Source organism: Pongo pygmaeus, chromosome 22 (assembly GCF_028885625.2).
Source record: "Pongo pygmaeus isolate AG05252 chromosome 22, NHGRI_mPonPyg2-v2.0_pri, whole genome shotgun sequence".
Taxonomy (NCBI): Eukaryota; Metazoa; Chordata; class Mammalia; order Primates; family Hominidae; genus Pongo; species Pongo pygmaeus.
The window spans coordinates 52746496-52890674 of NC_072395.2; the positions used below are offsets into that span (position 1 = coordinate 52746496).

Genomic DNA, 144179 nt, shown 5'->3' on the forward strand with positions numbered 1-144179 from the left:
TATACTGACCTTAATACTGTCTTCCCAAATTCATGTCCATTCAGAATCTGTGAATGTGACTTTATTTGGAAATAGGGTCTTTGCAGATGCAATCAAGTTAAGATGAAGTCATTAGGGGGAACCCTAGATCCAACATGAATGGTGTCCTTAAAAAATGAGAAATTGGAAATAGAGAGACACATACACAGAGAGAATGCTGGGTGAAGGCAGACAGAGGTGAAGATTGGAGTAATGCGTATACAAGCCAAGGAGCACCATAGATTGCAGCCACCACCAGAAGCTGGAAGAGACAAGGAAGGATCCTGCCCTGGAGGCTTCAGAGAGAACGTGTTCCTGCTGACACTCATTTCAGACTTCTGGCCTCCAGAACAGCAAGAGCATAAATGCCTGTTTGTTTATTTATTTATTTATTTATTATTATTATACTTTAGGTTTTAGGGTAATGTGTGCAATGTGCAGGTTAGTTACATATGTATACATGTGCCATGCTGGTGCGCTGCACCCACTAACTCGTCATCTAGCATTAGGTATATCTCCCAGTGCTATCCCACCCCCCTCCCCCCACCCCACAACAGTCCCCAGAGTGTGATGTTCCCCTTCCTGTGTCCATGTGTTCTCATTGTTCAATTCCCACCTATGAGTGAGAATATGCGGTGTTTGGTTTTTTGTTCTTGAGATAGTTTACTGAGAATGATGATTTCCAGTTTCATCCATGTCCCTACAAAGGACATGAACTCATCCTTTTTTATGGCTGCATAGTATTCCATGGTGTATATGTGCCACATTTTCTTAATGCAGTCTATCATTGTTGGACATTTAGGTTGGTTCCAGGTCTTTGCTATTGTGAATAATGCCACAATAAACATACGTGTGCATGTGTCTTTATAGCAGCATGATTTATAGTTCATGTCTAAAACACCAAAAGCAATGGCAACAAAAGCCAAAATTGACAAATGGGATCTAATTAAACTAAAGAGCTTCTGCACAGCAAAAGAAACTACCATCAGAGTGAACAGGCAACCTACAAAATGGGAGAAAATTTTCGCAACCTACTCATCTGACAAAGGGCTAATATCCAGAATCTACAATGAACTCCAACAAATTGACAAGAAAAAAACAAACAACCCCATCAAAAAGTGGGTGAAGGACATGAACAGACACTTCTCAAAAGAAGACATTTATGCAGCCAAAAAACACATGAAAAAATGCTCACCATCACTGGCCATCAGAGAAATGCAAATCAAAACCACAATTAGATATCATCTCACACCAGTTAGAATGGCAATCATTAAAAAGTCAGAAAACAACAGGTGCTGGAGAGGATGTGGAGAAATAGGAAAACTTTTACACTATTGGTGGGACTGTAAACTAGTTCAACCCTTGTGGAAGTCAGTGTGGCGATTCCTCAGGGATCTAGAACTAGAAATTCCATTTGACCCCGCCATCCCATTACTGGGTATATGCCCAAAGGACTAAAAATGCCTGTTTTTATAAAGCAGGCAGTTTGTGGTCATTTGTTAAGGCAGCCCTACGATTTAATACAGTAAATCTAAATAATTGGCTATCACAGATGATTACTATAAGTAAAATTTCTGCAGAATTGCTTTGTCTTCTGTTGACATAGCTTATTTTTATTTTAAAAACTAGTTTTTAGGAATCTATATGAACAGACAGTACATTCACATGGTTCCTAAATTAAAAACAAAGCAGGGAATGACATGAAAAGCCCTCCTCCTTCCCTGGCTCCTGTTTCCCCTCTTCACAGACATTTTAAAAATTCATTTCTTGTGTATTCTTCCAGGAGAATCATGTGCATCTACAAACAATTCAAGGACATATTCTTCTCCTGTTTTTAAAACACAAATTATAGCATATCATACTCTGCTTTGCACCTTGCTTTTTTTTCACTCAAGTATATATCCTGGTAAACTTTCCACATAAGTCTATGCAGAGCATCTTGATACATTTTTATAGCTGTAAAACTTTCCATTGTATGCTTAGAATGATAATATATCCAGTTGGTCCTCTCACGAAGGCAATTTAGATGGCTTCCAACATTTTGCTATTATATACAAAGCTGCAAGACATCACTTTATATATATAAATGCTTCTTGATTCATGATGGGGCTATGTCCTGGTAAACCATCATAAGTCAAAAAATCCTAAGTCAAACGATGGCAAGTCAGGGATGGTCTGTGTGTCATTTTATGTATTTGTGATTATATATGTAGGAAAAAATTCCACAAAAGTGAAATAGAATCCTAAGGGCATATGCATTTGTTATTTTTAAAAATATATTTATTTTATTGTGGTAAAATATACATAACAAAATTTGCCATTTTAATGATTTTTAAATGTACGGTTCAGTGGTATTAAGTACATTGATATTGTTGTGCAACTATCACCAACCTCCATCTCCAGAATATTTTCATCTTCCCTAATTGAAATTCTGTACCCATTAAACACTAATTTCCCATTCCCCAGCACCTGTCAGCCATAATGCAACTATCCATCTCTATGAATTTGACCACTCTAGGTATCTTACACAAGTGGAATCATACAATATATTCCTTTTGTGTCTGGCTTATTTCACTATGTAAATGTCTTCAAGGTTCATTCATGTAACATGTGTCAGAATTTCCTTCTTTTTAAAGGCTGAACTATAGTCCATTGTTTGTATACACACATTTTGTTTAACCATTCGTCCATCGATAGACATTTGAATCATTTCTACCTTTCGATTATTGTGAATAATGCTGCTGTGAACATTAGTGTACAAACATTTTTTCTAGTCCATGCTTTTACTTCTTTTGGATATATTCCCAGAAGTGGACTTGCTGGATAGTATAGTAATTCTATGCTTAATTTTTAGAAGAATCACCATATGGTTTCCACAGTGGCTACACCATCTTACATTCTCACCAGCAATGGTGGGAACTCCGATTTCTCTACATCCTACATCCTTGCCAATACTTGTTAATTTCTGGGTTTTCTTTTTGGATAATAGCTATCTTAATGGGTGTGAAGTGGTATATTATCTTAGTCATCTTGAGCTGTTATAACAAATATATTATAGAAAGAGTGACTTAAACAACAAACATTTATTGCTTTGGTTCTGGAGGCTGGGAAGTCCAAGATCAAGGTGCTAGCATGTTTGGTGTCTGGGAAAGACACTCTTCCTGGTTTACAGATGGCTCACTTCTCTGTGTATTCTCACAAAGCAGAGAGGAGAGAAAGAGAGAGAGAGAGAGAGAGAGCTTATGAGTCTATCCTCATGAGGACACTAGTCCTATTCATGAGGGCTCCACCCTCATGACCTAATCACCTTCCAAAGTTACCATCTCTTATTATACACTGAAGTTAGTATTTCAACATACGCATTTTCTGGGGACGCACATTCAGTCCAGAACAAATCTCGTGCTTTTGATTTGCATTTCCCTAATGATTAGTGATTTTGGTCATCTTTTTATTTGCTTATCAGCTATTTGTATATCTTATTTGGAGTAATGGCTAAATTAAAGTCTTTTGCCCATTTTTTGATGGAGTTGTTTTTTTGTTGCTGAGTTCCCCGTGATTATTTTCTATATATTTAATATTATAGTATTTTTATGCTATTTTTGATTTAAAAATTTATGACAGATACTATTTTCCTGCCTTACCTTAAATATAATTTATCATTTTCTTTCCAACTCAGAGACACCTCAGTTATTCTACTACTCTGTAATATGGGGAAAACTAAGATGTCACCTGTGGTTCAAATATCCATCTGTTCTATTAAGAGATGTCCTATCTGTTAAGCCAAAAGTTCCATCTTCTTGGTATAAAATTTTCAGCTCATTTACTTAATTAATGGTTAATTTGAGGCACCGAGCACTACTCTTGGGGTTGACAAAACAAAAATGAATTAGTAGTTGTTACTGTCTCTACAGAACTTGCAGATGAATAAATGAATGATCATAACAGAGTGTAGTAACGGTTGTCCTGGGCACACACAGATAATCTCTGGCATAATTTAAATCAAGAATGTCTTGAACTCTATTGCATGAATCAGAAGACTTAGAAAAGTATTACCCTATTGGATAATCATTGATGAAAATCAGAACAAAGGCCATGTGCAATCTGTTCATCCCAAAATCATAGCCTTCCTATAGACACTTCAGCTGCAAAGTGGGACAGAAAGTGTGGCATGAATCTCACAAGGAGAACATTGATAGAACAGAGACTATTATCGATCTACTTAAATTTTTGTTTAGCATCTAGTATATGCCCTATATTGTGCCAAGGCAATGGTAGAAATTGCTTCTGTGATCTCCTGCCTGTCAGCCCCATAGTAACGTCCACCTCCAAGGGAAAGATTAACAAAAATATGGCATGTAGCACCAATGGAAGACATCACTAACTGATGGTGGCCTTTCTCACTTAGTCCAGTAGTAGTTTCTGGACCCACGGCTGGAGGAGAACAATACCAATCAATAGAGTTGGCCTTGGAATTTAAATTCACTTGCAATTTTGGCTGTCAAGGGTCTCTATGTATAAGAAATTCAGCAGTCCCTCTTAATGTCTGCTGCTTTGAGAAGAAGAAGAAAGTTTGGGGCTCCAGGGAGTGAAATCAGACAACCTGCTCCTCTTTGGGCCTGGATACTGGTGAGTCAAGGTCACCATCTCTTTTGTCTATCTTCTTAAATTTATAATTTCCCTCTTTTTTCATATTGCATGGTAAGTAAAAGATTCAATGTGCTTTGTTGACCCTGAAAAGAAAGAGTTGTTGGGAGCAGGCTTTGATTTGACTGATGTGTTAACTCAGGTGTACATGTCCTATTCATCTTCACATCCTCAGTTCCTATAATAGTCTTTAGGACATAGTAAGGGCTCAGAGAACATGAGCTGGATGAATGATTGAAGCTATAGGACAGTCTTGGATCTACTCACTTGGTTAAATAAAAATCCAGGTAGACTGCAGTGCCAACTATCAAATGACCAACGCCTAGGCAAGGGAGAAAACTCTCAGATATGTTCCTACTTGGGAGCCATTCATTCATTCATTAACAAATGCTGAACTTGCATGTACTCTAAGGTAGGCTGTAGGTGCTGGGTCCCTAGGGGCGGACAAGAGCATGAGCCCCTCCTGCAAGGAACTTTGGTGAAGTGGAGAAGGCATATCTTGGAAACATAAATAGAAAACTATAAACTGTGATAGATATTGTAGTTGGATAAAAAGAGTGCAGGAAGGACATAGTATAGATTGGGTTTAAGGATCCATAAGTGAAGAGATGGAGCTTTGCCCTTGTTCATTGCCCCGCAGTCTGTCAAGGTGCTTGCTCCTCCCTGACACATGTCCCTCAGGGGAAGGACCCTGCACCTGGTCATCAGCTGCTTGAGTGGCATCAGAGGCTCTGAGTTCGTGCAGTGCAGTGCTCCTCTCTGTGAGCACATGGTCTGTTACCCAACACACTCCACTGGGCAGAGTCAGAGGGAGTCCTTTCTAACATCATTAAAGTCTTAGCTACTGAGACTTTGGTTCAAAAGAGGCAGTGAACTAAATATTTAGGAGAGCTCAGAATTGAAATTGATGGTCAGAGCCTAAGAAGCCTCCTGCTTTATAGTTATAAAATTGAGTATATTTTCCAATTCATAAAAATATATACTCAAAAAGCCTTAATAATTTTCATTTTCTTCTTGCAAGGTTTACAAATGTTTTAACTCAATCTGAGCCCTCAGAGCTTGGATTTCCAGCAATTCCATAAAGATAGGGACCTCATTCTATTCATTTTAAAGATTTAATGTCTTTTTTTTCATTTCATAAAATAATAGGTTGGATTCCAAATCTTGATAAGGCCCTGGAATTCTTATTCTATTCCAATGGATTTCCTTCGTTGAGTGTTTTCTCTTTATTAATCTCTCTCTCTCTGCAGAATACAGAATTTACACCCTAAAGAAAGTTAGAACCTTTCTTCTCTTTACTAACACATCCCATGAAGTATCCAGTTAACTCTAGGATAAGACAAAGAAGACTTATCATTGATGAGAATCAGAACAAAGTCCAATTTAGAATGGTTTAGAATCCTTGTTACAAATAATGACATTTGTAGAAACGAAGTGTTAACATATGTGTTAGTAATACCCCTTTGCATGAGTATACTATGGATCCCACAGTAGTCAACATTTGCACCATCGAATCTGCTTGTTACCTTCTTTTGCTCCCTGATATCTGATGTTTGTGGCTCATTCATTGCTTAATTGACTTTGAGCATGTTTTCCGAATGTTCTCCTCAATCTTATCTTTGCAGCAGAAGGGAGAAGCTGTGTGTCCTTGGGAATCTGGGGGCTCACCAAAGTCCACAATGGCTTACCAAAAGCACAACATTTTTGTGAAATCTCACGCTTTAGCTGAACATTTTGCCTGTAATTTGTGTTCTAATCATATTCCTATGTGTTTTAATACAAAATTTCTCTTTTCCCCTAAACCTTTAAGTAGCATCAGTGCCTTGTGATGCTGTGTCAAGTGCATGTACTCTGCAGTTGTGTGTCTGAGATTCCTCAGTATTCGGTGAATAATTAGCCCAGCAGAGCAGCACAGTATCAAAGGAAGGGGTTTAGCACAGGGTTTATTGAGTGTTCCATGCATGAAGACAAGGACCACAGCCTAATCCTCTCTTCTTGCTCAGGAGCCTAGCAACCTGTTGCCCCGATTGTGGACACAGTTCTAGTCCCACCTCCCCCCATGTGGTTCTTCACTTGTGTCCTCACAAACTAGTGGATGGGAGTAAATCCATGAGAAAAGGAGGCCACCTAAGCCTAGCTCAGCCAGGATGCTCTGTTTAGTTTTTTAGTGTTTAGTAGGAAACAGATAAGGCAGCAAATGCAGCTTTTTAGGTCTCCTTCCACATCTCCAAATGCCCTCTCTCTCCTGAGGTTTCCTTCATCACCCCAGCGAGTGATGGTCTCTTCCCTTCTTCACTTCCAAGTAGCAAAAGCAAAACAACAAAGCAAAAAAAAAAAAAAAAAAAAAAAAAGAAAGAATTAGATGGAAAATGACGGAATGAGAAAAATCATTATTTTGCAACTGCTGCTGTAACTGAGTCAGGTGAAGACCCTGGGAGGAGCAGTTGTTGGGAACGGGATGGTTACATGGTCTCAGCATCACTCCCTCCCTATTTGTTAATTACAAGGGAAAACATTTCCTCTCAGTGGAGAGGTCCAACACTTAGCACAGCCATCTATCGACATCACCATCATGGGAGAAGCTGACATGGGCTGCCCACTGTAATGCAAGGGGGACGGCACGCCGTCAAATATTTAGCATTCTGGCCCAAAGCCCTTAACTGGAATCTAAGGTTAGCGAGGACACAGTCAGACAAATACAGACTTAGCACATTCTACAAAATGACTGGCCTGGACTCTTAAAAAATATGTTACAATAAATAAACCACAAAACATAAACATAGGCAAAGGATCTGTTCTAGGTAAAAAAGACTAAAGAGTGATGAAGATTGAATACATTGCATGATCCTTGGGAGGGTCTTGGAAAACTGGGACATTGGAATATAGACTGTGCATTTTAAATTTCCTGGGTGTGATAATGATATTCAAGTTATATAGGAAAAATTCCTTTTTCCTAGAAGAAACATTTGTGTAAAATGAAACATAAAAGTATTACAATGACTGCAACTTACTTTCGAATGATTTGGCGACTGAGAGAGGAAGAAAGGGAGAGAGAGCAAGAGAGAAGAAAGGGAAGGAAGGGAGAAAGCAAATGTGGAAATGTGGGAAAATGTTAACAACTGGTGAATTGAGGTCAAGGGTGCATAGGTGTTGATTATAATCATTGATTTTTTTCAGAGGTTTGAAGTTTTTCAAATTTTTGCAGAAAAAATTAGCATAGGAATATACCTATCTACGACTCTTGCTGGGCAATTTTAATCTTGTGCTACAGTTACTTATGGGTTCTACTGTCCCTAATTTGTGAGGTGTTCACCTAATTAGGATGGGATCCTAGCTCCTACATTATAAAGCACCTGCAGAGGTTAATGCATGGCTCTTCAAATAATAAATAAATGCCACTCACATGAATGCTGAGAACTAATATCACGTATCTGTACACTGGATGGAGAGGTGGAATTCCAGCCTTGCTGGGGCAATGAAGTGGGTCACTTCCTGCTGAAAAGGGGAAGGAATTTTAACCCTCATGGGTCACGAAGACCTTGTGAGTCTTCCAAGTTTGCAAGCCCCACATTTAGGATGCCGCACTTGGACTTGAAGGCCTGACCTTCATCTACACAAGATGGTGGGGTGTTATCTTTTTTGTGTCTTGTGTGAGGGAACTGCGCAAATCAATTGGAAAAAATGCAATGATAAGGCTTCTATAATAGAGAAGGAATAATGCACAAAGCTTCAGGTGATACGGTGTTTACCAAGTTATGTTTTAAAAATACAGGGCATGAGTGATAGGAATGAAATGCACATTTAATTTAGATCAATCAGAATTTTCAAAATCATATATTTATTTAAGGTTCAGGAGCATTGCCTGTTTTTGTCATTTTCATTTGATTTGGGAAGCATGGATTTGTCTTATAAAGGGGCTTGGGGCTGTGGTGGAGGGGACCTAAACCTTCCTATCAGGACAATACAGTTTTGGGGTTTTTGCTATCTTCTCCATGGTGTACTGTTTTTCTGAACCCTTCCTCGATGGTGAAGGAGGGATATAGAGTTTTTTCACTGAAGGGTCAGGTCGATCAGGGAAGAGGAGTGCAGAGCTGAAAGAAGTGAGGCTGGGACTTTGTGCAGCTCGGGGTTCCTTTTACCCTCCATGGGAGACATGTGAGGATGCAGGTCTTGAGAGGAGGCTGTCACACGTGGAGTTTCCTCACGACGACCTGTGCTCCTTTCCCACCCTCCCCACTTACAGCACAGCCTCTTTCAAGGTCGTGAATTCACTGACCCCATGCTCCCTTGGAGGCCCCTGAGCTCCCCTACAAGGACTGAGTTGGTCCCTTGGTGGGTTCCCTTCATGAATCTTGATTTCTGAGTGCCTCCAGGCTGCGCTGGGGGCGGATAGAGACTGTCACTGACACTGAGGCCCCAGGCGGAAGGGTCCAGGCGGTTCCACAGTGAGTGTGAAGGAGATGTCTCACCTCCAGTTCCATCTCACAAACAGCCTGATGGGCAGCTGCCAGCTTCCTCTCACCTGCAAAGCAGGCACACCTTGCCAGGGTGAGCACTGTTTCTTCTTGGAGGCAACACAGTCAGCCTCACACAACGAAGTGAAAAGATTATCACTCCTGCTGCACGGCCTTGGCATCAACCCTTGCAAACCACAAGCCCTACATCGTTCCCTGGAGCTTTTGGCATCTTCCCAGGACGGGCTTCCCTTACAAATGCCTCCTCACTGGCTGCAGACGAGCCTGTCTTTGCCATACAGGGAGGAGGATGCTGCTCTAAGATGATTTTACCTCCAAACCTTCCCCAGCAATTAGAGCAGTGGCGGTGATTTCCAATTCAGACACTTCAATATATTAGAAGTTATCATAGAGTAAGACCCTCGCCACACACTCAATCCTGTGCACGACTCTTTGTCTTTGTTTTTCTATTTCGGTTCCATGTTGATGTTTTGGTTCTACTCTGGGCATGGAGAGATTCTCCTCTCCTCCCCGTTTGCATGGGCCAGTGGCAGAGGGGCAATGGGCACACTGTTTTGTCTGTCATTCTGGGTCCCAGTGATTGAATTATTTGAATATTTTAGCATTATATTATTATTTTTTGAACAGAAAATACATTTGCATAATTCAAAATTGAAACAATATATTAAGGTGCACAACCTCAACGTCCAATCTCCACCCTCATGCCTTGCTCAGCCCAGGAAGCTGCCCCCATACAGTGCACCGGCCCTGCTTCTTGGGCTTTGTTTAGCCAGTGGGAGATGCAGACAGGGCATGGGGTTGAGCCAGAGGAGGGAAGCCATAACCTCCCCCTTCTGCTCCGTCTCTGCCTCACCATGGTTGGGGTCAGCTACATTCTCACATGGCAGCAGGTTCTCTGGGGTGGCCTCCTGGGTGAATCCGCTTCTCATGGGACTCAGGTAACTGTTTCTGCCCCTCAGGCAAGGGGGCGATGGGAGGAGGAAGGGGTGATGGAAACGGCTTTCTGAAGCTGTTAGTCCCTGGCTGTTTAACTTCCTCTATGGTTCTCTTACTCCTGCCTGCAGATGTGGTGTGTCGTCTCTACGCTGACTGGTATTGATTGGGTATATAATCTCTACATTCAACTCTCCAGTTAAACCATCTGAGTGGCCTAACAGTTTGTAGTCAGGCCCTGAATGACACACTTACCACTCGTTATACTTTATAGGTAACTGCTGTTACTAGTTTTTCCTTATGTAAACATGAAACTTTTGCATATATATATTCTTTTTCTTTTTGGTGACAGGGCCTCCCTCTGCTGCCAAGGCTGAGTGCACTGGCACACTCGTGGCTCACTGCAGCCTTGACCTCTTGGGCTCAAGTGATCCTTCTACCTCAGCCTCCTGAGTAGCCAGGACTAAAGGGGCATGACACCATGTCCAGTTAATTTTTGTATTTTTTGTAGAGACAGGGTTTTGCCATGTTGCCTGGGCTTGCATAAGTATTCTTATTTCCCCTTTTCTTACATGAAAGGTAGCACGCTTTTCACTGAACAAGATATCCTGAAGGTATATTCCTAATACCGCATAAAGTGCCTCACCTTTCTTTCCTCTCTCCCTCCTTCCTTCTCTCCCTTCTTTTTGATGTTTGCATAGTGTTCCATTTTGCAGGTTTTCTAGAGTTTGCTCAATAAGTCCTCTGTTGATGGACACTTTCTCCCTTTTTATTAACCAACATAGACAATGGCACAATGAACAGATGTGTTTCACTTCTGTGCGGGCATAAGTATAATGTCAATTCCTAGAAGTGGGGAAATGCATTTAAAATTTTTATCAGTATTGCCAAGGGCTCATCATTTGCTGCTGACATCTCTCCTGCCCCTCTGAGCTCATCTTCTGAACTGCCAAGAGAGTTCCTTCTTAGAACACTTCAAAGCAATCCGTGGCTTCCTGTTACCCAAGCCACCTTCCTAGAGAGAGATAGGTGGTGTTTTTCACTCTCTCATTCCAAATTCTCTCTTCAGCCTCAGCGGCTCCTGCCTCATCTATGCACCATGCCCTCTCTCCACAGCTGCTAGCAGATAACGGAACACTGGGATTGTCAGTTCTTCTGTATCTTAGCTCACTGTGGTCACCGAGTCCGCAATACTCCCTTCCCCATTGCTCATCCTCATCCTTCACCCCACTCCTCCTATAGCTCTAGATGATGAAACACAGTATAACGTTATGTATTACACATATTAAACTATTGTGTAACTCTGGATGATGCTAAGCCCCACTCACATGTGTTTCCCTGACCCTCGCAGGCCATCTGGCTGCTCCTTAGCTGCCTGTGTTATGAAACCACAGCAGATCACACTCACCCATCCACACATAAATTGTCCTAAAAAGTCATGAGTCTTTAAGGAAAACAATTGAGGCTTAGTTTCATTTTCTAGCAAGGAGCCTGGTACAGAGTGGACGTTCTAGTAATTGTTGTTGTCATTGCTTATTTGCTTGTTTTTAAAATAGTGCATTTTCCATTTCTTGCCCAACAGTTGTCTAACCTCTTTATTTCCAGAATATATCCAGAGACCAAAGATATAAACAAATGATCTAATCAAGTTGAGAAAAATCACAAATTGGAGTGAAAGGCTGAGAAGAAAACCGGACTCCTGTGTCCTCCATCTGTGTGGAGGGGACTGTGGTGCCCCGGGGGGCTTGCGGGTCTGGGTCTAAGTCTGGCTCCAGACTTTGCTGAATTAAGGAAGTTTTCTGTTCTCACCAGCTCTCTGTGTACATGGTCGTGTGTGTGTTTTGTCATCTGGAGCTGTAGGTGGCTTGTACCCTGCTCAGCTAGTGTGATCCCACTGAGTGGGAGAGGGAGTCTGTGATGGGGCTGTGGTATCCCCAAATCTACCTTCTTGGGGGATTCAGTAGCAGGTGATTTGGGATTTAGAGAGGAAAATAGGTTTGGAGAGTGGTAAGGAAGGAGGGAGTGCAAGAGATGATAACAGTGTAGGGGAAGGAAGAGGAAGGGAGGAGGAGAAGGAGAGGGGCCTGTGGCTGATGCAGCCGCCACTCATCTGGGGTGTCATCCACACTTTTTGTGTTTAGCAACTCAATTTGAGTGATGCCACAACACAGGAATATCTACAATATGAGGTTTCCTATTAAGGGCCAGGGTAAGGTCCAAGAACATATTTTATTAACTTACCCGAGAGAACATTCCTTTTTAATGGCTAAGAGACTTGTGCTGTCTTCAGGAAGGGAAATGAAGATGAAAATCAGATATGTGCTTGGGGCTGGGCACCATGGCTCACGTCTGTAATCCCAGCCCTTTGGAAGGCCGAGGCAGGTGGATTGCTTGAGGCTAGGAGTTTGAGACCAGCCCGGGCAACAGAGTGAAACACTGTTTCATCAGTAGTCTCAGCTACTTGGGAGGCTGAGGTGGGAGGATCACGTGATCCTAGGAGGTTGAGGCTTCAGTGAGCCATGATCATGCCACTGCACTCCAGCCTGGGCAACAGAGTGAGACCCTGTCTTAAAAATAAATAAATAAAAAAAAATAAAAACACACGCTGGTGAGCCCAGAATCAAGCAAAGCGAATTGCATCATTTCATCCAATATTCTACCTGGGATTGTCTTTGTTATCTTGAGACTTTGGTGTCTGAGGTAAAAAAGACTTTGGTGTCTGTGGGTTTGGGCGGGTCCATTGACTGTGTCTTTACTGAATATCTACCATGGATCTGCCCAGTGCTTGGTGCTGGGGACACAGAGGTGGAGCAAGCACAGTCTCAGGGCTGGGGTGCGGTGCGGAAGGGGAACTGAGATGTGTTGACTCCACTCTGTGGAGGCTTCCTTAGTTCTCCCATGAGGTTGATGTTTCCAGTTCCGGTTGATCGCAGGGAAGGAGAGTGGGGATCAGGCCGGATGTGGTGGCTCACGCCTGTAATCCCAGCACTTTGGGAGGCTGAGGTGGGTGGATCACTTGAGGTCAGGAGTTCGAGACCAGCCTGACTAACATGGTGAAACTCCGTCTCTACTAAAAATACAAAAACTAGCCAGGCATGGTGGCACACACCTGTAATCCCAGCCACTTGGGAGACTGAGGCAGGAGAATCGCTTGAGCCCGGGAGGTAGAGGTTGCAGTGAACCAAGATCCCGCCACTGCATTCCCGCCTGGGCAAAAAGAGTGAAACTCCATCTAAAAAAAAAAAAAAAAGAGAAAAGGAAAAGAAAAAACAAAAAAGAGAGTAGGGATGAGAGAGGTCACACAGCTTTCTCAAAGTCACACAGTCCCCAAAGCCCGGGAAGGCCTGTGAGTCTGACTGACTCTGCCCTCTCCCTCTTCATGAGGATGCCTTTGGGACCAACAGTTGTGTGGGATAAGGCCTGGGATGGTCTCTAACCCAGGAGACACCCTCAGTCTGGTGCTGGGTCTGCGGAGATATGAGTGCCTGGGAAAAGGCTGTAGCCCTTGCTTCTCTGAGGATGTAGTGGTGGCGACGGAGGAGGAGAAGGAGGAGAGGACGTTTGAGGACAGGAGGACCAGGCCAGGGATGGGATCCACGCTGAGGGCAACACTCACGTACACAGAGGACCTGGTCTGTTTAGAACTCTTGTCCCCTCCTTCTGAGGAATGAGCATCTTTGACAATAGTGCGTTGGTGCTGTCTTTTGCTTCAACTTTTGCAAAACTTGCTCCTCAACCCCTTGGCCTGCAAGGTTGGAGTCCTGGGGAGTTTTTGGTTCTGTTACTGCGAACTGTGTTTGTGGGCCCGTGGAGGAGCTGAAAGCTCAACCTACACTGGGGTCTTTCAAATGAATTTTCTTTTCCTTTCTGTATTTGACCCAGGTTTTAATTTATTCATGGCAGATGACCTCACAGCATGTTGCCCATCTGGCAGAGCTACCTTGGAGCAATTTTAATCCGAGGAGCTTAAAGCCGTTTGATCTCCCTCGTACTTTCCATTCTCAGAGGCTAATTCAAGTAAGACGTACCAGTTCAATTTTCCTTCCAGGGAAAGAAAGGAAATGACCTTTCTGGAAAAAAGTAGGAGAATATCTCAGAAGGAGGTTTTGGGGAGAAAAAAATCACAAGGTTACAAATAACTCAACAAGGGCAGTAGAAAATCATTGTCCTCCACCACAAAGCTCTGCCAACATGATGACTGTAAAGTCACGATGGCAAGAGAACTGTTTCTTTCCCCTTCCTGGGAACAATTTTATTTGACCTCTAGAAACTTTTTGCGCATGGCAAAAATCCATCTAGACTTAGAGGTAAGCAGCAGAAGCTATTTCCACCTGCACTTGGAAAGCCAAGCTCTATGGGGACAGAGCAGGAGCAAGCCGAGAAAGACGTTCCTGTGTAGAGTTCCAAAGTCTTCCAAAAATGACCAAGACCAACCAAGAGCCTGTGGACACCTTCCCCTTCTGCTGGGGTCTGACGCCCTTCCTTTCAAAGATGTTAATAATTCAGTCCACAGACGGGCAACTGTCTTATGCCAAATAACTTGCACTCCTTAAATCCAGAGCACCGGCAGGCAGGTGTTGGGTGTGGCTGCCCGTGCACCCAGGTTTTCCAAAATGAGAAGAGAAGAGTGTGGGCAAAGATATATTTTTATCTTCACCCCGTTTCTCAACTTCAAGAAATAATTATTGAGGCCTTTTAAAAACACATTAATTCCCTTGTCTGAATAGAGATTGAAATTTGTTAACTGATACTTAATGTCTCTTTACCTTTTAATTAAAAGTTAACTGCTAGTGGAAAGTGCCAAGGATACTCCTTGGGCTGTGCCCAGGCCGTTCATGCACTCCGTGTTTTGCTGGCCTGCTGGGGCTCAGAACTGGAGGCAGTGGAGGGTCTCAGGGTGGTGTATGCGTGCACGGAACAGGTTAGGGACTGGTGGAGCTTGAAATAAAAGCCATTTCTTTTATGCAAAATTCACGGGAAGGCTGAAACAGTTAAATATGAATACCACCCCAAAGTCAACCACCCTGCCAATTACCAAACCCTGTCCCCCGCCTCCTGCTTGCTGGAGACCAAGGCTTTGTGTTGTCTTTGGGGGACGACGGCTGAGAGTCGCTTTCTCCAGTGTCTTCTATAAGTAGAAGACTGCTTGGCCACCAGCTCTACAGCTCCATTGGGATGATGCCTCCTTTTGTCCTTCCTATTGTCACTTAACCACCTTTCTTTGAACTGTCACAGATGGTGCTTAATTAAAATTTCCCCCAAGGATACTTTCTTAGCACTATCGTTTCTACCTTAGTTAATGCCATGTGCTATATTCTGTCCAAAGTTGAGGTGGGGTGGGGATACAGTGCTCTTAGGTAGAAGTTATTTTTTCGTTGTATTTTGCATAGTCTGAGTTTAATTTGCATCCCTGTAGGATTCATATTTATTGAACACTTACTATGTGCTAGAGCCCTTGAGTGTTATGTGAGCCATATGAAATAAGATATTCAACTATTTGTCCTACAAATCCAGACATTTCATATGGCTCAATCTAACATCTGATTTCACTTAATCCTTACAATAAGTCTATGGGAGAGGTGCCATTGAATTCATTTTTTGGATGGTGAGGAGCTGTGGTCCATGGATGTGAAGGTATTTCTAAGGCTGCATGGTTAGGAGGCCGGCAGAGGCCACTGTCTGATGCTAAATCGCTTGCACTCTTTTGTGTCTTGCTCTGGGTCTCAGGACCCTCACTCTGAATTTCAAAAGGCTTGGACTAAAACCCAGTGCTTTTCAATAAGATGCAGTGTTGTGCTCTGAGGAGGCACGTTACATGAAGGTGGGTGGTTTAGTGTCATGAAGACTTGGGAGGGGACCCTTTGGCTTATGGGAGGGGACCCTTTGGCTTATAGTAGGTGGGGGAGAGTTAGGAAGCCCCCTGCAGTGTGGGTCAGGCTGGCTGATGACCAAGCATTTTGCTCCAAATGCCTTTTGCTTCCTGTTTAGAAACATGGGCCCACATGAACCCCATGTTTCTTCAGACAGTGGAATCCAATCAGTCAGCCTTCAATGAGTCCCAGCAGACGAGGGGGGTACTTTGCTTGGATGGCTGCCTGGTGGGATGACCTGCCCCTTTTGGGAACACGCTGGCCCTGCCCGGCTTAGGACTGGCTCCTGGGCCATGATTCTGTTGTGTGCTCACATCCTCCAGGTGGGGATGATCCAGCCATGGATGGGCACCTGGCCTAGCTGGGCTATGGGAAAGTTGACCACGTGCACACATGGGTCCTGCCACATGTGAACTCATGGGCTGTGGATGGTCATCTTCTACCTACCCTGTGGCCTTGAGGGACTGAGAAGGCCAGTTTGCAAAGAGAGAGAGTGGAAGCTCACCATTGATTCCTCCTGGTTTCCCAGGGGCCTTCCTCGTGGGTCACCTGACTCCCTGTCCTCCATGAACCAGCCCTGTCTCCCTGCAACCCCTCCTCCTCTTTGGCTTAAGCCGGCTGGGAATGTTTGCTGTTTTTTGAAACTAGAATAAGCCTAAGCAAGATAACTCTGTCGGGTCTACCCTTGCACGAGTATAAGAGAAATGTGGAAAATGAACCACACTTCAGAGCCCCTTTAGAAGATAAAAAGTGAAACTTAATGCAAATGTGAAGATGCTCATCTTAGACTCCACAGGAGATTAATATTTTTAGAGTAGAAAACTTTAGCTTTCATTGTTCAAGATGAATTTTCCATAATTATGAAGGCAAATTATCTGTGAATCTGGAAGCTATCATTATTTAAAACAAGTTCGATCAGACAATTTCCTGGTTTCCCAAATTTTACGATTTTTTTTCTTGCAACCCTTTTTTGAAATTGGTCTTGTCATTTGTCTTGAAATGCAAACAATATTTACCTGTTTGTTGTGCAGCTAATTTTAATAAAATGGAAATGCATCATCATAACTAACTTCATTTTGAAGTAAGAACCTGGGTGCTTTCTTACTTAATAGTTATGTATCAGATAACTATTACCTATGAATGCTTGTCAATTTTGTGTATTTTTCTTAGGCAAGAAGAGCAGCTATTTTTCTTGTATGCAGATTATCATAGCTTAAATATTCCAGCTTAATTATCTCCGAGGCTTTATCTTTGGAAAAGTCACTGAACTACTTGGAAATAATGATTTCAGCATCGACTAATAAAATTATACATGAAAAAATTTATCTTCTGATGATGAAAGGAATCATGACAGCATCAGACATTTACTCTACTCTTCTTTTATTTTTATAATTTTAAGTATTAGATCCCATCATCTTGAAAAAGTAATACCCTTAATTTATGAGGAAACAAATGGGCTGAGTCTGTTGCACAATGAGAACCAGATGCTGAACTCCTCAAACAAGTAGGAAAATTCTTTGAGATTTGAGAATTTCCTGAAATGTTTTTGCCAGAGTTGACTTTCAAGGTGAATCATCCACAGTCAGATAACTTGGAGTGCTTGGCAACCATAGCCCAGCCCCTGTAGAGCCCTGCTGTATCTCAGGTCTCGGTCTCAGCTCTTCATATCTCAATCCACTTCATTAATTCAGTCATTTGCTCACACCTCTGGGGGCCGAGGGAAGGGCTTGTTCAGTAGAGTCAGATTTCTTGTGGTCCAAAGCCTCATGTTGGCAGTGTGTGTGCCTGTATATGTGTGCCTGTGTGTGTGTGTATGTGTATGTGTGTGTGGGGCGTGTGGGGGGGGCGGGGCGTGTGTGTGTGTGTATGAGAGAGAGAGAGAGAGAGAGAGAGAGAGTGTTGGAAGGTAGGGGAATGGATTGGTTGGGAAGTAGTCTGTGCTGGCGGCTCTGTGTGCCCAGACACCCCGAAGCATCCATGTCTATGCAAAGACCATCTCTCAAGCACCAGGCCTTTTAGCGGCTGCTATGGTAGCCTCACTCTTTCATTTCCGAGTTGTGGGGCTTGGGCACTGTGCTCCCCACACGTGTCCATGTGCTGATCACTGGAACCTGAGGATGTGGGGCCTTACATGGTGAAAAGGGACTCTGGAGGCGTGATTAAGTTAGGGATTTTGTGATGAGAAGATTTTCTGAATTATCTCGGTGGGCCCACTGTAGTTACAAGGGTCCTTAAGATGGAAGAGGGGACAGGAGGGTGAGAGAAGGGGATGAGACAGCCGAGGCAGATGTGGGAGTGACACCGGGCACAAGCCCAGGAAAGATCAGGGACATAGATTCTCTCCTGCAGCGTCCACAAGGAATGCAGTCCCCCTGACACATTTTAGGCTAATCACATCTGGAACTAAGAGATATGGGATTTGTGTCATTTTAAGGAATGAAGTTTGCAGTGAATTGTTACAGCAGCAATGGGAAATCAATACAGACAGTCCAGTAAACCTCAGCTTATTTTGTATTTAAAAATGGGGCTAATTATGCCCAAATCATGATGGGATGAGGTGTCATAAGGCTTGCGAATGTGATTTAGAAACTGAAACAACTGAAACAACATACTTGGCAGTGGAAACTTTTATCGTGTGATCTTTCTTTGATGCCAAGGGGCCATCAGGTGTAGCCCTGGAGCCAAATCATGGGGCATTGATCACTTGATTTGTGTTTTTTGTGCCAATGCCATCCCATTGTTTAGTGGGGCTTACTGTATGTTCAAACAGCCAGCAGCCAAGGACAAGGGCAAACACACACACACACACACAAAGATGACAGAGGCTGAGACAGGCTGGCCAGGCAGAATCGCACTATGGGGAGCTGAGGCTTCGGAGCAGACTGCCTGGCCCTGCAGCTCAGCCTCCGGCTGCCAGCTCTGGCTGTGGGCAGTGCTTTCCAGTTGCCAGCCTCAGTTTCCTGCATAAGAAGTGCTGAGTACAGTTGCTGCTCCGTAGGAACTGACAATTGTTATTACCCACCCTGCATACATCCCCTGCTCCAGGGCACGACCTATCATTCCCACCCTGGTCCAAGGTTTTCAGCACCCGCCTTCTCCCAGTTCTGCTGAGCTTGAGGCTGTGGAGGTGGCTGGCTGGTGGGGGACGGAAGGGCCACCAGCTTCTCCAGGGGAAAGGTTATCCTCTTAGTGCACATCGCAGATGTGAAAAAGAAATGCCATCTTCCCAAATAAAATTAAATACAACCCAGAGGCCCCAGGACTGACCCTGGAAGGAGAATTAAGCTTTGTTTCCTTTTCCAGAGGACTCTGTCTTCCCTTGAGGTCTTTGTCTGGAACCCAGCTGCCCGTGTGGGCCTTTGGGCACACCATTCCCCCTCTGCCATCTGTAGAAAAAAATCATCCTTTCCTGCAATCTCTGCTGCTTTGGCAGGAAATTCATGTGCAAAAGACATCTAAAATGGCTGGATGGCATCACAAGGGGAATCAACCCAGAAGGAACAGGATCCTAAACATTTGCATCTCAAGAGAGGGGTGGCAGTGGAGGTTCGCAGGGCCTGTCCTCTTTCCCATGGAGTTTGACCTTATCTATTCTGGCTGCTAGACTGTGATGAAGACAGACACTCCAGGATTCAGCAGCCTGGGGCTTAAAAAATAATGTCACGCTACCTTGCAATGATCGGTTTTGGTCACTTCATCCCTCTTGGTCTCAGGGCTGGAAATGAACAGATGTCCAAGAGACCTCCAGGAATCCCTGGGAGTCTCAGAAGGGTGGCTTCTGGGCTCATGCATGAGTGAGTTCGTGTGTCTGTTCTTTCTTTTGTCTCGGCCCTGGCTCCCTCTTATCCACAGCTGCTGCCTGCCAGTCATGTGTCACAGGTTCACCATGGCCAACTGCCACCATGAAAAGCAGCATCCAAGCTGAGGAGCTCTCTTGGGATGTGCTCAGGGAATCAGAACCTCCAGGTGCTGCCTCCTTCCCTTGGCAGGAACAGACCCTGTTCTGGTTCTGAGCTACTCTCTGCCAGCCAGCTCCCAAAGCAGCACTGCTCTGCATTCAGCCTTGCTACGTCTCCTTCAGATGGGCGCACTAGATACTGAGTGACGATCATGCCTTGTCTAGGATCTCACCAAGACAGTTCATGAAAGAGACAGTGCAGCTCATGGAGAAGATGGTGCAGCTCACAGAGAGGATGGTGTCATCATGGAAAGCATGGTACAGTCATGGAGATGACGGTGCAGCTCATGGAGAAGATGGTGCAGCTCACAGAGAGGATGGTGTCATCATGGAAAGCATGGTACAGTCATGGAGATGACGGTGCAGCTCATGGAGAAGATGGTGCAGCTCACAGAGAGGATGGTGTCATCATGGAAAGCATGGTACAGTCATGGAGATGACGGTGCAGCTCATGGAGAGGATGGTGTCATCATGGAAAGCATGGTACAGTCATGGAGATGACGGTGCAGCTCATGGAGGAGATGGTGCCATCATGGAAGGCATGGTGCAATCATGGAGTTGACAGTGCAGCTGGGCCAAGATTCTCCTTGACTAAGCTCTTCTCAGGCACCTCTGAGCCGTCTTCTTAACTAGGCCTCAAGCTTGGCTTGTGAAAACTGCAGACTCTCAGCACAAATGATTTTATTTTCCTCCTACATTAAGAGACTTAAATAAACACTTGCATGGTTTTTAACACCCAAAGCTGTGTCCCTGGGATGACAATGACTCCAACCCCTAAAATTCCTGCTTGTGAAAGCTCATCGCTGACAGAAGAATCTACCATTTGTTCCAGCCAACACCAGGTGACAGGCAGATAGGCCCTGAGCCCCATTTAAGAGCAGTTCCTTTAGAAAGCTTGCAATTGTAAATCTTTTCTCTGTCCATTTGAGATGTAAATCTTCTACCACCTGGAACTGTCTTCTCAAGGACCTGTGAGCTGACTCACTGAAATGCAAACATTCAGGGAGATAACTCCACTCCTGTCCCCATGCGAGGGTGAGGCCCTGACTTTGGTGGGCACCTTGCTCTTATTTGCACCACCACCTCCTGTCCTAAAGACATGAGACATTTGTCTCTCCTCTGGATAAGTGCTTATTAACCAACCCAGGTGTCCTGGTCACATGAACCAGTCCAGCCTAGCACCTGGCACTGCCTTTCCCTCAGCACACTCTAGTCTGTAAAAGTCTCCTTGTGTTTGTTTTGGCAAAACTGAGCTTAGTTCATGCTAGACCCCTTCTCTACTGCAATAGTTACTGCTGAATAAAGTCTATCCTTACCACTTTAACTAGTGTTGGGCTTTGTTTCTCTTTCACAAGCTCATGGAGAAGACAACGCAGTTCCATCAGCTTCTGGCTCTTACATTGCTAACAATCAGCTGTGGGGTCCCTGAGAGGGACAGACCCACACCACCCGCTTCATCCAGGTGCTGTCATCATTCCTGGTTCGTCTTTGGTTCCTCCTCACTGCAAGAAGTCTCACTCCACCTGAAGCCTCAAATCAGAGCCCCTTCACATGTGGATACGGTGAACAGATCTTAGCCGTGGTGGGATCAGGAGCTCAGGAGTTTGAGATCAGACTTGACAACATAGTGACATCTTATCTCACTATGTTCCTGAAGTCAGGGACTAGGGAGCCAGTCTTTTGTTATCTCCTTGTTTCCCATGCTTCTGGGTCCAGACAGAGAGAGATTCCCTTTTGTCTGTTTTGGGAATATACAGTCTGGGTTTCCTGACTTCCTGGGCGAGTGACCCCAGAGCTATCCTGGCACAATACAATAACCATCCCCCAGAGAGACAGGATGGCTCCAGCCACAGATGGATGACTCATCCCTGGCAGGTGTCCCTGGGCCAGGGCTTGGGCAGTCAAGTACCAGTGCCCATGGATCCCCTCCCCACCGCCATTAACTTATTAGTTCAGCCCAGCTTTCTCCCATAAGAATTCTCAATGCCTAGTAGGACAATCCAGGACGTCATAAGATGCAGCTCTTCTTCTTCAGGCTGAGGCCCCTGATTGCCTCACCTCTCTCCCTCGCCATGCAACCTGGTCTCCTGCCTCGCAGGTGCTGACCTAGCTGTCTCTTCCTAACTCCTGTAATCTGATGTGTGATTTGCTTACTCACAATCTAAGATCTTTTCTGTAACTTGTCTCTGGGCCTCTTTCCCTCTTCTGCACTCAGTGATTCTTGGGGAGACCTTTTGGGTAATCTCCCCTGACTCTTCTCCTCTGTGTCTTTTTTTCTTTTTCTTCTTCTTTTTTTTTTTTTTTTTTTTTTGTTGAGACAGGGTCTTTCTGCGTAGCCCAGGCTGGAGTGCAGTGGCATGATCATGGCTCACTGCAGCCTTGACCTCCCGGGCTCAAGAGCTCCTCCTGCCTCAGCCTCCTGAGTAGCTGAGACTGCAGGTGTGCACCACCACACCCTGCTAATTTTTTTAAATTTTTAGTAGAGATAAGGTCTGACTATGTTGCCCAGGCTGGTCTCAAATTCCTGAGCTCAAATGATCCTCCTGCCTTGGCCTCCCAAAGCGCTGGATTTATAGGCATGAGCCACCACACCCAGCCTTGTTTCTATGTCTTGACCCCACTCTCCCATCAGTCTCTTATTGTCCCTGGTTCTCTCAATGCAAATTTTCCACACAAAGAGTGCACTCACCTTCCAGAGCCTCTCCCTCCCTCTCCACTACAGAACCCTTCCCTTCTCCCAAAGTTAAAGTCCCTTCCTGCAGCTATTTATCCATCCCTGGTCCTCTGGACCGGTATTCTTGAATGTTTCTGCCCCACTCCTATGGTAGTTCTAGTTTTTTATGAAGTTTCAGGTATTTTTTCTGTGACCCTAGAGATCAGGGATAGCAGGACCTCAAAGAATGATATGTCCCTATGGACCATGTGAAAGACATTACTGTTACTGTTAAAGGATATGTGTTTAATGCAGAGTGGACAGTAAGCTTGTCCACACCTGAATGTCTTGGGTAGGGATGATGCTATAGATGACATTCTGGCTTTTGGAATATTCAGGTTAAAGTAGGGTCATTGAATTAAATGTTATAACCCTGAATATCTTTGGATGAAATTCACAGGAACATGGTTGCAAAAGCTATTTTTTAGAAGAGAAATAAAGGTTTTTTTTTTGGCCAATTTCTCTTTACGATGAAAATGCTTTTGCCTTTTGGGATCCAAATATATGCTGGCATTTATGCATTTTTCAGCTTCGTTCTCCACAGCTGTGCCTTGGTTGAAACAGCTCATGCATGTGGCTGGTAACCCTGGTGCCGCCCTGGTGGAAACCTTGCCACACAGTAGGACTTGTAGGTCCCCACCTTGCTACAGCTTAATTAGGGAATTACATTTTTCTGAAGACTTTTGGTTGACTGAATTTATTAGACTGAGGAGTTTTTTAATGTTATTATATTGGTAATAAGTTCTTCAGTATGATTTAGTATTTGAAATTATTTAAAGCAAGGATTCATATTAACAGGAATGAACTTATCACCTTTTATGCTAATGTCTTACGGTCTTGAAATAACTGAAATGATATGAATGTTTTGCAGGACATCAATTCTGGATATCGTTTTTGCTTTCATTTGGAAAGATGTTGGCATAGTTTCACAGTATTTTATTGACATAAGCATTAAGCCTACATAGGAGTAACTATTAATAGTTCTTCTTTTGTGACCCATTTAAATGCTGTACAATTTCACCCAGTAGCCACTGGGAGTGTACTGTGGTGGGTTTAGTTTTCATCTACCCCTTTCTCCAGCTTCCACGTGTAACACACACACATAGGCACACACGTACACACTTTTGTCTTGTTTGATTGTCTGACATAATCCTTAATACAGGAAAATGACCATTTTTGAGTATGAAAGAGAAATAGTTTCTACCATATTGATATATCCAAGGTGGGGGGAAAACCATGATGAAACTTTTTTTTTTTTTCCTAGAGACAGGGTCTCATTCTGTCACCCAGGCTGGAGTGCATCTGCTCTATGTCCAGGATCATAGAACAGAGGCATAGGAGGGAGGGTCTAGTAATTACATCTTCTTTGCCTTTAGTTTCTATGAAATAAATGGATTGTGGTTTTTACCTTTTTTTTTTTTGCATGCCTAGTAATTTTGGATGCCAGATGTGAATTTCATATTTTGGGGTACTAAATTTTATCATATTCCCTTAAAGAGTGTTGGATTACTTACTTTTCTTGCATGCAATTAAGTAACCTTTGGACAAGTCTGATTCTGCTGAGGCTTGATCTGAGGCTTTGTCATGGTGAGTCAAAGACTACGTTAATTCTAATAAGAAGACGGGTGGAGCCTCTACCCCATGCCTGAGTGTTTTGAGGTTGCTTCATTTTGGCTGGTGGGAAGACGAGTGATTCCAATTCCATGGGAACTCTGGGAATTATTCATGGAGCTTTTCCTTGAGCTTGGATGGTTTCCATCATTTTGGCTTCAGGGAATTTTCTCACACAGATTGGTATTCAAAGACTCAAGGAAGTGCTCTGAAGACCTCTGCAGCTCTCTCTCTGCAGCTGCCTTCTTTTTGCTATTGAGTCTTGCAAAATTAGTCTCCCTGGTGTCCCCTGGTGGAGGTGATGACCTCATTGCCTTTTCCAGATTTACATGGTATACCCACTCTAGTATGCCTCTGTCATACCTCTGTTGACATAGAGTGGGCCCTTGTTCCAGGTGATGCTATGCAGTGTCCTGTGTCAGTGGGTCACACACGGAGCCTCAGGTGGTGCTGCTGCATTTGGATCGATAGAGGCTTGTGGACTGGAAAGGAAACGCACACCAGAATATGTGTCAATTCCAGTCAAGGTGGATTATTGCCTCTTCTGGGGTAGAAGGACTTTAATGACCTCAATTTGAAACCAAAAGCTGGTCTCCTTGAAAGCTGGTGCCATTTCAGGGGCTCAGACCTTCTGATCCTCCTTCCTGGCTGTGAAAGGAAGGGAGGTATTTTCTAGGTCACTGACCACATACCATGTACCTGGAGCCATGTTGCTCTCCTCTAGCAAAGATGCAGCAGATGCAGTTGGGGCTGCCACTCGACTGAGTTCGAAGCACTCCACTGACATCCTTCAGGCTCTGTCTGGTTTCTGTAGAGACCACACTGGTGAATTAAATGAAGATGGGGTTCATCACCACCCCAGCTTCTTGTGGGTATGTAAGAGTGACCTTAATCTCTGCCATTTCATTGGGATGTGATGTTACTTTTTATTTATTTTTTGGCTGGAGCAAGGGCAGTTCAGAGCTTCTACTTAACCTTCCCAACTAAGAACACTCTTACGCCACAAGCCATGAGTCTAATATGGATGTTCTGTCAACTGTCCAATACATCTATTTCCAGTCCATCCACTTTGTACCTGTGCCAGGATCCCATCTATACTCGACCCTTGGATGCCCCTTCTCTAACAGGAAGGCCAACGCTTTGGATCCCCCTTTCCACTTGGATTCTACAGTTAAAAATCTTCAAGATGTTTGAGTGTTCTCCTTCTCTGGTGCACTGTTACTCAAGGAAATGTCTATGGGTCCTTTTGAGGAAGAACTAGGAAAATTACTACTGCATACAGTAGCCTTGATGTTGGTAGATCCTTTCTCCTGGGGACTTGGCTTTCTGTCAGTTGCTTCTGGATCTGAAAACTGGTTCAGATCTAAAAATAGAGCAAGGAATCTTGACTTCTTATTGAGATGTCAGCTCTCAGCCCCTTGATTGTCCATCTCTGGTTTCTTGTATAGATTTATAGATCTTTGTATAGGTGTGTTTGTATAGCTCAGGTTTTCTCAATCTTGGCACCATTAACATTTTGAGCCAGATCATTCTTTGCTGTCGGGGGCAGTCCTGAATACTGTAGGTGTGTTAGTCCATTCTCAGTTCTGGATGACTTGGGAGGCCTCAGGAAACTTACAATCATGGCAAAATGCACCTCTTCACAGGGCAGCAGGAGAGAGAATGAGTGCCAAGCAAAGAGGGAAAAGCCCCTTATAAAACCATCAGATCTCATGAGAACTCACTCACTATCACAAGAACAGCATGGGGGTAACTGCGCCCAAGATTCAACTACCTCCCACCAGGTCCTTCCGATGACATGTGGGAATTAGGGGAACCACAATTCAAAATGAGATTTGGGTGGGGAAACAGCCAAACTACATCATGCCACCCCGGTCCCTCCCAAGTCTTATGTCCTTACATTTCAAAACACAATCATGCCTTTCCAACAGTCCCCCAGAGTCTTAACTCATTCCAGCATTAACCCAAAAGACCAAGTCCAAAGTCTCATCTGAGACAATGCAAGTAACTTCTGCTTATGAGCCTGTAAAATCAAAAGCAAGTTAGTTACTTCCTAGATACAATGGGGGCACAGGCACTGGGTAAATATACCTGTTCCAAATGGGAGAAATTGGCTAAAACAAATGGGCTACAGGTCCCATGCAAGTCTGAAATCCAATAGAGTAGTCATTAAACTTTAAAGTTCCAAAATAATCTCCCTTGACTCCATGTGTCACATCCAGGTCACATTGATGCAGGAGGTGGACTCCCACAGCCTTGGGCAGCTCCACTCCTGTGGCTTCGTAGGGTACAGAACTTCCTCCCAGATGCTTTCACAGACTGGGGTTGAGTGTCTGCAGCTTTTCCAAGTGCACAGTGCAAGCTGCTGGTGGATCTACTATTCTGGGGCTGGAGGACAGTGGCTCTCTTCTCACAGCTCCACCAGGCAGTGCCTTGTGAGGACTGTGTGTGGGCTCTGGCCCCACATTTCCTTTCCACACTGCCATAGCAGAGGTTCTCCATGAGGGCTCTGCCCCTGCAGCAAATTTCTCTCTGGACATCCAGGTGTTTCCATACATCCTCTGAAATCTAGGTGGAGGTTCCCAAACCTCAATTCTTGTCTTCTGTGTACCTGCACGACCAACACCAAGTGGAAGCTGCCAAGGCTGGGGGCTTGTGCCTCTGAAGCAATGACTTGAGCTCTACCTTGGCCCCTTTTGGACATGGCTGGAGCGACTGGGATACAAGACACCAAGTCTCGAGGCTGCACACAGCAGGGGGCGGCGCTGGACCCAGCCCACGAAACCATTTTTCCCTCCTAGGCCTCTGGGCCTGTGATGGGAGGGGCTGCTGTGAGGGTCTCTGACATGCCCTGGAGACATTTTCCTCATTGTCTTGGAAATTAACATTTGGCTTCTCATTATTTATGCAAATTTCTGCAGCCAGCTTGAATTTCTCTCCAGAAACTGGGTTTTTCTTTTCTATTACATCATCAGTCTGCAAATTTTCCAAACTTTTATGCTCTGCTTCTTCTTGAATGCTTTGCCACTTAGAATTTTTTTCTGCCAAATATCCTAAATCATCTCTCAAGTTCAAAGTTCCACAGATCTCTAGGGTAGGGGTAAAATGCCACCAGTCTCTTTGCTAAAGCATGACAAGAGTTACCTTAACTCCAATTCCCAACAAGTTCCTCATCTCCATCCGAGACCCTCAGCCTGGACTTCATTGTCCATATCACTATCAGCATTTTGGTCAAAGCCATTCAACAAGTCTCTAGGAAGTTCCAAATGTTCCCATATTTTCCTGTCTTCTGAGCCCTTCAAAGTGTTTCAACCTCTGCCTATTACCCAGTTCCAAAGTTGCTTCCACATTTTCAGGTATCCTTATAGCAGCACTCCACTCCTGGTACCAATTTACTGTATTAGTCCATTTTCACACTGCTATGAAGAAATATATCCAAAAGTGGGTATTTTATAAAGAAAAGAGGTTTAATTGATTCATAGTTCTGCATGGCTGGGGAGTCCTTGGGAAACTTACAATCATGGTGAAGGCACCTCTTCACAGGGCAGCAGGAGAGAGAATGAGTGCCAAGCAAAGGGAGAAAGGCACCTTATAAAACCATCAGATCTCATGAGAACTCACTCACTATCATGAGAACAGCATAGGGGTAACCACTTCCAAGATTCAACTACCTCCCACTGGGTCCTTCCTATGACATGTGGGAATTATGAGAACTACAATTCAAGATAAGATTTGGGTGAGGGCACAGCCAAGCCATATCAGTAGGATATTTAGCTGCATCCCTGGTCTCTACACACTAGATATCATTTACATCCTCCTAGTTCAGATTGTAATAACTGAAAATATTTTCCCCCAGCTGTGACAACAAAAATGTCTCCAGACATTGCCAGTGTCTCCCTGGGGAGAGAAGAGGAAATGCCCTGCTCCTCCTTTGGGAACCACAAGGGTAGATTGAGGGCTTTACTTGTTGGCTGCCCTCTGTCTTGTTGGTGTGGGTGCTGTGTTCTATTAACATCTATTACCATAGCTTGGTGTAAGGCCAGCCTGCTGCCTGCCCTTTTCTGATTATTGCACCCACATTGCTTTTGATGGGTGATTGTTGCCACCCAGCTTCTATTATTTCTAGATCCTGCCATGCCTGTTGCTATCAGGGAGCCTGGTTCTGTAGTGGCTTCCCCTATGCCCAGTCCTGTCCTGCAGAGGATGGACACCTGCTTTGGTAAAGGCAATGCCCTCATTGCACTTTTTCAGACTTTCATGGTGTATCTGCTGTGGCATGCCCTCAACTGTAGGCCCTTGGTCCTCACATCCACTTGTTGCCATGGAGGGTCTGGCATTTTGGCCTCAGTCAATATGGGTACCATCTTCTTCAAGGTTCCAAAAGCCACCCTAGCAGCTTTTAGGTATCATCTCCTGAGGTCTTTCCTAAAGTGTTAAGTGGTGTATCATAAGATAGTTTTCCTGTATCAATGAACTTTCTCTTGCCCAACTTCATTTTCTGCCCCTGCTCCTGCTAGTGCCTTCCTGGCTTGATCTGATGCTCAAATCCAGTCTCCTACACATTCTTTGTACATATCGGCCAAGTCCTGCAGGTCCTTTGGGAAGAGCCCTTTCCTCCACTCTCAGGCTTAGCGCTCTTCCCCACCAGCTTATGGGTGATTCTAGCTTAGTCATGAGTTTGTTGGGCATGAGGGAAGGTGGAAGTTCTCTTGGGATAGGTGTGTATTATCCTACCAGACAGAGACTCTGCATCATCTTCAAGCACCAGGGGCACTAGCTTTCGACAGGGAGGAGAAGGCCAATCTTGCAAGCCCAGAGGCATCAGAGGGATCTGGGAATTTGAGATCTTCAAGCACATCCACCCGTGACTCAGCATCCATTTCGGTTTCAATCAGGCCCTGACCTTGGCCCAGCACACCTGCTGACACTGAGGATTTAGATTTGCGTGGGGTTCTGCTAGGCTCATGATAAGACTTGGGCCTTTCTTCAGCTTCCTCTGCCTGCAGCCCATAGGAAATAAGAGTCTTCTTTACTTTTATAAAATAAGCCAGAGCTTCCAAAATGGGCCTGGGTTTCATACTTAGCCTTGAGTTCCTAATGAATCACCCCCAGCCTTGCTTTATTTCTGTCTATAGCCTTGATTTCTGCAGCAGCAGCTATCTGATTTCATTGTCTTTATAACTATCCTTTCCCACATATTTCTTGGCTATCTGACTCAGCCACTTCAGGGTTCCCACATCGTGCATTCTTTCCACAGGTATAGCACCCCACTTCCCCAGGGTGAGCGCCCTAACACCTGCACACTGCTGCACTTCAGTGGGGCTCCACGCTGCACCTGCACGCTGCACTGAGGGTCCACGCTTTCAGCTGGCTGGCAGGTGATCCAGATCCAAACCCTGTGGCAAGGTCTGCTTTCCTCCCACTGCTCCTGATGTGACTGTCAGGTCAGTTTCCCGGAAGCTGCCTCTAAGGTGGAGATGAGAATGCAGGGTGATACTGAGCCATGCCTTGTAATGATACTGTGTGGCAGTGAATGGGGCAGGATGGGGCAGAGACAGAACTCAGGCCATGATTGAGGCAGAGCAATGCCTCCGTGGATCCTACAGAAAGCTTTGGAGATGGAATGGAAGATTCTGCAGAGTTGTCCCAAATTGGGACCAGGGGGCCAGGCCTTTTTTAGATATGTTCTGCCCCCTGCATAGCTCCCTTTGGCTGAGAGCAGTCTCTTTAGGGGCTCAGAAATGAGAGTTGGGTCCATCACCAACACTCTCAGCAGGTGGGACAATAAGTACTTCAGTCCCCAGAGGGCAGGGGATTGGGGTGGTCCACTATGGAGTCCAGCACAGAAACCAACCTTAGCTCTTGGTCAGAGGTCTTAGTCACCTCAGGATGCCTTAAAAGAATACCACAGCCGGGAGGGTCAGCAACAGAAAATTACATTCTAACAGTTCTGGAGGCTGGAAATCCAAGGTCAAGGTGCCAGGGCTGGCTCCTTCTGAGATCTCTCCCCTTGGCTTTTTCTCCCTGTGCCTCCACACGGCCATCCCCCTGTGCATGTCTGTGTCTCAATCTCTTCTTCTTATAAGGACACCAGTCATAATAGATTAGGGTCCAACACTTATATACCTCATTGAACCTTAAACCTCATTAGAGGCCCTATCTCCACATACAGTTGTGTTGGGGGGCAGGCCTTCAGCATATGAATTTTGCGGGACACGATCTGGTCCATAGCTCTAGACGAGCAGGCTGGTTCTGCAGAAAGAATCATGAATCTGAAATTTTGGGAACAATTACTGAAAAGTGAATTGGAGGAGTTCACCTGTGTAGAGAGTGGAGACAGGGAAAATAATTAAGGACTCAACCAAGCCCAATTCTGAAAGCTGTTAGGTTGCTGAGAATTGAGAGGTCCTTTCAGCCGGCCCACAGTGTGGCCTTCAGAGCTGCAGTGGCACTTTGAAGACAAACACCCACTGACCTTTTCATCAAAGAGAGGGGCTGCAGAGGTGACACGCAGACTCTGCAGGCCAGGCAGCCAGTCCTCATCAGCAGGACAGGCTTGGGCATTTAATTGGGCTGAAAGGAATTACAAGTTATAAAATGGCCTTTTCATCCATACATAGGGAATAATTTAAGCCTTAAGAATAGCAGTGGCTTCAGTTATGTTTGTAGCACTTGGAATTAGAAGATGTGACAAGACAGAGATCCATAGGAGCATCACGAATGGATTTTACCTGTTGCTGTATGTCTCCGATATTCTTCCTTTCTCTCCTGTTGGCTGGTGCCTTTTGGAAGAGTCACCTCACCTAGTGTGAAGATGGGATGGAAGGTTGCATGCATAAAACACAAATTATTTCATATTAGAGGGAGACATAGAGGGTAAAGGAAAGAGAGAGAGAGAGAAAGAAAATACAAGTCATGCATACCAAGTTTTCAATAACTTAAAGAAATAAAAAAAATACACACCTACTATATAGAGTGGCTAATTAAGAGTGACCAGTAGTGTGGAGAAGATATGGGGTATGAAGTAGAGGCATAATGATGTTTGTGCAATATTAGTTGCTAAAATCCTGGACGACCATAGCCAAATATTTCTGTTAATTATTATTTTTTCTTCAAACAGGCAGTAAAACCCAATTATCTAGGTTTAAAACAGGTGTGTTTTGTGGGAAGATTTTTTAACATTTTAGAAAACTGGACTAAAACTTGACAGCAGATTTAAAAAATACCCTTTTTTCTCATTTTCAAAGGAGAAAATTCTTACCTGTTGGCATGGGAAAGAGAATTTAATTTCACAGAACAAAAGAGCTTTCTTTCCTACAGCAACATTCACACTTAGTGACCGTTGGGTATTTATTTATTCAGAAGTGGTTTCAGGTGCCGACTCAGTGCTGGGCATCATGCCAGGCATGGCAATGAAAAAATAAGCAGGGTGATGTGTCCTGGCCTCTCCCTCTCAAGAGGCTTAAAGTCCAGAAGGCAGGCAGGCAACAAGGCTTGAGTAAACAAGCGCACATATTCATGCATCCTTACAAGTACATCCTTCCAGGAGGGGTTTAAAGAATTAGGCTGCATGTCCATATCTGTGGATAGAACCTGCATAGCCTCCTGGCTCGGGGCCACATCACATCCTGTGGTTGGCAGCAGGCTAGAGTCTGCAGGAAGATTCAAGCTCAGGGCAGCAGGGAAGGAAGTGAGGAGTCAAAGACAGGAGCCCCTGGGTTCACCCATCAGGCCAGGGATGCTGAGGCTCCCCATGTAGACACCCAGAGTGTATAGTTGGCATTGGGTTGGAAAGCAGTGAAGGCAGAAGAAGGGAGCCTCGCCATCAAGGCCAGGCTGTGCAGTCTCCGTTCCAAGAACGATGACCACCTTCTTCGTCTGTGCTGGATTAAAACAGCGCTATGTCCGCAAAGGCGAGGAAATGAAGCAGAAGGTAGGTTCTTTTTCAAAGTCCCCCACACCCCCAGAAACTATACACAAATGATGCATTTGGTATGAAAGTCTGATGAAAAGCCGTAGGTCATTAATATATAGTGTCCCTATAAATAATCTCAAAGACAGCTTGGGCCAACTCTGCCCCTTCAGGCAGGATCATGCTTCTAAGAAGATGAAAATAATCTGTCCTTATTATATATATACATTTCCATAAATTTTAGAACCACATGTCTGTATTTTAATTCAGCCAGGCTGAAGTTTTCCCCAAGATCTAATATATGAAGCTGTAGATCTAATTCTTCTGAAGTTCCTTCAAAATTTATTTCCCAGCTCAATATATTTCATGTATATATTTTTGCTTAGGTTGGCAGATGCAAGGCTTGAATACTTCTATATTACCAGTGGAGAAAATCAGACACTGAGCAATGGAACAACTTCGCCAAGGTCGTACAGAAAATGATTTCTCACATCTAGGATCCAAGTTCTAAGCTTCTGGTTCAGAACCCCATTGGTCACGTAACAGTGTTTGGCTAACCTGAGAAAAGTCAAATGATGGGGCATGTTGAAGCTATTGACATACATGTGTAAAAGTAAACCACAGCCAAGCAGGCCTGAAAAGGAGGTAGAAAGGGAGAGAGTATCACTGTGTCAAGCAGCACTTCTCAAACCTGACTGCTTATCAGAACCGCAGGAAAAGGTTGAAAGATTGCTCATTGACTGTCCTTGTCCCTGGATGTGCTTTGAAGAGGTCCAGGTAGTCTTTGGCATTCTTGATCTGGTAACTGGTCTTGTTGGGGTAGTACTGTCCCACGAGGATCAATGGGGCTAGGAGATGTCGTCCCAGGGCCCATCTGTGGGAGAGGATGCAATGTGTGTTCAGGCTGGGTTGCCGCTTGACAGCTAGCGTGCTTGCATTTGAGACCTGGTGGGTTGCACGCTCAGACCTGTCTTGTGTCACTGGCGAGCACTGATTTCCTGGGGAAGCTTGACCCTCCCTTTGTAGCAATACTGAACATTCATTTTGTGTTCTCTATAACAGGACAACTCCACAACTCATTAACAGGAGATAGTTATTTTGCTAAAGATATCCTGGGGAAATAAATAGGATGAAATTGCATACCACAAGGCCTTGAGAAAATCTCTCTTAAGGTACTTCTATCCTTTCCCTGAAATTTCTCCATGTGCTTGTGATGACATCTGTGTTCGTTTCCTGTGGCTACCAGAATCAAGTACCAAGACTGCGTGGCTTAAGCAGGGGATACCGAAATGTATCCCCTGGCAGTTCTGGAGGCTGAAAGTGTGAGGTCAAGGGGCAGCACAGTTGGTTCCTCTGAGACCTCTCTCCTTTGCTTGTAGATGCCATCTTCTCCCTGTATCCTCACAGCGTTGTCCCTCTGCGAGTGCTTGTGCCCTAATCTATTCTTCTTATAAGGACACCAGTCCTATTGGATTAGGGCCCACCCCAGCGACCTTGTTTTAACTTAATCACCTCTTTAAAGACGTTATCTCCAAATAAGGTCACATTTTGAGATATTGAGGGTTAGGACTTGAATGTATGAATTCTGGAGGAAGGCAATCAGCTCAGACCATAACCCATCCTCTCCCCAATAGTCTTCATAGTCCCTTGGTTGGTCCCAAAGAATTGCTGAGTCTACCCAGCAAAGCCTCAGCCCAGCCCTGCACCTCCAATCCTGCCCCTCTACTTGGAGCCTCAGCACTAACTGCTGTGCTGCCAAGCCCAGGCTGCTGCAGCCCTTGATGTGTCTTTGTGTTGTTAGAAAATGCAGGTCTGCTCCAGAGCCAGCCAGCAGAGCACAGGCTGATTCTCCACGTGCCCTCTGCACAGCCTGGAGGACCGCAGCAGGGACCCCATGGAGGCTGCCACTGGGAGGCCCCTTCTACACCTCCAGGCTGTGGGGGCTCCAGCCCCTCCTCTGGGGAGGGTGTGGTTTTTACTCCTGAGAAATCACAGTTGTCTCCTAGTATAGATAAGCAAGCACCCTTCTTCCAATCTGTCGATCTGTCATACATCGCAGATGACACTATGGCTCCGGTTCCTCACCCTGCCCTCCTGCCCTCGTTCTCCTCCTCTCCCACTGCTGACTACCTGGGAACCCTAAAGGCGTCCCATGTGGGCCTTCCCCAGCGTGGCATTGGGGGCAAGGAGGAGAAGGGGAGTGAGAGGAGAAGGAGGATGCTGCCTTCATTAGTTTGCAAATGATTTGTGTGGTCAGGATATGTAAACAAATAATTTATATACATATAAAAGTAAACGAATATAACACACTTACATATTTTATATAATATATATAATGTTCATTTCTGTTGCTCTGTGAAATATGGGTTATTTCATAATAACTCACGTGTGAGACTCTGTCTTGCTGGCTGGTGTGCCCACGGTGCGGGCGAGGGTGCTGACCAGCTGGCGCTCCTGGCCAAGGCCTCTGAGGGCAGCCTGTGCTCACCGGTGCCCATTTGGGGGCGCATGGCCTTCTGCTTGCTGTCCAAGGTGGACCTGAGGATGAGGTCGCATCGGTGACCTGGGCATGTAAGGAGGGCAGTCCAGGTCAGAGGGTGTGGGGCTGCTGAGCTGAGGAGAGAGGATTGATGGGCTGGAGTCTGGTGGCCTGCTCTACACAGGGAGACGAGGGGCGCTGGGGACGGGTCGCAAGACGCTTCAATCTTCTCGCCAGACCCGCTAAGTCCTGTACCAGGACTGGCAGAGTAACAGATGTGAATGTGCCTTCAGTCTGCACAATGCTTTTTTGGGACAGTTGAGGGCCCACTCTGATGCCTTGAAGACTCTTCAGAGCCTCACGATGTTGGGACTGAACAAAGGATGGAACCTCTTCCCGGAAAAGCTGAACAGGACTAAGGCAAGGAGACCTTCCACCAGGCCAGGGCCAATGCCCAGGCTCCTTCCTGGCCCCACTGTGGTTGTGAGGAGGGCACATCAGCAAGTCTGCTGGAGCCGCTCGCCTCCTTTGTTGAAATCGTGGGGACCCATTCCCATGTCCCAGTCCATCTACTCTTATCCTTCCAGCTCAGGGTGCAAGCAGGGCGACAGATTTGGGATGGGGGAGAGACAGCAGTCCTTGGGCTGAGTTTTGTGTTATAGAGAGCAAGGGAAACACAGCTCCTGGGAAAACCTGAAAGTGCGTGAGCAGGCACGCAGGTATTTTCAGAGTTCCTCTTCCCTTAGAAAAACAATCCTTCCCACTGACATTTGAAAGGTATTTTACATGCATGTAAATCTTGCACTCATTGAAAAACGCACAATGGCATCCCTGTGATGATCTTTGAAACTTTAGCTTTTACTTTTTTCTTTTTTCTTTCTTTCTTTTTTTTTTTTTATAAAGAGACAGGGTCTCGTTCTGCTGCCCAGGCTGGAGTGTATTACTTTTTAAAGAAATCGAGCATTTCCTTCCATCCTGGCGGAATTTGGAGCAGCGACCTAACGTGCCGTTCTCTTTTGCACCACTAGGTGGCCCCTGGTGCTCTCAGATGTCGGCCAGGCTTGCAGACAGGTGAATGCATCTCATTGGCTCCAGGGAGGCATGATGCCACCGGGCAGCTCTTTTTAAGAGAAAAGCCAGAACCGGTGGAGCAGCGACCCCTGAGCAGTGTTCTCTGTGCTGAGCGGCGGGACTGAGCTGTTGAGTTAGAGCCAACATGAGTGAGGTGAGTGATGCTTCGACTTGTAGAGGGAAACAGGAGTGAGAAGGGACCTCGGCTGAAGGATTAGTCTCAGGAAATGTGAGGGGCTTAGCAGTGCTGAGGAACAAATTAATCGTGTAATTATTTGCTTGGAGAACTGACAGGATTGATCTCTTGGTTTGAATGGTAAGTGCAGAAGTTGGTTAAGTTTGCAACTTTTACAATTAGCCTGAGGAAGAGAAAGGTTTGCTTTCTGATTGAATTGTGACTTTGAAAAGTGCTTTGGGTTTTAGAGCTCAGAAGAGAAAGCCAAATGTTTTATTCTCTTATGAAGATGCGTGTCTTTGCATGATTCCCGCGGTGATACCTTTCAGAATGTGAGTGGGCAGGTGGTCATCTGGTGAACGCAAGCCTTGGAAGGGAAGGGGACAAGGTGGGGAAAGGGCTGGCCGTTGGGTGGCATTTCATGGCTCGGTTGTACAAATTACCTCTGCAGTTAATCAGAGCACCAGGGAAAGAAATGCAAACAGTAGTAGGAGCTGGGAAACATCCGTGTGTATAGATCTGTGGCTCTAAGGCCAGAGGCGGCCCTGGCAGAAGAGGAGCTACAATTGTGCAAATCCAAAGTCACTTCTCTAAACATGTTTATACAGAATGTGTTTTATTGGGGCCAACTGACAGCACGTTTTTTTTTTTAAAATCATCTTCTCCTTTTTTCTCATCTATGAAGCAGATTAGCGGTGGTACAACATCATTCTCTAATTCAACTCAATAACCGAGCCAAATGCATTTTCATTTCCTCTTGGTTTGCACTTAAATAATTACTTTTAAAGATCTTTTATCTTCTCTGTCTCTTTTTGACAGATGGATGATTCTTTTCTTGGAAGTCTAGGGTAAAATTAACAACTTCAGAAATAAAATGCCTCCTCCCTGCTTTTATCTCTCTGATGGGTGATTTTTGATGTTAACATGACAAGAAGAAGAGAAAAGCACTATAAAACTTAGAAACGGGGTTTGGGACAGAGCCAAGGGTTTGAGGCAGGGAGAGACCAACTGTGGGGTGGAAGATGGGAATTCTCCCATCACCACCATCCATGGTACCTATAACAGCAGCTAACACTTGCCTAATGGTCTGTGTGCCGACAGTGTCAGGCTGTCTCTGCACCTGTCACCTTCTTTGAACCTCTCAACAACTCTGTGCAGTGGGCACCATTATTATTCCCAATTGACAGATGAGGACACTGAGGCACAGAGATGGGAACCAAGTGGTTCGAGGTCACCAGCTAAAGAACAGTAGAGCCAAGACTTGGGCTGCAATGCTGGGTGGTTGACTGCCAGGTGAATCTTGATGTCTAAATGTGTATGGAATTTGCTGAACAGAGGGGATGCCAGAGGTTGGAGGAGGAGAAGGGAGGTGAGGAGAAAGAAAGAAGGAAGTTGGGGCTCTGAAATAGAGATGGAATGATGAGGATGAGACCTCCATTTCCCACATGCTAGGAGGAGGGGCTTTCTGCTGGACTCTACAGATATTTCAGAAGCTTCTGTGTCCACATCAGCTCACCTTGCTTGCAACAAGAAGGGATGGCTGCGTGGAGTGGTTTTTCTTTATATACAACTTATCCAATAAGAGTTTCCTATAGAAGAAGGACTTAGAAAGCAGCACAGCACTGAGGGGTGGCCTCTCGGGTCAAGTCAGCTACCCTGGTATTCTGGCTCAGTCGTGCCGTCGTTTGCTGGGGCTCCTGGCCAGCAAGGTGCTCATGAGCTCTCAAGGATGCTCAGCTCTGCTGGGCTCACTCAACTGTGCGGGTCTCCAGGGAGAAAGCGCGTGTTCCAGAGCTCACCTGTGATTAGGGTCACAGCCTGGTTCCTGCTGAACGGGTAATCAGGGCAGCTCTGTAGTCACTGCCCCGCCGTGGCGCTTATTGGACGTATTTGCAGGTTCTTGCAGGAGCTCTTGCCTTAGTTCCTTTAATGTGGATAAAAGCACACAAGAGGCGCATCCCACTTTTCTGCCTCCCCTTGCTGCTCACAAAACCCCTCCCAGCTCCCTGCTCCTCATCCTCCCTCCTGCCCTGTTCTCCCCCTCACATCGCATGAGGCCCCCTCCCTCTGACCACCAGCATGGCCACCGCTCCTGGCTGATCTCCAAGTTCCTGGGCATGTGCTCCTTGGAGAGCAGGAATTTGTCCTTTGACTAAACCTCAAATCTGCTTAAAATATTTAATAAAGTGGAACAGAAGCTCCTTTCTGGGTAGAGAACTGGATTTCCCCTTCACGGCACCCCTCAAGGAGTTTCTTTGGTTGGATGAATTAAATGTGGCTTCTAGTTTTAATAACTCTCAGGCAGAAATGGCTTTCAGATCATCATTTACTTGCATATGTGACTAATTACCAAAGAAAGCCAGAGCAATGGATTTTGCCAGACTTTCCTTGACCTTAGGATTGATTGGGGTCTGGTGGGCAAATAGTGCCCGCTGCAGTGCCAGGGCTGAGTGCCTGCTGCAGAGGCTCTGGAGCTCATTAGCTGCTTACCCAGACAGTGGGCAAGCCTGCTGGCTGGAGAGGACCCCAAAGTGTCATATACTCCCCGGGGCCTGCTCTGCACTTCCAGGCCTCCCCGCCTTTAAGGGAAAGATGGAGTGGCAAAGGGAGCCTCGAACTGGCTTTAAACTGGGCAGCTTTACAACAAGACGTCTTCTTTATTTCCTGTAACAACACTTTTTAGGGGAAATGACATGTGATAGAAAAGAACAGCTCAGGAAAGTAAAGTACAGCGAGGAAAGTAAAGTCCAAATTTAGGGTAATGTGAGAGAGAGGAGGTGGTTTGTGGGGGTGTCTGATTTACATTTTGGTATTAAAATATGTCAGATGTGCCTGGAGCAATCTATGAGATGAATTGGAAGAGAATGTAACAGGGATCAGAATACAGGCTTAAGTCTATCAACTGGATCAGAAATCTTAACCATCACAGCCTCAGTTTACAAGGTGCATTCTTTCTCCCTCATCGTACTCACCCAGGCACAAGAAAAATGACTACTTTTGTTTAGCCACTTAATAGAGCTTTTGAAAAAAGAGTTCCTGGAATAATGACAGTCAGTCCCATGTTCTCCTTTAGATGTCTATTTTTAAGTTGCTTTTCAAAGGAACTCATTTAGGAGAGCTGGGGCAAGGTTGGAAGGCATAAGGACAAACATCTGGAGCGTGAATTTAAAAATGTGACACCCTTGCCCTGTTTAGGGTGCGGGTTGGAGACGTTCCAGGTCACGTAATCAAATGACAGCTATTAACTGGACTTGAGATCCCTTTGGGAAAAGCCTCTTCATAACCCCGAGTTTCACGGTCATGGGCTGGGCTCTTTTCTTGCTTTGGGGTGGATGGGAAAGTGCAACTCAGTACAAGGGCTGTGGCTCTTTCTTTCGTCTAGACGTTGGCCCCAGCGAAAGACGATACCCATCAAAGGCATGGTTTGAAAAACATCAAGGACATTTAAGGGCAAATCTTTAGATACACATGTCTGTTCTTAGCACCCAAACAGAATCAATGTCGAACTTAATGTATACATTAAAACGTACAATAATCTCTAAAGGAAGAAGAAAGCTGTAAATGGCATTTTTCTTGACAGAGATTGCAAATGGGAGGCTACATGCAGTTAACTCGTGAGGTGAGGACATAGAAAAAACATGAATTAAAAAAATGTTTTGCCACTGATTTAAAAATATCATACATACAACAGTGGTTTGGGGCTTACATAGTTGACTCTCACGGTTGCCCAGTGGAGGGACTAATGTTAAAATGAAACAGATCCTAAGAAGAGAAAGATTATGGCTTTGAGCTTCTTACAATGTAAGGGTAAACTCAAACGGATGCTAATGGGTGGGTGATTAGGTTTGTAAGGAGCTGTATATTTTAGACCAGTTGTGAAGCACAGATTCTGAGGGTGACTGCGTAAAATGTGGGTTTTGCAAATGGTCTGCAAAACCCAGCAACAGAAGGTCAAATGACAGTTCAACTTCTTATGTAATTATAACCCCATTTGAGGGTGTACCTGCAGCAAGGACTCTGACAGATCAAGCAAGATCAGTTTTAGTTTCGTTGGACAACACCATGAAAGATACTCTTTCCTCTAATTGGTGATATTAAGTTCACACAGTCACCAGTTACAATTTGGGTTTGAAGTTCAACTTTTCCTAATAGAGAAGAGGTCAAAATTAAGCAGGAATATGTGTTTCCCAGGGCCGATGATTGTAAACAGTTGCCATAAAACTTGTTTCCCCAATCATGCATTTTATGAAGAAATGCTGTGGGGTTAAAAAGTCTCAGGTTTTCTCTTTTGGATTTTAAGAATGACACAATGCAAGATGTATTTTTTTTTTCAAAAAGAAAATAAATGACTCATTATTGATTTTATTAAAGGTTTAGTGAAGTAGTACGATCAAGATGAAAAGAAAACGTGTTTTTGTAATGGAAAGTTTCTTAAACTTATGATGAGCACATTCTTTGTATTATTTATTTACTTATTTATTTGAGATGGAGTCTCGCTCTGTTGCCCATGCTGGAGTGCAGTAGCGTGATCTCGGCTCACTGCAACCTCCGCCTCCCAGGTTCAAGCAATTCTCCTGTCTCAGCCTCCTCAGTAGCTGGGACTATAGGAGCCTACCACCACGCCCAGCTAATTTTTGTAGTTTTAGTAGAGACGGGGCTTCACCATATTGGTCTGACTGGTCTCGAATTCCTGACCTCAGGTGATCGCCTGCTTCGGCCTCCCAAAGTGCTGGGATTACAGGTGTGAGCCACCACACCCGACCTGCGTTATTTTTTAAAATTCTAATTTCTACTCTCAGTGCTTCGTTAGAGATGTGATCGGGGGAAGGCATTCACAATTTGTCTATGGTCCTTCTGTTCTTAGACCACTGGGCACGTTGAACTATTTGGATGCACAAATATATCAGGACCTAAGCCTGGGGCTTCTCATTAATTTAAAATGACTTTCTAGAAAGGTCTTCATACTTGGAGAAAAGGAGAATTTTAGGGGATGCGTGCATACAGGTTTATATTATATTGAATGATATTTTTATGAAACACAACAGTAAATATCATGTTGTTAAAGTATTATAGGCTGCATAGTATTGATTAGAAGCATCCTAGACTGTGAACTTCCCAAAAGGGACAATTTTATGTCATTCACAAGTCTGACCGCTGGATGGGCACTTGGTAAATGTCCAGTTACCGAATGAAGAAATAAGTTTTGGGATGTGGATTTATCAGTTGCTGTAATCAATAGGCCAGGCACCCTCTTTTCTAAATGTTGAGGCTTGTGGTTGGGATACATTTGGAAAAGACGTATTCCATCTTTTATTCTTTATTCCTGGTTTGAAACCTGTGTTTGCCATGTAAATCCTTTTATGTGGGAAATGGGTGCATTGTTATATACGCAACATAAGTGCTCTCATGACAGTAAAAGAAAATGAGAAAAAATAAGAAGGATCTCAACAGAAGGAACTCTTGACATTTGGGAAAATGTCAGGGAAAATATGGGAACTGAGCAAGGGACGTAGAATTCTAATATCCTATGTTTCCATGTTGTCTCCATTGAGACTAGTTCACTTCAGATAAGCTCAATGAAGTTCAAACGAAAGAGACTGTAGCCAGAGAGGCAGAGCCTGTGAATACCTTGGAAAATGGTTTGCTATACTGAAACAGAAAACCAATTTGACTGTGATTAGAAGAGAATAAGAGAGAGTCTAAGCAGATCTGTAGTAATATGGCCCCAGTGCCCAATCTCCATCAGCCCAGTTGTAAACTCTGGCATATTGTTGAAGGTAAACATTTAGCATGCGGAAAGCAAGTTGCATATTATTGCAAGGAAATAGTTTAATCATCATCTAAAATGAATTCTTAATAGCATACTCATAATATTAATTAAAATAAATAATTGATATTTGAATATTTAAATATTTTAGTAAATTTATATTTGAAATAGGAATATATGAAAATTTATATGCCAAAAGGGATGGATTCAAATTTCTTTTCTTGGGGAGTTCGAAACTGAATTGCACATCCATATCCCCATGTGATTAATCTGATAGGATCTCTGCTTTCCTATCATCCCCAGGGATAAACTATTTACCATTCTTCTTCCCATCTTTCACATGAGGTGCAATGTGAACAATGAATACAGAAACATTTTCCAATCATCTGGCACAGGCGCCTTTGGGATATAGATATGGGAATGTTCGATAATGGATTGTTTTGTGCCACAAACAAAGCAAGCTTGCCACAGTCATCAATGGCTCAAACCTATAAATACCACATTCATGTTGGGGCCATTCTACATGAACAATTTAGCATAAGCCACACATTCCAGGCATGGGTCTGCTTGTATATTGTTTATGCCTCACAAAGAGCTCTGAATTTATGCTTCAGAATCTCACTGAATTTACTGCTCGTTCCATTTCTGGAAGGGAAACACTTGGCCCATATTTATGACATTGCCAGTAGAAAAATCAATCACCCACTAAATGCCATTATTTTATATTTTACTCTTAACTCGCCATTTTATAAATGAAAGGAAGACAAATTAGACTCATAAAGCAGGAAGGTAATCATCCACAAATTGAACATTTAAGGGCAAGGAAGCAAAAGCTGTGAACTGTTCCAACCATTCAAATAAGGCAATTTTCCTCACAAAGGAGCTAGAATAGAGAGCAGGGGAGTCCCTGTCTTCAAGGTTTCTGCCCTCCATTTTAGGACAGTCTTGGACTTGGATGAGACTAAAACGTCTCCAGCCATACACGAGTCAGACCTCTGCCTCGTAGTTCAGAAGACAACTTTTGAATGTTAAATATTGTTTATGGCGATTTGATAGCAAAGTGGGATCCAGATTGGCTTGAGATCACGCTATTCCTGGTATAACAATCCAAGTCTGTGGTATAGTGGCATGACAAAAGACACAGTCATCTGTTCCCGTAGCACCACATCTGTGGTTTGGTCAATAATCGAATGAAGTAATGGTTATTTTAATTTTATATGACCTCTGAGAAAAGGACTCCAGAAGTTGACAAGACCCATTACCATGTGTCTTAATCAAATAAGAGTAAAAATATAACAAGGAAACACAAAAACACAAGAGGGAGAAATAATATAATTTCTTCCTTTTTTTTCAAGATCTTTGAAAAAAAAACAAAAACCAATACAAGCATCTGTTCATCAGGTGGTTAAGTTCTAGTATTTTTTTAAAAAAGCTAGTTAAAATGTTACACCTGCTTTAAAATTTATGATTCTTATGTACATTAGTTCCCCCTTATCTTCAGATGCCCGGTGGATGGCTGAAAGTGTGGGTGGTACCGAATCCTATACATGCTATGCTTTTTCCATCTGATAATACCTGAAAGTGCTGCTAAGTGGCTATGGGAGGTAGTGTAGACAGTGTGGATACGCTGGACAGATGAATGATTCATGTTGTTAGACAGCAAGCGGTTTCATAACGCTACTCAGTACAGTGTGCAATTTGCAACTTATGAATTGTTTATTTCTGGGATTTTCCATTGAATATTTTTGGACTGTGGTGAACAGCAGGTAACTAAAACCTCAGAAAGTGAAACCAAGGAAGGTTAAGGGGGAACTACTGTATGCAATTTCTTTATTAAATAATAGCCACTGTTTCATTAGGAGTTGTTAGAAAAATATCACTTTTTTTTTTCTTGTGCCCAGCAAAATGACTAATTGTATTTAGGGTTTTCTTTTTCAAATTGTAAATTTTCTCACAGTTTTTTTTTTTTGTTGTTATGCAGAGAAATCTCTGATGCAATGAACGGGTCAAATTTCGAGCTGAGTGTGGCTGTGTGACAGCATCCTGGGTGCTGGTCTCCTCATCTCTGAGGGGTGACAGCATACACACAGACACTGGCGCTGCCACAAGCCTGCCCATGTCCAAGACGGGCGATGGTGTGGAGCCTTCCTTTACAGATTGTATCTCTGCATCTTCCAGAGAGTTTTAGGTGGAAATAGCAACAAGCAAAACTTCAAACCATTATGCCATAGTGACATCTTCTCCTTAAAACAATAAGGGCGACTTGACGTGATTTTATCCTCTTGCCTTCTATGACTTTCCACAATTGTCATTGCTCTAACAACAACTGTCTGTTTTAGCATATCAATGTTTTGGGAACTATCTTCTCAGTATTCCTGCAGATCCATAACAGAACAATGGAATAGTGTCCACAATGATTATGGATATCAGTACTCCGAAGTTTTTGATAGTGTACCTTAATAGGGAAAAAAATTTGACCGTGTATACACAGCAAATTTTTATTGATTTTACAATTATGTATACATGCGAATATGCTAATATAGTAAGAGTTAATCGTTAAAGGAAGGGTAAGGAAATCTATAATTCCAATAGACTTTTTGGTAACTGTACTTCTTTTTGAGTCTAATTTGATGGCTGAGGTTTTTAAGCTTCATTGGTGCCCATGAAGATGTCCTAAGAATAGAAAGTTTAGTTAGTGCTTTTATTGTTTCCTTGGTGTTTGTGCTGATGGTGTTGGTATTATTTTCAGTCTATGATTTAATGCAGAATTTTTCAGTTGTGATAAAAGACATATACGATTTACTATTTTGACCACTTTCAAGTTTGCAGTTCAGCAGTATTAATTATATTTACACTGTTGTGAAACAGGTCCACAGAACTTTTTCATCTTTCAAAGCCAAGACTCTGCACCCATTCAACAACCACTCTCCACTACCCCACCCCTATCCTCTGGCAAACCCATTCTATTTCTTACCTCTATCAATTTGACTACTTTTGGTACCTCCTATGCGTGGAATCATACAGTATTTGTCTTTTTGTGACTGGCTTATTTTACTTAGCATAATGTCTTCAAGGTTCATCTATGTTGTGGACTGTGACTATATAGGACATTTTAAAAGCCACTTACCTACTGTGGGAAGATTAGTTTAGTTAAAGGTAGACTGTATAATCTATAAATCCTCTTAATGGAACGTAAGGAACTGCAATGCATCACATGATGATATTCTGAGAGCAAATCAACAGGCAGTGTGTCTTGGACAATCTCCAGCTGTGGGACTCCTACTCTTTCCCACCAAGTGATGATGTCAGTATCAATCCAGATATTAGCTATTAACGAAACCTAATTTTTAAATTGATCTTAGACCCTACACAAATATAAATAGAGATTCTAAAGTCTTCTTTACCGTGAGTGTTTGTGACAGTGAAGCACCTTACAACCCCAGAGGTGCCGTGGACACGGTGGTCTGTGCCAATAGCACCCCCTGGAGTTGTGCTGTGAACAACTATACCACTGAACGTGGTGGCTCTGCCCTTCCTTGAGTTGACGTCAGCCGGCTTAAGGACTGTTGACCTTGAGAAAGGCTGTCGTTTTTATAGTTCCACTTAGAATTCAGGGAATCAGAGAAGGGCGTCGTCGTCATTTCATTCAAAGCAGTCATTTTAAAATAGGGGACTGCGTGTCCAACGATAAATCTTGTGCAAAATCACAGAGCTTCTTGAGAGAAAGCTTAAGTTTCCCTTCCACATTTTCCATCCTATTACATTTCTCATTTTCTGGATACAACCCAATTTCTTTTAAACCTGTCCAAATTCCACTTAGGGTTTGCACAAGTAATTTATTAAATTAAAATTGTCCTGAATATTTTTATTAGTCTTGAGTTAAAAAAGAATAGCCACGGAAATCTTGACAAAGCCATTTTTTTGTTCATCAGGGCTTCCACTCTATTTCTAGGGATTCCAGCTTCCACCCTGACATCCCCAGCCTCCCATCCCATCACACACAGAGAAGCTGAGAAATGTTAATAATGCTACCCTGTGGAATGTTTCATTAAGACCCTTGTTGGGCACGGTGGCTCACTCCTGTAATCCCAGCACTTTGGGAGACCCAGGTGGGAGGATTGGTTAAGCCCAGGAGTTAGAGACCAGCCTGGGCAACATGGCGAAACCCCGACTCTACCAAAAATTAAAAAAAAAAAATTAGTCGGGTGTGGTGGTGCATTCCTGTAGTCCCAGCTACTCAGGAGGCTGAGATGGGTGGATGATTTGAGCCTGGGAGGTGGAGGTTGCAGTGAGCCATGATCATGCCATTGCACTCCAGCCTGGACAACAGAGCCAGATCCTGCCTCAAAACAAAACCAAAACAAAACAATCAAAGAAACAAGACCCTTGTTGGCAAAGTTTTATTTTGTTTTGCCTGGTAGTGTTCTTGACTTTGAGGTTATACCAATCACCTTTATGCCTTGCTTACTCTCTAGTGCTCTGTTTGAATGAGAAAGAGCATTCTGAACCCTAACATACACAATTTTTAGAAAACATTTGTCCAGAAAATGGTGGCCTTTTTATGGCCAAAACCATTGCATATATAATCAGTCATCACAAATTTTGTAGTCACGTTTCTTTTTTTCTTCTAGATTGTGACACGAGAGAGAGAGAGAGAGAGAGATTATGTCTTTTTCTATACCATTTCATCTTCCCAGCACTATATCACTGAACTCACATTGATGGAGAATCAATAAGACGTGGTCCTTACCCCTTAAAGAACTTGTAGGGGGAGGCAGGATCACATAAAATTAACTCTACTCTGGTGTCCATGCAGAGTTACAGGCCTATTCTCTGTATAAAGCAAGTGCCAGGATGCATGGGTTAATTTGCCATTGCTCAGGGCTGGGAAGGAGAGGAAAGAAGATGCCAATGGGTAACCTTCCCAAAGCAGCCGGGGCTTACAAAAGTAGGGGCTCAGCACACATTGATTGAAGAATAGCACTACGATAGCACTCTGCGAATCTTAAAAGTCATACAATTTAAAGCCATGTGAGAATTTAGCAATCTTCAAGCTCATTGTATAGATACATGTCCATTATGATACTATAGTTAATTCTGAACTCCTGCCTGGTGATAAAAATTGCTTTAAACATGTTGGACATTTTCTCATCCACATCAATGAATATTTGGGCTCTATGGACTTGTTGCATCTTTCTTTAAAAGTGAAATTCTTCTGTATATTGGAAAGAGATTACATGAGGACAGTCAATTACATTTTTGAAAGTGCACACATTGGTTAGTTGTAAAATTTACGTGATCCAATTGTGAGAACTGTGTACATGGATTTAAGTATATCTGTTATTTCCCTTTGTGAGAGTATCTATCCGTGCTTGCTCATGGTAGAGTATCATTGCACTCTGTATCTCAGAGCTTCTAGTGGCTTCTTAACCACTATATTGTTGTCTTCTCTTTGAAGTTTGCTCAGGGGATGGGCTCAACCCTGTATTTATAACTCTGCTGTCACATATGCTTAAGTCCTGTCAAAATATCTAGATAATACAGTGCCACACCTCAAATATTATTTCTGGAAATGTTCTATACCTCAGAAATGTGGGATATTTTACCTCTTCTTGAAGAAAATTTTCTTTTCTTTTCCTTTTTTTTTTGAGACTGAATTTCACTCTTTTTGCCCAGGGTGGAGTGCAATGGTGCTATCTCAGCTCACTGCAAACTCCACATCCTGGGTTCAAGTGATTCTCCTGCCTCAGCCTCCTGAGTAGCTGGGATTACAGGTGTGCACCACCATGCCCAGCTAATTTTGTAATTTTATTAGAGATGGGGTTTCACCATGTTGGCCGGGCTGGTCTCAGACTCCTGACCTCAAGTGATCTGCTTGCCTCGGCCTCCCAAAGTGCTGGGATTATAGGCATTAAGCCACCATGCCCAGCCAAAAAAGTTTCTTAAAATAGATGTAGCAATTTGTCAAGCACCTCCACCAAATACCTCCTTCAAGTTCATAGTTATTTTTCATCCAGATTCCTTCTTTGCCGTCTTTAAAAATGATTCATTTCATTTTTCAGGCACTATTCTATGAATTTCCATGTCATCACTTTTTTGCTGAGTTCTTGCTGGGAGCCAGAATTGGCTGAAATTCCTATGAGAGTTCCCCCACAGTTGCATTTTGGACGAGGATTTCGAATTTCACATGACAGACTATAAATGCCGCTAAATGTAACTCCAGAGATACAAGCAGTGGAGTCGGAGGCCCCTTCTCTGGCTCCTTAATGTCCCCATTAGTATTACAACAAGGAAAAGAGACACGAGCTGAAGAGTGTGGCAGATGCTGGCAGAAGTTAGTCCAGTTAAAAACACACCACAGTTCTGTAACCCTCCCTCCTGGCCCCCTCTGCCTTCAACCTCTTTTGAGGTAACGTAGCTCAGAGTTCGGACATCCATAAGAGCCTGTGACAGGGAGTAGGGCAGGACCAGTGACATAATTTGTGGCCCCAATGAAAAATCAATACGATGCCCCTTGTTAAACATTGATTAGAATTTGAAGATGGGGACAGCAACATATCAGACCAAGCCAGGGCCCTTCTGAGAGTGGGCCTCCTCGTACCGTGTGGGTCACTCTCCCATGCGGCCAGTCCTGGGTCAAAATGAGAAGCATCCCAATTGCTTTTTAATGAACAAATTAAAAACAGAAGAGGCAGAGCTGAAGAAACATAATTCCATTATCTTTGCAATGTCTGGAGCTATATATATATATTCCCTGTCCAAGTGGAAGCTCTCAAAATGGCCCAAGCCTGACCATGGAGGTCAGTGGGTGGAGGGTCTTTCCCCCAAATCCAAGGGAGCTTTCAAGTTGGTTTGGAGGAAGCCTCCCTAGCAGCAAGCTTGAATAAGAAATTATTGTGTTCAAGGATCAGCTTGGCTGGTGCTGAGGACCCTTTTGATGATGAAGTAATAAAATGGATTCAAAATCACTTGGAATATGCATGTGCATGTGTGTGAGTGTGTGTGTATACGTGTGTATGTTTAAAGGCCATATAAATGCTAAACTCTGTGTGCAAATGTCCTTGAATTCTGATTCCAGCTGTCTTTATCAAGTGCTGGTTGTTTATCCAGGTGAAAGCATCCGCTGGCCAGTTTTGTCCCAAGTCTTTTTCTATCAAGTCTTTGGTACTCACTTCTTCTTCTTGAGTATGCCCAGAGGGAACAGAATGCAGATGTACTAGGCTTTTCAATTAAAGAAACATTTTTGTATGTTGGGCTTTGGAAATAAAGAGGTCTACCTTAGTAATTCCGGGATCAATATGTGCAGATAGGAAGTAATTTGGTGGTGTGAACTTTGGCCATTTGTAAGTGCCTTGTCCCTGGAAAACAATGTTTAAATTGGAATTGGGTTTATTTTCCAGCCAATTAAATCCTTCTGGATTTCAGAGGAATTTGAAACAAAATATGGAACAACTATCTATTATGAAGGAGGCACAGCTGTTAGATGAGTTGGTTGTTGGTAGTGGTGATCGTGTATGCATTTTTTTTTTTTTTTTTTGTGGGAGAGTAGAATTTACACTTCTGTGGGGAGCATCTGATCAAATGGCCCATATAACTTTTACCTGTCTTCTAATCTGAGTCTCAATCCACTTCTTGGGCTGTGACAGCTGATTTAGGACAAAACATTCCTTTTCTTCCAAAAGTATACGATCTTGGGCTTCTACTGTTTTCTGAAGCTATTTTTGTTCTAGTTGAATGTCGGGGGGAAAAACCTGGCTATTTGTTTATTATTGTACCAAAAAAGAAAGTCTCCAGCTTCCGAAGCTTGGGACACTCACTATTAGAGAAACATGTTTAGCAGCACACAGTGCCAAATAAACTACACACCTGCATTTCGTCACAACAGGTCATTGCAGGAACAGTGGCATTAGCCTCCATAGGAAAAGGGTTTGCATGGGGGTCTAGGAAGCCAGTTAAACACATGAAAAACCCATTGAGACACCTAGACAGAGTGAATTATGAAGCAAGAGCTGTTTTCATGGTGCCGGGGTCCTGTCCTCACAGATGCATGAAACGTACATCTGCATTTCTGACATCACAGCGGACACGGGACCCTGAGTGATGCAGTACTGAGTTCCCTGACAATGTGAAATGCATTTGTCCCATTTTTTCCTAAAATGGCCCAACTATTTTCAAATGCAGAGTCTTGTGCGATGTCATACATTTCCACAATGTTGCTTTAAAATAAGAAAGGGCAGGAAACGTGATTCCGACTCTGCAACCAGATGGACTGAGGCATAACATGTCTGCATTGTTGATGGCAGAAAGGGGGCGTCCAAGTCAGGTTTTCCATCTTCCAAGCCAATCTTTCCCCCTCTAGACCAGAAAGATTAAATGGCAAATAGACTACCAAGTCAATCTGCCCAGACTCAAATTCCGTTCCCTGACCCCATCACATAGCTGTAACATGCTTGGGCATAATCCTAAGCCTCTCTGTGTCTCAAGTTTTCTCTCCATCCAGTCAGGATAAAGGTAGTAGCCACCTCGTAGTAGGCTTGTTTCCATGAAAGTGTTTAGCTGTTGTTACTGTGACTGAAAAAACATAGCTTCTTGCATTTGCAGACAGAGCCTTGTGCCTTGGTGCAAAGAAAGGAAAACATCTTTGCTGAACTTGGAGGTGTCATCTATTCACTCAGCTCTAAATATAGGCTTCTCTTGGATGACAGTGGGTTTGGCCTTTGTCCTTTCTTTCTCACACCTTTTTGTTCACTTGATGAGGATGCCGAGTGCAGCGGTACATTATGCTTGTCTCAACCATGGCAGAGCCAGTGTGGCCATGGTGAGAGATCATTCAGGATGGATGACTGCTTAGGGACTGGCAGGGCAAAAGTCTCCCAGCTATTGCGGCATTTCATCCTGTGGTCTTTGGTCATTCTTTGGCTTTTATCTGAGTACACCTGGCATGGCATTTTACCAGCTGTACTGGGGAGGACTGGGGGAATGGAAAGCTGGCATTACTGCTGAAAGCAAAGAAAAGATGTGTCTTTCTCTGTGGCCGGTTTCTGTAATCCGGGAAGACCCCATGTGGGTTTTCTGATCTCATGTGAGCTTCCCTAGCCTTTGAAGTGTATAAAATTGCTAGAAGAACCACATCATCCTCGGAGGGACAGGCAGGCATCCTTAGTGTTCTTGAAATGATTACATCGTCAGTTTCATTTAGTTCTAGAAGACTGGCCCTGCCTGTTGGTTTTTCCCCTAATCATCTGTATAAGAAAGACTTGCCCTTAAATGGGTGAGTTACAGGCACAGCTCAGTTTCTGTCATTACACTGATCTTTCATTGACAGTTTTCCACCCTCTGTTACTCTTGGCATCGGGCTGGTCAGCCATAACTTCTAGGGATGGGGAGAGAAATCGAATCTCTTCTATTCTTCTCTGTACTGCTTCAATCTGGCAACTTCTACGTAGACTGTGAGAATATAACCTTGTAATAAACATTTGGGTCTCTTTGCCTTTGTCTGAGAGCCCACTGTTATTTTTTTTTCTAATCACAGCAGCTGCTCTAGCTAGCATCTGGCTCATATACCAGCAGCCTTTATTCTGAGACTAATCTAAGGATTCAACACAAATTCAGGAAGGCAATCAAAGAAGTGGGTTGGATGGAGAAGTATTTCTTTGGGTACAGTTCAGATGCAGAAGGTGGTAGACACCTACACTGATGCATTGTCTTAGCATCCTGCAGATCCATGGGGTTTCCAAGGGTGGCTTGGTGGGGTTAGGGGGGTGCAGGTGAATTTGGCTGTAGCTGGGATAAATGGAGGTGCTTGTATGTTGATTCCTGGGCCCTTTGATCCAACCTCTGGTTTGGGGAGAGGCTGCTGATTGGAGCAGATGCACACACCTTGTTAACAGGGCCACTGAGTTCTCCCAGTCTTCCATCCACATTTCTTCTTTGTCATCAGCGTACCCTCCTCCTGTATCTTCCCTTTCTAGAAAAAAATATGAGCTGTGATTTGTACAAAACACACAAAATGCATCTGTTGGAATCAGAGATCCAGGAAACTTGAGCTGAAATTAACAACTTCATAACACAGGTAGAGCCTGCATCCTTCATGAGAAAAATGACACAAATCTCAGTATTCTTTGTTTGGAGTCTCTTAACATCCATGTGAGGTACATATTTTCTGTATTCTATTTTATTTTAATTCACCATGAAAAAGAAACTGGTCAGATAAAGAAGCTGAGGCTTTGAGGAGCGGAATCATTTATTTGTGGTGATTCAGCCATATTTACTCCCAGTGTTTCAACTGTGAGCTCAATGCACTGTTTTCATTACCTTTACTATATTGCAAGCTGAATACAATGAAAAAAAAGGAGAAACATCTCTTCTTAAGCCTGTTTTACCTAATATTATTTTGCTCTCTGATTTTTCTTAGAGACCAAATCCATGCAATGTGAGTGTTTTTATCTCATTTAGTTCTCACATGCTAATGAGGTGGGTATATTGTTATTCTCATTTAATAAAAACAGACACTGAGGCTCAGAGAAGTTAAGTGACCTGAACTGGGCCACACAGCTGCTGGGGGCCAGGGCTGGGATTACCTGGGTAGTTGGATTCCAGCACACTTATTTTTGAGGTTAAGTTTATTAAGGTGTAATTTACATGTGGTAAAATCTACCCCTTTTAGTTGTATGTTCGATGAGTTTTGACACATGTGCGGCCTTTTTTTTTTTGAGAATTGGAATTTCTCTTTTGTTGCCCAGGCTGGAGTGCAATGGTGTGATCTTGGCTCACTGCAACCTCCGCCTCCCAGGTTCAAGCAATTCTCCTGCCTCAACCTCCCAAGTAGCTGGGATTACAGGCATGCACCACCACACCCAGCTAAATTTGTATTTTTAGTAGAGACGGGGTTTCACCATGTTGGTCAGGCTGTTCTCAAACTCCTGACCTCAGGTGATCCGCCTGTCTCAGACTCCCAAAGTGCTGGGATTACAGGAGTGAGCCACCGCACCCAGCTGACATATGCAGTCTTATAATTGAGATATAGACTGTTCTGGCCAGGCATGGTGGCTCATACCTGTAATCCCAGCACTTTGGGAGGCTGAGGCAGGCAGGTCACCTGAGGTCAGGAGTTTGAGACCAGCCTGGCCAACATGGCAAAACCTTGTCTCTACTAAAAATACAGAAGTTAGCCGGGCGTGGTGGCATGTGCCTGTAATTCCAGCTACTCGGGAGGCTGAGACAGGACAATCGCTTGAACCCAAGGAGGCAGAGGTTGCAGTGAGCGGAGATCATACCACTGCACTCCAGGCTGGGTGACAGAGGAGACTCCGTCTTAAAAAAAAGACAGAGAGAGAGAGAGAGAGAGATTATTCCATCACCTGAAAAGTTTCTTTGTGTGCTTATGGTCAGTCCTTTCTTTCTACCCTTGGCACTAGAGCCCACATTCTTCACCAGCACACCTTAAATAAAAATAAGCCCAATTACGATGCAAGATATTTACACCGTTTTGAGAATAGCATGATCATATCGGCTTTTAAGTCAATTAAATCTCATAGTGCAACAGTTTATAAATGTTACTTTATAATGAATAGCTGAAGTATAGAAAAGTAACAAAATGACACCAGAATGACCTGTGTTCCTGGTCTTTGTAAATTATGCCAGGATCTCTGACTGCAGGGAGGGCATTCAATGAATGGGAGCGCTTTTGATTCTGAACAGCAGCCCTAGCCAGAGCCTTTAAATGGGTTTCTGTCCTGCTCCTTCTGAAACTGACACTGAGCAAGTGCCACCTGCTCCTGCTCCAGGGGGCTATTCAACCATGTAGTCCCGGGGGAGCCAGGGCTGTGGGAGGTGTTGGTTGCTAAGAAGCAATGAGCCTGAGGCCCAGCCGCGAGCCTGAGGCCCAGTGGAGCTCCCAGTTGCCCTCCCTCTGCTCTGACCACAGCTTGTCCCTCTGCCAGGCGCTGCCCTCACAAGGCGGCCAAGAAGGACATCACGCTGGCAGCTGGGGAAACCTCTGGCTCGGGGCTGGAGAAACAGTTCTGCGCATGTGGTTGAGGGAGGACACATCTCTTCTTTCTAGCCCAGGGAGTGTCCTACCTCCATGTGGTTTGGGGTTCAGGAGAGAATTCAGCCCATGCCCGTGGAGTCACACCCCCCTGCAGAGGGTACACACCCAAGCTGCACTGAAGGAGATGCCCTCCCCTGTGCCCTGGGCATCCCCCAAAGCCAGGCACCCTCTCCCTCCTCTGGGACAGGACGCCAGGACAGGCCCCAGAGCCTGCAGAGCCAGGCCTTTGCCCGGCTTTCTTTCCTGAGCGTCCTTCTATCAGCCCCTGTGGATGAGTCTGTTCTTTCCTATGTTGCTGTCTGAATGTATTAATTAGTCTGCGGGCAGCTTAAACAACAGAAATGTATTCTCTTATAGTTCTGGAGACCAGAAGTTTACAATCATGGTGTCTGCCGGGTTGGTTCCTTCTGAGCACCGTGAGGGAGGATCTGCTCCAGGCCCCTCTCCCGGGCTTGTAGATGCCGTCTTCTCCCTGTGTGTCCACACTGTCTTCCCTCTGCATGTCTGTGTTCAAATTGTCCCTTTTAATAAGGACACAGTCCTATTTGATTAGAGCCCGTTCCAATGAGCTCTTCTTTACTCGATTGCAAAGATGTTATCTTCCAATAGGATGACACTGTGGGGTACTTGGGATTTAGGACTTCCTCATGTGAATTGTGGGTGGAGGTCCCAATTCAGCCCACCACACTGCAAAAGTGGTAGTAGCTCTGCCCAACGTCAAGGACCATTCAGAACCTTCTATGATATTAATTTTCAGGAAACTGACAGCAACACACAGTCATCACCATGAGTCTTTGTTGAGCCAAGTTGAATAAACAAGTGGCTTTATTTTACTAAAATACAAATCTACTAAATACACTAATACTAGTAAAATGCGAGTAAAAATACTAAATCTACTAAAATACAAATCTACTAAAAATACAAAATTAGCTGGGCGTGGTGGTGCATGCCTGTAATCCCAGCTACTTGGGAGGCTGAGACAGGAGAATTGCTTGAACCTGGGAGGCGGAGGTTGCAGTGAGCCAAGATCACACCATTGCACTCCAGCCTGGGCAACAAAAGAGAAATTGCATCTCAAAAATAAACAAGTGACAGGTATGAAATATGTAAGATTTGAAAAGTCAGGGGGAGTTCCAAATGAACTCAACAGTGTGGGCTGGACATTTCACTGTGAAATCTGTGAAATTAGAAGACTCCATACAGAAGTCATTAAATAGCAACTGTTCCTTAAGTTGTAATGTATACCTTTATGAAATTATATATATGGTATGTGGTTGGTTTTATAAAACAGAGACTATATATATGTCCACCTATAAGAAGATGGAAAGAAAATATTCTGAAGTATTAACATGGATTAACTCTGGTTAGTTGAATTGTAGGTGGCTTTTTGCATTTTTCCTTGCGTATTTATGTTCCAAAAATTTCACAACAGCCACATCCTACTTTTGCAAATAGAAAACAGTGTTCTTCCACATGAAAATTGGCACAAAGAAGTTTTTTTTAAAGTAGAAAATGCGAATTTTAAAAATATAGCTGTGAAAAAGAAGTATAAAATTAATTCCAATAAAATAAATCATGGATACCCAAAAATGATGGTACCTTTATAAATGGTTTGCCTAAACTGCAGTGACACTAATTAATACTCTTACCATAAAGGTCAGGATAAAAAATGACAGGAATAGAACATAGCATTTGAGGCAGAGTTTCAGCCTTTGGGTCTTCCAGAGGTGAGAATGAAAGAAGAGAGGAGGAATTAGAAAGGTTAATGCGTTTGTCATTGAAAATCCCATCACTTTTTTTTAACCAACTTTTTTGTTTGTTTTTTTTTCTGTTTTTTTTAAAAAACCTTCTAGCTGAATTTTCTTTTGACATGAATTTCTATACCTTTAGGGATTAAATTAACGCTCAATTTTTGGAATGTTATTAGGAGAATTATAGACGACTTAAAAATATCACTGGTGAGAAATTAAATCTTTTCTGTCTCTATCACAAAATGTAGGCATAAAAGTCTCTTCTGCTCTTCAGACAAATTCGGCAACTTTGATTTCGAAGTTACCTTTAATGATAGGTCTTCAATGTTCCTGAGAATCCATTTGCTTAATGATCGAGGTGGCCTCAAGCAGTCGTCAGCTACCTGCTTACCTGCCCGGCTGTTGATGCCATTTCACTGTGCAATCCCTTTGGCTTTGCTTCTCTGTTCATTTAAAGATGGATCATATAAGAGCCTGATTACCTTTTGTCAAAATAACATTAAATATAATACCATAGTAGCAGGCCTTTTTGTTTCTTTATAAACTGGTGATTCAGAGAAAGCAGACAAGAAACCCTTAGAAGGGCTTACTGGGGTGACTGGAGGCAGTCCTGCATTTTGTGTCTCTGCTGTGTGGGGTATTAATTGTGTGAGGAATATGCAATATCTGAAACTTCATGGTCCCCATGTGCAATATATACCAAAGATATGCGGATTCGTGTTTTTCCCCTTTTTTATGATCCATCTAGGGAACTGCTTGTCGAGATGCTGCCATTCCAGGGGAGCTAAAAACCCTGAAATCATTAGAAGTGTTGATATCAGGATGCTACAGCACAAAAAGAAGACAGCACTGTGGAGAAAAATAACTTAAGAGAAGACACATCACCGGGGGATAGATGGTGTTAAGTAGCCCTTGCTAACAAGAGCTTTCAAGCCACCGTGAGAACGAGATGGATTTATTTTCCTTCCTTTGCAGAATCTCAGCAACTCCGTGGTAGACAGGGGCCAACAGAAGTCAGATGTTGGGAACAGGGGACAAAATTTTAAAGAGGACTTAGGAACAAATACTTCCTTTCTTTTCTTAGAGATAAACCACCCATTTAACATCACTCAACAATGGCTCTTGTGGTAAATGCTGTCATTGATGGATAGGTGGGGAGAGCATGGCTGCTGGGTCCAGGTCCCTTAGATGTGGCCAGTAGGAGGCATGGATTATCATTTTTCTTTGGCAGGGAGGGGACTGAGACTTCAATGAGGAATTTCTCCAGTGATACGCAGTTGGTGGGGACAGTCAGTGGTTGGCACACCTCCCTCAAGAGCTGACAGCGGTGTGAGTTAGGGGACTCCCCCACTGCCCCTGATGTCAATCATTCTTGGGTCTCAGCTCCTCCCCTCTACACTGAGATGGTTGCTTTATTCTCTGCCCGGCCCTCCAGGCTGTGACCCACCAAAGTGGGAGCAGTGGGTCCCTTCTGCTTGGGACCCTCGGGCCTAGCCCAGAACCTGGCTCAGCAAAGGCAAAAATGAACAGTCCAGGAGTTGGTCTCCTGACCTGGCTGAATCTGGGTACCTGTCTGACCCTGTACCTGTGACTTTTTCTCCTGACAGCTTTGCACATTGGTAAATGTACCTAATTTCCACGTTTCACTTTAAAAAGTAGTCTTTTCCTCTTAGCCTGGGAGACACCACAGTCCTTTAACTAGAGAAGTTTTCCTGTGCAGTAGCCGTGAGAGGCTGACAGCAGGACTGGGAGGAGCCCATTTCACTTCCATCCCTGCGTGGCTTGATCACAGGGCTGAGAGGGAACGCCTCTGTGAGCCAGGGGCCTCTGTGGGTCCAGTTGTCCCTTGTCGCCTGTGGATCTGGCTGCATGAGGACTCTTTCTTTCTTTCTAGTGTTGCCAAAGCGAGATTCATGAATAAAGCTCTTAAGAATATTTGGTGGCCACATAGGCAAGTCTACTGGGGAGATGGGAAAGAAAGGGACGGGTGTGTGGCACCCTAAGAAATTTGGGGATGACCTGGGCCCTGACGGCTTCAGAAGCCTCCTTATTCCCTAACCCTTAGGGGTCTTCAAAAGTGGTGACCCCCCCCACACAGTCCAACCATATCTCACCAAATTAAATATCAAACCAAGTTCTTTTTTTTGTTTGTTTGAGTTGGAGTCTCGCTCTGTCGCCCAGGCTGGAGTACAGTGGCACGATCTTGGCTCACTGCAAGCTCCACCTCCCGGGTTCACACCATTCTCCTGCCTCAGCCTTCCGAGTAGCTGGGACTGCAGGCGCCCGCCACCACGCCTGGCTAATTTTTTGTATTTTTAGTAGAGACGGGGTTTCACCGTGTTAGCCAGGATGGTCTCTATCTCCTGACCTCATGATCTGCCTGCCTCGGCCTCCCAAAGTACTGGGATTACAGGCGTGAGCCACCGCGCCAGGCCTCAAACCAAGTTCTAAGAGTGAATACAGATTTACCCACTTAAATGCTAGAGGCATACATTCAGAAAAAAATATTATTAGACTGCAATTTGGACCCCAAATTTAACCAGCTGGAATTCATTTCGCATTTCATATTCCTCAATCTCTGGAATGAAAAATAAGTGTCTTTTAATGGGAACTTGTATTTTATCCTAAAGATGGAACAAAGTGTACTGGGCTGAATTATTTCCCAAATAGGCATGATCTGTCTCGTGTTCTGGGTTATGATGAATGATAAAACAGGTTTGGGTGAGTTGGCTTCTTACTGATGTATGAATCGCACGCTGATTTTATGGGTATGGACAACAAAGGGAGGAAGCGAGGCCTTCTACTGCAGCATTCTAGAAGTCGTATAATAAACACTCTCAAAACAACCACAGGAGTCCTTCAGGGCCCAGGCATGGCCCATGATACAATGAAAAGGTTTCAATGACTGTATTAGAATAATTTTCTGAAAGCTTGGAATTACTGGGTTTCTCCAATCTTTTCCTTACTTCAGGGAGACATGGTGACTAGAGTTGGGTTGAGCCACACTGAAGCCCAAGGCAGAAGGAAATATCAGTCATTCCAATCCTGTCTATTTCAATTTTAATATTTATTTATCTATTTATTTATTTATTTTGAGACAGTCTCTCTCTTGTTGCCCAGGCTGTAGTGCGATGGCATGACCTCGGCTCAGTGCAACCTCTGCCTCCCAGGTTCAAGCGATTCTCCTGCCCCAGCCTCCAGAGTGGCTGGGATTACAGGCATTTGCCACCCCACTCAACTCATTTTTTTTTTTTTTAATTTTTATTTTTAGTAGAGACGGGGTTTCACCATGTTGGCCAGGCTGGTCTCAAACTCCTGACCTCAGGTGATCCACCCACCTCGGCCTCCCAAAGTGCTGGGATTACAGGTGTGAGCCACCATGCCTGGACAATATTTTAATATTTTGTTCATCATGACTTTTTGCAGTACTTTTTATTTGAAAAATATTGCATTAACATATGATTTATTTTGATTACTGAGTTTCTTGGAGCCCTCTTAAATTTTGTGCCCAGGGGAAATGCCTTGCTTGCCTTACCCAGTGGTGGGTATTTCAAGAACACTGTGATTTTGTAATGGATTTCACAAGGAAGAATAGTAGACTGAGAAGTAATTGAGTTTTTTGTTTTCAAAGGAATTTGTTTATGGGACTGTTAGTGATGTTCGGGATGCCAGCACATTTTCTGTTCAAGCCCTGAACTGAAGACCTAGGTATTGATGATGTTGCACAGCTCCTAACTGTAGCATACATATGGTCAGACATATCTTTATGTCCATTCTAAGCTCAAAGTACAGACAGAAATGAATCCAAGGCCAACTATTCACGTGGAACTTGATGTGGTCCCTTCAACTAGCAGGGTATTGAATATGAAGGGATTGTTTGTGATTTTGCAACTTAGTGAAAAAAAAATAGTCACCCAGCCATGTCTATGCGCTGAGTCAGACACCTCTCATGTGTCACTAGGCCCTCTCTGAGGACCCCCGTGGGTGGCTGGCTCAGCGTAGGCTCTGCAGACTTCAGGCAGGTGCACAGTAACAGCATGTCATCTCCTGCCCACATCAATCACCTCCACCTCCACCCTTTGCCTTGGGGCTTCCTCATCAACCCAGGCAGATGCCAGGTGCAAGACTTTGCATGGGGAATTGGTGCTCTGTGGAGCACCTTGGATCAATGAGAGACAGCAGCTGGTGGTGTAGGGTCCAGCCCTACGGGGCTTAGCAGGTGTTCTCCCCATGTGTGGAGATGAGAGATTGTAATAAATAAAGGCATAAGACGAAGAGATAAAGAGAAAACAGCTGGGCCTGGGGGACCACTGCCATCAAGACGCAGAGACAGGTAGTGGCCCTGAACGGCTGGGCTCGCTGTTATTTATTGCATACAAGACAAGGGGGCAGGTTAAGGAGGGTGAATCTTCTAAGTGATTGACAAGGTGAAGCAAGTCACGTGATTACAAGATAGGGGGCCCTTGCCTTTTAGGTAGCCGAAGCAGAGAGAGAAGGCAGCGTAGGTCAGCGTTTTCTTCTCTGCACTTATAAGAAAGATCAAAGACTTTAAGACTTTCACTATTTCTTCTACTGCTATCTACTACGAACTTCAAAGAGGAACCAGGAGTACGGCAGGAGCATGAAAGTGGACAAGGAGCGTGAGCATTGAAGCACAGCACCACAGGGAGGGGTTTAGGCCTCCGGATGACTGCGGGCAGGCCTGGATAATATCCAGCCTTCCACAAGAAGCTGGTGGAGCAGAGCGTTCCCTGACTCCTCCAAGGAAAGGAGACTCCCTTTTGCGGTCTGCTAAGTAATGGGTGCCTTCCCAGGCACTGGCATTACCACTTGATCAAGGAGCCCTCAAGCGGCCCTTATGCGGGCGTGACAGAAGGCTCACCTCTTGCCTTCTAGGTCACTTCTCACAATGTCCCTTCAGCACCTGACCCTATGTCTGCCAGTTATTCCTAGGTTATATTAGTAATGCAACAAAGAGTAATATTAAAGGCTAATGATTAATAATGTTTATAATAATGATTGATAATTGTTCATTGCATCTCTATATCTAATTTGTATTATGACTATTCTTATTCTAACTATTTTCTTTATTATACTGAAACAGTTTGTGCCTTTAGTCTCTTGCCTCAGCACCTAGGTAATCCTCTGCCCCATGGTGGATAACTTTTTAGTCTTCTCCCTGGAGCCTCTGTCCTCAGACACAGTTCACACAGCTCTCAGGGGCCACACTGCAAGATCAGCATTTAGAATTTTGTGTTTTAAAACTTTTTTTAAATTTTAATTTTTGTGGATACATAGTAGGTGTATATATTTATAGGGGACATGAGACATTTTGATATGCAATGTGAAATAAATACATCATGGAGAATGGGGTACGCATTCCTTTAAGCATGTATCCTTTGAGTTACAAACAATTCAATTACACTCTTTAAGGTGTTTTAAAATGTATAGTTATTATGGACTATCGTCACCCTGTTGTGCTATCAAATAGCAGGTCTTATTTATTCTAACTATTTTTTGTACCTATTAACCATCCCCACCTCCCCTATTCAGCCATAAAAAAGAATGAGATCTAGTCATTTGCAACAACATGGATGGAACTGGAGATTATTATGTTAAGGGAAATAAGCCAGTTACAGAAAGACAAACATTGCATATTCTTACTTACTTGTCAGGTCTAAAAATCAAAACAATTGAACTCGTAGACACAGAGGGTAGAAGGATGGTTACCCTCCGGGGCTGGGAGGATCAGCATTTGGTTATACCTCTCAATGGCCAGTCTGATGAAGAATCCTCATAGCAGCTGCCTCTCCACTCCCCACCTTCCCATCCTCTCTCTTTCACTTCTGGCACTGCCTTCTCTAATAAAACCGTAGTGCAACCGGCATCTGCCTCATGCTCTGTTTTCTGGGAAACCCAGACTAATATATATTCTTCACTACTTTCCTGCAGATCTTGGTGCAACAGAACTGTCAGGAAAATTTACTTCAAAAAATTGTACCTTTAGAAGATTGTAACCCTGTAGTACTCGACCAATTAGGAACTGGGGAAGGGACTTGCATGCTAGGAGATAAATTACCTACTGTAACAGTCCTGGGTGTGCCTGCCTACCAGATACCCGATCTTGGAAGACCACCATTAAAAGTCTCGCTTCCACTGTTAAAAAAAAAAAAAAAAAAAAATTGTACCTTTAAACACCTTTCCTGCCTTTTTATGGATACCGGGCACGTATGAGATTATCAGAGGAAACATTTAGAGGCACAAGGATCTTCATATACCCATTTGTTATTTAGATTCCCTTTAATCGGGGTTTTATTAAATTCTGAAGCGCTCTGCTTTTATTCATGAACACTGCCAAGAATGGAAACCTCACTTTCTGAAGCTGTGTGAGTTGCTTGGCACGTGTTTAAGAACCCAGAGCGTCTCACCTGCCTCCTGGATCCTCCTGTGTCCCCTCCACAGAGTCCCAGCACACGCACCACCTGCCTGGCACATGGCCAAGGATGCAGGCTGTGATTTTGAATTCTGGTGTTGAACCTTAGATGGGTGTGTAGCATGTTCTAATGGTGAAATAAGGACAATATTGAAGGAAGTCATTGTGAGGGAAATGTGTCTTTTGTTTGAAAGAGCCAAGTGGTGTTACTATTTGTGATCGGGAAGGTCAATCCAAGTGGAATACACTGTCTCACAGAAGGCCACCTGTCTTTTGTGGAGGTCTCTGGAGATACCAGTAGGGACATTGCTCTAACATGTTTAAAGAGGGAGGGCCAGTGTCTCTGATGATGTAGATAGACACAGAGCTGGCTTGAGCACCAGGGATGCTGATTTCAGGCAGTTGAAGGAGGAAGGGGCTGTCCTTCTTCTAGACTCTTTGGTGAGCGTCCAGGAAGATGTCATGTCTTCATGAGGGCAAGGTGTTGCAGAGGGTCCCAAACAGGAGCATTTTATGTAAAAGAAGTCATTAGGGTGGGTGTCGGGCTGGAGATGATCAGGAGAAGAATGAGAACATCTGAGCTGAGTATTGTGATATAGACTGCAAGACTCATGGTGGCATTCTCCTGGGAGTGGAATTATTAGACAATCTAATGGATCTGGTTTTGCTGTGGTTGAAGTTGATGCTGACTTTTTCCTCTACTACCATTCTACTACCTGCTTCTCCAGAAGAAAATATAGCAAAATCCCACATGTATCAACCCATGCTCTTCTTAGCAGTCATAACTGACTCACTCTCTAGATCCCTTGGAAAACATCAAAGAAGATATCTGCTGACAAATTCACAGATATCTAAATGCATATTCATGAAGCTCTCAAATACTTAGTCCTTAGTTCTCTAGATAATTCTAATAGCATATTTTCTACACCTGCATTAAGTTGGTCATTGTGGCTATGCCTATTTGTTTAGGGACAACTTGTACTGCCTTCTGCATAACTTAACATATTAAGCTTTATTGATATCTAAACTGAATGACACATTGGTGGTATTCATGATACCATTGAATCATTTCTGAAATTCCTAAGAAAGAGCTCAGGATTCCAGAATCTCATATCAGGGTTTGCTCTGAAGCCAATTTATTGTGCCCTGTTTCTTGAATACTTGATTTCATTTATTAGTTCAATTATAATAAATAATACTTTTGAACTATGACTACTTCTGTTCAGTGGGCAACATATGTTCTTAGGATGATGAACTTGTAGTTGGAGCTCATTTAGAACACAGATAAGAGATCACAACTTCTCCTATTTGGGGATGAGAGTGGGGTGGAGAGAAAAGGCAGCCTCTTCCCGAAGACACTAACTTCTGTCATTTCATGAAAAAGAATCTTTTCCTTGGTTGCTTGGAGAATGACCTACCTCCATCTGTCTGTTCATTTGACCATCCACCCATCTACCCATCCATCCACCCATTTATCTACTCATCTGTTCATCTATCCATCCATCCATCCATTCATCCACCCACCCATTCATCCATCCACCCACCCATCCATCCATCCACCCACTCATCCATCCTTAGGTCCACCCATCCATTCTTCCATCCATCCATCCATCCATCCATCCATCCATCCATCAATCAATCCATCCACCCATTCATCCATCTATCCATTCATCTACCCATCCATTCATCCATTCAACTACTCATCCATTCATCTATCCATCCACATATCCATCTGCTATTTATTTTAGTAGAGCCTAGCTCTGGGTGCTTATGTTATTTAAACATTAACAAAGATCTGATAGCATTTCTGGAATTGAGCCCTTGGCTGTTGTTTGCCTCTGCTTATTCCTGAAAGCCAAGTGTTCTAAAAACTCCAGCCTGTGGTGTTAATGAAGTCACATTTACCTTCAAACTCAAATCTTACTGCCTCCTAACTCCCTGCCTGCTGATAGAGGCCCTCAGGAGGGATGCTGCACACAGTACTGAGAGATGCTTAAGTACAGTGGCTAAAAGGAAGGGCTCCAGAGCCAGCTTCTTGGGGGCTGAATTCTGCCTCTGCCTCTTCCCCACTTCGTGGGCTTGAGCAAATTCCTCTCTGTGCCTCAGAATATAATTGGTAAAGTTAGGCTGATGAGGACACTAAGGGCATCTACCCCATCAGGGATGCTGTCAGAACTCAATGAGTTGATGATGCTTGAGTGCCCTTGAAGCCTGGCCCCAGCAGCATGAGCCATGATTACCCGACACCCAGCCTGGTGTAGACTCTCTCCAGTATAAGTTCAGTGAAACTGCAACTGCCTGGCATTGTAAAGACCAGACCCTGGGAATAGGGTAGCTCTTGGAGAATTCCCCCTCTGCCCTCAGACCTCCCTTGAAAATGTCAAAAGGTCTCAAAGAATTCTGAAATGAGATACTTTCAATAACGAGTTCTTTTTTGTCAGGATCATTTTTTGATGTGAGACACCTTTTCCTATGACATAAATCACCTTCATTGTGTCTCCATTAAATAGAACCTGACATAAAAACCGCATCTTAGAAATCCCGAAAAAATGACTCCTTTTCTCCCCTGTGCACATTTCATTTTGGTTTTCCTCTGGTTTCTAAAAAGTGATCTTTTATGGAACAAGTTATTCATGACATTTGAAAGGCATCCATGTTTAAGGCATTTAAAGACAGTGGGGTTGAGCATACACCTATTTTGCACTTGCCTTCCATTTAATTTGACTTTATTCTACTCTAAAACACTGTTCTTTTATTCCGTGAAATTTTCTTTTATTTGAGCCATCTGTGAATTATGCAGGGAAAGATACTGGATTTGAATGCCAGAGTTTAATCACCTGAGGTGGCTGTTCCATCTCGGATTTGGTCCAACTCAGTAGTAGTCAGATTTCCACCCAGTGCAGCAAACGTACGAGCCTTGTGTTTAAAAAGAGGAGGCATCAATATAAGGATAGACAAAAAGAAGCAGGCATTTTTACTTGCAAATCTGCTATATTTAAGAAATGGTTTACCTGATTTAAATCATTTCACATTGACTCACATGGAAGGTGAATGGTATTGGTAATAAGTGGGAAGCTTTACTTTGCTTCTTTATTGGGTTATTGTCTGCATAATGCAATAAGCATACACGAGGATGGTTCACTTTGTTAATATAAATCTGGATCATTTACTCTATTTATTTATACTTTTCAGACTCTGAAAGCAAGGTTTTCCGAGATGATCCATTTACCATTTACCATTAATTAAGGGTTGACAAATGACCTGAGAATTTCTTATGACAATGTTGAATGTCAAAGGGAACTGATTGTTATTTTTCTGATATTGTTTTTAGGCTAAAGACCTGGACCCAAATATGAATTTTGAGGGTACCTTATCCCTTAGTCACCTATCATGGTTTTCTCCTTGTTCGGTGCTCTGCTGTTTTTTTCTAGGATCCCATTCCGATAGTGGCATCACAGTAGCAATTCCTGAGGTGAAGGAAGTCCAGGCTCCAGTCTTGACTCTGCCACTCATTAGCTGCATGATCTGGGGCAAGTCATGCTTCCTACCTCCCTCATTTTCTTCATCTGAAAGTTAGAGACTTGGCCGGGTGCGGCGGCTCATGCCTGTAATCCCAGCACTTTGGGAGGCCGAGGCCGGTGGATCACGGGGTCACGAGTTCGAGACCAGCCTGGCCAACATGGTGAAACCCCATCTCTACTAAAAATACAAAAATTAGCCAGGGGTGGTGGCACGTGCCTGTAATCCCAGGTACTCTGTAGGCTGAGGTAGGAGAATAACTTGAACCTGGGAGGTGGAGGTTGCAGTGAGCCAAGATCCTGCCACTGCAGTCCAGCCTGGGACAGAGCGAGACTCTGTCTCAAAAAAAAAAAAAAAAGTTAGAGACTTTATAAGCTTTTCAGTCCTTTTCAACTCAAAGCATACTTTTTGATAACAACCAAAAAATGGGATTGACAAAATGCTTCTCTCTCCATAACTAGAATCACGTTAAGCTTTGAGGAAACACCCTTTCTGTTTACATATGTGGTGTATTTCACGTGGCTCCCCAGACTTCACACCCAGAGAATCTTGCCCAAAGAGTTAAGTCTAACCTTAAAAGACTTCATACTTCTAGTTAACCTGGTAAAATGAAAATGCACAGGACAGGTATAAACAATGGCAGAAAAAATACTTTATAAGTAGGAGGAAACATAAGAGTTTCTTAGTTGATTAAAATTTATTTAAAAAGAAGACATTGGGCTGGGCGTGGTGGCTCACGCCTGTAATCCCAGCACTTTGGGAGGCTGAGGCGGATGGATTACGAGGTCAGGAGATCGAGACCATCCTGGCTAACACGGTGAAACTCCGTCTCTACTAAAAATACAAAAAATTAGCCGTACGTGGTCGTGGGTGCCTGTAGTCCCAGCCACCTGGGAGGCTGAAGCAGGAGAATGATGTGAACCTGGGAGGCGGAGGTTGCAGTGAGCCAAGATTGCGCCACTGCACTCCAGCCTGGGCAACAGAGCCAGACTCCGTCTCAAAGAAAAAAAAAAAGAAGACATTGGACATGGTGACTGGAATGAAAATACAGCAGCCTAATGACCGTCATTAACAAAAGTAACAGTGCTAATCTTGTAGCTGATACAGAATCTTGGCTGTTGCCTTCATATTTTCAGTGAAGTTGTGCTTGATCTCCCTCTTGGTTTCTCTTGTTACTGGTGACTTGCATTCCTAGAGCAGTGGATGTGGATGAGGGGACCGGTCTGTGCAGCTTCAGTACATCCTTTCTTGGTGGATCCATTCCTACTCTCACTAGCACAGTGCTTTAGCCATCTGAGCTAAAGTAACATAGAACTTGATATAATGCAAGAGATATTTGCAACAATAAAAGAGACAAAAGTAATCCCGAGTATATCTGACAACAATTTCTTTTTTCTTTTATTTTTTGCCTTTAGCGACAAGGTGCTGGGGCAACCAATGGGAAAGACAAGACATCTGGTGAAAATGGTAAGAGGACATGAATAGTCCAAGTTCCTTCTCTTTTGCCATCTGCAGCCCTGGGTACGCAGCAGGTGTGGATCATACATCCCATCCCAATCAGCTTACTATATGTGTCTGTGCTTCAGCTTACAGAGGATTTTAGCAATTCACAATGAGCACTGAGGTCTGGTTTTATGAAGAAAACTGAGCTAGCTAAATGCTGTGATAAGAAGTTTCCCTTCCATAGGAGGACTCCCATTTTGGGCAACATGGCAATTACAATGCAAATCCAGTTCTCTGCTTTCTTCATTAGGGTGGGCGAGAATCATCCAAGTTGTTGTGAGGATAAAATGAGATCAAATGAGATAAGTGATTTGAAAACTGTGAAGTACACAACTTCTGAAATGATGTTTTAAAACTTGCTTCAGCCCTCCGGAGCACACAGAATGTGGTGCTGGTCCATTGGAAGGTGCTGAGTCAGTGAATGTCACTGCAGTGATTCACCAGCAAATAAAAATGATAGCAGTGACAGGAACATTGCATCCTGCCTCTTCATGGGCCCATCTCAACCATGACCGTGAATTGTAGGAATGATCATCATATTTTTATGGATCAGGAAATGGAGGCTTGGCATTGGGGTGAGATTTAGCTAGAAATGGGAAGTCCATGGATCCTGAAGGAAATAGAGCCAGCTGGAACCCCAGGTCTCTAACTTTAGCAATTGACATAAGAACAAGCATAATAATAAAAAATACTCAGTGGTATGCACCAAGGGCCACAGCATAGTTCCGGTGAGGTGAGACTCTGGGTGTTCTTCCTTTCTGTTAACTCAAGATGAACTCTCCTTTTATGGAAAATGACTCTTGCTTCCAACCGGATGAAATTGATGCTAGTGTCCACCAATCAGATTGTGGATAATGCCAATCTCAAATACCATCTGTTAAAATTCCCTGGGGCCTCACAACCCCTTTGGAGCCTCTGTGGTGGGTCTGAGCTGAGCAAGACTCAAGTATGAGAATGTTACTCTGCGTCTGCAGCCTGCCAATGTGCCCACCCATTTAGGGCAGTCCTACTGGGCAGGGTGAGTGCAGTGTCCCCTGGGTAAAGGCGTCATCATATCAATAAGTAGAGAGGTGGGGGCTCCACAATGTCCTAATTGGAGCTAGGGGGCTGGGAGAAGAAGGAAACAAGGTTTTCCATGAGGCTGATGGCTCTTCCTTTGCTGCCCAGGGCTTCTCCTGTCTCCTGCGTGTGAGTTGGGGTGGGTGTGTGGGGTACTGGCAAGGAAGGCAGGAAGCAGAGGAAGGAGCAAAGGATGAGGCTTAAAAGGGAGGAGCAATATTGTAGTTGCCTATATGAGGAAGGACCCACTGCCTGCCATAGGGGAACATAGGGCGCTGTGAGCCTCCACTGATTTTCCCAGTTCATACATTCATAGCCATCTGTTCATGCAAGTTCCTTTCCACTGAACCTCACAACCTTAGATTTACAGAGTTTTACAGTCAAAAGCCTTCTCAGAGATCCTCTATTGTAGTGATTCTCAACTTTTTTTTTTTTTTTGAGACAGAGTTTCACTCTTGTCACCCAGGCTGGAGTGCAATGGGACAATCTTGGCTCATTGCAACCTCCACCTCCAGGGTTCAAGTGATTCTCCTGCCTCAGCGTCCTGAGTAGCTGGGATTACAGGCACCCACCACCACGCCTGGCTAATTTTCGTATTTTTAGTAGAGACAGGATTTCACCATGTTGGCCAGGCTGGTCTTGAACTCCTGAACTCAGCTGATCCGCCACCTTGGCCTCCCAAAGTGCTGGGATTACAGGTGTGAGCCACCGCACCCAGCCAACATTTTTGTTCTCACAACTCCTTTCCATTTTAAAGAATTCTTGAGGACCCCAAAGAACTTTTGTTTATGTTGGTGATATCTATTGATGTTTGTCATGCTGGAACCCTACTGACTCTAATAGAGATGGTACTGAAGAAAAGACCTGGAGCCAGTGAACAAGACATAGGATTTATTGAGGGGAGTTACCTATAGGGCAGTCCAGTGGTGGTGGGCTGGATAAAAGAATCACAACTGTCTGTAACAAGCATGCAGTTTACACAGCGTTTTCACTTAGCACCCTCCCTCTAGCAACTTCTACTTGGCAATCTACATTCATTCCAAAACAAAGGTCCCCAATCCCCTGTATGGCCTGCATCCCATGGGATGGGCTGGGAATTCAGATGTTCCTCATAGATAAGAATGAATCTCTACACTGGCCACTCCCAGACTCCTTAGCTCGGAACTCAACTCTAAGCACACATTCTTCTTAGACCATAGGGTCATTCTCAGGGTATGCTTAAGTTAGGCTATTGATATCAGGTGTATCTGCCATACACTGTTTCCTATATTAGAAATTAAAATAGAGAAAGTTTTAAATGGTTTTCTTATTAATTTATTAAAAATAAAATAATAAACCTACTACATGTTAATGTAAGTAACATTTTAAAAAATGAGAAGTCATTATATTTTCCAAAATGGAAAAGATATTTAGTAAAAAGTGGCAATTTTACATTTCTGCAACTCTCTTTAAAGTCTGGCTTGACAGAGGACAGCTGGATTTTCATATCGGCTTCTGCATTCAATCTGTTATATCATGTGATGTGTAGCCTATGGAAAATTCCACTGCTCACTTGTGAGAGTATGAGATTTAAAAAAGCAAATAATATCCTTTAGGATCAAACTCTTTCCTTTTATAATAATAATGTATTTTATAAGACCAAAAATGTTTTTGATCTTTTGGGCTCCCTTAAAGGATGTAGGCACCCCCCAGGGTACCTGGTTCACACTTTGGGAACTACCGCTCAGCATGTCTCATGTCATGCCTTGAGGAGCCTGAAGACTAGGCACGTGGTGACGAAGCCAGGACTAGGTCCTATGTGTTCGACGTCTCTGCCCCTTGGCTTTATGTTGGCATCCTATTGGTCTTTCAAACCATGCTGACACGCTCAGTGCTTTGTACCAAAGGGAATTACCGGCTACCTATAGTACCTATAGTGATGCCATTTTCTGCCATTCAAAGACACGGAATTTCTTTTAGCTGAAAACTGGTCCACACCAATGGAAACTGAGTGAGGTTTTTTATGGAGGTATAAAAATTAATTAAATGGAAATATTCCTGATGCTATGAAGAAGGCTTTTCATTAGATAATTCTAGATATTAAATGATAGTCACTTTTGGGTACAAAAAGGAATTTGAGATTATTTTACAGTTACCAGATAATGGCAATGTATAAATGTAAATTATTATTAACATGCTATACTTTAATTTCAGCTAAAACTGCCTATATATGATATTTGTACGTGATACTTTATTATAATTTAAAGTCTGTGCTTTTGCCTTTAAAAAGGAGCAAAGACAAAAACTGGAACAGCCCAAGAAAGATGAGGGTGAAAACTTCTAGAAGTAATCTAAAAAACATTTTCCTAAAGAATTGAAGTTACTTAATTTTTTATTCTTAAATTCCTGATATGAGATGATCATCTTGGAATTTCCGTTTTAACCTAGTATTACATTCCATTGAAATTCAAATGATTTTATTCTGTCATTACAAGTATCTAGGGAGATCTATTATGTTAATGTATATTTCCTATTAATATCAAATGAAGCTGTCTACATGTCTTGAAGGAGCGAGGACCCTTGAGTATTGAAATATGAAGTATTAAAAAAAACCATCAAAATGTTATGAAATTTGGATAGTAACACTTAATAATAAAAGGAACATTCTCAATTGTATTAATTGTCCGTACAAGTCAGGGTGTTCGTAATCCAAATATTGTAAATTTAGTTGAGGTCTCCATTTAACGTATAAAGCAATAAAGACTGTGGGAGTGAACTATAGGTGCCTTGAAATTATTTGGATCACAAAAAACCCAAGTCAGGTACATTAAAACTTCAGAAGGTATTTAGATTCCTGGGCTTTCCTGCCATTTCATTACATTGAATATTATCTTGAGAGCACCATTTGCTGGGAATCAAATTTCTCATAAATTCAATATTTATTTTTGTTATTGTTGTCAACATGGTATTTATTGATGTGAAGTATGACCTACTGCATACTCTCCAGAATGTTTCAAAATCCTTCTCATTTTCCCAGGATGTTAACCTCAGTACACACACTCAAACCCGATGTTTCTACTAGAACTAGATTTTGTGGTATCATCTGCAATAGGAAGACAGGTTTTTCAGAAATATTAGGGTTATAATTTCTTTTTAGTGTAGAAAATAAACATTTCAGGGCTTGGAGGTTCAGAGATTTTTCATTCCTATATGAGCAAAGTGCCTTCATCATTTGATTAGTTAAGCCACAGATTTCATTTCTGGAAAAAACTTTCTACTTCAAAGAAGCAATAGCTCATAGCTTCCATTATAAATCTTTTTGTCTCATTTAAATGGCTAAATTAAATTCAAACATGTTTACAAATATAGACACAACCATCTGAATCTAGATTATTCACTACAAATTAGTAATTTGAACACAACCAAAAGATTTTTTGGGGAAACTACAACTTTGCTGGATTTCTTGATCCGTACCTTGATATTGGTTGTCTGGAGAGGCTCTAAGAGTTAAATTTTTTTATTGACACACAAAAGCAGAAAAATACTGGAAGCAGAGTGGCTGCTGGGAGCCTTCCTACCTGAAAAAGAGATTTATGAATAATAAACCTCGTGATGGGGCTTACTTTCAGAGCTTGGAGGCTTACCCAAGCTAAATTGAATTGCTAAAACTGGAATGGATTTCTCTTGACTTAGTGAGCTGTGATGCATTTGTTTCCAAAAGGCTCTGTTTCTGCAAGTGGAAGGTGTATGAACACACCTGATTTTAAGAAAAGAATCCCCTCACATCCTGGCTGTAGGTAAATGCTACAGAGGAAAGTATTATTTTGAACTACCTGTGAGACTCACTGTAGTTGTGTTTCTTTGAGTGTGAGTAGCCTTGCACAAGCTCAGGCTCCATGCTTGAATACCTGTGCCCCTTGTTTGGGAGAGAGACTGTGGCCTGAGAAGTTTCAGTAGGTGTGGGGATATTCTAGGAGTACTTAAGACTTAGTTTGATTTGATATGATTATATGATTGCCAAGAATATATAAGATGAAATGTTAATGAAACAGGGTACTTTCCTCTCCCTGTTTTAAATAAATTTTTAAATATGGTTTTAAATACATTTCAAACCATAAAAGTTTAAGTTTATCTCACCTTTGGATTCTGAGGAAACACACACACATGTACACACACAGGGTCACTTTCTTATTTTTCTGCTCTTAAGTAGGTAGAGAGAGACGTCCCAAGAAGGACTTGCATTTATAGGCAGACAGATGTACATGCTACCATTAAATGGACTGTGATTTTTCAAATAAAAAAATCATTCAAAAATTTATTTCCAAAGAAATTTCACTACCCCCTACCCCTGGCCCTTTGTGGCTCCATATCTCCCAGTAGACATTCATCCCCCTCCCACTTGTGTCTGTGTTCTTGGTGCAAGATTATCTTTCAAGACCTACGTGCTGACTTAGGCAGATTTTGCTTAGGATATATTTTATCTATCAACTCTCCTTGGTATGTGGAATTGTGTGGAGTAAGGCTTTGTGTGCAAGGCTGGGCATCAGCTTGGAGTAAGAAGAAACTGATGTTGAGTCCAGGAAACAAAGACGATTGAGTGATCACTATCATGCCCAAGAGAGGTCAGTTTTGGCAGAGGATGCTGCCTGGCTGATCTTGCTCCTGGGCACAGGATGGCTGGATGGAAGGCAAGAGGAAGAAATGCATTCTAGAAAGGCTACAGAGGGAATACACCCTGCCCCTGCCTGCAGCAGTGACTCAGCTCTGCTCTGCTTCAGATGTGGGTTGTGGTCATATCAGAGTTTGAGGATGGATCAGGGTACATGGAAGACAGAGCAGCCTGCGATTCAGAGTTTTGCTGTTCCTGTAGGCCAGAGGGAGCAGGTGTCTGGAATCCAGGGGGAGGTGAAGCTTGAGTCCACAATGAGGGTCTAATATGCCAATTCTGCACAAATCTCAATAGTCTATATGGAAACTTACCAAGCCAAGATGAGCCTCTTTGAAAAGGAACAGAGACAACTTTGAGTATCCAGCTGCAACGTGTGTCAGAAATGTGCTGTTTATAACTTTCACAGACAGCACTGGCTGTGAAAAAAGCACCTCCCTAAAGTCATTAATGTCTAAGGTGTGCAACATATCCCAGGCTAGAAAGCTCTCAATCTGTTTCCTGCTAGGGCAATGAAACTCTGAGCTGCCTAAAGCTCAGAATCCACCATAGTGAGAGATAGCGAGTGCTGCTGTGAATACCAGAGGCACATGGGTGGTGATGCCTTCAAGGTAAAAAATCAAACAGCTCTGGTCTCCATCTGGGGGTTCTTGGCCCTTTATCTCCTTCCTTTTCCATATTTGAAGAAATCAGAAAAAAAAAATCAAAACAAAACTGGCTGATGCTCAAGAGATGGGGTCCTTTGTGCTTTCGGCTCCAAACACTCTAAAGAGTCTCTATTCCAGAAGGAAGAAATGGACACACAAAGCTGCTTCTGATATTGATCCAGATGGGGAAAGGATGACATTGGAATTGCTTATTAAGCCGGGCATTTAAAGCCATCGCAGTCTCCAGACAAGCCCAGTCAATGGGTGATATTGCTCAACAAGTGAGCTGATTCTGCCTGAAGGTTACTTCAGGCGTTAGTGCTGAGAGGGAATTTATTAACATCCATCTCAGTTAGAAGAGTGACTTTTCGTTTGTTTTGCCCTTCAGAGTGAGCATTATAATAACTTCACTGAGCAAGGAACACCTTGGATAAGTACGGTGCTTCTGATCTGTCTTGGGTGTGAAAGTGCTTGAAGCCTTGTGGACAGAAGCGGAGATGCCTACCCATCCCTGGTTGCAATTCTTTACATCTCTATAGATTTGCATAGTTTGAAAAAATGCGGCCAGGCGTGGTGGCTCACGCCTGTAATCCCAGCACTTTGGGAGGCCAAGGCAGGTGGATCACAAGGTCAGGAGATCGAGACCATCCTGGCTAACATGATGAAATCCCATCTCTACTAAAAATACAAAAAATTAGCCAGGCGTCGTGGTGGGTGCCTGTAGTGCGAGCTACTCAGGAGGCTGAGGAAGAAGAATGGTGTGAACCCGGGAGGCAGAGCTTGCAGTGAGCTGAGATCGCGCCACTGCACTCCACCCTGGGCGACAGTGAGACTCCATCTCAAAAAAAAAAAAAAAAAAAATGCTCCCCCATGCTGTCTTCCCTTTGATTTCACCACGGCCTTGCAGGTGGTTTGGGAGAAGATCTCAGGCAAAGTTGCTGGTGAACTTGGAATTGTCCCAAGGTCACATAAATAAGATGAGGAAAGTTTTGGTCATCTGACCCACAGTCCAAACACTCCAGGTTGTCTCTATTTACACTTTCTCCTGACTTCCTGTTGACCAGGGTCTTGTGTGTAAATGGGCAACTTGGGCGGGCTGTGGTCTAAGCCCCTGGAACAGAATAAGGTTAACAGGCTTACAACTCAGCCAAATCAGAAACTATTGTCTCCATAGTACCATTATCTCATCAGTTTAGTTAACCAGCCCCTGGCAAATAGAGGTGATCTCAGACTAATAATAGGGACAGCCGTGATAATTTTCAAAATTAAAACATCAAAGCAACATGCTCATTTATAGCCTTTTCATATTTTACCTGCCCTCTTCCTCACCCTCATTCTCCCTCCTTCCTTCCTTCCTCTCCTCCTTCTTCCCCTTCCTTCTCCCTTTCCTCCCCTTCCTTCCCTCCCTCCACCTTTTCTTCCTACCTTTCATCCTTTTCTTCTTTCTTTTTGAGATTGAGCAGTGGACAGCTTTAGATCAGCTGAAATAGAATTTCCTTCCACATCATACAGAGAAAGCTTATATACCTTGGTGAAAAAGTGAAGTTATACATTATTCTAAAAGAATTGCTCTTAAAGATCTTCTTCAAGATCTTGGCCGTGAAACAGCTTGAACCAGGAAAATGTGGATCCTTCTAGCCTTTGGAAACCTGCCCCAAGCAGGAGATATTCCAGGTTTCAAATGTTTCAGGTTCTGCTTGTCAATTACTTTTATGGAAATAGTATCACTCACAGGCTTGAAAACATTTTTGCTCTTTTAAGTAGGTGAAACTCTCATAATCTTATTTATAGAATTAATTTGCACAGCAGGCAGTTTTTCAGAAGCAAAACCCAACCTAAATTTCAGGCTGGGCCAAATGATAAGATGGTTTAAATTTGTAGGTTTCATATTAGTTAGGTACATCTGGGATTACAAAAGCACGGAAAAATGCTAATATTTCTCCTTGGAAAATAATGCTGTCAGTAGACGGAGTGGGCTGAATTGTCCTCAGAGAGTACATCTCCCTCTCAAGCTAGATCTGTTCTCCCCTCCACATGAGGCAGGGAAGAATCAGCCTCACAGCCCTGGGTGTGTCTCCAGGATATCCTTAGAGCAACCACAGAACATGTTTCGGACCCCGGGGCAGAAGTCCCCAGGGTCGCCCAAGAAAGCTCTCTAGCAGCCAACCTAGAACATAGCCTGGGGGAGATGCAGACCCAGAAAAGGAGAAACGAGAATCCCAGGGAGGTCTATCTGGTGGAGTGCACAGACAGGGGCTTCGGCCTGTTGAAAGGCACAGCTAAGCTGTGGCAACTTTGCAGAGACTAGTAGGATTGCTAGAATTAAGAAATAAAGGCCCTGCGACGTGGCTCCCAGCACTTTGGGAGGCCGAGGCGGGTGGATCACCTGAAGTCAGGAGTTTGAGGCCAGCCCGGCCAACATGGTGAAACTCTATCTCTACTAAAAAATACAAAAATTATCTGGGCGTGGTGGCGGGCACCTGTAATCCCAGCTACTTGGGAGGGTGAGGCATGAGAATCAGTTGAACCCAGGAGGCAGAGATTGAGGTGAGCAGAGATCGTGCCACTGCACTCCAGCCTGGGCAACAGAATGAGACTTTGTCTCAAAAAAAAAAAGTGCCTTCTGATCACTTCTACCGGTTGGACTTTCCCACCCAAAACTACAGAGCAATGATTAGGTAGAAGAAGAGAAGAGAGGAGAGTGAATCTGAGAATCAAGAAATGCAGCGTTCCATTGTATCAAGTGCCTTTTTCCAGTTGTTGCCAATGTACTTCCCTCCCTGGCCTTTGGGCCAGGTCACCCTGTTCCCCTGTCAGTCCCCACTAATTAAAAAATGTAGCTTATTATACGGTAAGTGATTGCAGTTTCCCAAAGACAAAGTGGGAACGATTTTTGTATACAAATTCTGGATTGGCTTCAGAAAAAAAAGCAAGAAAAGTGGTTTATTGAAACCATGCTTTCATGTTAACTGTGTAGTGTAATTGGCTGGCTTAGTATTTCCAAAGGAAGGAAAACTATCAGATCTCTTTTTTAAGGATGACATATTTGACATTCCTGGAACGATGAGGCTGTCCCTGTGAAGGTTAATGTGTGTTCCCCACAGTCGGTGTAAGCCCCTCATCCCTCCTCGGGTGTCATTAAGGGGACAAGGAGGTGGCCAAAGAGGAGACACAAGAGGAAGCTGGCTGGAAGGGGGTGAGGGTGGATACAGAACTGTTCACACCTCCACCCAGTCTGAACGGAAGGCCCTGCTAGATGGCAGGCCAACTTGGAAATGGGAAAGGGACTGGGCAGGCACGGTTCTCCCTGTGCACACCTCCACCCAGTCTGAACCGAAGGCCCGGCTGGATGGCAGGCCAATTGGGAAATGAGGAGGGGACTGGGCAGGCACTATTCTCCCCTGTAAGCTGGGGTTTGTCAGATCAGGACGGAGGAGGAGAGTAGCTTCCAGCCACACACCCACAGACTGTGGGCTTCCAGAAAGCTGCTTTCTCAAGGGCTCAGTGGTGCCCCAGGCTCTCCTCCCACTGAGCAGAGTCTCTGGATGACTCCCCAGCTGCGTCGGCCCAAAGGAAAGGTGGGGAGGAGGGTGGGAGTGCCCGCGGCTCCAGGTGCTCTCTGGGAGGCTGGAGTAGCTGCTACTGTGCCTGGGGCTGTAGATGTTGGTCTGGGTTGGGAGGCAGCACTGAGGTCTCAGAGGAGAGGCTAAGCTTAGCCTCCACCCCCATGGAGAGGCATCAAGGAGCCAATCTGCTTTCATTTAGGTCCCTCTTGGATTTTCTGGCTTCATAACCTTGAATTAAACTTCAAATTTGTGACTGCAAGATCAGCTGCTTAAAAATATGAGAAATGACCATCTCCTTATTTAAATTATACGTATTTCCTTTTAAGTTCTTCTCTCTTCTCCCCCGACGCAACTGGGGGAATTGCTCGTTTCTGCACATGGTGAAGAAATGAGATCAGGGCCCCTTTAATGTCAAGTACATTCCAAATGTTCAAGAAGGAAGAAGAATAACAAGTACGGTGAGATCATTGAATTTAAAATGCAGCCATTTATAGACTTCACTATTTACAGCATTAATTCAAAGGAGTAGATATTACAGTTATTATAATGACAATTTCTTGTGGCTATTATGGCGTATTGATCTGTTCTTTTACTATCGCTTTTTCCTTGGGCAGATCCTGTATCTGCTCAGGCTGAGCACACCCTTTTCTTACAAACTGTTGTTCCGTGTCGCTGCTCTGTTTTTCTGTCATGTTATTTCCCTCAGTCTCATCATGAGCAAGAAGCCAAATTATTTGCATATCACTAGGTTTAATTTTAAAATTGTATTTCCTTTGAAAGTTGCCCCCTTCTCCTATTCACTAAGGAGCAGATGCTTCTTATTCATCTGCTGGGATCTCCTTGCATTCTGGTCATGGTTTTTCTGTTCCAGCTGCCATTTCCTTTTTACCTCTTGGGATGTGGAGTAGTGTAGAACTGTGATCAGTGGAAATACGTATCGATTGGATAGACCCAGATATGGCTGGGGGTGCCGGGAGGAGGAACTGGGAAGTCAGCGACGTGGCCTCCATCACAATGTTTATGAAAACTCTACCTTCAGGAACTTATGATTATGTGAAGGGGATGCTTGCTACTGTTTTTGTGCTTGGCAAGAAGCTTCTTCAAAATTTCTTCCTTCCTTTCTCTTTTTTTTTTTTTTTTTTGAGAAGGAGTTTCGCTTTTGTTGCCCAGGCTGGAGTGCGATGGCGTGACCTTGGCTCACCGCAACCTCTGCCTCCTGGGTTCAAGCGATTCTCCTGCCTCAGCCTCCCAAGTAGCTGGGATTACAGGCATGCACCACCACGTCTGGCTAATTTTTGTATTTTTAGTAGAGATGAGATTTCTCCATGTTGGTCAGGCTGGTCTCAAACTCCTGATCTCAGGCGATCTGCCCACCTCGGCCTCCCAAGGCTTCTTCAATATTTCTAAGGTGCGTTCTTCTCTCTCTACTATTCTACCATCCCAGACCCTGAAAACCATTGGAAATTGAATCATGCTCTGGCATTCATTTAGAAAGCAAAGTCTCCTCGGATGTCAGAGAGACGCTTTAGTGGCCAGGCACTGATGTGAGTGAAGCAATTCTCACTTCAGACTCCATTTGCTACCAGTTCACCAAATCCAAGTGCAACAGACCTGGCTTGTGTAGGAGGGCAGACCTCGCTTCCCACAGCAGTCATTGCGAACGGGGCTAATCACCGTGGGACCATGATCCTCCTCGCCCCCCAACCTTTCTTACACTTCGAGTTTCGCTGTTTTCACACAAACATAAAGCTTTTGGCAGTTTGGATGGATGTGCACTCACCAAAATCCAATTTCCCACCAGTCCATTAAAAAAAAAAAGTGTTTTTATAGTGAGCTTTGAAAATGGGCCAGGCAATGAGAAATGGTCCATGCAGATGCTTGGTTGTAGATTATAACGCATTTGCTGGTTGGGGAAAGTGCTTTGAAGGTTCCTCCCAGGTAGCTCTGAGCTCAATAATTAATTGTTTCATACAACTTTCAGAATAAGATGGAGCAATGTTTAGCATCCAATTTTGGCTGGGGTTTTCCATGGATTAGCTGATGCCAGGCTGCCTCCATGCCAGTAGGAGTTGGGCATTTTTGCTGACTGTTTTTAGGGTCTTCCTCACCCTTTAGCCATTTCCCCGGTTGCAGTGCCCCTGAGCTGCTTAGCCTGAAGGCCTGCCAGTAAACCTCATCTGACTCTTGGTTTGCTCATGAAGGGTGGGTTTTGGGTGAATTCCCATTTGTTCTGTCCCTGCCATTCTATGCTTTACTCATTTGTTCCTGGTTCACCTGCAGTGAATCATTTTATCTCTGGGTTGCAGCATTGTACGACGACATTGTCTTTGGGCACTTGTTGAATTCTGACTCTTTGTGATTCTGTGGCTGTCTCTTTCCTGGGACAGTGTAGGACATTTGACTCCTTTTGATTTTATTTTCTGTAAGCATCAAGGGGATATTGCCTATGAGTCCACAGGAGAAATACGATGATTTTTCCTGGTGGAGGCAGTGGAGGGGAAAGTAAGGGCAATGGATGGAATCTGAATGGGATTGTCACCGGCTGTGAACACAGGATAACAAGTAGTTATTTTTGTTGAAATAACAATTATTTCAACAAAATGGGTGAAAATGGGAAAATTTAACTTTTCCTCTAGAAAAACTGCATTTCCGACTATCTGACAGTAAAACAGGGAAACAGAGTTTATTTGCCTGGACCTTTCTGTAGTGTGTGTCCAGTTTAGAAAGGAGGCTGGCACCCCAGTGACTGGCCTTGAGGTGAGCACAGGTAGACAACAGTGGTCCACTTGACACAGAAACACAAAAGAAGTGGGTGCCTCCCTCTGGTGGCAATTGGCATACATGAAATTAAAGTGTGACTGCAATCTTTCAGGCAGAAGGTAGCCAACATTCTTTAGAAACTTTATAACCTTTTCACCTGTGGGCCTCGTCAACGTGACCTGGTACCAACCAAGCACTAGGGGAAACCTCAGCCGGAGGTTGCCAGGATAGGTGCTCCCCAACCCCATGGCAATGGAATACTGAGTTATAGCTGTTTCTTGAAAAATCCTCACTTGTCTTTTCTATAAATCCAGCCTATTGTCACCTTAAATGATGGCTGTGTGTGGAAGAGTTGAACTGTAATTTTGAAATTATAATCCAGACTTGTTTGTGGAAGAAGGAGATAGGGTTTTAGAAGACAAGATGAGCTACCTGCAGATAAGATGTTCACTCTTATTCTAGTCACACATCTCACAGCTGAACAAAACTATAAAACGTTGCCAATTACCTATCTGGGCTAGAAACGGCCTATTAGGTCACCCTGGCCATTCACGGCTGGTGAAATATGACTCCCTGTTGTGTATTTCCTCAGTTCAGCTTAAAATGACTTTAGCAAAAGGTCAGATGCTACTGCTCCTGGGAGATGTTTTCAATCTCTAATAGACTGATGTTAGACATTTTTTTTTCTAACATTCTATCTAAATTTGTTTTCCCCATCAGTTTCTTGACATCAGCCTCTGTTAATGCTCCCTTGAGCCATGGCAGCCCCAAATGGGTATTTTATCACTGCTTAAATTTTTGGTTTAGACAGAAATGCTTCTACTACCTCTGCTGATAATTAGAACGTGTCAAGGGATGATATTTCATTGTTGGTCTTTTGAAAGGTTTTTTTTTTAAAAGTATTTCCAAACTGATTAATTTTTGATCCTGTTGCCCTGATCCCAGAAAATTTCTTTCTGTCTTTGAAATTTCTTGAAAAGAATAAAAGTAATCCACTTTATTTTTGGTTTGTAAAAGCTTTTTGGATAGGGATGCTCCGATGGCACCCATAAAGGGCAGGAGCCTTGCTTTCCTGCCAAGGTACCACATAAAACAGGCCCTGGTTAAATGGTCACATTTAACCAGGCTCCATCTGAATTCTGCCTAGGTGTTCATCTACCTGAACCAATATAAAAAAAGTCTGGAGCTTCAGAACTTTTCACAACCCTGGGAAGAACTTCCCAATGCCATTTTTCGGGGTGATTCGGTGTCAGAACATTATTATTTTAATTTAATCTATTTTTATTTTTATTTTTTAGAGACAAGGTCTTGCTCTGTCTCCCAGGCTGGAGTGCAGTAGTGAGATCTTAGCTCACTATAACCTTGAACTCCCAGCTCAAGCAATCCTCCTGTTTCAGCCTCCAGAGTAGCTGGGACTACAGGTGCGGGCCACTATAACCAGGTAACTTATTTTTTGAAGAGATGAGGTCTCACTATGTTGCGCAGGCTGGTCTCAAACTCCTGGCCTCAAGGGATCCTCTCACCTAGGCCTCCCAAAGTGAGGACATTATTACTTGTTGCTTAAAACTAACATCAAAACTCTACTCTTAGTTAATCTTTTTGAGTCCAGGTTACTATATGTAGTTCAGCTACTTAGTCTAGAATGCCACATAACTTTACTTCTGGGGTATTTAATTTTATTATCTTTTTATAAATATAAGAACTCATCTTCCTGATAAGTAGAAAAAGGTACAAAGCTTAAAATGACCCATCTTTAAAAAGGTATTTCCAAGAAATCAGCAAGTGCCTGACCATGAGCTGTTAAGATAGTGTCATCTTAAAAAAAGCAAATTGAAGTGCTGTGTCTTTGCTCCAAACCCACCAAGAGAAGGGACGTGAGGGGCTGTGGCTGTGGATTAGGAAACCAGAGATTGTGAAGTTTAACTGTCACAGGGCTGGCCGTCCCTAGAAATCAGCACCCATCTTTGTTTAGACATAAAATACCCACTTACAAATCCAGGCACACACCTCTGGGCAACAGCCCGCTCTGTCCTTATGACAACATTCTGACGTGGGATGCCCAGTCATGTTCAGCATGTTTGAAGGGTATTCTAAAACATGGGGCTTCAGAGTCATATACAGTGGTGTCTATTTCTGCTCTGCCATTTTCTTGCCATACGTGAAAAGTGTAGAGCATGAAATAAAACAGAGGACCCACGACTGAATGGAGATTCCAGGCTGGTGGTAGCCTCGGGCTTGAGATTTTGAGCAGTGATGGGCGTCTATCAGCTCAGCTGCGTGGTTGGACCTGGTATGGACTTGGCCCTGGCTTTGCTTCACAGACCCCCTTTGGAGTTGCCGGAGAGTTGTACCCCACGTGAAATTGCATACACAACAGATCCGTCTACTGAATAGTCTTGTGCATTTAAGAAAGCTTGTAATCCCTGGAAATATGCAAAGAGAAACACCTGTCTGCAGGGATTAGAAGCTCAGGGTGAAGAGCCAGGGTGGGAAGTGCCCCGTGAGATAGCATGGCCCAGCAGCTGAGTTGACAGCCAGGGCCAAGAAGGACGCAGAAACGTGTGTCATGAAGGATGCCAGATGCACACACACACTGTGGAAGAAAGGCATTTAAATCAGACAGCACCAAAGAGAATAAAGAGTATTCTTATTCTTTAAGAGTATTCTTATTCTTTATTTAAATCAGACAGCCTCAAAGAGAATAAAGAGTATTTGTAAGGAGGAAAGGCCTAGAGTACCCACTTTTGAAAGCAGCTTTAGTCCCTTTCTGATGTACATGTGATGATTTTTCAACCCAAGCTGCTCTTTGCTTTCCCCATTGTTCATGAAGCTCTCGGGGGCTCTTACCAGCCTTTCTCTTCCTTCTTCACTGAACCCTGGAACACACTCCATTTGCCTTGGCTTCTACCTTTCCTTCTTAGAGTCAAAATCTTTGGCCAGGCATGGTGGCTCATGTCTGTAATCCCAGCACTTTGGGAGGCTGAGGCAAGTGGATCACCTGAGGTCAGGAGTTCGAGATCAGCCTGGCCAACATGGTGAAACACCATCTCTACTAAAAACATACACAAACAAAATTAGCTGGGTGTGGTGGTGTGTGCCTATAATCTTAGCTACTCAGGAGGCTGAGGCAGGAGAATGTCTTGAACCCAGGAGGCAGAGGTTGCAGTGAGTCGAGATCATGCCACTGCACTCCAGCCTGGGTGACAGAGCTGTCTCAAAAAAAAAAAAAAAAAAAAAAAAAGAAAAGAAAAAGAAAAAAAAGAAAGTAAAATTCTTTGTAGAATTATGGGGCAAAGAGAATTAGAAGAAACTCAGTGGGTTCAAGTGAGGTTCTTATATTAATTAGGCTAATTGATGTTCCTTTGAGACTACTTAAAAATGTCCTGTAATTATGATTGCATTTGACTTTTTTTTCTATTTAAAAACTGGGGAACTGTATGAAATTCTCTATGGTGGTGAAATTTTTAGAGTTTAATGCTTTAAATCTGGTATTTGAAATTTTAGAAGCTGGGGCACATGTGAGTCCTAGAAGGTGGTGAGCACCCTCAGGAGAGTCAGTTGATACCTGGTAAAACCAGGGAATATCAGAGAAAAAGGAAAACTCCAATTATTCCAAAGCTGTGAAAGGAAGAAACAAATAGACCTAGTGCAGAATGAAGGGAGTGGCCTGAAATCTGACTAGGGAGGTCACCTTCCCTGGAGCAGGACCTGCTCACATCAATTTCCTGTGTTTTCAGGCACTTGGAAAACTACACAGTTTCCACAACTGCAAAGGGAAGGGTATGGAAGGAGAAGCAAACGTCCCACAAGGAGAAAAAAAATAACATGAAGCAGGGAAGCCTCAGAGGGAATGTTGCCAAAGGTTACTGAATATAAAGGAAGTATTTCTGCAAAAAAATAATCTCTGGGATTTTTAAAACATTAAATACTATGAAGAAATGACCACCCATTTCAGAAACTGAATGGATGCACGTAAGCAAAAGATAAAATGTGCAGTTCAGGGAAGGAAATGAACCCATCCAATACACAGTAAAATGCATGTGAATTTCCATTATCAACTTGAAATAAAATGTTTCCTGATGAATTATACACTGATTATCACACATGTGTAGAAGATGAGGTTCATTTAAAAGAAGCTGAAACCCCAAGATAACAACTGCTTAAACAATGGAGAAGGTTATTTCTCTCTCATATAGAAGGATTCTGGAGGTAGATGGTCAAGGGCAGTCCGTGTAGTTTCAAGGAGCATCAAGCATCTGTTACCGTTTGGCAACATTTGGCATAAGACTTCCAACATATGGTTGAATATGGCTGCCTGACCACCAGTCATTGCACCTACCTTTCAGCCAACAGAAAACAGATATGAACAGAGGGAAAAAATGGGCAAGGGGTGTCTGTTAATTTTATTGTAAGATTTCTTTTTTCCACTTACATCATATTGGCCAAATCCTAGTTGCAGGGACACATCCAACAGTAAGGAGGCTGGAAACTGTTTTCTGGATAACCATGTGCTCAGCCCCAGATCAGGGGTTTTGGAACTAAGAAAAAGGGGATAAACAAAGGCAATGAACAGACTCAGCCACAACACCTTTCTGCTCCTGGAGTTTATTGGGTACTTACAAGCTGGTTAGCTTGCACAGAGGGATTATCTGAATTGTCAGATGACTAATTTGTCCTCTATCTCTCCAATTAGTCTGAAGAGATTTTTTTTCTATGTTTCCTAGTCAGAGTGTGAAGAAGGGCAAACTGTGGCTTTTCTGTGGTTTGCTGTTAGGGCAGCTAGCTGCTGATTCCTGGGAAGGAATTTCAATTCTTTCCATGTGTTCAGGGAGAAGAAGGCATTTGGTATGTTATTCTCACTCCCAAAAGCATTTTCATTTACCCACTTTCCTTCAAGTTATTCTCGAGTAAATATTAACGTATTTTCTATGTAAATAAACTAAAATCTTGCAATCTGATCTCTAAAAGCACAAGATTACCCCTTTTCTTTATATAATATTTCTCTCCTCCCCTGGCCCCAGTGTAACTGGTTATGGCTATAGGAGGTGGTGGTGCAGACAGCAGAATCTACTCTTGTTGGATTTGGAAGAAAGGGCTTTTATTATAAGACCTTTAATAATTTCTGGCTTAGTAAATTTTCCTCCATCCCTTTGTTTTGAACCTATGTACGTCTTAGTTCAACTATTGTTCAACCATTGTGGAAGTCAGTGTGGCGATTCCTCAAAGATCTAGAAGCAGAAATATCATTTGACCCAGCAACCCCATTATTGGGTGTATACCCAAAGGGATATAAATCATTCTATTATAAAGACACAAGCGTGTGTATGTTCATTGCAGCACTATTCACAATAGCAGAGACATGAAATCAACCTAAATGCCCATCAATAATAGGCTGGATAAAGAAGATGTGTATACACCATGGAATACTATGCAGCTCTAAAAAAGGAATGAGATCATGTCCTTTGCAGGGACATGGATGGAGCTGGAAGCCGTTATCCTCAGCAAACTAACACAGGAACAGAAAATGAAACACCACATGTTCTCACTTATAAGTGGGAGCTGAATGATGAGAACACATGAATGCATGGGGGAGAACAATACACACTGAAGCTTATTGGGAGCGAGAGCATCAGGAAGAATAGCTAATGGATGCTGGGCTTAATACCTAGGTGATGGGTTGGTCTGTGAAGCAGATCACCATGGCACACGTTTACCTATGTAAAAACCTGCACATCCTACACATGTACCCTGGAACTTAAAATAAAAGTTAAAGAAAAAAAAATTTCTGGGAGGCAGAGAGCTCAGCCTAGATGGTGTCCAGCCAGAAACAATTCATATGGAAGATATTTAGTGACATGATAGATCTTTCTAGCAGATGCTTGACTGCTCCTAACGTTGCCTGGCATGTGCCACCAGGCAAAGGACACTGGGATGTCCCCACAGCTGCCCCAGAGAAACCCAGTACCTCCACCTCAGGGCTTACCAGAAGGTGGGATCTTCTTGTGGTTGGCTGGCCCCTGGTGTGCACTTCTGCCTCTCATATCCTTTTAGTGCACCTGCCTGGCCAGCCCTCACCTGTGCTGCAGACTTCCATCCCTGAGACATCTGGGAATGATGTCCTCCAGCTTCTCAGCCTGGTGGTAGACGGAGAAGCTGGAAGGAGGGTGCTTTGGGCAAGCCAGGCTGCCGGCTGCCATCTTGGGCAATGCACCTCTGCATCGGGATGGCCCTCTACTCCTTACAAACTGTGTCCCTGCCCATGCTCTCCAGAGAAAAACAAGCCTGGGCAAGGATTTGAACCTCAGGAAGGCAAATCTGACCACAGTCAAGAGTCATGACTTGAATTCAAGCTGTCCTTAGTCAAGCTGTTTCTCATCATATCTCTCTGATTGTCTTTATTTTTTTCTTGAAAATGTAGGCATTTGGCTAGTGGAATTGTGTACTCCCTCCCTACCAAATTCAAGTGTTGAAGCCCTAATCTCCATAACCTCAGAATGTGATCTTATTTGGAGATAGGGTCTTTATAGAGGTAATTCAATTGAAATGAGGTCCTCAGGCTGGGCCCTCATCCAGTCTGGCTGCTGTCCTTATAAGAAGAAGAGATGAGGACACAGACAGTCACAAAGGGATCCTCATGTGAGGACACAGAGGGAAGCCATCTGCAAGCCAGGAGAGAGGTCTTACGAGGAACCTGCTCTGCCAACATGTTAATCTTGGACTCCAGCCTCCTGGATGTGAGAACATAAATTTCTGTTGCTTAAGTGACCCCGTGTGTGATACTTTGTCATGACAGCCTAAGCAATTCATACAAATAGGAATGAATTTTGCCTTTTCAATAGAAAAATTAGTATTTCTTCAATGATGATTATACCTTGTTTTTTTGTGTCCTTCCTCGCTTAATAAATTTGGAGGAAGATCTGATCTCATTAGTTCTCATTCTTTGTAATCGATAAGCATGGATTTGTGCTAATTTGATTATCTAGTGCCACAGTGGGCATTTTATATAAGCCAGGGTGCCTCTGGATGGAAGCCCGAGAAACAGAATAAGGGGAAATAGATGACCGAGAGGAGCTCAGAGTAAACTCTTACTTTTGGCTACCAAATTAGGGTTTGTATTAATGAGAACTTGATTTGAACAATTGAAGACTGTGGGTTTCAGAATACTTCTATTTTAGGACAAAAGAGAATTGTTCGCTCTTGGAAAAAGCTTTAAGTACCAAAGAAGGCACTAACTTGGTAAATGGAAAGCTAGAAGAAATGCGAATTGTGTTTTTATTTGATTTGGGGAATACAATAGATGCAGAAAGTCCCCTTGCCTGGGACTGCTAATGCCTGAACTTGCTCATTAATCTCTGCGTCTTAGCACAGACCTGGAAAATTGCAATTCTCCGCACCAGCAGCCCTCATTCGATAAATATGGAGCCAGCGGGCAGGAACAAGAAGTGGCTCTGGGCTGTGGGGCTGGCTTGTTGGAATCCCACACTCCCCAAGCTGCGGAGGGACTGCAACTCAGGAAGTCAGGCAGAAGGACACAGTGGCTCTCTGCATGCTTTGTTCCCAGCTTTTTAAAGAGCTTATTGTCTTTTTTTAAATTGGCATTTCATAAAGTGTGATGCTGTATGCCAGCATGATTAGGTACTATGGGTATAAGTTTATTGTTATAATTTTTTTCCTCTGGAGGAATTGACCTTTTCTCCAACACTAGATGCCTTATTCTCTGAGTATATCTTGATCCAATGTGAGGTGTAAAGGATAAAATTGCAATCCTTGCTTGCTTTGTTACCTGTCTCTTTGGCTTTCTCTGCTTCAAGGGCAAGGATTTGGTTCTTTAGGAGGGAACTCCACTCCCTCTCCTTGGCCGAGTGGCCTTGGTGTGGGCGAGGGGATCCCAGCTAAGAGGGCCCCAGCAGCACAGAACTCTGCATCAATTAGCTTAATTATATCAAGGGCAACACAGCTGACAGATGTTAATTCTTCCAAAGTTAATATCGTACTTTGAAAGAAGGTAGAACATTCTAAGAACCTTGGTATTAAAATACCCCAATTGGAAGGCATACTTAAGTTAAATGACTGTTATTTCTTTATAACATGCTAAAATTTAGGTCCTTTTATAGTACGCTATGTGCTGCGACTCCTAATGAAGGCAGACTCCTACTCGGGACTATTATATCCCAATTTACTGCTTGAGCACAAATTTCTGATCTACAGGATTAGGCGTTAGGAGGTCATTCGTTTCTATCAAATCAATCTTAAAATATGAAGAGTGATAAATATGTAAATTAAAGCATTTACCTGTTTGTGTGGTGTGTATGAGTGTGTATGTGGTGTGATGTGTGTGGTCTAATGTGTGTATGTGTATGGTGTGTGTGGTTTGTGTGTGCGTGGTGTGTATGTGTGTGTAGTGTGAGGTATGTAATGTGTATTTCTGTATGTGTGGTATGTGTTTGTGTGTGTAATGTGGTGTATTTTTGAGTGTGTGGTATGTTTGTGTGTTTTGTGTGTGTAGTGTGGTGTGTTTGTGTGTGGTGTGTATGAGTGTGTGTGGTGAGGGTTGTGTTTGTGTAGGAGTGTGTGTGGTGAGGTGTGTTTGTGTATGAGTGTGTGTGTGTGGAGTGAGGGGTGTGTGTTGGTGTGTGTGTGGTGTGTGTGTGTGGGGTGTGTTTGATGTGTGATGTGTGTGGTGTGTGAGTGTAGGTATGTGTGTGTGGTGTGTGTGTAGGATGTGTTTGTGTGTGTGTGCTGTGTGTGATGTGTGTGTGTTTGGTCTGTGTGTGAGGTGTTTGTGTGTGTGGTGTGTGTGGTGTAGTGTGTTTGATGTGTGATGTGGTGTGATGTGTGTGGTGTTTGTGTGTGATACGATATGTGTGTTTCGTGTGGTGTGGGTGTGGTGTGTTTGTGTGTGTTGTGTGTTTGTGTGATATGTGTTTGGTGTGGTGTGTGTGTGGTGTGTGTGTGTGGTGTGTATTTGATGTGTGATGTGGTGTGATGTGTGTGTGGTATGTGTGTGGTGTGTGTGTGCAGTGTGTGGTGTGTTTGCATATGTGGTATGATATGTGTGGTGTGGTGTGTGTGTGGTGTGTTTGTGTGAGTGTGTGTGGTATGTGACTGTGTGATGGGTGTGGATGTGTCGGTCTGTGGTGTGTGTGTGGCGTGTTGTATGTGCGTGTGTCTGTGTGTTAAAAGTAAAAGCTGCTGTGGTGACTTATTGCTGGTTCCTCCAATGACGTAACCATGATGACGTGAGCAATGACCTTTCATTGCCATCAATTGGGAAACAAACAGATTTAAGAGTTTCCATTCCCAAGTTTAGAGGTTAATATGTTTTTGAATTGTGCTGTGTTTCAAACTTTTTATCCTTTCTGGGACTGTTGCAGGATCCATGAATAGCTCTGTCATGCCCTAGGTGACTTTTCATGTCTGTTAATTTCCTAGGAATTTATGTTAATTATTTGAAGCCTGCCTCTTAGATTGTCAATGCACAGATGAAGACCATTTTTCTGGAAGTGCTATTTCCCACCATCCATGAAGAGCCCTGGCTGCCGCCCCCATCCTGGGGGAGGCTCCTTGGCAGAGGCCCCCCCCGACAATCTTACCTCACCCTCTCCAGCGGCCTGCTTTGCTCTTTGAATCTCTGAAATTCTATTACTTACTTGTGCATTTACCTTTCTGTTTGTTTTCCTGGGGAGGGAAGGGATTAGGTTTGTTCTCTGCTCCCTCCCAGCCCCTGGGACAGGGATGGCTCTCTCAGAACACTCGCTGAATGCATGAATTTGGTATAGTTCCCCCAGATTGCCTGGTGAACCAGCAGATTTTGCAAGCTGGTTGACTGTATTATGTGTTTAGACTTGGACCATCCAAGAGATGCTTTTCCCCCAGAGCTATATTAACGGGTCCATAAAGAAGTCTGTCAAATTGGTCTACATCTAAGGAGATGAAGTAGCACAACCCCACAGAATGAAAACAAGATTTGGAACAAGACCCAGATCCCAAGTCAGGCTTGGCCAGTCTTCATGAGGTGATCTTAAGGGAGGCCCTTCTAGAATGGGGATGATGAATGTTTCCTCAGCTCTCATAAATGACTATGTAACTCCAAACTACAGATTCTCTATGTAAAATAGAGAGTCTTAAATATAGATTCTCTATGATGCAAAGCTACTTTAAAACCTATGAAGCCTCCAAATTAGGTCAGGTGCTATTATAGGCTAAGCCATGTCGTCTCCCCACCCAAATTAATATGTGGAAGCTCTAACATCTAGCACCCCAGAGTGTAACTACATTTGGAGATGGTTAAAGAGATGGTTAATTGATTAATGTTAAATTAATGTCCTCATGTGGTGAGGACACAGCAAAAAGGTGGCCATCTGCAAGCCATGGAGAGAGGCCTCACGAGAAACCACACCTGCCAATGCCTTCATCTCCAACTTCTGGCCTCCAGAACTGTGGGAAAATAACTTCCCATTGGTGAAGCCATGTAGTCTCTGGTATTTTGTTATGGCAGCCTGAGCAAACTCATACTCTTCTCGACAAGTATCTGCTGATGGACTATGGGACTGATGTGAGAACCTCTGCTCCAGCACCAAACTCTGTTTTATCAGAATAGATAAATGCAAGTGGAATTTTAATTTATCAAAGCATTTTTCTGTTCTTTGGATTTTCATGACAATACCAGAGACTTAAAAAAATATAGATACAGGATCTCACTATGTTGCCCAGGCTGGTCTCAAACTCCTGGGCTCAAGTGACCCTCCTGCCTCGGCCTCCCAAAGTGCTAGGATTACAGGTGTGAGTCACCATGCCTGGCCCTGAGACTCGTAATATTCATTTGGGATTGTCTACAACTGGTAGTATAATAGTTCCTAACCTTTATATTTATGATTCTCTATTTTACATTTGCCCATGAAATGATCTGTAAAATAAAATCTACTTGAGTATATGAGGGAGGATCTATTTAATGCTCAATAAAGAGTAGTTTTTATTACCATTCCATCTTTAAGAAGGGCTGCCTGAGCTTTCTCTTATGACATAATAAAACATATAATTGCAGAGGCCACCTTCTATTCAGTTTCTGTGGGGGAAAGGCAGTATTTCAGGAAAGTAGCATAAGAAATGTCTATACTAGTGCAAAGTTTAAACTTGAATAGTACTGTTTTGCTTCCTAGTGGAGGTCATGGCAGAACTGAATCAGGGGACGTTCCAAGCCTCAGGGAGCATCATTTCTTCATTATTTTTCCAAGCCGCAGGGAGCATCATTTCTTCATTATTCAAGGGCCATTGGCAGAGCTCTGTGTCAGGTCCTGGTGGTTTAATGAGGTTTCTGCTCAAAGGGAAAAGCCTCATTGCTTGGAGCCATTTTGCTGCTACACTGTTTGTTGAGAAAGGGCAATGTGACAGGCAGACAGGTAATGGACAAGTAGCTAGACAATGTAGCAGTTCATGTAGCTGCCCAGCCTGATAGATTTTGATTGTCACTTCGTTTGAGGTGAGATCTTACAGGTGATGGACTTGGCTGAAGTCTGAAGGCCTTGTGAGGGATAATGGCTCCCCAGGCACACAGGATGTTGAATCATGGGACCATTTTTCTTGAGCTATAATGATCAGTAAGTCGGGTTTCCCCTCACCTTCTAGTGGAGTTGGAATTACTGTTCTCTTACATCAAATCTGCTAATTGGCATGAATATCTCTTGACTGTTCTGTGGTCAGCTTGAGAATTTCAGAATGTCTATGCAGAGTGGGAAAAGGTAGAATTCCAGGACCTGAGTCAAATACAAGTAATGACAACTGTGAAGCCCTGGATGGCTTACAAGGTGTTTTGGTGAAATACTTCTTAAAAGGAAAAGCCGTAGACAAGTCTAATGTAGTGGAGTTCAACAAAGAATGATTCCAGAATTAGGCATCTCTCTGAACCAGAACAGGTTCTCAGAACTCCAGCCTGCCACGTGGTCAGGCAGCCTTTATGGGCAGAAAGCAGACGTGAGGCACTGAGGCAGCTTAACTGGTTACAGTGCAGCATTTTGCCCTGTTTGAGTAAGTTACCCACCTGTGATTGACTGAAAATGGGCTGCTGTGATTGACGGAGATCTCACTGTTTCTTGACCAGAGCACGCCTGTACAGTACTCCTGAGTTAGGCTTCTAGTTAGTTTTTGTACTAAGTAAGATTGTAGTTTTTATTTGAGGACTGGAGTATGGAGGCATCCTCAGGCCAAATGTAATTTAGTGTAACCTGCTGCTTGCTCAGACCGAAAATCCGCCATGGAGAGTGGGTGTGGCCAAAGTGGTTTTCCAATACAGGCGGCAGAATCCTATATGCACATGTCAGGGAGAGGCCACCCAGTCCAGACCTAAGCCTTCAGCCATCTGTGTGAAGGAGCAAGTGGAAATATGACGGAAATGACCGTAATGCAATCTGGACATGACAATGGCATTCGTTTCGTCAGTACCACTCATTTAGACGCCCTGCTCCCTCCTGGACACAGAAGCTCTGCAAAGGCCTCTAGGCCACTAGGAGGGCGTGGTGTGTGTCCTCGTAGCTAAGGAGAATGTCCTTCTGCATTGTCTAAGCTTTACAGTGACATGACTTGTGAGTTGTGGACTGTATTGGTTGGCAGTGGGAAGTCTCTCTTTTGAACAAATTTTAAGGATATTCTTTCTGCCTTGTATTTCTGAGCTGAGGCCATCTTGCAACAAGCCCAGCAAACACAGCTGACCATGATGGCCATGCGGGCGGCCATGTTGGAAAGTGCCCCCTTCCTCCCTGGATGAGGGCCCGAGTGATTCATGAATCTCACCACTGAGCAGACACAGACACCCTGAGCCTGGAGAGCCACCTTACTGCCCATGTCCGCTTCACTGGCCTTTGCAGCTCTGGCCACGCCATGCCCAATACAGTGTGGCCCGTGCTTTAAGGTACAACTGAGTGTTGATCTGAACATAAACCTAAGACTGGGAGCCAGGTAGCACAGGCTTTTGTTTTCTAGATGAGAAAACTGAGCACCAGAGAAGCTAAGAACTTTTTTCAGAGTCACAGAGCAGTCAGAGGTAATCCCCAAATTCAGATTTTACCTGAACTCCACAGCCCCACTTCTGCAGGGTGCCTCGCTCAGCGCGGAGAGTATCTAGGTGTGAGGAGAGAGGCAGCCTCTCATCCCCAAAGAGACTGAGGGCTTTGGCTACTGGGACACGAGGCCTGTGTTTTTTGTTTTTGTTTTTGTTTGAGACAGGTCTCACTCTGTTGCCCAGGCTGGAGTGCAGTGGTGCAATCATAGCTCACTGCAGCCTCCATCTCCCGGGCTCCAGTGATCCTCCCATCTCAGTCTCCTGAGTAGCTGGGACTATGCTCAGCTCTGTGTAAAAATTAGCTGCCACCACTCCTGGCTAATTTTTAACTTTTTGTAGAAATGGTGTCTCCATATGCTGCCCAGGCTGGTCTCAAACTCTCAGTCTCAGTCTCCAAATGTGCTGAGATTACTGGCATGAGCCACCACACCTGGTCCCAGGTTTTGTTTATTCCCTGGCCAGCTACTGGTGGCAGTCTCTGTTCTAGGCAAGGAGAGGCTTAAAAACCCACCTGGAGCTTCTCTGGCTCTGCTGGGTCCCCACAGGCTCCTCTGGGGCCACAGGCCCTGGCCCAGGGGCATGAGGGTACACCTGTGCCTTCCTCTTTTCCTGTGTGCCTGTTGAGGTCTGGACGTCTGCTCCTGGACAGCTGTGCCACTCTTCTCTCCATCTGGCCTTGAGCATTTCCCAAGGCTTTCCCCCATGAAACAGCAGTGCTTCCTGACGTCATTCTCAGGTGCCAGGTTTTCCATCTTCCTTATAGTGCCCCCTGTGGGCTGTGTCCCTCTGGCTGCCCAGACAGTGGCTTTGTCAGGACAGCTTCCAGCTACATGCCCTCCTTAGAGGCCCGTTGAGACCCTCCTCCATGACAATGCTGCAGGGAGTGAGGACAATGACTCGCCTCACAAACTGAAGTTAAATGGTTACCAAGGAGGGTACCATGCTTGTTTAGTCCTCCAGATAAAAGCATGCATTTGACAGCTGCCTAGCATATTAATTAATGGCCCACTTGCAATCAACAGTTTTTAATTGAACACTACTGTGTGCTGGGTCTTATGTAAGCTGTTGGAACAAGGCAAAGTTCCTGGCCTCACAGAGCTCACACTGTAGCGTAGAAGACAGAGGACAAACTAGGGAAGGAAAGAAAAAAGTAAAGTAATGGGTAGCGATTACACCATGAAGAACTGCAATGCAGGCTTGGGGGTGTGGCATGCCCCTAGGGGACATATTCGGGGAATGTCCTCTCCTAGGGCTCTTCAGTCTCCCCAGCAGGTGTGGCCAAGGGCTTCCCTGTGGGTGTCAGCAGTAGAAAGGGCCCCCTGTATTGCCCGTGGGTCCCTGCCTCTGCCCGGGAGTGATGGGGCTGGGGAAGCTCCTCACAGGGCCACCCCGCTCCTGTGGTCTTGTCACTATCACTAGGGTCATCCTTGGGGAACCTTGGCAGGCTCCAAGGCCCTGAAGAGTGGTTCTGGGAGTGGATGCCCGGCTGTGGTCCCTTCCCTTACTCTTCTCCCCTACCTTTGTGCCTGCTGAATCTGGGGTATTTAGAACTGTACTTTCCTGACTTCCAGGGCCACAGACCATTTGTATTGAAACTTGTGCCACTGAGTCTAATTGGTTGTCCCTTCTCCACTGCAGTCGGGTACCCCATTCTCTTCCTTACACACTCCTGGCTGGCTCAGTGGAAGGAGCTCCTGTCACTCCTCTAACAGCATCTGACCTTCCCCCGGGAACTGGACTATCTGAAGTACACAGAAAGTAGTGATTCCTTAAATGTTAGTGGTTTATTTTTTAAACAATGTAATATTTTTCAAATGAGGAATCAATCGATCACTTTTGGCTGAGATATCAGTTTAAGATATAAGTGCAAAATTGATTTCTGTGACCTGTCCTCACTGTTTCATTATATATTTCCTTAATATACATAATTTTCTGCATCTTCATTTGTCATTTGTCAAAAAATAATATTGCCGCTTTCTTTCATTATTATAAAAGGGAAAAGATGAATCAGGCCCTTTAAAAACTTCAGATTGCAGCAACATTTTAAATTTAAAAGGGAAACTTCCCCTCCTACTTGGAATCAGAGTGAATTTTTCCCCTTTGCACTCACTGTACAGTCGATGCAAGGATTCCTCTGGGAGTAGAAGGATTTGGGACTATAAACCATCTTATGAAAAGTGACAGCTCCTAGTGCTGTAGATGCTACCTAACCAAGGATGTTATTGGTACTAAAGGGTTTATTGCCATCAGCAAAAACACTGGAGCCATTTGCATTCTGGGTTTGCTGGACACTTGCCCTCCAGTCCCAGGCTCATGTGATAACATTAATTAACCACTTTTAAAACATCTACTTGAGCCACAGGAAACTTTTACTTCTCCCAGTGATCCCACCCCTTATTGTTCTGCAAAGAAAGGGCCCTGGCAGTGTAGAAAACAATGTGAATAGCTACCTGCAGTGTGAGAAACAGTTCCACTTATCTCTCTATCATTTGGGCTGTCGTGGGTTAAAAAGGAAGCACCCCCCCTCCCCTGCCTTTGAAATATTCCTGAACATTGGTGCACTCAGCATCTCTGCTTTTATGAGCATTGGCGGCAAGTTTGAAATAGAAGACAACAGTTCTCTGATTTGGGTCATGGCTCCATCAGTCCTACAAGGCTTCCAAAGCCAGAGCTGACATTCCCTCCTCCTAGGTAAGAGGATGATTGAAGGGTTCCAGGTGGAAGCTGCTTAGAATCTTGGAAAATTGAGAGGAGGCTGCTTACAGCTCTGCAGATGCATCTGAAATAAGTGCTGATTCTCCTCTATCTATTACCTGTCTATCTGTACCTATCTATCATCTACTTATGTATGTCTGTCTGTCTATCTATCTATCTATCTATCTATCTATCTATCTATCATCTATCTATCTATCTAGAGCAAGCAGGATAGAACAGGCAGGACTTACCTCAAGTCCTCAAGTCCTCAAGTCCTCAAGGACCCCAGCTTCCTCCACCCTCTCTGATAGAGCTGGTGCCTGAGCATTATTATGCAAAGTCCCTAAACAAGGTAGTGGATGATGAACTCAGGCTGCCTGGTGACACTCAGGAATAAAGCCCACGCCCTGCTCACTGGCTGGGGCTTTTCCTCTGCCTCAGAATGCCTCCAGTTTCTCCCATCTCCAAGCTGGCTGTGCTCCTCACAGGGCTGGCCTCCTCTGCTCTAGGTGCAAGCCCAGGGTGGCAGCGAGGCTCTTGGCCCAGGTCCCAGGAGAGGTCGGTTCTGTCCCCATTTCTGGCTTGAGCTAACTCCAAGGCCTCCTTTGTCCTTGGATCTCAATTCCGGCCACACCTGCGAGTCTTTTTAAAAGAAGTGTAGATGTCTGGCCTCCCCCCAGGGACACGGATTTCTCAACATCCATCTTGCTCTTAGGAGCACCCTTCCCACTGCGGCTGTGCAAGGAGGAAGCTCTGAGTCTGGGGTGAGACCCTCATGCCTGTATTTAAAAAAAGAAAGAAAAAGAAAAAGGATGACTTTGATGAATCTGATGTTTAGCCTTCATCAGACTAGAGGCATTTATTATTTTATTTTAGTTTTTTATTTCTCTAGGTTTTTGGGGAACAGGTGGTGTTTGGTTACATGAGTAAGTTCTTCAGTGGTGATTTGTAAGATTTTGATACACCCATCACCCGAGCAGCATACACTATACACTCTACGGCCACACCACCCTGAACACGCCGGGTCTCATCAGACTAGAGGGTTTTGAAAGACATTTACCTTCCACGACTGAAGAATTTTATTGATTTATTTGTTTTTCTGTCTTGGCTGCACTGGCCCCGTGCTATGGTAAGGTATACAGCACAGAGGCCCAAACCTTCGCTCCTCACCGCCCCCCGCTTTGTATCCTATCACCGTGTGAATTGGTGAAATCCCTCCACCTTAGCAAGCCATTTGTCAAGTCTACCTCATAGGAACAAGAATGTAAGCTTTGTGAAAGTTCAGTCGAACTGTGAAGGTCAAATGGTGTCATCCCATCTTGACGATGATAAAAATGGAAGCCCTGATTGCAATAAGCAAATCTTTCCTGAGAATGACACACAGAATTATACACGGAAACTCAGTGTATGACTTTGCTGACTCAGTAATTGTGAATATCAGCTATCATCAGACCAATATCTTAGCAATATTAAATGGTACCTTTGTGAGATAGCAGGAGAAAGTAACAGCACAGCCAATATTAAAACCATATATCAAGATGGTCATTGAGAACAGAAAATCATGTGCAGAAAATACATGAAGTGTTGAGACTGTGTCCTTGAGTTTCATTGTCCTGCTCAGGTGGTAGATTCTGAGCTATGTCAAGACACTCCACTGGATTTTACTTTGCAAATGAGCTCTTGTCCTGGGGTGTAAGTTAAGCCCCTGTGTGTGCCCCAAGGTGGACTCCCTGGCTTCACTTATCTAGTGGGGCTGTCTGCTTTCCTATTTTCAGCTCAGTGACTGCCTTCTGTTTGTGTTTTTCTTGCTACAGATGGACAGAAGAAAGTTCAAGAAGAATTTGACATTGACATGGATGCACCAGAGACAGAACGTGCAGCGGTGGCCATTCAGTCTCAGTTCAGAAAATTCCAGAAGAAGAAGGCTGGGTCTCAGTCCTAGCGGGAGAGCCCCCTCCTAGTCCACCTGAAAACACCAAATTCAACCATCATCTGTCAAGAAATTAAAAGAACAACACCCTAGAGAGAAGTCATCCACACACAATCCACACACGCATAGCAAACCTCCAATGCATGTACAGAAACCTGTGATATTTATACCCTTGTAGGAAGGTATAGACAATGGAATTGTGAGTAGCTTAATCTCTATGTTTCTCTCCATTTTCATTCCTCCTGCAACTATTTTCCTTGATGTTGTAATAAAATGAAGTTACGATGAGTGAATTCAAGTGACTGCCTTTCTTTCTCTCTTTATTTTACCTGATGTTAGAGGTGACTGTGAGCCAGGTGTCTATTTCCTTCTCTTAGGAGTCAGAGATATAACACATTGTCTTCTGTTAGGAGCTTTTTTGCTGAGAGTGAGAGATCCATTTTCAGCCATGCTTGCCTCTTTTGGAGAGTCCTAAGTGCTGGCTGGCGATGGCAACATATTTTCTTCTCATCATGGGAATAGAGCCCTGTATCCTCGGGTGCCAAAGACAGAAGTTTCCCTGGGGAATTATGACTGATTCAGGAGAACAAAATGGGAGAAGGTGATGCATCTGTGTTTGGAGCATCCCCAGATTTACTCAGCAGACCCATTTCAGATCTCCAAAGGGGACACCCTAGCCTGTTATAGGCCATTCTGCAGCTTACCTGCAGTGCTCAGCACCTGTGCGGCTCCAGGGTACTGGCACCTTCTCCAGACTCCCCAACTTCCTCTATGCTGTGATTTGCCACCTGGTAGGGTTATTTATTACAACCTGTAGCAATTTAGAGAAGCTATCAGGCTTCTTTTCCACTCCACCTTCTCCCATGCAAACCTTGCAGGTAAACCGTTCTATAAATCCCAAAGTAGTTTTGTAGGCAGTGAGGAGAGGTCCATCACATAGGGAGGACCTCACCGCCACTGATTTGGGAGCCAGTTGGTTGGGTGGGTACCCGCCTTGGGAGGCACTTGTGGCTTTTGTTTGAACTTTTCCACATGATAACGTGATGTGTAAGTCATATCTCATCTTCAACCTCCTGAGATGTTTGAGATGCTCCACGACGGCTGTCGTACACAGTGGGACATTGCATGTCTTTCCTTTGCCAGCTCCTTAACAAAGGATCAAGGTGGAGCATGAAGAATAATGGGAAAAGGGGTGAGGGATGACATCGTGTGTGTGCACATGTGTGTGCATGGGTGTGTGGATGTAAGGGATGGTGGGAGTGAGGCATGGGCAAGGCAATGACTGCAGGTGGATGTGCCGCTGTTCCTGCGGCAGGGCCCCATTTATTGTCAGGAAGGCACAGGTCAAGAAACACTGGCATGCTTGGGTGATTTACTGTCGCAAAAATCCCTCTGAAAATGTGCATATTTTCTTGTGTAAGGAAATCTCTCCTGCCAGACAATTCCCTGCAGTCGTTAGAGACAGCGAAAACTCATAGACTCTGATGAATTTCCAATCATCAGAGAGCTAAATAGGATCACTTTGGCCCTGATAACCAGCGAGGGCTCTGAGGGGCTCCTGATGCTGTGGTCCCTACTGAAAATAGGACCACAGGCTGAGGGGACACTCCAGGAAAAGCCTCCTGAGACAGCAGGGGTACGAATGCCACAGAAATCAGATGGGTCTCGATGTAGTCTTCTTTGGTGTTCCCTAAAGCTACCAATGTAAAGTAAGCCAGGAACAAAACAAACTTACATATTTTGGATTAATTTCACCACACCTCATACTTCAAGCACCTCCATCCTCTGGATAGTTCACCTAAAGGAAGTAGGGGTGCTGTCTATACTGGCTGCACTCTGGCCAGTGCTGCCCCGATGCTGACCCCTTTGGAAGCTAATCTGGCTTATAATGAGGATGCTTTCTTTAGAGGGGACTCTCCATGCACAGTAGAAAATCCCAATGGAGTGGTTCTTCCGTATATCCCCAAGGGACTGGGAATATTCTTTCAGGAACAATGGCCCATTGGGGGAAGAAGGATGAGAGTGGGGTGAGAGACGTGAAATTTGGAGAGGTCCTTCAAAGATTGTGATGTGCCTCTCTTGTTCCAATCACAGGACAGGGATATAACTGCTTTCCTTTGAAACACGGGGATGAATTTAACTATTCACTTCCCAGATAGATTCATCAGGGTCTAGAGCTTCAGCTAACAGCATGAGGAAGATTCCAAATGCGCCCCCATCAGCATAGGAACTGGGTATGTTGAGTCTATGTCTCATAAGACCAGAAGAAGGACAAGAGATTGTGGCTCCAGGCTTGGGAGCACCTTTTCCTTACCATGGGCTGCAGTATTTATTTAGGGTAAAGGAAGGAAACTCCTGAGGTGCTACGGGGTGCCAGCAATTTGGAGCATCACTAATTCAATGTCCCTTCAGCCATGTGTATTTAACTCCTGCTGTGAGTGTGGACTTGGTGCAGTGGCTGCAAAGCAGGACAGTCCTTGTCAAGGTGCTGTCAGTCTGGTGAGGAAGGGACGAGGATAAGCAGATGCTGGAGTGGAAGGAGGGGCACAGCACGGCAGATCATGGAGAATCAATCACTCAAGTCTTCTCCAGGTGCAGCAATGCCCGGCAGTGCACTGAAGGCTGACAGGAGTTCCTGGGTAAATAAGGGCGGTGGTTGGTGAAGAAGTGTCTGGGCAAAGTCCTTGAGAAGGAGGTGCACAACTTTGCCATCCCAGAGGCTGAATTTATCATTGCACTTCAGCCTGGGGGATGTGACTCTGCTCTCTGAACTTGGGGAGGCCAGGAGGCAAGAACCCAAGTATTTGAGACTTGAAACTGGATCCGTCTTTGACTTACAGTCAGTCAAGTGACTAAAGAGAAGTTACTTACCTCAAGTAGCCAGTTTAACAGCAAAGTGATGATAAAATCTTTGTGGTAAGGTGGTTGGCAAAGTGTTAGGAATTTAGAATGAGGCAAAACGCATGAGTGTCTGGCTCAATGTAGGTGTCTAATAAATGTAAGCTGTCATTATTGATAAACCAGTGTGGTAAAGAGTCAACCATGGCTTCCCTTATCAACATGCAACACACAACACCTCACTCAACTGAAGCCATGGGACTCAGTTTCCCTTGGCTACAGCCAGGTGGACCAGTGGTAGGCACTTGACTCAAGGGGTGGGCTCAGCCTGTCTGAATATTTCTCTAGTGATTCTGAATTAACCATCATGGGAGCTGAGCCAGTTAAGGTGAGGGAGATGTTGAGCTGGGACAAGGCTGGTGTGGTGACAGGTAAAAGCTGCAAAAAAGGTTTTAAAAAACTTTTTTTTTTTCTTCAAGGAGCTGCAAAAGCCCATGTGGAGACAGGTGCAGGAAGAAGGAGAGGATTTGAAACTCAAGGTACATGAGCCCATGGGAGATGAAGAGGTAGCCTAGGTTGAGTTAGTCATTTGGTAGCAATGAATAGACACCCACTCATACTAGCTAAAAAAAGAGAGAATTATTCAGGTCTCACAGACATCCAAGAATAGAACATCCAAGACACCCAAGAAAAGAACAGAACACCATGGGCAGGCAGAATTATATTAGATTTATAAATAAACTAGGGCACAGTGGCGAAGAATTGACGTCTTTATATTATTGTTTTTATAGCATTTTATGACGTTTGGTGGTTTTATAGTTTTCTTCATATAGGTCTTGCACATTTCTTTTTGTTCTATTTCTAAGTGCTTCATAGTTTTTGTTGTCCTTGTAAGCACGATCTTTTTCCAAAGCATTCTCTAGTAGGTGTTGCTGTTATCTCAAAGAACTACTGATTTCTATAGATTTAGCTCTGTAACTATTCATCTTACTGAACTACATTCCTGATCATTTTCCAGTGAATATTTTTGGATTTCCAGGTCCTATCACTTGCAAATAACAATAATTTTGTCTCTTCTTTCCAACTACTTTCAATTCCTTTCCTTTGTTTTGTGTCATCTTCCTTATAATTAATTCTTGTGTGTTGAGGGAGGCTTGGGCATGATTTCAGTCTCAACAGTTATAGTGACAGACCATCTCATGGGGTTGTCATTTGCATGGGTCAGCTATTTTGGGTTGATTGATTTTAACTTCATAAGATCATCTTTTCTCAAGTTTTACGAGTCTCTTATTGTACCTTTGAATGCACACATTTTATATACTGTGGAGATTAACCTAAATAAATTAGTATAATTGTAAGGGGAGATTGAACAGGAAGAGTTTAGGGTTAGGGCTTATTTAGGATTTGCGTTTAAGATAAGGATTCACATAAATGTCATGTTTAGGAGATTTCACTTGATTACAGCTCAAATCGCGGACAATCAAGGTAGAGTCCCTTGGTCACTCTTTTAGCTAGAGATGCTAAAACAAAATACCATACAAAGGTGGCTTAAACAATAGACACGTATTTTTCACAGTTCTGGAGGCTAGGAAGTCCAAGATGAAGGTGCTGCAGGACTTGGTTCCTGGTGAGGTCTCTCTTCCTGGCTTTCAGACAGCCACCTTCTTGCTGTGTCCTCACATGGTAACATGGTAGACAGTGAACTTGCTCTTCTTTTTTTCTTGAGATGGAGGTCTTGCTATGTTACCCAGGCTGGAGTGGAGTGGTGTGATCTCAGCTCACGGCAACCTCTGCCTCCTGGGTTCAAGCGATTATTCTGCCTCAGCCTCCTGAGTAGCTGGGATTAGAGGTGTGCACCACCACGCCCCTCTAATTTTTGTATTTTTAGTAGAGATGGGGTTTCACCATTTTGGCCATGCTGGTCTCAAACTTCTGACCTCAGGTGATCCACCCACCTCAGCCTCCCAAATTGCTGGGATTACATCCATTAGCCACTGCGCCCAGCTCTTTCTTTTCTTGCAAGGGTACTAATCCCATCATGGGGCCCAACCCTCTTGATACCATCTAAGCCTAATTACCTTCCAAAGGTCCCACTTCAATATCATCATCTTGGGGGTTAGGGATTCACCATATGAATTTAAAGGGACATAAACATTCAGTCCATAACATTCAGCTCACCCTTGGGCTTCATTTTCTGTAATTTGATCAGATTGAACAGTAGATTGGACTTTATTTACTGCCCATCGATTTACTGCACAACGTGGATTTATGCTTATCACCTGCCACTCTTCCCCTCTGGTTGCTGCTTCAAGACTAGCTCCATTTTCCCTACAGCTGTGACAATGCACTCTGTTCAGTGCCCCATTGCCCTTTAGGAAGTCTTTTGCTCTTTTGTTAACAGTTGCTTAATTCAATAAGAATTAAGGGTAAGCAGAATGCTGCTATGCTTTATATGCCCTCCATGGGAGTTAGGAGTCTGCAGAGAGGGGATGATGATGGGTTTGGGCTGAGGCATATGTTGGAGGGCACCTGCTGGAGGGCAAGGCTTAATCAGGCTTTATGAATAAAACCGCCAGAGGATTGTTAAAGTAGAGCCACTGTTTTTGCTCTCTGCCCTGTAAAGCTGATTTGAATATGAAATTTTTGCCCCCCCCAGAAAAAAGCTAACCGCTCATTATTTCTATATGCCTATGCTTCAGGCTTTCTCTGGCATCTGTGGGTTTAAAGAGCTACTACCATCACATGGACCATGACAGCTCACGAAGGAGAGAGATGTACTTCTCTGTTAGTGCTTCTAGGGCTTCTACTGGGGGTCTTTCTTGTAGCCCCCAAGCTAAGGAAGAATTTTCTAGGCTACCTACGGCATGAACTATGTTGTTAGACGGTTGTCTTGTTCAAAGCCAGGCTGAGTCTTTGATTTAATGAGATGGATTCCTGCACAGAAATGCCTAGACTTAGGTGAAATCACATGGTATTCGATGTAACTAGGAGGAGTCCATGCCTTCCTGCTGTATTCTTATGTGAACGTTACTGATGCCAAAAATATTAGGCTGGCTGCTTTCCTCCCTCTGCTGCAGCCAGGCCACCTGTACCCAGGCCTTCTAAACAAGCACTGTGGTTTGGGAACCACACATGCGGCATGTCTGGCTCTAGACAAAATCACTTGTGGCTGACTCTGTAACTCTTGACAGGTGCAGAGGCTTAGACATTGCTAATCCTGAGAGCTAACACTGTTCTATACCTGGATACTTTCAGTGACCATCCCTCCAATTTCACCACATCATTTCCTCTTTCTAGTATATTCTGTAGCAGCCAGAGTAATTTTTAAAAACCGCAAACCTGGTCCTATCATCTTTTCCATGCTTCCCTCCCCTCAAACTTCAACATTCTTTAATGTCTTACCTGTGCTCATAGGATAAAGCCAATTTCCTCTGTGTGGCACCCACACTGCCACCTCTCCTCTCGTTCTGGAGGCTTCTGATGTTCCTGGGATGTGCTCTCTTGGCCGCCCCAACATCAAGATGCTTGAGTTGGCTTCTCAGTCTCACCCTGCCCGTCTTTCTCTGCATCTGGTACTTCCTATCATCTTAGTTCTGAGCTGACCTGTTACTTTCTGGAGTAGCCGAGGGAGAACTAACTGATGGAAAGATAAACCCCCAAATCCTGGTGCCTGCACCCAGTAGAACTTTGTTTCTTGCTTACAGCAGAATTCAAGACTGGTGCTCCAGAGTCATCTGCATTTCCCATGCGGGAGGCTGTGTCAAAAGTTTCTGATGGGTTAAACCCAGAAGTGACTGATTGACATTGATTCCACTGGCTGGGAGAAAACACCTGGTCTCGCCTATGTGCAGGTGAGTGGGGAAATGCAGTCCACCTGTGTGCTCAGGAAGTGGAGGAAGCAGGTTTGGGGCATCACTGCAGTTTCTGCCACAGCCCCCTCCCCTCACACCCCAACCCTTCCCACGTACCTACCCACCCCACTCACCTAAGGTCCTGTTCCTGATGGCACTTTTTACAACTGTAATTCACAGGCATCACTGTGATTGTCCAATCAATACTTGTCTCCTCCATGCTGCTCCATGAGGTCAGGGACACCCGTTTTACCAGCAGTTCAGGTGCTCTGTAAGAACTTGCAGCAAGAATGAATAAATACATCCATGCCCACATTTGTGGCATGCACTCTACAGATATCATCTTTCCCAGTGTATTTGAGGGCAGAGGTACATAAAGGAACCCTAATGTTTTCATTCAGTAAACAGTCAAGGAAGACCTTGATCTGGTCAGAGTCCAAATTCAGCTGGTATGCTTCAGCTTTTCATTTTCTTCTCTAAGGAGGGTGTTAGAAAGCCACTGTGCTGTAGATTTTCTTGTCATCCTGGTTTATAATGGCTAGACATAGAGTGGGATTCAGGACAGACAGGCACCAAGACACAGGTACATTTCTAGGCCTCTGTTTATTCCCCCAAAAATGCTGAACAAATCCTCAAGCCTATGGTGGTCTTGAGGTCAACAGGCACCTGAAAACTGCAAACCCAGGATCCTACTTTATTCCATGCTATTCTTTCTATTACAGGCTCTTTGCAACCTGCAACTTCCACCTCCTGGGTTCAACTGATTCTCCTGTCTCAGCCTCCCGAATAGCTAGGATTACAGGTGCCCACCACCATGCCCGGCTAATTTTTGTATTTTTAGTAGAGATGGGGTTTCACCATGTTGGCCAGGCTGGTCTCAAACTCCTAATGTCAGGTGATCCATCCACCTCAGCCTCCCAGAGTGCTGGGATTACAGGCATGAGCCAACACGCCTGGCCATGTCATTCTTTCTGTATAGAACAAATGCCTGCTGTCAGCCTACCCTCACTGTGGGCAGTGGACTGCCCTGGGCTTGTGGTCAGCCAGCCTAGTACTGGGGTTGTCCTGGGAAAAAAGCACAACTTCCTCTGGCCACAACCTACCCCTCTATAAAATGGACATAACTCCCAGGATGGTAGGGAGGGATTAAAAGCAACCTGTGTGGAACTCTTCCTGTGTATCGGGTTGTGGCAAGCTATTAAGGGCTTCACACATATTATTTCATTGAGTCTTAATAGTCTTAAAGAGGATGTACTTTATCCCCATTTTACAGATGAGAAACTTAAGGCTCAGAGAGGATGAGGGTCATGCAGCTATTGAGAGATGAGGTTGAATTCTGCATCTGGTTTGACTTGAGAGCCTGAAGTCTTTGACACCCATTTCATCTAGTAGGAGGCATTGAATACCAACGTATTCTGTAACTTACAGTGCTTCCTATCCATGTGGGGCACCGTTTGGGTTCTGTAATCTCCAGTGCCCCCATGATGTCTCTCATGATTCAAGGCCTTTGGGGATCCCCTGCCTCTGCATTCCAATAGTGATGACTGTAGACAGAATAAGACCCCTAAAGATGTCCATGTCCAAAACCCCAGAACAAATGAATATGCCCAAAAGGACTTCACGGATGTGATTAAGTTAAAGATTTTGAGATGGAAAGATTGTACTGGATTGCCTGAGTGGGTTCAATGTAATCGCAAGCATATTTCTAAGAAGGAGGTAAGAGAGGATCAGCGTTGGAAAAAAAGGTGGGAGGAATGTGCTTTGAGGATGGAGGAAGGGGCCAAGAGCTAAGGAATGCAGGTGGCCTCTAGAATGGGAAGGAACAGATTCTCCCTAGGAGCCTCCAGAAGGAACACAGCCCTGCCAAAACTTTGATTTTTGCCTTATTATAATAGACACATTTTGGACTTCTGAGTCCCAGAACTATAGCATAGTAAATTTGTGTTGTTTGAAGCTACTAGGTTCGTGGTAATTTGGAAATTATAATGCAGTGATAATTTCTGTGCCATGTCTCTTGTACCTTGATGCTTGGTGTGGTCTCGCAGCTCACCTGTTATGCATGCACTAATTATTATCACCCCAGCTCACACAGCATCCCTCGAGAGAGTCATCAAGTACATCCCTCTCTATGAGGACACTGCAGATACAGAAGAGCCGAGGAAATGTTTTCTGGTCTTTAAAACTGTGGTACGGTGGTGAGGCTACTGAGATGGCTGGCCGATCACACTGTCCTCAGCCCTGGTCTCTGGGAATAGGTGGGATCTGCAGCAACATGATTATACCACAGTCTCTGTAGGACCCCCTTGGACAGGGAGGTGCCGAGGGCTGAGGCAAGCTAGCAGCATTGTGGTTCATCAGCTACTGTGGCCTGACAACCGTGGGTGAGCTTTGGAGGCTGGCCTGTGGCCAGCACTGGCCACAGATCTTCTCCTTGTTCAGGTGTTGCTCAGGCTCTTTTGTGTGAGTTGTTTGCAACCAAGCCAGCAGCCTCTGCAACCCCAGGCACGGAGCCAAGGCAATAAATCTGGCTGCCATGCAAATGGCTCTGCCACTGCAGAGCTGCAGGCTGGGAAGGTGCCGTGAAGACTCTGCACCATTTGTATTCCTGCCTGAAATACCATGCCATTCCCTGCGTTCCCTGCATTCCCAAGCTCCCAGGGGAGGAGCTGCCCATCCACCCAATGTAAAGGACCGGTGGGGTGGTAAAGCAGAAAGTGGGTGTTTTATGACTTTGATAACCTCCTTGTGGGTGTGTGAAGGTGAGGGAACTCCGTGGGACAGTGATTGGAGTTGTTGGGCTCCCCTTTTTGATTGTCTTGGTCTCAATGAACAAAGGCATTCTTCAGCTCCTTTCTGAATGCCTGGCTCCCAATCCAGCTCTCATTTACTCAGTGCCTCTCACCCACATCTACCGGCTCCCTGATGTGTCTTCATGTTTATAAATCAAAGAGCATGAGTGCTGCTAGCTACCTTAGGGACCTCATCCAGCCCTGCATTTTATAAACAAGTGAAGCAAAGGTCTGAGAAATGGAGCACTTGCCTGCAACCACAGGCCAGGCCCAGGCATAGCATCCTTCAGGGCCAGTGCATACCCTGATGCAGCTGAACCCTCAGCAAGGCTGCCGCCACCCATCTGCAACTCTCCACCAGAGATGGGAGGCTATGTTTTGTCCATCCAGGCCCCGAGACGCCCCTTGCTGGCCAGGTTGCCCAATCACTTGCTTGAATTCCCTGGGAATAGACATGGAAGAAAGAGCAAAAGCAAACAAACAGTGGCCCACTCCATTGCTTTTTCAGTCCGAATTTCAGAATACTGGAGGGAAGGGATGTGGCCATCAGCATGGAATCTCAGCACTTTATCTGACACCCCCAGTAAGGGTGGCTTCAACAACAGTGCTCATGTGTCTCATCTGTAAGAGTCTGGATGAACAGCAGCTTCCTGGTATCAGGACCAGAACTTCTACCTTGTCTGGCCATCTTTAGTGTCCCTTCCCTTTCTTTCATAGTCTGAGATGGATCACCACTGCATTCATGTCCAGCCACAGGAAGGGGACAAGGTGGTGGACAACTGGGAGGATGGATGGAGAAGAGCACAGTCTCTGCCTCATGGGCCATCTTCTGTGGCCTAAACTAGGTAGGTAGGCATACATGTGGCCTGAGTTCCCCAGACGATTGACACCTGTCCAATTCTCCTGGTGCTGTGTGGCCTGGAGACATGTGATTGGTATGACAGAAGATGGTTTCCATCCATGCACGCATCTTCCCAGCACTCATCCTTCCAGCTAATGCTGATGCATCTCTTAGCCAGCACACAGGCAGCTGGAAGTGATTGGCATTCCTGCCGCTCAGCACCGTTCCTGGCCAATGCCTGGTGGGACTTGGAGGATAAATATCCCAGCTAACTTGCTCTTTATGTGAAATCACTCTGAGGCTGTACTCTTCTGCCTTCCAGAGTTCCGTTGTAGGGGTGAGCCCCAGGTCACATGCAGTAAACTGCTGGAGGGTGCACTTTGCATGGGCTTTGCTCCCTTTCTCACATGCTCACTTCCCTCCTGATACTCCCCAGATAACCTCCCAAACAAACCACTTATATTTAAATGCTTGTCTCAAGGTTTGCATCTAGGAGAACCCATCCCAAGACATATGGCAAAGGAGACATGTGGGCATTTTTAGCTAAAACTCCAGGTTCCAAGATTTCTGGACCATATGCACCATATGTTTTGTTTACATCTTATGTTTCACAACCTCTTTTTTTTTAATTAAGAAATCAGCCTCTTAAGATATAAATGGGCAGAAATTAACTTAGTTTTTGTCCATCAAGAGTTGTTTCCTTTCCTTGAAGGAAAAGCTTCCCTGCAAGGGAAGGAAGGTGGAGTAGGAGGACCCATCTGCTCTGTGTTGGAATTCATCTAAGTCCTGGAAGTACGAAGACGAGAGAGACGTGGTCTCTACTTTCCCTAGAAGCTTCATTCAAATGGGAGACTTAAGAGACATATATATGAGAGGTCAGCTAAGAGCATGAGAGAGAAATGAAAGATGTGTCGCAGTGAAGCTCACATTTATCAAAAAGCAAATGTGTCCTTGAGAAAGGGACAGGACTCCATGGGTAGCTGGGAAGGCAGAAGCTTCTAGAAGAGGACCAGAGAGGTGGGAGGAGGAGAAAGGACCCTCAGCCCAAGAGTGAGGGTCTCAGTGTCCATCACAAGATCACGTGCTGCTGTGTCGGCCTCACCTATTTGATCGCAGGCATTTCAGCCATGAACCCCTCCCTTCTGCTTCCTTGGGAATTGTATAGGAACTCTCCCTCTGCTTTTCTAGGCTGGTGGAACATGCATTTCGGTGGCTTCAGGGACACTGCTTTCTTTACTGATTTGCATGTGTGACTTGGTGCTCCACTCTCTGGGATACACTGACATCTTGAATCTGCTTCTGCATCTCAGGTTAAAACAGGGATGTGCTCTGTGCACATGTTCATCCCCTCCCTTCCCTGTGCCACGTTACCCATGGCCTGGCCCCTCTCTGTCTTCCTGATGCTTGCCTATTTGTTCTCTGTTGAAGAACTTCAGGTTCCAAGCATTCTGGACCATACGTACCATGGTTTGTTTATGTCTTATTTTTCACAACCTCTTTTTTTTTAAATTAAGAAATCAATGCCTTAAGATAAAAATGGGCAGACATTAACTTAGTTTATGTCTATCAAGAGTTATTTCCTTTCCTTGAAGGGAAGGAAGGTAGAGTAGGAAGGTGTGACCCAACTGCTTTGTGTTGGGATCCATCTAAGTCCTGAAAGTATGATGAGAGAGATGTGGTCTCTATTGTTTTCTGGAAGCTTCATCCCAGTGGGATGCCCCTTACCCTCAGACCATTCTTGGAATGGTCCTCACTCCCTGAGAACAACTCTGTGTTTGGTCACCTCAGTCACCTTGAAGCTCTCTGTCCTTGGGACAGCTGCTTCCCAGGAGGCTCCCTGACACCTTGTGCCAATGTTCTTTGGTGGACAAAGGCTCTCAGCCACCCTGGCTGCAGAGAGGCATGACTCTATAGCCTGCAAATAGCAGAGCCCACCTCCCAGCACTGTGCTAGTCTAGGACTGTGAAAAGCTATTCTAACTAAAATCAATTCAGTTTGGGGTGAAATTGATTCCACTGTAGCCCCTCAGCATTTTCCAGGGTCCTGTTTTTCCTCTTTTCCTATAGTTTTTAAGTCCCATGCTATGATTTTCTAGTTTCCTTTATGGGCAGTGTAACAAGCTGAGTTACCATCTAGATAGATTACATCATCTTTAACTTGCTTTAAACTGGATGCTCATTCTGGATTGAATCAGTCCTGGGGTGTTTCTCTTGGCTTCCTCTGGTCTGGAATCACACTCATTCCCAATCTGAGGTCTCCCCAGTGGCTTTCCATAGGGTTCATGGACTCTCTCATTCTGTTTGTAATAAGAAGTCTGACTTAGTCTCTAAGACAACAGTTAGTTCAGTAGGTTGTGGGGATAATGTGGGGCTTAGCAGGACTGTGTGGGTCGCTCTATCCTGAACCCATATCCACTAAAAAGGTCCACAACTTGATATGCTACTGAAGGTGAGGGGCTGGAACTGCTAACTACAGTTAATCACTGTAATTAGTTCTTCACCACCTTTCCTACTATCCAGGCTTCTTTTCCTCTCTATCTAGATCCCTACTATAGAACCCTTAAGAATAACAGTCATATTGCTTGGGATAATCAATGCCAGATGCTGTAACTAACAACCCAACCATTCAGTGATTTAATAAACAGGAAGTATCGTTCTCAATCCTGTGAAGCCTGAAGAGCTTTGTGCAGCTATCTAGGCAGCTCTCCATCCAGGCAGTGACTCAGGGATGCAGGCTCTGTCCCTTGGATGACTATGTCTTTGGGTCACTTGCTTCTGAGAGAAAGAGCTTGGATGATCACAAAATGTGTTAGTTTCTAGGGCTGCCATAACAAATTTCCACACTGGATAGTTTACATGACAAAAATTTATTGTCTTACAGTTCTGGAGGCTGGAAGTCTGAAACCAAGGTGTTGGCAGGGGTGGTTCCTTCTGGAGACAGAGGGAGAATCTGTTCCATGGCTCTCTTAGCTTCTGGTGGCTGCCAGCAGTCCTTGGCATTCCTTGGAGTGTAGACACAGAACTCCAGTCTCTGCCTCCATCCTCACATCACCCTTTGTGTCTGTGTGAATCTTCTTCTTTTTTTTTTGCCTCTTACAAGGACAGCAGTCATTGGATTTAGGGCCTACCCTAAATCCAGGATGATCTCATCTTTTGATCTTTAACTTACATCTACAAAAATACGTTTTTTCAGATAAGGTCTCCTTCACGAGTTCCATGAGGTAGGGCTTGGGTACATCGTTTGGGGGGGTGCTATTCAACCCAATGCACACGTTCGTTTGTTTTATTATCATGCGTAGAAGTGGCGCCCATGCCCACTCACATTCCATTGGTCAGCTCAAATCACACAGCACAGCCCTGGTTGCAAGGGAGGGTGGGAAGATCATCCTCCTGTTTGCCCAGATAAGCAGATGAAGGTGGTGAGCACCTAGCCAGTCTCAGACACATGGCCAGTGCTCAAGGAGTGCTTCCTCTGTGCCCGATGCCATGCTGAGGACTTTGCAAGGATTATCTCCTTTTAATCCTCACAAGAAGCCTCTGAGGTGGACACTCGTAGTTATCCAATCTTCAGACAAATAAACAGAGGCAAAGAGTCCCTTGACAAATTTCCCAGGTCATTTATAAATGGTAGAACCACTGATTCCATCTGAGCAGACTTTTCAGAGCCTGTGCCTTTTGCCCCATAGGATGCTGCTTCTAACTGTACTGACTCCTGATCTTTTATCCTTGTGGGACAGTTGTCACAGCCCCCATGCCTAGCCTCAGATTTCCTTTACTTATCACTGGGGGCTGAGCTCACTGGAGCTAAGTGCTTAGAGCTAAGTGCTTACTAGCGGCTGCCTTTACTTGCAAAAGTTCTTTCTTTCACCCTAGACACTGTCTCAGCTTTCTTGTCCCCACAGTGACTTGTTCAAGGACACATCAAAGACTGAAAATACAGCCAAAGTTCTCAATTTCTGGTCCAGAAACTGGATGAAAGCAATTGACAGGAGTGACAATGCAGATGTCTCAAGCTGATGGAAGCAAATGTTGACAAGTTCATCTGCCAAAGAAGAGAAGCCGGCTAGGTGGAGCCTGATGTTTTATTCTTCAAGCACAGCTATCAACTTTGAGTGAGAGGATACAGAAAATTTATTTCTACTTTGGCTGCTTTCAGAACTGCATATCAGCAGCTCCAGCATAATCTACATCAAGCTGCAAAGCATCAATTGGCAGCCTGTTTGAAGCAGATCCAGGCTACCTTGTCTGAATATAGAGCCACATAGCATATTTGCAGGCAAGAAGGCTGTAGGTTCTTGGCAGGTGGGGAAAGGGACAAGGTTCACTTTCCTATTCTATGCTATCCTTTCTGTTCTGGAAAATTTTCTGCTGGCTTGCAGAAGATCAAAGCGTGAAAAACAAGCTTACGTAATTTAGTACCTCATTACTGATTATTGATCCAGATCTGTCTTGTACACATAGCAGATAAAAAAGTAAATAATGTTTTTAAAGAAATAAAGACCAAGAGAATAATGAAGCTGGAGGAAGGGCAAAAAGAAGGAAGAAAAGAATCAAAGGAAGGAAGAGAGACTGGAAGGGAAGAGAGAAAAGAAACAAAGTCACTAGGTGGGAAAGAAAATAACTTCCCTGTAGTTTGGTTTTGAGGTAAGAGAAAACATGTTCTACCATGCCTTTTACAAGTACATAGTTAGTGGATAACCCTGTCTGCCACAAATTCTGGCAAGCCCACTCTCTGTGTCTGCAGATGCAACAGATTTCATTTTAGGAGTTGGATGGCCATGGTCAGTTTGTGACTGGGGCAGGTGACACGAGAGAGCATGAGTTGGGCTCTAGTTCACTCTGCATCTACCATGTCCAAAGCATTGTACCGATTTCATGGGGACGGAGTGAAGGATGCAGTCAGGCACAGGTAGTGCTTATAGGTTTTCTTTGGTGAGGCACAATGGCAAGATGTGGCCACCTGTCTTCAAGGAGTTTGCTTTTTCATGGAAGTGACAGACATGTTCCCCAATAAGGTAAAAGTGGTGAGTCCTTTGAGAGACAAACAGATGAAGAATGGGACGGAGAGAGATCAATGTTGACTAGGGGAACACTTGATAGAGAAATATAGGTCTTGAAGAAAGCATAGAAGTTGAACAGGTGGAGATAGGGAAAAGGACATTTTAGAAAGGGCCACACACAGAGGCAAGAAAACACTTCTTTTGAGGAATAGCAACTCTTCCAGGCTGGGAAGTGCATAGGGAGCTTGGAGGGGTGCAGTGGAATCTAAGTCTGGAGAGGGAGGTGAAGGCCAGGCTGGACGACAGATGGCCGCTGTGGCCGAGCTGGCTAACAGCTCACCAGCCTGTCTTCTCTTCATCTTGGGAACAGCCTGTCAGCACTGGCCAGCCTTCCTGGCAGTGAAATGTGGCCATGTGCCTGAGTCCTGGGCAGTGAAACCACAGGGCAGAAGCCACATGAGCCACTTTCAAGCCAGGCGCATAGAAAATAAAAGTGCTATGTGTGGTCCTCCATTCTCTTTCTCCTTGTTTCCATGATGGGGAAAGAGAATGGAGGATCACACATAGAACTTTTATTTTCATGCCCATTAGGGTGACTTTGGAACTGGTTTAAGAGGGCTGCTAGTATTTGAATGTTTGTGTTCTCCCAGAAATCCTATGTTGAAATCTAATCCTCAGTGTGACAGTGTTAAGAGGTGGGGTCTTGGAAGGGGGAGGGGGGTCATGAGGAGGAAGCCATCATGAATGGAATTTATGCCCTTATAAATGAGGCCTGAGAGAGCTCCCATGCCTCTTCCACCACATAAGAACACAGCAAGAGGGTACCCTCTATGAACCAGGAGACAGACCCTCACTGGATGCAGAATCTGCACCTAGACCTTGGACTTCCCAGCCTCCAGAGCTGTGAAAAATAAATTCCTGTATAGAAGCCACCCATTTGATGGCAGTTTTGTTTTAGCTGTCTTAACAGATGGAGACAATAGCAGAGCCCCACAGGATGGAAAGCATCCAGGTCCCTGAATGGTCATATAGAAGGCCTCCTGATGTTCAGGAACACTTCTTTTGGATTTAACTTGAGCAATAAATGAACTACTGTTGTGTGCATCCCAGAGATTTGGGGACTTACCTGTTATAGCAGCTAGCACCACTCTAACTCATAGAGTTATAAATGAAAGTGAGGTGCTTATGTTTTATTAACAGGCAGTGAGGAGTCAGGGGGTCTGTATCTTCCAGGGGGTCTGTATCTTCCACCTAGCACCACTCTAACTCATAGAGTTATAAATGAAAGTGAGGCACTTATGTTTTATTAACAGGCAGTGAGGAGCCAGGGGGTCTATATCTTCCATCTATCAGGGAGCACATCTGAGATGGAACTGTTGCCAACCCATGTCCCATGGAGGAAATAAAAGGAAAGTCCATAGGTTCCTTATTGTGGAGCCTCAGACGACAAATTCTCTGTTACCCTTTAGAGTGGATAAACATCCTTGAATGGTGGGTCATGCTCATTATTTCAAAAATTTCTTATTTCACTGTAGGTGTTGAGCATCTATTATTTTCAAGTCCCCCTACTCCAGCATGTTGAAAAATCAATGATACATAAGATAGAGTTCTTGCTTTTTGAAACAATTCAGCGTAACAAGGAAGAAAAGTCAGGATCAAACTAAAGTGCATTACAAAGCAGGGTATAAACTTGCCCCCAAAGAGGAGCAGACTCTATGTGCAGGGGGAAGGTGAGCTTGCATGGTGGTACCACACATGCTACCATGCCAGCTGACACCAGCAACAGCACGACCACCATGGCTGTGACTATGAACAGGTGTCCAGCTCACATGCCATGCCAGATGTCATTCTAAGTGCTCTCATTTTTTTTTTTTCATTTAACCCTGACACTGACCCTGTGGATTGGGAACTATTATCTCCATTTTGAAGATGTATATAATGCCATTGGTTGTATTCTGCATATAGGGGCTTTAGCCTGTCTATGCTTTTAGAGTTCTTTGGAGCCAATTCTTAAAAGCATGATATTCATGTCATGGCTTAGGCTTTGTTTTCTTAATCATGTTCATCATGAGTCCTGCAGACCTTTAATTAATCAGGTAGACCACGGTATGTAAAGAAAAGCACATTCATCTGCCAAAGGCAGAATTTCCAGCGAAGTGTTACAGAATATAAATGTTCAGTGCATGTGTCCCTTGAAAACTTGGGCAGCAGCAGTACTGTCTTGATAACTGTTCTTCATTATTATGCCTCTTACTTTATTGATAAAATGATTTAGAATAGAACAAAAGGAACATTTTGTTTGAGAAATGAAATGAAGTGCTTGAAGACCTGAACTGCAGATGAACAGAAAATTGATGAACATAGTTTTCAAAACACATTGTTCTGATCTGAATGCTGAATTCCACCTCTACCCTCCTGCTGCCTCCATTAATTCCCCCTGCATGTCTGCAACCACAGCCATTTATTGACCTTGCTCCACAGCCCCACTATGACTGTGCCTCTGCCCTCTCATTAATTTCTTCCAACCACCCCCATTTAACCTTCATTTTCTTTTTAGCCTCTGCCTCTAAGTCAGCCTAATTTTTTTAGCATATACATTCCCCTTCCCTCTTGGCCCATCGCCTGGTTTTTGTTTCTTACTTGTGAAAATATTACATGATTCTACAAAGCTGATAAGAAAAACACAGCATTCTATGCCCCAAAATTTCCATTTCCATGTCCTGTTTCCCTGCCAAAATAGCTTTCAACTTTTTCAGCTGCTCCTTTGGGCACTTACTTCCATATTTCTAAAACAAGTTTATGTAGCTTTTTCTTAATTTTTCAGTTTCACTTATTGTATGATGACTTCCTACATGAAACATGAGGATTTGCCTCTCCTCCTGGTCTTTCCTTTCCCTTATTTTCTCAATGCAATTGTTGTTTTGATGTTTTCTTTATTATGTATTTGTTAATGTAATCCACAGCTGAGTCATTTAACATACTGTCATTGCATTTTCTTTCCTGGAGTTAATAATTTTCTAATTTTACCTTTGCTTAGTTTTTATGTACTTACCCTATTTTAATGCTGGACTTTCCACCAAAAATATATTTTTCCTTAATATATTCAAAGGTCTCAAGAGTAACCTGTAGTTTCCTTTTTTCAAATGTTTTTTTCAGAGACTCTTCCTCCATCTTAATGCTCCAGTAGGGCTGTGGCACAGATTCCATCCTGGCGTGTCTATTCATTATCCTTCAGGGAGCTGTTCAGCATTTCTCCTGTCCTAGGTTATCATATGTTCGTTCCTCTTTCATGGTTATCTTTCTCATGTGGATGGAATATATCTTTAGGATCCTGTTAAGAAAGGTGAAGAAACGGGACCTAGAAAGTATTGAATTTCTGCATTTTTAAGATGTATTTTTCTTAACACTTTAATTGAATGATAGTTTGGCTAGGTATAAAATTTTAGGGGGTGAACAATTTTTTTTTGATTTTTAATACTCTTTTTTATTAGCTTTACTGATACATAATTTACAAGCAATAGTGATCACTCATTAAAAAATATACAGTTTTATGATTTTGGTAACTGTATACAGCTGTGTAACAACTACTACTATCAAGATACAGAACAGTCCTATCACCCTAAAACAATTCCTCATGCCCCTCTATATTTGAACCTCAGGCATCCAGTGCTCTGCTTTGTGTCACTACAGATTTGCCTTTTCCAGAACTTCATATAAAAGGAATCATACATTATGTAGACTCTTGTGTTTAACTTCTTATTTAGTATGTTTTGTGATTCATCCATGTTGTTGTGTATGCCAGTATTTCATTTCAATTTATGGCTGAGTAGTATTCCCTAGTATGGATATCCTGTAACATCCCTTCAACAACTGACAGACAATTTATTTGCATTCATTTTGGGATTTTATTAATCATTCTGAAACAAACATTAGCATACAACTCTTTGTGTGCACATATGTGTTTATTTCATTTCTTTTTCAATGAATGGTATTGCTAGGTCATATGGTAAGTTTGTACTTAAGTTTATAAGAAATGGCCAAACTGTTTTCCAAAGTGGCTGTGCCATTTTGCATTTGTGTCAGCAACGCATGAGATTTTTAGTAGTTGCCCATCCTTGTCAACACTTGGCACTGTTTCTTAAGACTCTGAATTGTTCTTCTTTATTGTATAGCTTCCATTATTGCTGAAGAGGACTCCAACACCATTCTCATTTCCAATCTTTTGTGCCCTAGTTTTTACTCTAAAAGACTTAAAGTTCTTCTCTTTAGCCCCAGTTTTCTGAAAATTTACATGGATCGCATTGATGTAAGCGTCTTTCATCCGTTTGTACTGGATGTTTAAAGGTAACTTTCCAACTGGAGTCTTGCATCCTTCAGTTCCTGGAAATATTCCTAAATTATTTATTTGGTAATTTATTCTCCATTTTTCTCTGAAGTTACCTTCTAAAATATCTGTTATGTGGATGTTGGCTTCCTGGAATGATCCTTTGATTTTGTTTATTTTTCTCTCCCATTTTCATCTGTCTGTCACTTTGTCTTACTAGCTGGAAGATTTCTTTTTTCAATTTTGCCTTTCAATGCATCTATTTTTCATTTTGACCTGATATTTTTAGTTTCCTATGTCTATTTTTAGTTGCTTGAGTCTAATTTTTTTGGAATCACACTTTATTCTGATTTTATAAAAAATATCTACTCATAGCTATTAGGATATTAATTACAGTTTTTTTCCCAAAAGATATATTATGCTCCCTGCAACATCTCTTTTTTTCTATTTTTTATTTTTTAGAATTTGTCTTTCCTTTCATGTTAGATAAGTGATTCTCAACTGGGTTGGCGGTAGGCAGATATTTCATCTTCAATAGATATTTGTCAATAGCTGGAAATAGTTTGAGTTGTCACAACTGGAGTGGATGCTGCTAGCATCTAGTGGGTGGAGGCCAGGGATGTTGCTAAGCATTTTACAACGCACAGAACAGCCCCCTGTGATGGTTAATACTGAGTGTCAACCTGATTGGATTGACAGATGCAAAGTATTGTTCCTGGGTGTGTCTGTAGGGGTATTGCCAAAGGAGATTCACATTTGAGTCAGTGGACGGGAAAAGGCAGACCCACCCTCAATCTGGGTGGGCACCATCTAATCAGCTGCCAGTGCAGCTGGAATAAAGCAGACAGAAGAATGTGGAAGAACTAGACTGGCTGAGTCTTCTGGCCTTCATCTTTCTCCTGTGCTGGATGCTTCCTGCCCTCGAACATTGGACTCCAAGTTCTTCAGCTTTTGGACTCTTGGACCTACACCAGTGGTTTGCCAGGGGCTCTCAGGCCTTTGGACACAGACTGAAGGCTGCACTGTCCCCTTCTTACTTTTGAGGTTTTGGGACTTGGAGTGGCTTTCTTGCTCCTCAGCTTGCAGATGGCTTATTGTAGGACTTCACTTTGTGATTGTGTGAGTCAATGCTCCTTAATAAACTTCCTTTCATATATACATCTATCGTATTAGTCCTGTCCCTCTAGAGAACCGTGACTAATACACCTTGCCATAGCAAAGGATTTTCCAGCCGCAAATCACAATAGTGCTGAGGCTGAGAAACCCTGTGCTTGTAGATGCTTTTGTGAAATATCTGCTGATAGTTCATATTTAAAGGCAGTGCGTTCCAAAGTATCTGTGGGCGAGGCTTCAAGGTAGGGAGGTTTGGCTGCGTCTTTCCATTGCTATGTTTGGATCATTGTTAGGGCTCAGGAGAAATCCTCAAAGTCCTAGTGTGAGTGTGTAGCGGGAAGAGTATAAGTCTGGCAACGCATGTGCTCTGAACTGAAGGGGCACAGGGGTCTTACCATTTAGTGTGTCCATTTTTATTGAATTCTCTTAACCTCAGTGATGCCTCTGTTTCAGTCTCTCTAGAGAATGAACTTCAGCCTCATGCCGGGTGGAGGTGGACAGCTTGGGAGGTAACTGCCCTTACACAGACTTTCAATCAATGCTCCTGTTTTTGGGAACACCTGCTCCCCAGTGTTCCCCTGAGCTCTAACCTCGGTCCATCCTCCCTGCAGGTCATTCCTTCTTTCAGAGTTGACTCTGCTGATTTTCCCCAGTAGCTGCCACATACCCTTTAAATTCTCTTTAAATGCTTATCCCACTGCCAGCTGCTCCCTGAAGTCTTAGCAGATGATCTCACCTCCCAAGTTACTGAGCAGACTGAAGCCATTCCAATATAAATCTTAATTTCACTCCTCTTGTGGACAGCGTGGCTTAGCCTCATCTCTCTTCTCACTCCTGTTTATGAAGAAATGTCTGTTCCCTTATAAAGGCGCCCTGTTGCCCTGTGTGCCGGATCACTCTCCTCCCAGCTGTCCAAAAAAGCTGCTCCACAGTCCTCCTTTTCGTGAGCATTCAGTTTCTTCCACATCATGGTCCCTGTTCTCCCTGTAAAAATATGGTCAGGTCTACTCTGGCTTTAAAAACAGTCATTACGTTATTCTGGTATTTACTAAGACTCTTGTCCTTCTCCTCACAGCCAATTTTCTTTAAAAAAGTTGTCTGCATTTCTGGAAAAAAATTACCCACCTGGCATTTGTGGACTGGCCCTCCCTTCCTTCCCTCCAAATATCACTGGTGATAATCCTGGCTGATCCTCTGGGGGACAATCCCAGAGTTCCCTATCCTCTTGTCACTATGTTTCCTCTCTGCTGGTTTCTTCTCTCCCCGTTATTGGGTGTTCCTTTCCTCCTGCTCACTAACAAATGGAAGAGTCGCTCTGGGCACCGCACTCCCCTTATTCCTTCTCTGCGGGATAATCGTAGGCAGACCCATGGTTTCTACTCAGTTGGCTCCCAGATCTCCATCACCAGCTTTCCGGTTTAACATGCTCGGGTTCCCTATGAGGCATACCTGAGGGTAAGAGCCCTGTGATTTTAGATTATGTGGGTATATTAGCCATATGTGTATTTTTGGCATTTTATGATGCTTTACTATTCTGAGGCCTGGAGAGACGATCCCTTCCAGGGCTAGCGAATTCCCGACGTAGCAAACATTTTCCCTGCAAACACGCCTTTCATGTACAAAACAATAAAACAAAGCCCAAATCACCAACCACCTCTTTTATCAAACTCTCATATGCCAAGCCAATGTTTTCTCTGCCCTAAATTGCCCCCAAGGTCAGGTACTGGACAACTAGAGACCACCTCTCTAGCCCAGAGCCTGCTGAAATTATTCAAACTATCCAATCCTAAACTTGCTCAAACTTGTCTACTCTGCTTCACCATGGAAACCATCATGAGGGCTCCGGGCCAGGATTTCCCCAGCCTCCCGACTGGTCCTGCACGGCATGGTGAACTCCCTTCTCTTGGGAACTGCGAGGGAATCCTGGCCACAGCCGAAGCAGTGGGGAAAAAAACACAGAAGTCAAAATATTGCTGCAATGGCTACATGCATAAGGGCAGAGCGTGGCATCCCCTGTCAACCTGCTGTGGTTTCCTGGTGGGCTGACATTGCCAGGTGTGGAAAATAGCCTCTCACCTCAGAGAAAATATTGGGCGTTTCTCCCCTTCCTCCACATCACACCTTCATTTTGTTCTATCTTAATTTGGGAACTTTTTTTTTTTTTTTTTTTTTTTTTTTTACTCCTAAGCTATTCATATACTTCTGCTTGCCAAATTACTCTGAAATTACATTTTGTTGTCCATCTGTAGATGTAGACCAAAGAAATATGGTCTTTCATTCTTTTTAAGTTCAAAATAAAAGCCTAGTGTGTATTCTGTGATTTAGCGCACAAAGGAGCAAGCAACCTCTTTGGAGCCCTGCATTTGCTCACGTGCTCATTAAGCTGCTCTTGGATGGAGCCTCGTGGCTTAGGTGCTGGGTCCTGCCACACATAATAGTCACCTGGGAAGCTCTGCAAAAGCACCATTGTGTGGGCTCCTCCCCAGACCATTATAGGGCTTGGGCATCAGGATTTTCACAAAGCTTTTCAAAGGATTCAAATGTGCTGCCAGCACTGAGAACTAACGTTCCAGTTGGGTTTTGTTCTCTGCTTTTTTGGCCAAGACTTAAATCTTTCTCCAAAGGTTCTCAGACTTTAGTGTATATTGGAATCACCTGGAGAACTTGCTAAGACAGGGATTTTGGATGCTTACCCTCAGTGTTTTTGATTCAGTAGGTCTGGGGTGGGGCCTAAGAATGTGCATTTCTAACAAATACCCAGTTGATGCTGATACTGCTGATCCAGGCCACACTTTGAGAGCCACTGCCTAACTCTGCCTAAGGGTGTTCCTCTTCTGGGATCTGTTTCTCAGAGTTAGGGTAATCAATTAGTCTCCATTTTGGCAGTAAACCTCCTGCGTTCTGGGAAACCCCTCAGTCCCTGGAAAATCGGGATAGTTTGTCCCCAAAAAGATATGTCCGCATCCTAATCCCCAGAATCTGTCAATGTGACCTTACTTGGGAAAAGACAGAGACCCCAGACCCTGTCTCTGCATATGTAATGAAATTAGGAATCTTGAGATGAGATTATCCTGGGTTATCTGGGTAGGCCCTAAATCCAATGGCAAGTGTCCTTATAAGAACGACACAGAGGAAGATTACACAGACAGAAGAGGAGGCGACCATGTGACCAAAGAGGCATAGAGTGCAGAGAGACAGTCCTAAGCCAAGGAATGTTGCCAGACTTAATCGAGGGTAGGGGTGCTTATTCTCTCAGCCCAGTAACGAGATGTAGATGAACTGGGAAAGAAGAAAGCTTATTTCTGTAACCAGGCACAGGGAGAAGGCCAGGAAAATATCACCAGGCCAACTCAAAATTACAAAGTTTTCCAGAGCTTATATACCTTCTTAGCTAATGTGTACGTGTAAGTGTGCATTCATCCAAAGACATAAGTGATTAACTTCTAATCTATAACTAAGGTCTGAGTCCTGAAGACCTTCCTCTGGAGCCTCAGTAAATTTACTTAATGTAGATGGGTCCAGGTGCCAGAGGTGATTACCCTTATCTTGTCACCTGCTAAATCATGGAGGTTTGGGGAGTTCCCAATAAAACTTGTTTGTGAAGGTCTGGAGAGATTCTTCAGACCCACAATAAAACTTGTTTAATCCGAACAGGTCCTGTTAAGAATTCGTTATCTTGTCATGCTTCAAGGCCCAGGAAAGGCCTGGGCAAAACTCTTGGTGGGCTTTTGTTACATTCCAGCTTTTGTATGAAGATGCTGGCTCTTTCAGCCTTTTTTTTTTTTCTTTCTTGAGACAGAGTCTCGCTCTGTTGCCCAGGCTGGAGTGCAATGGCATGATCTTGGCTCACTGCAACCTCTGCCTCCCAGGTTCAAGCAATTCTCCTGTCCCAACCTCCCAAGTAGCTGGGACTACAGGTGCCCGCCACCATGCCCAGCTAATTTTTGTATTTTTAGTAGAGATGGGGTTTCACCATATTGGTCAGGCTGGTCTCAAACTCCTGGCCTTGTGATCTGCCCGCCTTTGTCTCTCAAAGTGCTGGGATTACAGGCGTGAGCCACCATGCCCAACCTCTTTCAGCTTTTAGTATTTAACTTAACCACTCAGTCAGTGCTGAAACCGCTGTCGTGGAGGCCTGCCTATTCAGCTGATAGTGAGACCTGGCCTGCCACAGGAATGCAGGTGGCCACCAGAGGCTGGAAGAGACAAGGAATCCATTCTCCCCTAGATCCTTTAGAGAGAGCATAGTCTTGCTGATATCTTAATTTTGGATTTCTTCTGCAGAACTGTGAGAGTCTACATGTCCGTTATTTTAAGCCACCGGGTTTGTGGTAATCTGTTATAGCAGCTCTAGGTAAATAATACCATCCCTCTAACTCACCGCTACTATTCCAGAGGGATATTGGGGGCACTTTCCACCTCTCCTGCCTATCAAAAGTGAGATGTTCTGAAATCGCATAGCCTTCACAAAGACTAGCTGATTGACTAATGAGTCTATAAAAACACTTCCCAGAAAGAACAGTCTAGAAACCAATGAAGCACAGCTAATCTGATCTATTACAAGTACGGAAGACTATCTACAGTAGGTCATTAAGCAGCCAATGATGTAAATAAAAACTCTGTTAATATTAAATGTGCCACTTTGTTTTGCAGGATGCAGCAGGCCGACAATCATAGGCGGTCTGTTGGAAGTGCTCTGCAGCAGCTGTGCTCAGGGTGCAGAGAGAGACCTGGTGGAGAGAGCTGGTGGCTTCGATGAGGAAGGATGGCAATGTTAGAGCCCAGTGTGGATGGCCTTTCCGTGTTCTGTGAAGGCGCTGGCAACTCAAAAGAGCTGGAAAGGCTGGGCCATGAACAGGGCTCACCCTGTCAACTCCAGGTCACCTCCAGGGCCTGTGGCCAAAATGCTTGGGAGAGGAAGGGCCAGAAACACATGGAAAGCTCCAGAACTGTCAGATTGGCCTCGTACAGCCCTTGGGCTGGCTCCACTCTGGAAAACCAGGTGTGAATCTATTTGGGGCCCTGGACTGGGGTGCTCTCTTTTCCCCATTTCTTCTGGCTGTTCAGCTGCTGCCTCTGAGGGGTTTCTGGCTCCTATACCTTTGCTGAAGTTTGAGTCATGATTTTCTCTTGATGCTCATCTTTTGGACTGTTTGCTGACGTCCCACTGTGTGAACAGTCTTCTTCAGGTTGCCCGTACTTAGTGTCCAGCGTATGCTGTGATGTATTGTACTTAAAAAAAGAAAGCTCCTCCGTTGTCTGATAAGAATATATTTCTGCATACAGAGATTATAAATTATTTTATTTTATTTTATTTTTTGAGACAGGGTCTAGCTCTGTTGCCCAGACTGGAGTGCAATGACGAGATCTCAGCTCACTGCAAACCTGCAACCTTTGCCTCCTGGGCTCAAGCAATCCTCCCACCTCAGCCTCCGGAGTAGCTGGCACCACAGGTGTGTGCTACCACACCAGTCTAATTTTTTTTGTTTTTTGTTTGTTTAGAAACAGGGTCTTGTTTTATAAACAGGCTGGCCTCTAACTCCTGAGCTCAACAGATCTGCCTGCTTTGGCCTCCCAAAGTGCTGGGATTACAGCCATGAGCCACCATGCCTGGCCTAAAAATTTTTCTAACAGTTTACTCTGCATATAATAAAGCAGTCTTGAACTGGGAGACTTCTAACCAAAAGTGCTAAGTAGCTCAGGTCATAGCGTTTACAGTGTAGCTCATGAAGCACAAATGAAGAAGAACACTGACTTTATTGTTACGGGCTATTATAAACTCTCATTCCTTTTAGGCCAAGTAGAGCTGTATAAGCTGTTTTGTCTGTAGCTGATTAGTTCAGAATCATGCTGACAAAATAAAATCTTAAGTTTTGTTTACAGTTAAAGCTAGCACTGCAAGGAAATCAGGATGGTTTAAGTGTTAGTTATGTGGCTGTGGGCAGTTGGCCCAGAGGTATAGCCGAACTGTGACTTCTGTTTTCTCTTTTTAAATATTCTCATTATATGAATTTAAGGTTTACAACATGTTGCTTTGATGTATGTGTATATACTGCAGTCATTACCACAGTCATGTAAATCAACGTATCCATCATCTTGCATAGTTCTTTTTTTTTTTTTTTTTGTAGTAAGAGTACCAAAAATGGACACTTTTTAGCAGTCCTCATATTGTATATTAGATTTCTAGGGTAATTCATCCCAACTAACTGCATCTTGATATGCTTCCATGTCTCCACATTCCTACCAAGCCCCCACCCCTGGTAATCAACTTTCTACTCTGTTTATATGTATTTAATTATTATTTTTGTATTCTACGTATAAGTGAAATCAGGCAGTATTTTTTTTTCCCTGTCTGGCTTATTTTACTTAGCATAATGTCCTCTAGGTTCACCCATGTTACTGCAAATGGCAGGCTCTCTTACAAATTATTTAAGGGCAAGAATCGGCCTATCTGCTTTTTCTCACTTTCAACACACCCAGACCTCTCACATCACCATACAGTGGACTCTTAACTAGCACAGGTTTATTCCATTTCACACCATTTAAAAATTATTATTGAGTCTAAATATTAATGAAAACTTTCTGGTTCAGCTTTCAGTTGAATGGGGCCCCCAAATGGATCTCAGCAGCTGGCTACTAAATGTTCCAAAATACGAGGCGAGAGGATCCACACACTGTACCTGGGAGAGGGTGCTATGGCCACAGGAAAAGCTCAGTACCCGGCACCTCTGCAGACACTCAGTGACTTTGCTGAATGAATGCAGCCCGAGGGAATCAGCGGCACCTGGTAGTAGAAATACATAGAAGCATTTTGCATGACAGAGAGAATCCATTTGGAAACTCAACTTTTGCAGTAACGGTTGTTATCGGACTCAGTTTCGGAGACCACAAAAGAGAAGTTCTAAGTTATGTTTAATGTCATGTCCAGCCCAGGGCATGACCTGACCAAAGGCTTCAAATGTGTTTGAAATCTGGTGTTTCAGTCTAAAAATTCACATAAACATTGCATTCAATTCTCTAGTACTTGCACTTTACTCACCAGGGAATGAAATCAATTTTTCAGGAAGATGCGCCATGTTTGCTTTGTGACTTTCTCACTCCTTCACTGCTAGGTACTCTAGAATTCAAGGTTCTCATGCATAGCTCTTCAATGTGACTGGCTCATAGAACAATTGTAAGTAATTGTGTTAAAATAGTAATTTTAAAGAGGGAGTGTGTTCAACACAGTATATAAAATGTAAAAGATGTAAGATCCAGTACATAGTTCTAGCCACCTCTACAGCTAGCTATGAAGGATGATCTTAGAGAAAATTTAAAGTGCTTATTGCTAAAAACAGAAGCAACCTGTCAAGATGCAATGGGCTTTTGTAACAGGCTCTGCAACCTCTTCTCAAAAAAGTAGAATTGTTAGTAGGCTAAAATGCTGTGGGATTTTAATACACAGGTTTACCACTGAAGTTTTTAATTTGGGATGGCTAACATAAAAATGATCTGCTATCAACACTTTAGAGGATGGTTCCTTTGGGATTTATTTATAATTTTATTGAAAAATTGCAGTATAGGGAAGAGAGAGTGACTGTTTCTGAATATCATTGAAATTACGCTATGCAAAGGACTTAAACTGGAGAAAGAAGAGGAGCTTAAAGAGAAAATAGAAAACCTCCCATTGATGGGATGATTATTTCAAAAACTAAAAATTTTGTATCAGTCACTTTGGTGCAAAATTACAAAGACTCTCTGTTGGTTCCTTATACATTTAAATTGGATTTGTTTTTGGCATTTTATTACTCAGTCCCAAATCCAAAGGGAATTTCATAAAATTAATTTGTTCACTTCCCCACCACCCCATCAACAAAAGCCCCCAAACGCATGTTGTATCCAAGGATAGTCAGGCTTCCTGCTGATAAAAGCTGATCTTGTTCTTCTAGCTATTGTTCTAGGGATCTATTTCTAGAAGCTTAGGAATGTCTTTAAAACTTAGAAGCTCAAGCCAATGTCATGTAAATGAAACTAAGCTTATGAAAAATTAGTTTCTTTCTACTTTTGGCACCCTCAGTAAACACTGCAGCACAGATTTTCTTTATTTTTATTTTTATTTTTATTTTTATTTATTTTTTTTTTCTTTTATTATTATTATTATTATTATTATTATTATTATACTTTAGGTTTTATGGTACATGTGCCCAATGTGCAGGTAAGTTACATATGTATACATGTGCCATGCTGGTGCGCTGCAGATTTTCTTTTTTTTCCCCACAATGTCTGACCTTGGGGAGTTATGGCACATGACAGAATAAAACAAAGCATAAAGAGTATTTTAAAAATATTATGTGAGCCTGCTAACTCTTGGTTTTAAATGTAGATCTTGGCTTCTAAGCAACTAATTTTTAAAAACTTAAAGATAAGAAACTAAGTTTTATGAAAAGAAGTGGTACTTCTGAGGGTTTAAAAGTTAAACTTATCTGAGGAGGAAGAAATTTCTATGAAAGTGTAGCGAAACTTTGAGGGGTATTTGATATACCTTCTGCGAACTGACTCTCAAAGTGACATACAACTGTACATCTGCTGAATACTCCCGCCCATAAGGTATATATCACTATTAAGCAATTATACAACATTTTTTTTTTTTTGAGACGGAATTTCGCTCTTGTTGCCCAGGCTGGAGTACAATGGTGCGATCTCAGCTCACCATAAACTCTGCCTCCTGGGTTCAAGCAATTCTCCTGCCTCAGCCTCCCAAGCAGCTGGGATTACAGGCAAGCACCACCATGCCCAGCTAATTTTTGTATTTTTAGTAGAGATGGAGTTTCTTCATGTTGGTCAGGCTGGTCTCGAACTCCCAACCTCATGTGATCCACCTGCCTTGGCCTCCCAAAGTGCTAGGATTACAGAGGCAAATACACAACATTTTAAACAGGTAAGGCAGGGTAGAAGGGGAGGCTGTGGATTGAGTCACATTTTTCTCAAAGTTGTGTCCAAAATATGCTTCTATCAGTGTTGGTGTTTATGAATAAGCCAAGCAGTCATGTGAAATGGGATGTTCTTTCTTGCTTCTTTTTTTGAAACTTGCTGACCTGATGTGTTTTCCACCTCAAATTTCAAGAGTCAGGTGGATTTTTCTTTCTTTTTCTTTTTTTTTTTTTGAAGTTCAAATTCTGCCAGTTTGTATATTTTTGGCTGGGGCTCAAAAATAAAATAGGCAGGCATTTACTAAACACAGTGACTTTTCAAAAACTGTTATTTCTATATTTTTATTTTTAACAATGTGAATAGAAAATTTAAAAGAATGCTTCATGTTAGCAAGACAGCTTACAGAATGAAATTTTCTTAAAAATTTGAATTTAACAACCCCAGAAAACACTGCATTTTAGCTTAAGTCAAGAATCCAAGGAGAAGAGAGGAAATAGAGGGATGGGAGAATGGGTCTGACTTGGATTCTACCTCAGATGTAGGGAAACATGGTAACAGTTTTTCAACCCTTTTTGTATCAATAATTATCACTTGCATTTCAGTTCGGTTCAGAAATTGTCATTCATGGCCTTTTTCTGGGTCTTATAGGCACTCAGCGCTACTCTGCTTACAAGGAGGGCAAATTCCTCACCTTGGTTTTGACCTTTGGTCTCTTCCACTTCCTCACTCTCACTGCTTTTATTTTCATTTATTAAATTCACCTTTGTGTGTGTCCACGTGCATGTGCAGTATTTTTTTTTTTCTAGTCTTGATGTTGAGCTTCTAGATGCTGCCAGAGAAAGATACTCAATAATGGTTGTTTTGTTTGTTTGTTTTTGAGACAGGGTCTCATTCTGTCCTCTAGGCTGGAGTGCAGTGGTGCCATTTCGGCTCACTGCAGCCTCCACCTCCTGGGTTCAAGTGATTCTCCCACCTCGGCCTCCTGAGTAGCTGGGATTAGAGATGTGCACCACCATGCCCGGCTAATTTTTGTGTTTTTAGTAGAGACAGGTTTCACCATGTTGGCCAGGCTGGTCTTGAACTCCTGACCTCAAGTGATCTGCCTACCTTGGCCTCCCAAAGTGCTGGGATTACAGGCATGAGCCACCATGCCTAGCCAACGATACTCAGTAATGTTTATTACTCTAACTACAAAATTATTTCAGATAACCTCAGTTGAGTCCTCCTTCCTATGTGACATTTCTCATCATTTATCCTAGTTAATTCCCTAGTGAGTTGCTCACAGTGGCTAATCTGTCCCTTTCCTAGTCTCTCCAATTTTCAAACTTGTTTTCTTAAACCTTCTTATCCTCTGAAAATCAACTTGTGTTCTACTTCACTGAGAAGACATGACTATTTAAATTTTCCCTCTCTCTCAGCCTGTTTCATCCCACCAGTATCAGAATTCTCTACATCGCCTGTTCTCTTCTCTTTTAGTAATATTTCATAAGATGAAATATCTCTCTTCCTTTTTCATCACTGGAAAATTATCAGCCATTATCTCTTTGAATATTACTTCTGTCCAATTTTCCCTCTTTCTTCTCCTTTTTGGGACACCAAATATATGTATGTTGGACCTTCTGTGAGTATCCCATATGTTATTTATGCTCTTAACAATTTTTCCCACTATTTTTTTCCCTCTCTGAAATTCGGGTGCTATTAGCTTTTCTTCCAGTTCACTAATACTGTATTCTGCTGTGTCTGATCCACTGTTAAACCTATCCACTATTATCTAATATTTAGATATTATTACTTTTTCAATTCTAGAGGTCCACTTGGTTATTTATAAAGTAGTTATTTAGCAAAATTCTCCTTCTTTTTATCTACTTTATGATTCTTTTTCTTCATTTAAATAAACATATTAATCAAATTAAAGACCTTGTTTGCTCTCTTTAGCTTATCTGTGATTTTACTTTGATTGAAATTTTTTTTCCTCTGATTATTGGTCATATGGTCTTCCCTCTTTGGATGTCCAATTCTCCTTTTCTTCATAGTAAGTAGAGACTGCAGTTGTTGTTCTCTTCCACCAAAGAGGTTGTTGCTTCCTTTGTTAGGCAGACAGGGTAAGGACTAATTGGCTTAATACAGAGGTTGAGCTGAGCTGGGTGTTGCGCTTCAGTTTTAGTGAGACTCAGTCTACATCTAGTTCACGGCTCTTCTAGCCTTTTGATCTGAGCCCATCGGGTTTCTATCTCAGTCCTGAAAGACCGTGAAAGATTTCCTTCTGTCCTTCAGAGGTCTTTAGCTTAGCTCTTGAACTTCACACCTGTATTGGTGTCTATTTCTGCATAACAAATTACCTGAAGTTTAGAAGCTCAAAACAGCAAATACTTATTTTGTCATGGTTTCTGTGTGTCAAGAATTTGCGAACAGCTTAGATGGGTGAATTTGGCTGCAGGTCTCTCATGAGGTTTCACGCACGCTGTTGGCTGCAGATGCCACAGAATGAAGACTGGACTGGGACTGGAAGACCTGCTTCCAAGCTTCGTCCTGTGGCTGTGGGCTGGGGCCTTTTGTCTTTTTTTGCTGCTGGCCAAAGGCCTCATTTCTTCACCATGAGCTTCTCTGAGAGTTCTTATGTGTCTTGATGACATGGTGATTCATTATGAGTGATTCAAGCATGAGTGATTCAAGAGAGAGCAAATCATAATGTCTTTATTACTTAGGCTCAGTGGTTACTGTCCATATTTTCTGCCATCAGAAATTCCTATTGATCACAAGTGAGTCACTAAGTAGAGTCCACCCTCAAGGTGAGGGGAATTAGCTCCACTGAAGGGAAGAGTATAAGCAAATTTGTGAACATACTTTAAACCATCAAACCTCTTTATATGTCTTTCAAAATCTGACAAACATCTTGAGGGAAGACCTGCCTTGTGTTTGAGGTAAACCCCCGGTAGGTTTTATTTTTTAAGTACTGAGAGAATGCAGGAGAACTCACTTTATTGTTTAGAGACTGTGGCCTGGCTCCCCCATCTCCCACATAGTTCCAGAGCTCAGCAGATTTCCTGAGACCTCTCTCCTTTCCAGTTGGTCACACCAGCCTCATTTGCTGCTGGAAGCTTTGCCGGTTCTCCGGTCTCCCAACAAGGGCCCTCTGCATGTTCTGATCCTTGCCCTCACCCAGACATAGAACATCTCCCAGGGAAAAATGGAGGCTCAGAATGGTTTCCCTACATCTGATATTTTAGTTCATCCCTTTCCTATTGTCCCATAGTTCTGCTTTAAAACTACAATTTTATAATTTATTCACCTTTTTGTAGCTGTTGTAACAGGTGCATTGCCCTACCATGACTTCTACATCTTACCCTGAAGCAGAAGTCTCTCTATCTTCCCTTTTAAGGAAAATGTCTCTATGCTTTGTCTTGTGTCTGAGTCCTCAAAGATCCTGCTCCACAAACCATATTTCTTTCCCTCGAATCTTCCTTTCTTCCTGTTCTTTTCCTTTGGCTTAAAAACTTCTTTATGTATTTTCTCTCTTAAACAGTTTTCTTTCTTTTTTTTTTTTTTGAGACAGGGTCTCTTGCTCTTTTGCTTAGGCTGGAGTGTAGTAGTGTGATCTCGGCTCACTGTAGCCTCAATCTCCCAGGCTCAGGCAATCCTCCTGCCTCAGCCTCCCGAGTAGCTGGGACTACAGACATGCACCATTGTGCCCAGCTAATTTTTAAATTTTTTTGTAGAGATCGGGTTTTATCATGTTGCCCAGGCTGGTCTTGAACTCCTGGATGCGAGCAATCCTCCCACCTCGGCCTCCCAAACTGCTGGGATTACAGGCATAAACTACCGTACCCAGCCTCTAAACACGTTTTTAAAACTCTGACGCCCCTTAACACCACCCCCTTTCGCCTCCTCCCCTTTTACTCCAGTGTTAGGGCTGTCTTTGTCTCCCCATCTCCTACTTATTACACCCCTTGGCACTTTGCTTCTTAGAGTTCTGGGTAAGGTCCTCAAATGCATTCTACATGACAAAATCGAGAGGCTTCTTCTCAGTGTTTCTCACACCCAAACATCCAGCTGCTTTTACTGTTAAAATTCTCCTCCTCTGGCCTTTTTTTCAGCATTTCCCTTGATGTAACCTTTCTGGGTCTTTTCCACTTTCTCTTCTCTTTCCTCTTCTTACTGGACATTCTCTCCTAACTTCACTAAAACTCATGCCTTACACTTCCATTTCTATTTGAATGACTTCAAAATGTTCACCTGTAGTCTCTTACCTTTCTCTCTGGCAACAAACCAGATTTCAAGTGCTTATCAGACACCTCCATATAACTGGCTCATTATTACCCTAAACACAATATGTTGACCTGAAATTTAAGTTGCATAACCTCCATTCAGCCTTCAAAACTCAAGTCATATTGCTCTTTCCCCTGGCATCCTCTGGGTCCTCAGGCTGCATGGAGTAGTTTGGAGTTGGGGTGGGGAGAAGTTTTTCTCTGGGATCCCTGTGTTCCTCCATCAGGACATTCATCACTGTGCATTGCATTTTTGTTAGCTGTCTCTCTTGTTTCTTAGAGCAGTAATTCTTAACCAGGGGAGATTTTGCTGTCTGAAGGACATTTGACAATGTATGGAAACATTTTCTGTTGTGACTATTCAGCGTCTTCCACTTGCATCCAGTGAGTAGAGGCCAGATATGTTGCTGAACATTGAATGATACGCAGCAGAAGCCCCACAACAAGGAATGCCTCAGTCCCAAATGTCAGCAGTGCCAAGGTTGAGAAACCAGTCTAGACTATGAGCTTCTCACAAAGTGGTAGCATGGTTTTCTGATCCGTGTACTTGGCACATCAGATGTACTCAGTAAGTGTCTATTAAATGGAAGACAAGAAACTCATTAAATACATTCTTCCCTTCTTTTCTACATGCTGTGCTAGCTTCTCCTTTTTGCTTACTAAAATCTTATCCATTCTTTATGATTCAGCTCCAATGCCAGCACTTCCCTGAGGTCTGTCGTGTTTCCTCCAGAATTCCTCTCTCTATCCTCTGTGCTCCACAGCAACTTGGTGGTAGCATTTATCACCTCTTCTGGAGTAATATGTTTACCTGCCTCCCTGGTCACCTGAGTAACTCATAAGTCCCTTGTGAGCACTGTTGGCTAACAGCTCTTTTTCAAATGCTTCTCTAGGCTGGCATGTGCCTCAGGATTGGAAGTATTTATTTCATTGTTAATGAATGGACTCCTGTTACCAAATGGCCCTCAGTCTTCTCTCAATGCAGAGTCCTTTCCATGTACCAGGCTCTCTCCCCTAAAATGGTGCAGAGCCCATTGGATCATTTGGACCTCCTGTTTGCTGTCATTTGTGGTATAACACTAAATGCCTGAGACCTTCCTGTGGGCTGGTAATGCCCCATAGAACTTGTTAAAAAAAATCCCAACAAAATGGTTTCCAAAAACATCCTGTACAACAACAGCATCACTGGAATTAATGTATATCTTTCCAGTTGGTGGAAAATTTTTATTTCAAAGTATAAGTGTCAGCATATTTATGAAAAAAATCAAGCATATTGATAGTCACACTTGGCTTAAAGTGTACACCCAAACCATTACAAGCAAGTATGGCCACTTATTTAACAGATAATATGATCTGGGCACTAAGCATATAGTGGTAAACAAAAAAGTTCTTTCAAAGACAGGCACATTCTTCTCACTGCTGGCAAATCCCTGTTCTTTGATGATGAATTTGAGTTTTTGAAATGTCCAAATGATTTCAAAATGATTGGACATTTTGAAATGTCCAAATGAGAACAAACAGTTCAGAGTTGAGAACAGAATTGAGAATTGTCTGAAATCATTCAGAGTTGAACAAAGGAGGTTAGTCCTAGGCCTTTTCTGCTAGTTAAAGACAGGATTTAAATAAATAATTAAGCCTGTATTTCTTATGAAATTTTTTATAAAGCCTGGATTATTTATAAATGAGCTCAGAAAGCCATTTCAATATGACTTTATGGGTTTCAGCATCACTGAAACATTACTTTCAGAGTCAAACTCATTTTGAGATATAAATTCTGTCATAATCTCATTATCTCTCATTCATACCTTGTTTTGAAACAAGTATGCTTAAATACCTTGTGAAGAAGGCAATGGTTCCTACTCTATTAGCAAAGACTAGAGTATTCACAAGATGGGGGGAAAAAGCACATTCAATATCCTTCTTGCATGACTTCTTAAAGATTTCTATTGCTTTTAATGATGGTCTCTTTTCTGCCTCTGGCTAGGAACCTTCCAGGCATTTTAGATTAGATTTTCTGTGCTTCCAACAAAAACCTATCACTGGGGAGCTAAATTACATTTAGAAGCTGCATTTTTATTTTAATGATATATTGTTGATTGACTTTGTGCTCAATTTAATAGAGTAATCATCTTGTTCGCCAGTGGTTCTGACATGCTCAGTGCCCTAGGCCAGAAGCCAGAATCAAGATCCTGTAAGAATAGAGAAGACAGAGATAATCAATTCCTCACTCCACACCCTGTACCCCCACCAGCTGCTTGAACTCATTTTCATTTGGATTCCTAAATTAATGAATTATCTTTTCCAAAATAGCAATCCCAGTTTATATAAACTGATTCATACTGAATGCACAAAATAGGTGGTGCTTGTTTTGCCAAAGGAAACGAATGAACTTCCATGGTTATGATTTTATTAGACACTGAGTTTCCCTTGCCTTTTTAAAATCTGCACTCACACACAAGCACACACATGCACACACACACACACACACACACACACACACGGCAAATTGCAATTAAGAACTCCAGAACATCTCATTCTGCAGTTCTGGGATTGGATTACAAGGGATATTACAATTCTACATAACCTCATTATTTACAGCACACATTGTATTTTATATTTTAATTTATTTAATATCCAAAATGATCACTAGAGGTAAAATAACCCACCAGAGGAGAGAATGATGGAGCCAGCACTTGATCATGTTTTTAGACCCAGGTCTTCTATGCTCTTTATTACAAGAGTGTTTCTCAAACTCAAGTATTGTAGAAACTCCTTTGAAAGAGGAAAATCCTTTTTATGGATCCTTGAGGGAAACACTAGAGTTAAATGCTGCCATTTTTGGCGGTCAGCTAGTCTCATAACATCAGAAATCCTGAGGTGAACATGAGCATCCAGCCATTCAGAATAAGCTCGGGCTTTAGAGAGTTGACATCAAGGAAATAACACATGTTATAGAATATAAATGTTATCATAGGATTTGAAGGATCTCCACAAATTTATAGACTCCAGATTTAAAAACACAATGACTTATGACAAAGAGTATTTTATAACTTTTCTGAGTGAAGATGGATGTATTACTCTATTTTCAGGCTGCTGATAAAGACATACCCGAGACTGGGCAATTTACAAAATAAAGAGGTTTATTGGACTTACAGTTCCACATGGCTGGGGAGGCCTCACAATCATGGTGGAAGGCAAGGAGGAGCAAATCACATCTTACATGGATGGCAGCAGGCAAAAAGAGAGAGCTTGTGCAGAAAAACTCCCATTTTTAAAAACATCAGATCTTGTGAGACTCATTTCACTATCACAAGAACAGCCCAGGGAAGACTCACCCCAATAATTCAACCTCCTCTCACCGGATTCCTCCATGACACATGGGAATTATGGGAGTTACAATTCAAGATGAGATTTGGGTGGGGACACAGCCAAACCATTATCAAGGGATAATTTACCATCTTTGTGCTCACAGTTCTGCAGAGAGGATGGTTCTCGGTTTTCAAACACAAGGAACCAAAAATTCAACCTTGTTTTCATGTTTATCCTCTAACCCTTACTGGATGGTGGGGTCAATTAATTAAACATAAGCACAACCAATTCAGAGTTTCCTCTGGCACTTCAGGGTCTCTTCTCCCTCTGGTGGTGTCTAAATTCAAGGATGGTAGGTTCAGAAAGTGCCACAGCCTGGGTGGGATTGGGCATCATGTCCTTTGAGGTCACAGTCCATTCCTGCAAACTCTGAGACTCCCACGTTCCTATTTGATCAGGGATTATTGGTCCACCCGGAGCTCTCTATGTCTGCTTTGTCCTGAGCTTGAGCCCTCAGCAGATCTCCTTGTCCTCCCCTTCAGCCCCTGCTGGGCAGTTCTCAGTGAGGAAGGGACACTTTTCTAGGCTTTGGGGAACTGTGTGGGGCTGTCCCAGCTGTCACTTCTGCTCTCCTGCATCAAAACACCAGGGTGGGTGGAAAGCTGAAGAAATCGGTCCCCAGCTGGGAAGTAAGGCACAGGTCACTTCCTTTCTTGGACCCTCAAACTCCGCCAGGAGGGGAGGGGGAAACTTATCATTCCTCCCTCATATTAGTCAGGGCTCTTCAGAGAAACAGAGCCACCAGGATACATGCATTGGTCTATATCAATGTCTATGTCTGTATCTGTCTCTTTCTATTTCTATCTGTATGTACATGTAGATATATACAGATAAATTTATTTTTAACGAATTGGTTCATGTGATTGTGGGAGCTGGGAAGGCTGAAATCTGCAGGGCAGGCTGGGAGGCCAGATATTCAGGTGAGTGCTGATGTCACAGTCTTAGGATTGAGTTCTACAGAGCAGTAGGCTGGAAGCTCAGGCCAGACTTTTGTGTTGTAGTCTTGAGGAGAATACCTTCCTATTTGGGAAACTTCAGTCTTTTAAGGCTGTTAACTGATTGGAGGAAGCCTCCCCAAAGCATGGAGGGCCATATGCTTTATTTGAAATCTACTGATTTAAATGTTGATCACAATTACAAAATACCTTCACAGCAACTTCTAGGCTGGTATTTGACCACACAACTGGCACCAGGGCCCAGCCAAGTCGACACGTAACATTAACCATCACAAGGTGGATGGAAAGCTGAGGAATCAGTCCCCAGCTGGGAAGTAAGGCACAGGTCACCTCTGTTCTTAGATCCTCAAACTCCTCCAGGAGGGGAGCAGGGAAACCTATCATTCCTGCATGGCTTCCTTCCAGAGGATGAGAACCAGCCTGGGCATAGGGTTTCTTCTCAGCACACCCACTGACCCCTAACTGTCAGACTTCCTTTCTTGTACTCCTTCACTCAAAGGCCAGGGACATCTAAGAGTTCTGTCATGAGGCAGAAAAACCTGGCTCTCTCTTTATCCTGTGTTCTTCCAAATCTATTGTTTAGGGTGTAAAATGTATTTTCCCCAGCCCTTCCAAATCATGGTTCCTGTGACTCAAATAGCTTTTCTTGTAAACTGTGGTTTCTCCAGTGAGTTTCAAAGGTTATTTATAAGCTCAAAAGCTGAGCCTTGCTGCCCTGGTTCTGCATGTCATCTTTTCTCCAGGAGGGGACCCTGCAGTGCCTTAGCTGCCACCTGACATAGAGGGTGCACCACAGGCACAAAGAGTCACTGGGTATGAAACGCTGAGTCAGTTCATTAATGGCTGTATGTCTACAATAGCAAACAATTACAGCTTTGCACTGATGAGATTGCCTGTGTGTTCTGTTCACTGGGACCAGAACTTCCTCCATCACTGTCTCTGCATCTTAGTCATCTTGCTTTCACTGGTGTCTTAATCCATTTGGGCTCCCATAACAAAATACCATACACTGGGTGGCTTATAAGCAACAGTAGTTCATTTCTCATGGTGGTTCTGGAGGCTGGAAAGTCTCAATTTGGTGTCTGGTGAGGGCTCATTTCCTGGTTCATGGATGGTATCTTCTTTTTCTGTTCTCACATGGTGGAAGGGGTAAGGAGTCACTTTGGGCCTATTTTATAAGGGCACTAATCCCATTCATGAGGGCTCCATCCCCATGACCTAATCACCTCCAGTGGCCCCACCTCCAATTCCATCATCTTGGGAGTTAGGATTCTGATATCTGAATGCAGTGGGGAGGGGACAAAAACATTTTGTCCATTTCAGCTGGTGGATCAGTGTCCACCACACTAAAAAAAAAAGAAAGTTGAATGAAACTGAAGGAAATTTTCAAATTTTCCTCAAACCTGATGACTGGGACAAGATAAGGAATATCACAAGCATTAGTTTCTTCATATAGGAACAGCAATTCTTGGTGATCTCTGGCTGGCACTGTTCTAGTTGAATGTTTTCACATCTACTAAGGCCAGGGCTTAAAGCATTTGCACCTCTCTATTCATAAGCCCTTTTCTGTGGTTTGATTACAAAGCCAAAACCCATCTATTTTGTCACTTAGATCAATTATTATAATTATGCTTTGAAAAATAAAACTTTTGAAGCCCAGACTTAGAATGATTATAGTTAGTCCTGTGTGTCCTTGAATGAATTTCCAATTTGTCTCAGAAAAATCTGGTTCTATGAAATATGGCATATCTTTTAATTGCTGATTAAGACCTACACAAATCCCAGACCCTATTTCTTTGTTCAAAGACATACCATCTTAAATAACTAGTGTAGAGGTGGCTCCCAATGATATTTGTTGAATGAATGAATACAAGGTAAGAATATAGATGCTTACATAAAATGTAAAATAGTTGCCAAGCCTGAGGGGTACACTTGTCCATGCTTAAACCACTCAACATTGCTGGCCCAGATATTACCATGTCCGTCTGATTCCTGACCTTGGGGTCTGTTTTGTAGGTGAGCACCTTGTCAGAGGGTGTAGGGTGAATGCAAAACAGCCTCTGCCAACTGAAGCAGGGAGGAACGCACTGGAAGTTTCTAGAACCAAAGAGAAGGCTGGAGAATGTGGTACAGAGGAAGGGCAGTATCCAAGGTAGGTGCAGCACAGCGATGAAGCCCAGAACCTGCCAGCCTGGGCCTCGTTGTTGGCACTGTGGCTACCACTGGTTGCTTAATGCCCGTGCTGATACATCCTGGGGGCAGAGGCCCCTGGACATCTGCCTCCATGTGGCAGCCACCACACTATCCCAGCATCTCTGGGTTACCCTCCTGAATGTGAAGCCTGGGGCGGGAGCTTCTCTTTGGCAGAGTGGCAGTCCCAGGCCCACGCAGTAGCAGTCACGGTGGCACTGCCGCTATGCCTTCCACCGCAAGTCACATAATGGGGTGACTCCCTCAAAGTGAGAACCATGTTCTGAATCTGAGTGAGCAAAACCCCCACTGATTTTCACTGCTGTGTGCAACAGAGTCATGAAGAAATGTAGTTTTACTGAAAAGAAAGGAGCATTACGCCAAGGCAAGCAAAATTACAAAACCGGCCCAATTTTCCCATAGAAATGAAGCTTGAGCAACTTGCATTTGTTTCACCTGAGTTAACTTCTCAGGAAACTAACCATCAGGCCTCCTAGATCACATCAAGGAACTGAGACTTCTCAGATCACCACATCCGGACAATCAGATGCACCTGCTGACTCTTTACTAACTCCTTTTCCTTACCCCTCCCTAATTCTCTGCTATACAAACCCCTAATTTTACTTGGTTACAGAGATGGACTTGAGACTTGTCTCCCATCTTCTGGCTGCCATCACCTGCAATAAAGCCTTTCTTCCCTGGCAATACTTGTCTCAGTGACTGGCTTTCTGTGTGGTGAGCATCCAGACCTAGGCTGAACCCCTGGCATTTGGCAACAATTATGTGAACATCAAATTCTCTGAGCTCAGAGTTGAGCTTGTAATAAGCACTTGACAAACAATAGTTATTATTTACGTTATTATTATTTCAGTATCATCATTGTTAATAGTCTGAAATTGGCCAGATTTTAAAAATTGTAAGTAAAGACTAACTGCCCGTGGGCTGGTTCTTGGTAAAATTTTGAAGCAAGGGAGTTTAGTCTTGACTCCAAGTCCTTGCATTTTCAACACTCTATTTACCTGCCTCCTTCCCATCCTCACTTTCTTTCCCTGTGCTGCCTACTCCTCTCTGCCAGTGCCACAGGGTATTATTCTTTGCTGGTGATCAACTAATGTTCACTAACATAGTTAAGGCTGAGAGTGTTTTAAATGCCAGCTCTGCAGAGCTGTTTGAATTTGTACCACAGACACTCAAAGATCTTAAAGTTTGCAAGGCCAAATGAGTGAATCTTTCATGGTGACAGTTAACCACAGTAACTAGGATTCATTAAATACACACATACAAGTTGGGCACTGAGCTAAATGCTTTAAGTGCATTACTTCCCAGGCATTAACACTTTTAATTCTCACAACTCTTTGAACTCTTTGAAATAGTGACTATTATTATCATATTAATTTTCAAATGGGAAAATCGAGGTTTGGAACTTAGGCTTGAACCCAGCTCTGACTGACTCCACAGCTCACACTAGATACTGTGAACTAACTACCTCATCTTTAGCCTAGTTGCACATATTTTCAGCACCATTTTCCACTCAAATGATAAAGAAGATAATTCAAGGAGCATTGAGGAGCCCTAATCTTCTAAGGTGCTTTGAGGGCAAGCACAGTGGTTCATAGCTGTAATCCCAACACTTTGGGAGACTGAGGCTGGAAGATCACTTGAGACCAGGAATTTGAGACCAGCCTGGGCAACATAGCGAAACCCCATCTACATAAAAAAAATAAAAATGTTAGCTAGGCATAGTGATATGCACCTGTAGTACTAGCTACTTGGCAGGCTGAGGCAGGAGTATCACTTGAGCCCAGGAGTTTGAGGCTGCAGTGAGCTATGAATGTGCCACTGCATTCTAGCCTGGAAGACAGAGAAAGATCTTGTCTCTAAAATAAATAAATAAAAATAAAATTTTTTAAAAAACGAAGTGCTTTGAACTCCTTGAGACCAAAGACTAATTTTTATTCTTAATTCTTTTCTTTTTTTGTTATTTGATAATGAACAGTTAGTTATGCTGAGTCGAATGACTCTGCACTAAACCTAACTTCAGCACATGGGGACAATTCCAGTGGTTTAATGAGGAATTATGTGTCTAAAATGCCCAGAGTAGAGCTGAAAGAGTCTGGTTTCGAGTCTTGCATCAGCAACGAATTAAGTAAATAAATATCTCCAAGTCTCACTGTTTTCTTTGTAGAATGGGAGAAAGCAATGTCTATTTCCTAGGTTTGCTGTGAAGATTAGAGAGTACATAGGAAAAAAATGATTGCTGTTATATGAGGAGGAAACTGAAATACATTTTCCTTGCCATGATCAAAGATGGCAGCTTTTTACCAATTGTGTCCCAAAGTGATTTAGGGAGAGGGTCTTCCCCAAATCACCATCATCAATTAGCCACTGAAATTTTTTTTGTGTGTGCAGTTTATCCAGGATGACTTCATTTAAAAGACATCCAGCATGCCTGCTTTTAAAAGATAAATCATAGAAACTCTGACCTTTGTGTTCTAAAGCAGCTTTTATCTGGTACAAACAAAATATTTGAAATGCTGAGAAAGCCTTTTAAGTGGAGACCTTTGCTGCAGACTGGCACAATCAGGGCTGACGACTTTGTTAATTGATGTTGCACCAAGCTCCTCTGAAAAAATCAAGTTCAAAGTTAGTTTGTCAAACAAATTTTCATTTAAAGAGCTGGAAGCTGTGATTTCTTCCTTTCTAACAATAACAGAGGGATTTTCTTTTTTTTTTTTTAGCAAAGTATTTGCCCCATCTTTTAATATCTCTACCACCCCCAGCATCTCTGAGGCTTCGACATGGAAGTTAATTCTCTGTAGGTCAAGGCCTTTGCCCTGGGAGACAGATTAGCTTCAGGAAGCACAAAGGCTTACAAAGAGTTCCCAGAGATGCAGAAGGATAACGCTGGGTCCTATGTTGCCGGCCAGGGAAAATCCATTTTGCTATTGAGTCTTGATGCTGGAGTCTGTGTGCTGAGTCATCACAGAAGTCGAGGGTAAATGCAAGAGAACACCTGCCCTTTGGTCTTGCTAAGGCAAACAGAAGAATCATTGAGAAGGTGTGAGCCTGCAGGTGTTTCATGGGACTCTAAGTAGACCTCACCTGCCTGGAAGCCTTTCATGTTGCAGACGCCCATCCAGTTCCCCAATTTCCTGGACATCACAGCTTCTCAGCAGCCATGTCTATGAGCTTATTTCCAAGCATCTCTTTGGATGGGAGGTTTTCTGTTCCTTTCAGTCACCAATATCTATGCAAACATTCAGATTTGTTTTTGTTTAGTGTGTCCATTTTTATCCAATAGTACGTTTGGCTCTGTGTGGCTTCTAGAATGTTCCATTTGGTGATGGGTCTGTTACCCACCTCCGATTTCCTGGACTCTTGATTTGTCTTAAATATATTAGGCATACATGAGTGCAGGTGGCCTGATGTTTGCCGTGCAATCCCATGTCTGGCAAAAGGCATGGACTATGGAATGTCCCCCGTTAATGGCCACCACCAGCCTGGAGCCATACTAGACACATGTATCACCTCTCCCAGGAGAAGGTCAGCTTCTCTTCAGCCCTGCATCTGTCTCCCCTGGGGTGGCCCACAGAGGCAGGTAGAGGAACTGCTCTTGGTGCTTGGCCCCCCCCACCCAAAGTTCTGACCCACAAGTCCTTCCCTGCCGTCCTGCTGCTGCTCAAAGCATGCCCAGTCAACTTCAGACGGAAGGAAATCAGACTTCAGACTGCAGCCCAGCATATTTCTGGCTCAAGCTAGCTAAGAACCATGAAATGCTGATTTTTCGAGTTTTTACTTTTTGCCAGAAGCATGTAACTGCCTCTTTAAATTATTTCAGCTAACTTCTGTTGATGGTCTGTGGATAAACAAAAGTGTCCGCTGAACTGAATTTGTGGGGTGCTTTCACAGAAAACAGGCATGCTGTAAGTAGGAAATCTGCATTCTGGAACATCTAATTAGGTAAACCTAACAGCGGCCTCCATAAATGTCTCCCAGGGAGCCTGCATCTGCGCTCAGTGCATCAGTTGCATATTAAAGATTCATAGCTTGTGTGAGTCGTTAAAACTATGTAACAATCATCAAGGCATGTTTGGCTCTTGGGGAAAATGGAAAGCATAGTTTTGGCTTTAAAATAATTTGTTTTATTAAAAGTGTGTGTATGTGTGTGTGTGTGTGATACAAAAATGTCCAGTAGGTGACCTTTGTTGATCTTTGTTGCTGCCTCTTCAGAGCCCTGACTTCCACCTTGGACTCATCTCCCTTGTAGGCAGCTAAGTGAAATCTCATGACTATAGGTTCTTGATATTTTGCTCACTACCAGGTTTAGAAAATTAATAAGCACCAAATTTCTCAACAGCTTAGGATGCCACCTTTTAATATGCAACTTCTAAAAACTGAAAACCGTTCACAATTTGCAAAAATTCATGTCAAATGATGGCATGTGGGCTTCCTAGAGAGTTGACTGGAAGGTGGTGGTGGCCAGGGGTGTCTTCTCCACCGCCCACATGTGAGTTTCCTGGGGCTGTCATAACAAATTTCCATTGACGTAAAGAAACACACATTCATTTTCACAATTCTGGAGGCCAGAAGTTCAAAATCAAGTTTTTGGCAGGGCCGCATGCCCTCTGAAGGCTCCAGAGGAGGAGGCATGTCAGGCTTCTGGGGTGGCTGGCGGCCTTCACATTCCTTGGTTTGTGGACACATCTTTCCAATGTTGGCCTCCTTTTCCTATTGCCTTCTCCTCTATGCCTGTGTCTGAAATTGCCCTCCACTCTTCTCTTACAGGGAAAGGTATCACTGGATCTAGAGCCCACTTGGATAGTCCAGGATGATATTATCTCAAGATGTTTATCTTCATCACACCTGCAAAGACCCTTTCTCCAAATAAGGTCACACTCTCAGGTCTCAAGTGGACATATCTCTTGGGGGCTGCTCCCATTAAACCACAATACACAACACAGAAAGGCCACTAAGTGTTGTAACTCAATTTTCGGGAGATATTTGTTAGAAAACCAAAGCCTTTGACAGCAGGAGTTTCACTCTGCATTGACCTGACCCATTTTCTTTCCCCCAAGATAATGCTTTAAAGTTCCCCGCATGGTGGCTAGAGGGTGGCGCTCCCCATAGCTCTGAAACTGATTTTGCATGTAAAAATTGGAATTTGAGGGTAAATCGTTGAATTAGGCAGTACTACTCAGACACTTTTTCACTTAAAATAAGGAATGTTACAAGTAAAAATCCAAAAGAATTCCTCCAAAATAATGGCATTTGTGCTCTCTAAAGAGTTGATGGGGGAAGATCTTTGTGGTCAGAAATGACTTCTCCTCATTCCTCAAACCACAGTGTGTGGACTCCCACTGCAGACTCATGGTGGCCCTGCCGTGGCTTCAGGGCTGGAGTGCCCCTTCCTGGAGGAGCTGTCAGAGCAGCCTGTGCTCACAAAAACACATTCCCCTGCTGAGGGGGTCAGCAGCGAAGTGATGAGGAGGCCTGGGGCAGGGAGAGGGCAGCAGTGACTACAGGGCAAGATGATATTGGGATAAATAGAAGAAGAAGAACCCCAATATGGCAGAACAGAGGGAATGGGCCCAACCAAGGTGGGGAATGGGCCCACGCAAGGGTGAAAATAGAAGCTAAGATATAGATGGAGGCTCTGGAACAAAACACATGGAAGAAGGCAAACTTGCCCTTGTCAGTACTGCCGTTTAGAATTTTTCTATTAGTTGAAGTCAGTAAAGATGGTGGTCCAACTGGAAGTCATACTGGACTTCTGTGGTTCTATAATTCTAACTAGGAATCTTCAGTTAGAACCTGGACTTGGCAGACGGAAGCACCTGCAAAGATCCAGCACAACCTGAAATCAAGGCTCTTATTTATTTGTTTTCCTGTTTACTACCCCAGCCCCTTACCAGAATGGAAGCTCCTTGTGGTCCAGCTACTTGACTGTTACGTTCATTGTTGGATCCCAGGTACTATTCCCAATGTTTGACATAGCAGGTGCTCAATAAATACATGACATGTGAAGGAATGAATAGTGAGCATGAGGCTTCATTTATGCATATTTTGTTCAAATTTAACTCTGAGTTTTTTGACTTTCACTCCCTGGTCTGGTCCTTCTCAGAGCTTTTTTATTTTTATTTTTATTTATTTATTTATATTTTTTTGACAGGGTCTCACTTTGTCACCCAGGCTGGAGTGCAGTGATGCAATCTCAGCTCACTGCAGTCTTGACCTCCTGCATTTGAGCAATCCTTCTGCCTTAGCCCCCCAAGTAGCTTGGACTATAGGTGTGCACCACCACACCTGGCTAATATTTGTATTTTTTGTAGAGATGGCGTTTTGACATGTTGCCCAGGCTGGTCTAGAGCTCCTGAGCTCAAGTGATCCCCCAACCTCGGCCTCCTTAGAGCTTTAATTGCCTCCTGTTTACCCCGTTGGTGAGGGAGGGATTCTCTCCCGAGGATTTGGAATGTGGCTAAACACACAACACCTGAC

At 43.6% G+C, this 144179-nt stretch overlaps 1 protein-coding gene across 1 annotated transcript; it reads left to right on the forward strand.

Annotated features, from left to right (window-relative positions):
• The first annotated feature begins 35747 nt into the window (after window positions 1-35747).
• PCP4 (Purkinje cell protein 4) lies at window positions 35748-97532 on the forward strand. Its single transcript, XM_054468796.2, has 3 exons — window positions 35748-35838; window positions 66797-66848; window positions 97124-97532. Exons 1-3 carry the CDS (start codon window positions 35830-35832, stop codon window positions 97249-97251), a joined length of 189 nt encoding a protein of 62 aa, XP_054324771.1. The 5' UTR covers window positions 35748-35829; the 3' UTR covers window positions 97252-97532.
• Window positions 97533-144179: the final 46647 nt, after the last annotated feature.

Coding starts and splice junctions, on each gene's coding strand:
- PCP4 (XM_054468796.2), top strand. Junction 66,849..97,123: donor CAAGACATCTGGTGAAAATG/GTAAGAGGACAT, acceptor TTCTTGCTACAG/ATGGACAGAAGAAAGTTCAA.